The sequence below is a fragment of the Mesoplodon densirostris genome, chromosome 15, assembly GCF_025265405.1.
Source record: "Mesoplodon densirostris isolate mMesDen1 chromosome 15, mMesDen1 primary haplotype, whole genome shotgun sequence".
NCBI classification, from domain to species: Eukaryota; Metazoa; Chordata; class Mammalia; order Artiodactyla; family Ziphiidae; genus Mesoplodon; species Mesoplodon densirostris.
Window position 1 is genome coordinate 89,610,429 of NC_082675.1, and position 104,112 is coordinate 89,714,540.

Consider the following 104,112-nt stretch of genomic DNA (forward strand, 5'->3'; position numbering starts at 1 on the left):
AACTTTGTCTTTGTTTCTCCTTCACCCCTGAAGAGTAATTCGGGGTTGGCAGTGCTAGTCTTTCAGCCCTTGAAAATGTGCCACTTCCTTCTGGCCTCTGTGGTCTCAGACGAACCGGCTGCTGCTGGAACCGGTGTTCTTTTTCCGTCAGTAATGTGTTTCCTTCTGGATATTGCAAAGATTTTGGTTTGTCTTTAGCTTCTAGAAGTGTAATCGTGATGTGTCTTGGCATGGGTTTGGAGGTGTTTTCCCATTGAGAATTTGTTCAGATTCTTGAATCTGTAGGTTTACGTCTTTTACCAAATTTGGGGAGCTCTCAGCTGTTGTTTATCCTAATTCTCTTTCAGCGTCACTCCCCTCCCATCTCCTCTGGGACTCTGGTGCCACAAAGCCACATCTTCTTAATTGTCCCACAGGCCCCTGAAGCTCCGTTCATGTCTTTTGCACTGTTCCTCTCTGCTGTTCAGACTGAGTGAATTCCCACGTGTGCACAAATTCACCGATTCTATGCACTGCCTCCCCGACACCACCAAGGAGCTGGGGTTCATTCTGTTCGTGAGTATTTTGTCCTGGCATTTCCATTCGATTCATTATAATCACTCCTGGATTTTTGCTAAGATCTTCTATTTGGTTCAAGAGAATTTGTAATTGCTTGTTGAATCATTCTTAGGGCAGCTGCTTTAAAACCTTTGTCCAATGGTCCCAGCACCTGATTCATCCAGTGTTGGGGACACCTGATGGTCTCACCTAAGTGGTGATTTTCCTAACTCTAAGTCTTATCCTTGGGACTTCCCTGCTGGTCCAGCTGCTAGGGCTCTGTGCTCCCAGTGCAGGGGGCCCGCGTTTGATCCTTGATCAGGGAACTAGACCCCCCTTGCAGCAACTAAAGTATCCCACATGCCACAACTAGAGATCCTGTGTGCCACAATGAAGATCCTGCCTGCTGCAACTGAGGCCCGGTGCAGCCAAGTAAATAAATTTTTTTTTAATGCTTTTTAAGTCTTATCCTGGCATTTGCCCATTGTGACAGGAAACCATGGGTCCTGCTTGAACCTTCCATTTTTGCCTGCAGCCACCTGTCTAGGCTTGGTCCTGGCTGTCCTGTGAGCTGCAGTTGGTCCCATGGGCATGCACGTCTCAGAGCCTGTGCAGCCCTGCTGAGTCAGCTTGGTTTGTCTGGTTCCCGGGAGCTTGCACTGGCCCTGCTCGTGCTTCTTAGTGGGGGGGGGGTGCGGGTGAGGGCACAAGGAGCTTCCCCAGGGCCCCCTGGGTGCAGGGGGGCTCTCTGGCCTGTAGGGAGGAAGCGGTTTCCAGGGCAGACACGTGCCCCTTCTGTAGGTCCCTCCCCTGGCCCAGCTCCTGGTCCCTTGGTGGGAGAGTCAGTCAGAGGGAGGAAGAAGCCGCTGCTGGGCCTGGTCCCCCTCATCACTGTCTTGGGGGAGACAAGGCTGGGCTGGGCCTGGTCCCCCTCCTCTGCTATCTCAGGAGGACGCGTGCTCCACGCTATCTGCGCCTTGCGCCTGGGCCGCCTCCCTATGTGGTGAGATGACCGCTGGCATTTTGTTCCCCAATTCTGGCCCAAACCTCTGCTTTCCTCTAGGCACCCCCTGCCCGGGGCTCCTCTGGCTGCAGCCTGCCGCTTCCAGGGTTTGTAGCCTGGCTTAAGGAGGAGGAGGAAGGGGGCTCAGCCACCTGCTCAGTCCAGAAGTGAGAATCATTTCCAAGCTGACATGGAACAAGGCAGACCCTAAGCGAGCGCAGCAGTGCAGGGACAGAGAAGGACCACGGGGATGCCCCAGATGCCCCGCTGCACCCTAACTCCACCCCCACTGCACCCCCCTTTGGGAGCTCACGGCCAGGACCCCAGGGGGCTCTGGAACCCTCCTGACTTTGAGGGGCAGAGTCCGGCCCCACCCGAATCCTCCCTAGAGGTGCCTCAGGAACGGCCGCGTCCCCGCCCGGCTCGCCGTGTGATGCCCGAGGCTGGTGCCGGTGAATCTGCAGCTCCATCTTGTATCCACACGTGCTTCTCGAAGGCCCTGGATTAACGAGGCTTTGAGATCTGTGTCTGCTGAGGGTCACGACAAAGAGAGATGGTCCGACTATAAACCTCACAGCCTCAAGTGGGGCGGGCTGCCCAGGGAGGCGTTCCTGCCTCTGAGACTCTGTCCCGAGCGGGCGCCCAGGGTCTGGCGCCTCCTGCGACACCTCCTCTGGCCGGTTCCCCCACCCCGTCCCCGTCCCCGTCCCCAGGCTGAGCTGGGCATCTGGTGAACCACGCAGGTTTTCATATCAAATCACTCCATGAGAAAGCGGCCTGTGCTGGGGGGACGCACAGCCAGAACAGCCAGGGCAAGCCCCGCCCCACAGGGCCCTCTGGAATCCCCGTGTCCCCTCGGGCACGAGGTCGGCTTCGGGCGGGCCACCAGCCGCCCCCCGAGGTCCGGCCCTGCAGACACACAAAGGCGGCTCTGGGGGCCCTGCTGGCAGCAGAGGCTGCCCTCTCCCCTGCAGGTGCCCTCCGAGGGGCCTGGGATGAAGAGCCTTCGGGCGGTGAGGCTGGCCTCTCGTCCCGGAGGCCCTGCCCGCCCAGCACCGCTGCAGGGCCGGCTGGGCAGCCTGGAGGTCCTGTGCACCTTCTTCCAGGAGCCTGAGACCCTGTATGCTTCCCCACACCAGCCCTGGCCCCTCACCCCGCTCCTCTGCTGGGAGAAGCGACGAGCCCCCACCCTGTCGCTTCTGAGAGAGCAGGGCCGAGGCCGGGGGCTCCTCCGAGACCAGAGCTGGGTGGGTGGAGACCAGCCCTGGACACAGCTCTCGTGTGTGTAACACGTCAACGCGCCAGGGAGCCCACACCTGGGGCGGGGGGTCACCTGAGCGATGTTGGCAGGGCCTCGGGTGAGCCCGGCCAATGACTGCTCCATGCGGGGGCAGGTGTAATGGAACATCGCAGACACTCTCAGCACTAATTAGCCGTGACCTCGGGCAACTTCCCTGGGCCTCGGCCTCCTCCCATAAGAAGGAGGTGGGGAAGCGGTGGCCTGCTTGGAGCAGCCAGGCGTGGGGGGCTGGGAACTAGCCCCCTGGGACCTATAGGTCCACAGCCACCCAGAGAAGCAGAGCCTAGGAGGACAGAGACGCACCTGCCAGCACAGCCGCCAGACACAGCTCACAGAGCCTCGTGTGCACACGGCGGCCCTAACCCGGCCATCTGGGGGCGGGTGAGGCAGGCAGTCCCCAGGCCAGACCCCAGACCTGCTGCTCCAGCAACTGCACTCAGACAGGACCCAGGTGCTCCTGGCTCTAGACGCTCACCCCACCCCGATCCTGCCAGGCCGTCACCCGCAGACCCTGATACGCCTTCGTAGGGGGCGTCGATAGCCCACCTTTGCCTCAAGGTTCAGCCTCGAAGAAGCCGTCCTTCCGCCCCCAGCCTCACGCTGCACCAGAATCGGTGCCTCAGACCCTCCTCCAAGAGCAGGCTCGAGGCGGGAGAGACGGGGTGGTCCCAGGGCCCCAGCATGACGACGCACGTGGAGTCCACCCTGCTCCCAAGGCATCCTTAGGAATCCGCGTTTGGGGCTTAGCGTGGCCCGTGGCTGCGGCCTCCTGGGGAATCGCGCTCAGGGCGGGTGGGCAGGGCCGGGGGCCTCGTGTGTCCCCCACAGGCTGCGGGGCTACCATCTTCCATCCAGAGCCTCGGTGCAGGGCCCCTTGGGGACGCACACCCGCCCAGGTCCTCTCACAGAGCAGAGCTTAATCGCAGGGTCTCCTTGTTGACAGGTGGGAACTTTTCAAGAGCAGATTGACCAGACTGATGGTCCCAGGTTCTTCCAGGAAGAGTCCGCACCCGTCTCCTGTTCCATCACCAGTCTGTGAATTGTGCATCCACCCACCCTCCCTCCCTTGGCTAATGTACGACTCTCAGGCCAGCACTGGGGGTCCAGCAAGGACCAGCGAGGCCTGACTTCCTAAGATGGAAAAACTTGTATGGACAGTGTGTCCACAACATGATGGACGAAATACTAGCAACTGTGCTTCCCACCGGTGGACTTGACACCCTTTGTACAGAACATCAAATAGCTCATGGGGTGGGCACTTACAGCCACCCCTCCACCCCTAGAACCTGCCTCGGACTCCACCACTAGCTCACGCAGAGCCCGGGCCGCCCAGACGGGCCCTGTCTGTGGGCTCCCAGGTGCCCAGGGAGTGGACGGAGGGGCAGCTGGTCGCAAACTGAGCTAAGCAGGGGTAGCCAAGGGACACGCAGCCCGCACCCGCCACCAGGAACGGGGCAGGGCTCCCCAGAGGAAGTCGGGCAAGGGGCGGTCCACTCATTTGCCAAATCGTTTGAATCAGATTTTTAAAACTGTGACAACCCCCACCCCCAGCAAAGGTACTCAACTGATCAGGCCAGGAGGGTTGGATGGGGACTGAGGCTGTCAGGTGCTCACACCGTAGACCATGTGTTGAGGCCCTTTTTACAGATGGGAAGACTGAGTCCCAGAGGAGCCAAGTGCCTTGCTTGAGCCTGAAAAGAAAAGAAGGCTTTATCCGGTGTGAAAGCTTTACATTTTAACACTATCCAGCTGTGCTGTCTGTTTCTCATTCCTTTGCTTTAAAAGCCCCGCTGGTGAGAGGGGGCAGCTGCTCTCTGGCCCACACAGCGCCAGCTCCCACGTCTGGAGACAGTGAGGACGGCTTCCGGCTTCTTTAGGCCAGGGGTCAGGGCGCGGCCAGCCCTGGGAATTTGTGGTCCAGGGGGACCTTCCTTCTCCGCCCCGACACCCACCCTTACCACCAAGGAGAGTGTCCCCGCCTACCAGGGATGCCAGAGAACCGACAGGATTTGCATTGTTTTGTGGGGGTTTTTTGGGTTTTGCTGTTGTTGTTGTTGTTTACCATTGGGCAGATTCTATGGTCAAACTGGAAAGTTCAAACCACCCGAGTGAGCCCAGTGCAATTCCTGGAATGTTCCCTCCTGTGAATTTACCAGAATGAACCATCAAATTTAAACCTAGAGCTTTTGTAGTTATTTCTGTAATTGGCCAGGAAAATCAACCTTTATAAAGCCAATGTGTTGTTTGAACTATGCCTTATTCCGTAAGAATTTCGTTAAAGTAATTATATCTTAATCGATGTGGCCAAGGTTATGGATGGCACTTCATCTCATAACAGACCCTGTATGCTGTAGCAATTAGCGGCCAGCAAATGAGCAGGACACAGCCACTCGTGGGGCCTGTGTAATGTTTTCATTACAGGAGCTACTAATAATCTATTAATCTCCCTCTAAACACCCAGCAACACGAACACATTCCTCACCTCAAAGCTGGTTCTATGAAATGGCTTGAAGCCCACAAACTGGCACGCAGGAGGTAGCATGTCAGCGGATGATTTATGGCATGAATCGAACACCTTCATGTGAATAAAGACATAATTAACCCCCAGGAGTAAATTGTCATAATGGCAAACACGTTCACTCAAGGCTGGCCCTGCAGGGCTCGCCCACGGCCCATGCTGCCGGCCCAGAACAGTCTGTGTGCCCAGGAAGGTCCGTGTGCCTAGATCCACCCGTGCACCCAGGGACATCCGTCTGTCCAGACCTGCCTGCTTTGAGAAGTCTTAGCCCTGAGTTGGCCCTGACCCTGCTGGAAAGCCCCTGCAGCCGTCCCCAGGCCCCAGTCAGCCTCTGCCACCTCAGAGAACCGGCAGGGTCCCCCCGACGAGGAATGGGCTAGGGAAACCGTGCCTTCTGCACTCGAGACGAAAACATTAAATCAGTTCCTCTTTTCCAAACGCAGGTAAAACGGAATAATGCACATCTAATGGGGCTCCTGGAATCTAACCTAATCTGTCCTTTATCTTCTCCAACAGAAATCAAACACTGTACGATCTCACTTATATGTGGAATCTTAAAGAAAATACCCCCAAACTGAACTCACAGATACAGAGAACGTATTAGTGGTTGACAGAGGCAGGCACTGGGGGTGGGAGAAAGGGAAGAAGATGGTCCAAAGGCACAAGCGTCCAGGACAACGTCACACTCTGGAGCAGCCCCTCCCTCGTGGCTGTGTCTCTGCTGCTCTAATCCTTGAGTAGACCGGCGGAGGTGAGCGGGACTCTGTTACATGCCCAGCACTTTGCACTGCTAAGAACACTTGGGCCCTGACACAATTATTTTGAAATACGTACATTTATGGTAGTTTTTTTCAGTACAAAAGGTTACAAAATCGGCTTAAGGTTAAAGATACAGCTGAGGGGTACAGGGAGGGCTGGGCAGTGGGCGTGGGTCCCGCCCGGCCAGACCCCAGCGGGGCTTACGGGGAGCCGGCGGGTACCCCGCGGGGCGGCCTCTGTCCTGGAGGAGCCTCCGTCTCCGCGGGGGAGACTCTGCTCTCGGGACATGGGCGGTGCGGAAACTGGGCAGGCGACGGGGACCCCGGCCGGCAGTTGCTGGAGCCCCCACTGGACGAGTGGGCCGGGGAGGGCCACCCTCTGAAGGGACGGGGCACCGCAGGGCGGCAAAGGGGGGCTTCTCCCTCTGAGGTCAGGCGGAGCCTCCTGCAGATGCACCGAAGCCCTGAAAGCAGCCTTCCGCAACGCTGGGCCTCCCCTCACGGCTGAGGGTCACTCTTGCCTTGTGTCCAGGAAGCTCAGATTTCAGACCCAATCACCCCCTCTCTCTGAATTATCAGACTCTGGCTCTTTGCGATTTTCGCTTTTTCACCCTCCCACTGACCTGTGTTCTCTTTATGGTAAAAGCCTCAAATCCCTTTTGGAAGCAGATGGGCGATACCTGAAGTCTGCTGGGAGGACACACCCCAGGCAGCCCATGAGACGCCCTCTTCTGCACACGACTCCCCTCCACGAACAGGCCTGCTTCGCCTCTGGGCCCCGGGGCCTCGGGGATGTGGAGAGCCCACGGCCCTTCTCAGGGAAATGATTTTAATGCATAAAGTAAAAACGCAGGATTATGACAACTGCACCCAGCCGTGGAAATATTTCTTTAAAAACACAATCATGAGATACTGATATTAACTCATTAAATAGCAATATCCTGTTCTAATGAATTCTGTAATCTTGACATAGTGACTCCCGTAAATGATATTCTGAGATTTCTACAACAAGAGCAGTGTGATGTGAGCCATGGTTTCTGGTGACATGAACTTAATTCACAGTGTTAAGAGCCGTCAGGTTCCTTGCGTGTCTCCACAGCCCACCGGCCCTGAGCCCCATCCTGTAGGTAGGGAGGAGTCCAGCCTCAGCCTCAGCTTCAGCCTCCAGTGGCGCCCCTGCTCCAGGCAGGGCCAGGTGCTGGGGGCCTGATGCTCTGCCCACGGTCACCATGCCCCCCGTCCAGCCTGGAACAGCCCCGACATGGGTCCCGTCTGGCCAGGGCAGCCAGAGGGCACCGTGCGGCCCCTCCCCAGACCCCGGGGAGCTCTGTGTCTCCCACACCCCTCAACCAGTCCAGCTCCACCCCCGTCCGGAGCCAAGACAACAGAGAAGAGCCCTAGCAGGTGCTTTCGGTGCTGAGACACAAGCCCCCAGGCAGGGCTCCGGGGTCCGTCCGCCCCCTGTAGCCGGAGAATAAGCACCATGTCCGACGCGTCGCCCGCACCAGCCACCCCGGCTGAGCCCCCGGCCCCACTCCCAGCAGTCCACCGGGTGGGCAGCCTCCCTCCAGGCTCACAGGGTGGGGGGCCTCCACCCCAACTCCAGCTCCCCCCTTGTTTAGGCGGAGGTTTCACCCACTGGCCCAAGATGTCCTTTGGCCGAAGGTCAGCTGGTCCCCATCCCCACAGGCGATCCGACCACCCGCCCGGTTTCCGGGGACCTGGCCGGTCTTCCCCCCGACAGTGCCCCGTCCCGGGAAATCCCGTCCTGAGCCCAGGGCAGCCAGAGAGTTAGTCGCCCGAAGGCCCAGCACCCTCCGCAGACCCCCAGGTCCCGGGTCCGAGCACTGGTTGTGCCGCCTCCCCTCCCTGGAGCCTGCTGGGCCGAGGGCATGAGAGGAGCAGCCCTTGGAGGACACCGTGCAGGAGCTGCGGGCCTGGAGCCTGCGAGTTCCGCCACCTCCTCCCTGCGGCCCGCTTCCAGGTGGGTGAGGGTCCCGGGGCCGCCCTGGCTGAGCTCCCAGCCTGGAGGCCGGAGGCCTGGATCACGGTGTCCAGGGCCGAGCTCCCCAGAGAACCGATCAGAAGGCGCTGCTTCTCTTCCAGCCTCTGGTGATGCCGACAGCACCTGGCCTGTGGCCACAGCAGCCCTGTCTCGGCCCCTTCACCTCCTCACCCCGCCTTCCCTCTGGGCCTGTGTGTCCTCCTCTCCCGAGGACAGTCACAGGGTTGGAGCCCCCACCCCGGGATGACCTCCTCCCGCTAATTACATCTGCGAAGACCCTCCATAAAAGACCCCATCCCGAGGTGCCAGATGGACATGAGTTGCAGGGCTACTGCTCAGCCCAGTGCAGCCGGCGTCCGTAGCAGGGGAACCACAGGCTCCCTCACCCCGTCCCCATGGGCCCCTTTGCTGTCTCACTCTTGGGTCCCGGGACCCCAGGGAGCCTTGGCATCTGATCCAGCTGTGGGAGCTTTTATGGATGTGTCCAAAAGGGCCACCCTGAACCCCAAACCATGAGTAGCCAAATGTCTTGAGACCTGCCCCCCACTGGCAGCTGACCAGCACCCTCTTCAGCCTGAATTCTCGGAGCCCCAGACTGAGCACAGGCTGCAGAGCACGCCTGGCGCCAGACACGGGTGGCCCGCTCGGGGCGGTGTGAGGGCCACTCACGCAGCGCTCACTCCCAGCTGGACGCCCCACAAAGGTCAGGAAAGCACACGTGAGGGGTGCCTCGTCCAGCACCCTCGGGGGCTTGGGAAGCCCTGTGGTCAAACCTGTCAAAGTCTCTGCAAGGAAACAATTTTATTCCACACAGGAGTGAATAAAGACTCCATAGGCCACACTCATATCAGGACACCTGTCCCACCAGGACTGGCCACAGTCACTGATTCCCGTGCAAGGCCCCCTGTGCCTCCATGGCAGGTGGGCTTTCAGACCAAGAGCCGCCCTATCAAATCAGTTCCTCTACGTCCCATCACAGCCCCAACCTGCCTGACGGTGGCAAGTTAAACCTCATCCTTAGGGCTCTGACAAGGCCTGGGGTCCAGCAGACTCTGGGAAAGGGCCCTTTGGTCCTAGGTCTGTAGCAGCCTATATTGTCCACACCCAGGCTTGGCCCTGGGTCTGCATGGAAGCCAGGACCCCAGTGGGCGTGGGCAGTGCAGTCCTGCCAGGTCCCGATGACTCCAGGTGTTTTAGGGAAACCAAGGCGGTCCCTGCACTGGGAGAACGCCCAGCCCCTTCCCCTAACTCAGACCACTGAGCACCACCTCCTGGGCGTGTACTGCAGCGCGGGCTGGCTCTGCCTACCTCTGACCCTCAGGAGCAGGCTGGAGCTGACCTGAGGCGGGGTCAGGAGGCCAGAAGTCCTCAGGGTTCCCTCACGGCACCCTCCTGGGGGAATGGCTAAAAGCACTCTCCTAACCTCGGCGCTGTCGGGCCGCAGAGACCGGAGGTGAGACCGCGGTGCAGCGCTGGTCACAGCTAATGCTCAGCCTGGGCCCAGCTGCCCCATGTGGGGTCAGCAGGGGCCCTGCCCGCAGTCGCGCCCCGCCCCTCTCAGCCACGCGAGACTTGCTCCCCCGGGTTTGGGGACTGCAGTAGGAAAGCCGGTCCACTCAAGCACCCCTCCTTGAAACCTGCAAACTTCAACCTCGTTACCCAGCACCCTATCTCATCAGAACCATTAGGGTCAGCACTCAGGAACCGCCCCTGGGACCCCAAGCCTGTGCAGAAAAACTCCGCAAAGTCACAAGAGGCAAGAGGGGAATAGTTTTCTTTTTAAATCTGACCGAAAGAAGAGGTTTTATCCTCTCTGTTATACCACTGTAATTTAAATTTACTTCTAAAATTGTTTAATAAATTTTTTATTTTAGATTAGTTTTAAATTTACATAAAAGCTACAAAAATAGCAGAGAGTTCTCATATACCCCACAGCCAGTTAGCCGGTTGCTAAGGTCTTGCATTACTGTGGTAAAATGTCATAAGTATGCACTAGATGAACGCTACATGATGAACCAATATTGACACGTTAACTAAATTCCATAATTTGTTCAGGTTTCCTCAGCGTCCCCTCATGTCCTCTCGCTGTCCCAGGATTCCACCCAGGTCGCCGCAGGACACTCGGTCACCACGTGGCCTCAGGCTCCTCTGGGCCGAGGCAGTTTTTGAGATGTCCCCTGTTTCTGATGCCCCCATGGCCTCGAGGAGAGCGGGCCAGCCGTCTGGTACAACGTCCCTCTGTGGGGACTTGGCCGCTGGTTTTCTCATGAGGACACTGGGCTGATGGGTTTGGGGGACAAGCTCTCATCACATCGTATCAAAGGTGAGGCCCCCTGGGTCACCTGGCTGCGGTGTCTGTCTCCTGCGGGGGAGAATCCATGGAAATTGTTTGGAATTCTTCTGCACAGGATATCTACCTGTTCCCTCCCTAAGTGTACTTTTTAGCATAATTCCTAAGCTTTTTAGAAAGTCATTGTGTAGACTTTGTTAGAAACATAAGGGTAATTTATCATTTTTTTCTAACAGAAAAATGCAGATAAACAGGTTCCTCTTACTGTCCTACTCGCTTTTGAAGGGGGGTCGCTGCGCTGGGCTCCCAGGCTTCAGAGCTCAGGGAGTGGGGAGCCCCATCCCCCAGTCGATGAGGGCGGCCCCGGGACATCCCTCCTCCACTCCCCGCGGGAGGGGCGCAGGGAGGAGAGCCCCAGCCTGTGATGGGGCCACCCACCGAGGGCCCCCTCGAGAGATGGGGACCCCATTGCACCCTCCACCCCACCCCCGACCCCTGCTTCCCCAGCAACCCATCAGGGACCAGAGGCCAGAGGCCGGTGCCTCCCTGCCCCGACAGGCGTCTGCCCACACACTCAGGCCTTTCCTTCCCCAGAACCCCCAGCAGGAGCGTCCCCTCCCAGGCCCCGTGGCGGCACAGAGGGGAGCCTTCCCCCCCCCAGGAGCCTCATGACCCAAGACCCCTCCTGGGTCACCACGTGGCGTGGACGTCCCCGCGGGGCTCGCATGGAGTGAGGGGGCCCGCCCAGTGGTGCCTGGTGGACGCTGGCTTCGGGACCTGGGGCCCAAGGGAGCCCCGAGAGGGTCACTCGGGGTCAATGCTCGGGCCCTGTGGGGTCTGGGAGCAGCTGTGGGCGGGAGGGAGTGAGGGCCGTAATCTAATCTCCTCCTTCTGGCTGCAGGGATCGCACGCTAAGAGCTACTCTCTCTTAATTAAGCTCCGCTCCCAAATCCTTTTAACCACGCAGCTTTAAAAGGAGCATGTGTCTTTCCAAATTAGCTTTGTATCTAGGAATAATAAGACAGCAAGAGTGTGTTAATGAACTTATAGGAGCTCCAAGGGCCCATCAGCGGGGGGTTTATTTGCTTCAAAGGGAACCAGCATCCATTACGCTGAGAGGATGCTCCAGGCCCCGCCGGGCACACCTCCTGCGTCCTCACGACTCCGCCCCTGCCGCAGACAGGGGGCTCAGAGAGCTGCCCGCGGGCGACAGCGGCCTGGGATCCAGGACCCCCGAGTCTGCCCCCGATAGCCCACGCTATATTACAAATGATATGAAGGTTTTACTCCAAATGTTTGTTAAAGTAACATGCAGACTCTGCCTGGAATAGGTTCTTCTTTTTGAAAACGTCAGAGAAAATCTTTTTCAAAGAGTGGAATTGTCAAGGCATAGGAGCTGGCCTCTGGGTCTGCTGTCCCGGACCTGCGGCCTGGGGGCCCGTGCCCTGCCGGCACAGGGCGCAGGCCGAGGACCAGCGGGTCTTCTGAAGCAGGTGGTGGGTCATGTTCCAGCCCAGCGGGGGAGGGGGTCATTCTGGAGAGTCAAGGGCCTCGCTGCTCCATCTGCTGCTCCCCACTCGCCCCCGTCCCCCCCGCCGAGCACGGACCTCCGGCAGCGGCACACGCCCCCCCCCGCCCACGCCACCTGCAGAGCTCAGAAGGTTGCTCGCTCTGTGTGTTTGGGCCCCATGAACAGACTGAAGAATCAGAGCAGGGAAACCTGTGAGAGGACGAGGCCGCGAGCTGGACGCGGTCAGAAGCACCGCCCGCCTCACCCGTGACGCTGAATAACCCCCGGCAATTCTCTCTGTCTGGGAGACAACTCTGAACTCTCTTTACAACCCACCATCGGAGGAAACATGCCCATCTGCTTCCGGAGGCCAGTGTCGTCCCAAGTCCTAGGCCGCGCCCGGAGCGGAGGGACGGCCGGGTGACCCTCTGGGAGGAGCGCCTGCCACCGGGCCGGGCTCAGGCAGGGCCACGAGGATGGCGGAACAGAAGGACCGAGGAAGTGGGAGGACCAGCAGTGACGCTGCACCTGGACGCCGCGGACTCGAACGTTTGCCCTGCGGCCGCAGGTCCACCGCTTGGCTCCTGAGCAGGCGGCCGGCTCCAGGAGGGGCAGTGGTTCCTGCTGCCTTGAGGCCCAGCCGAGGGGTCCGTCCTCAGGCACAGGAGGCCGCGGGAATGAAAAGTGAGAGGATGCTGAGGGGAGGAAGATGCATGGAGATCAGCTGGGAGACGGGCCTGGCGGGAGGAGCTGGACCAGGAAGAGACCGATGACTCTGATTAAAGCCAGGAGACAGATGACACGTGAGCAGAGCCTGAGCAGAGGACAGAACTAATGTAGGTGAGCACAGAGGCCACCATGGTGACTGGACAGAGCCGTCTGCTGAAAACGTAAACTCCTTGAGAGCAAAGGTCGTTCACAGTGCTTTACGCCCAGCTCTGGAAATGCCCCTGGTGCTCACCGCCTGGTGTCCCAGAAAAGCGGGGGGCTGTGCAAATGACAGCAGGGGGTGCCTACCCTGGGATAGCCAGGGGCCTCCTATGTCACCTGGGTGCCGTGCGTTTCATAAACAGAGAAAGAGGGTCCAGGGATGCCAAGCCACTCGCCCAAACGGCTGTCGGGGTCGCTGACAGACCAGGACCTATGACCCCTGACCCCAGCGCACTGGCTGGGGCCCGTTTCACTCTACCGATTTACCCAACCGCCGCCAGCCGGATAGCAGCCGTCGGCTGGCTGTCGAGATGTCCGACTCCAGCCGCGATTCTGTCCACAGAGCAGCGCTGGCTGGTACCAGTGCAAGATGTCACTGTCCTTCTCAGCCGTGTGGACACCTGCCTGGAGGCAGGACCTGTGGCTGGCAGGGCTGCTGGCCCCGAACTCGAGCCCACGTGGCCCCGGGCTGTGCCACACACGCGCGGGGAACCCAGGTGATCTGGTGTCACTGAACTGTCCCAGACAAAGCAGACAATCCTGATTCGGTCACATTTCGACACTTGGACACAGATCTTTTTACTATTCTGTGTGAGAAGACGGGAAACACACATCGAAGTGCGATGGGGCCTCAAGAAAAGCGTGTGGACGAGTTGTGGGCTGACTCTACCCACTTGCACTTGACAGAACAGCTGACAAACTGTGGTCACTGGGATGTGGGCGTCAGGCAGACGTTTCTAGAAAACGAACAAGATAAGCCTGTGCTTTAAGTAAACAACTGACAGAATTTGTTGCCGATGACAAAATTTGAGCTTTCAAGCAAAAATTAGAGTTTTGGAACACTTGCAGCTGTCACTGTGCTCTTCCCAACGGTTCGACTTTTTCAAGGCACTTGGTGGTGATTTTCTGATATTGTACAAAGAAATGTGTCAACATGTGGAAGGTCTGTACGATCCGGTGAACTAACTTTCTCCAAACGGCAAGCATCCAAACCATGCTTGGGTAGCAGATCCACTCAGGACGCAGTGTAGACCAGGGGTCTTCCACGTGACACGCTCTGAGAAGCTTGCCTGTGTGGTTTCAGATTCCACAGGGCAGCTAACCTTTAAGAAACTACCATTTATCAACTTCTGTGTAACATCAAAGAAGACTGTGCACAATTATCTGCAAGGATTAATAGAAGTAATCCAATAATCCAACTAAACTTTAGTGTGTGGCCCGATTTTCTTCTGTATTTCAGCCAGCGCAGTTTGAACACAGAAGCAGACGTGAGAATCCAAGTGTCTGTTAGTTAAGCCAGACACGAAAGAGATTTGCAAAAAATGTAAAACGATGCCATTTTTTCTCACTAAAACTTGTTATGTTTCATAAAAATGTCATTTATGGTAACACTTGATGGGTTTATTATTGTTACTTTTAAATGAATCAATCAATAAATGTTTTTAAATTTCTCAGTTTTAATTACTACTATCGTGCATATCAATAGGTACAACCCACATACACAAAAGCTCTTGGGGGCTTTGATAATTTTTAAAGGTGTTCTGAGATCCCCCCAAATTAGTAACTGCTAGATATTGTAGCCTAGCACAAGTCAGGAGTTTTCTAAAGGCCTCTTTGTGAATTAATGTTTAGCTTATTCCCCGTGTATTCCTCCCAGAAAGTGCAGCAGGGGATCTGTCCGCGGCTGACGGACTGTGCTCCCTGGGGCCCAGCCCAAGTAGCTGCCACCCTGAAGCCCTCCGTGCCTTCCTGTTTCATGCCGATGCGCCTACAGGCCCTTTCAGCATCTTTCTATCAGTAGATTCTACACTGTCCTGATTCCACCCATTCGGTCAGCGACCTCACCTCTCCAGGCCCTGAAAAGGCCTAGGTTTTTGTTGAACAAAACGTAATTCCATCAGGCCCCTGGGTGTCTGCACTGCTGAGCTGCCCCAGATGATGCAAACGTGATAAGTCGCTTCCTCGACTCAAGAGCCCACAGCGACCGGTGTGGATCTGAGCCGCCAGGAAGGCCCCCCGAAAGGCTTGTGACCTTCGCACGGGGGTGGTGAGCGTTCACCAGGCCCCCCGGGCCAAGCTCCGGGGCAGGAGGAACCGCAACATAGCAGGACTTTGGAGTGGTGCCCCCCAGACACCACAGGGACCCCTGGCAACCTGCCCAGGAATTCACTACCCTGCTGTGAGCACAGCCAGAGAAAATTCAGAAGAACAACAAATACTACTGTCGTTTAAGTCTGTCCCAAGTTTTCACTGTTCATCTTCAGGGAAGGAGGCATGGAGGGAAGAAGGGAGGGTGCACGTCCACCCCCACGTGGCCCTGATGACTTGAGCCGTGCGCCCAGCCTCCGGGAATGGGTCCCAATGGGCCCTGGAGGGACCCCCGGAGGCAGAGCGGGGCATAGGCGAGGGGGCGAGCGGGGGCCAGGGGCCCCAGGGGCACAGCTGGTCCTCCAGTCCCCGGGCCACCGCAGAGGGTGTGGGAGGGCTGGTCACACTGTGTCAGGGCGTCTCAGCAGTGAGGGGGGAGAGCCTGGAGGTGAAGGGCCTGGAGAGCAGACAGGAGAATCGCAAACACGGCCCCTGCCTGCCTGCAGCTCCGTGGTTACCAAAGCGGGTCCCGGGCACCCACCCCTGAGTGACCGGGTCCCTGAGGAAGCCCTGCAGCACCTGAGGACACCGGGGCAAAGCGGCCTCTTCCCTGCTGTGTAACTCCCATCGCACGGTCGGTGGGCACCTTGGGCGCGGCTTCACAGGCAGAAACCTTGTCTCTGGGCTGTCTTGGCGGCAGGGGGCTGCGGAGGCCAGAGCAGCCCTCCCTGCCCTCCCCCACCTCCCTCTGTCCCCGCTTCCGGCCCCCACAAGGTCCCTCTGGGTCTGATCCCCGAGGAGACCGGTTCCCTCGGCTCCATTCCAAACCATCAGCCTGCGTGTCCTCAAAAGCCGCTCAGGAGACCACTGAGACTGCACCCCCCAGGTGGGGAGGGACCCCTGGGCTGGCAGGTCTGTGAGGCCAGGAGAGCAGCCCCCCAGCCCGGGGCAGGAGGTCCGGAAGACCCGGGGCAGTTGGAGGACCCGTGACTGTGGAGCCCCTCCTGAGGGGCCTCACAGGTGCACCGGGGAGATTGGGAAGACTTAGCAACAGGTGCTCAGAAAATTCCAGACAACTGGAGAATCCTAAAAGCTGTACAAGGGAGGATGTAGTTCCAGTACGGCTGGCAGGGGAGGCACCAAGTCTGCAAGCACAGATGAGCCGGGGGGTGAACGCAGGGTTTGTCGGTGTTGTTCGAAGTCCACGTTCAAGCCTCTGGTTCCAGACTTCGCAGCCGTCCTGTGGGCCACGCACCCAGCAGGGAGCCAACATCCTCGCGCAGAACACCGCCCACCACACCGCGTGGCAGCTGGACAACAGCAAGAAGCGTGGTGGGCTGTGCAGGGGTCAGAGAGCCGAGCTCCCCCCAGCCCGACAGGAGCCCCTCAGGAAGGCCGAGCCCATGGCCCGCCGTCTAGAAACGCGGGCGAAACGCTAGGTGGACGTTGCTCCTCAGGATGCGGACGGTGGGCCGGGGGGCTCCACGGCCTAGTGCACTTTTTCTTATGACTTTGATTAAAATGGTAGTAATATAGTAATTTGACAGTAATTTGTAAGTTACTTTGATAGTAATGTAAGAAATGAAACCCACACGTCTGACCGTGTCACTCGCCGTCTGTCACCTAAGGACCCGGTGGAACCCACAGCCTCTCGGCTCGGCCGCGCCCTGCGCTGGGCGGGCACGTTTTCTCGGCACCACAACTGCAGAGCAGCGGGGCCGAGGTCAAGATCAGGGTCTCAGACACAGACAGGAAAGGCAGGCTGGCGCGTTTGCATTGGGTTTTGATGGAAGAGCGGCCGAGGAGTGTGGTCGGTCTTGTTGAGAGAGGAGTTATTTCCCAAGCGGGTCAAAATAAATAATTTATTGTGGGCTCCCTCTGTCAACAAAAGCGAGCCTCCTTTTGAGGTCAAAGTGTCAGCGGGGACATTAAGATGATGGCACCCCGGGGGACCAGGATGCGGGGGAAACCAGGGCGCCGATGCCGTGGGTGCAGACCCATCTGGAGGCCGGGGGTCAGCCTCGCACTGACCTGGAGCCCCCGGGTGTGCTCAGTACCCAGGCCTCCCAGCCACGCTGCCGCCACCCAGGGGTCCCCAAGTGGGGGACAGATGGCAAGCCCATGAGAGCCCCGTGCCCCCATGACCATCGCAATGAGATGTCACGGTGGTGTCGCGGGTGCTCGGTTTGGATCCGCGTAATGTGGAAAATCTTCTTTGGACCAATACTGTGAGTGGGGCAGAGACCAGCGCCCTCCGCTCCGGCTGCCAGCAATTTTCTGATGACACTGCAGCTGACAGGACTCGTCTGGAATATGAATCCTCTGGCGATACATCAGAGTAGTCTCCATAACCTGGAAAATAATTTTAAGTTGACGAGTAGATGATGCAAGGCCATCTAACAGTGGAACGCAATGTAAACAAGAAGTCCCAAATCAGCAGCAATTTTTACTAGAATATCAGCAGGTTTAGTAAAAGCCCCACTGTTGGCCTTAAACATTCTCGTAACAGTAAGTACTGATTTTATGACCAGAAGACAAATGCCTACCTCGTGACGCTGTTAGTTAAATTTGGTTTTCGTTGCCTGATGAAACAATTTAAGGAAGTCTCATATTCCAAAATCTAAGTGAACGGAACAAAGAGGTTAGAGAATTTCATTGCTTTTCTAACACACTCACCCCTCTTCCCAGAGTTGCCCGTGTAGTTAGATTATAGCTAAACAAGACACTCTAGCAAAATTCTATTTCTTTTTTTTTAACATCTTTATTGGAGTATGATTGCTTTACAATGATGTGTTAGTTTCTGCTTTATAAAAAAATTCTATTTCTAATCTGCTTTTCAAGGACATGGCTACCATATAAATTCAGGAACGTTTTTATTTATTTTAAGCGAAAGTTGATAACCTCAATTTTCATTAAAATAACATATATGTTTAATTTTATGACTTTCTCTTTTGTCATTTGTAGGTCAAGAAACTCTACATAGTGCAATCTTGAAACAGTAAATATAACAAATAAATCCAACTTGCTTTCCGATTTATTTTATTTGTTTTGCAGATACTTTCCCTGAAAAGCCTGCATCTGCACACCCGCTGGCCCAGACCACTGTCTTCTCGAAGCCGTGCCCTCAGAGGTGGGCGGCAGAAAGCCACCTGGGCCTCGGGCCCGCTGCTGTTCAAGCTTTGGTGTTGGTTTAAAGAACTACTTCTTCTTCATGCATACTTCAATTTAAAAAAATAATAAAAACAGAAATAAAGAACCACGCTTGCACCAGAATGTACTAAAAGTCGCTCTCTTCCAGGGATCTGTCTATGTGCCTTAAATTCGGCAGAGGTGAGAGACAGAAGAGCGGCCTCTGATGAAGACCTGAGGTTGCAACGAGGGGCAGGGGGTTGAAGCAGCGGAGGCAGGAGCCCCTGCCTCCCCTCAGCCCGGCCCACGCGTGGGGCACACAGCCTGGGCCCAGGGCGGCCACTCTGCGGCCAGCCCACAGGTGCATTTCCCAAGAGACGCCCTCAGGAGGCATACTGCCTGCGCCTGCCTTGTGGTCTCATCAGGCAGAGCTGGTGAGTCCTGTGCAGCCTTATCTCCAACAAAGGGAGCAGGGTCCTGCGCGATGCCTCTGGGGGTCTGAATGGCCGGTGGACTTGGAGCCCCTCCCCCAAGTATTTTGTTGGGGAAGGGAGAGGCGGGGAAAGGCTTTTTCAGTCTTGGAAAGTGATGTGCCCGCATTCCCAGCGCCAGCGATCTTTTTGACAGACACGCACACACATGCGGTTACGGGCCTGTGTCCTGGGCTGGGCCTGTGTGGCCAGGCGCACGGGCCCGGGTGGAGAGTCAGCACCAGGAGAGGAAGCACTGGGCCTCCCGGAAAAGCCTGACCTGTCAGCAGGGGCTTGGGTGTCCAAGGAGGAGACCATCGTGGGGTGGGGGGAGGTGGAGGGACTGACCCTCGGCTGGGGTTGAACGACAAGCTTCTAACAAGCAGACCGTGTGTCCGAGGGGGCCACGCTCCAGGCTGAGGACCGGTGGGACCCCCAGAGCCGGGCAAGCCGGGGAATGGCAGAGGAAACCCTGGGACTCAGCATCCACGTCTGTGAAGTAGGGGACAGTCAAATCCATCCCCCCCCCATCCAAGTACTAATAAGACAAGCCCTGGGGATGGGAAGACTCCAGCTTCTAGAATTCTCCAGAATCACCTGAATACAGAGGAGGAAGACATTTCCTGTGCCCCTGCCTGCGTCTCTGTCAGCCTACTGGCTCCGAGGACAAGACCCCTGCTGGAGGCTGAGAGAATGAGAACCGGGTGTAAAGGCCCCTCAGGGACTGGTGAATCCAGCACCGTTACTTTGCAAGAAACGAGGGACTCGGTCCAGATCCTGTGCACACGGGATAGGCTGCTCTGTGCATTTGGGGGGCCTGGCCCAGCGCAGCCCAGCCCAGCCCTGGGGGTGTCACCCAGCGCAGACCTCCCCGGCCGTCAGTGAGGCTCCATGAGGCCATGAGGCCCACAGCTCTTCCAGGAGGTGCCCGTCGGATCTCCCCAATACTGGGACCGAGAGACCCTCACTCTGACGGCCCAGGTGCTGTCAGAAACCCCCTCGTGATGGCAAGTAGAACCAGCCTCAGGATGACATAGAACCGAAAGACTTTAAAAAAAGCAATTGTTGGGTGTCATCCCTGACCTGATGCCCTGGACCCGTCAGCCGCAGGGGCCCGTAAGTCTCCTTTACTATATTATTGTCTAGATGAGCTTGAATTAACAGCCACCTAACCCATATAGCTGGGTATACGTTAAAAGTTAGAGTTTAGTTTCATAGAGCCTTGAAGACCCACCTAGGCCAAGCAAAGCACTAGGTGGTATCACGTCAGGGAAGCCCTCGCACAGAGGCTTGTTAAAGATTTGCTAATCTGCAGTCGTAAGAGGATGGCTTTAATTGGGCAGCTGCTGCAGCTCCTCTTTATTCTTCTCTGGGGAGAGATAACGAACTTCAGGACAGTAGATCCACCACGGGAAACCCAGTTTTGTGAGACTTCTATCGAAAGCCTAACTCTTGGTATTAAAGAGAATATTTAAAATATTAAAAATAGCAACATCATGCTTTTGAGAGCAAACAGCTGAAAGAGACCAACAACCTGCTTTGTAAATTTTGAGTCCACTTACTTGTAAAGGAGCTTTTAATGAAAATGTGGAACTCGGGGGGAGGCCTGGGCTCCCGAGGGACTTTCCTGGGTGACTGTCCACTCTGTGCTCACATGTGTCACCAGTGGAGAACTGTTTCTGGGGAAAAAAGAAACAATAAGCTAACCCAAAATACTCATGATTGATCCAAGCTTCCCCTTTCAGAGAAAAGCTGGAAGTTTCCCCTTCCGCATTCCTGTGGAAGCCCTGGCAGGTGGGGGGACACGAGGCTGGGCGTCTGGGGAGCAGGTGCCCCGACGGAGGCCCTGCTGCCCTTGACTCACAGGCCGGGCACCGCTAATGAGGAACTCCAGCGAGTCCCCGTCTTGGGTCCGTCATCGGCAGCAGGGGAGACAGTGATTAAAGCCTGAGTCAGTTCATTCCTTTGTGCTGGGACTTGAAAAAGCTCATTTTTCTTCTTGGAAAAGTACAAGAAAGGCAAAGCGAAACAGAACAAAACCAAAAATCCTGTGCTTATAGGAGGATTGTGTTGCCAACACTGAGAGATTTAAGAAGATGCGGCCCTGGAGAGAGTGAGGGTCCAGCTCAGGCCTGGACAGACGGAGCGAGCGGGACAGATGGCACAGCCTCAGACCCAGGATGCGTGGAAGCCACTGGGCAGAGAGCAGCTCCTTCAATACATAGTACAGAGACCACTTAGTGGACAGTATCGTCCAAAACAAGTCCCAGACGAACTCGAGTTGGGAGCCTGGGGTCCTCCTTGCATGGACTCCCTCCCAGACACTCAGCCATCGTGGGGCAAAGGGTCTGGTTCCCGATTCACCTCCAGGCTCCGTGAGAACTTGGAGGCTTGTTCCCATCAGGTGCCGAGCCCGAGCCTGAGCTGCTCCTGAGGGAAAATCGTGGCCGCACGTCACCAAATGCAGAGAAAACGCACGTGGGGCTGAGGCTCCACAGCCCCTCCCTGGCAGGGCCGCCTTCCCCGTCGGGCCCGGGGACCCCTTGCCTGGCAGGAGCACCGTCGGGGTGGGCATTCTGCTCGCGCTCCCCAACGGCCCCGCGTTTGCTGGCGATTGTGACCCCAAGGCCAGCTCTGTGTGTGGTTCCCTCGGAGGGACGCCCGGGCCCAGCGGGAAGCCGACCCCAGTCTCCCTCGAGGGGCCGCGCACGTGGCAGCCCTCCCCGGGGCAGCCTCCAGACCGGCGCCCTCCGCCCAGCATGCACGTCCCCCAAGGGCTTCAGGCCCACTGCCCGTTTCTCGGGTCTCGATTTTTTGTATTCATTTCATGCATTTGATTTCATCTGATCTACCTTCGACCTTTCTGGAATTAGGCCAGATTTAGATCAGTCAGCAGGATGGCCTCTTTCAAGTCTGGTCACTTCCACCTTCCGAAAGGCCTCTTCAGGTGGACAGAGCTCCTTGCCCGCAGAGGCCTGGGGACAGGCTCTGGAGAGTTCGTGATGGTCCTTCATCTCTGTTGTGTTGCTCTTGGGACTTGACCGTGGCCTCTGAGATGCGTCAACTGCACAGAGGCTCAGATGCGACAGCTGGTCCCCATCAGTGTCCACGTGGCCCCTCGGAGGGGGAGCTGTCAGCCCCGGGCTAAGAATAACAGCACCGCGGCCATCAGGAAGTCACCACAGGTTCCCACCCACTTTTGGAATCTGCATTTGGGAGAAGCCTGTGTTTAAAGGCCCCTAACAGACAGCAGGCAGCGTGGACGCACCCACCCCCCGGCCCAGGGCCGGCCTGACGTGAAGCCAGCTTGACAGGCTCGCTGGGTCCAGCACTGGCCATCTGGCCATGCAGAGCGGCTCTGCCCCTCCAGTGCAGTGACCAGTCAGTGAAGGCACTCGTTTCTAACACCCAGATAAGCAGGGGTCAGGCTTCCGCTGGAATTTGCAACCGGAGTTTCAACCTCCTCTCTTCCGCTGGAAATGCAGCCTCAGGGGATGCAGAGCCAGGTTGGGGTTCAGGTGAGGTCAGACGCCCCGGAACTCAGAGGACGACAGCCTCGCGGCAAGAGGAGAGACCCGAGCAGGAAACCATCCAGGGAAAGAGGTGGAGTCAGGCCTGGCCGGAAGAGCCCAGATGGGAGAAAGCCGGCCGGCTGGCCGGGGTTGCGGGCGAGACCCCGGGCTGCGGTGGAAAGCCTCTACAAGGCCTCTGAGCTGGGACTCGGTGTTCACACCAGAGGCTCGAGGACGGTGGTGACAGGCCCTGGGCCTTGAGGACGGCCCCTGGGACGGACAGACAGGCTGCCCCGAGCCAGCTGCGCCCACACCTCACCTCCTGGGACCCGTGGAGGAGAGTCAGGGTGGCTGGGGCCTCGGGAAACGAACCCCTCGCCAGCCTGGGTCTCGTGTCCAACTTATGAAGCCTAGATTTCAAGACCAAGTGCTCCGGAGGAGAGGGGCGGGAGGAGGTGGGGGAGGTGGGATTCAGGCAGACCTGAACGGCCTCCCTCCTGCTGCACCCCCTGACCCCAGACCCGAGCTTGTTGTGGGCAAACGACCGGCAGGGGGGCACTGTCCAGTGGGAAGTGACGGCGGGCAGTTACCAGGGTCCTCGCCACGCTCGCGGCGCCCCGACGGGAACAGAACGCACAGCCTTGCCTCACGTTCCCTTAAAGCCCTGCCAGAGAGTGTAGACGAGGGCGCGGCTGCGTGCCTGGCTCCCCCGGAGCCCCTCCTCCAGCCGAGGGTTGCCCGGGCGCCGGGAGCTGTGTCTCAGGCCGCAGGAAAGGAATCCTCAGGCCCACAAGGCCCCAGGAGGGCAAGGAGGAAGTTTTGGGGCAGAATGGAATGATATGGGAAATTTACTGAAACATAACATAGGTTGGGGTGAACGTTGTTCTGTTGTCATTGAATCTCTGGTTCGAGGTAAAGAATTGAAAACGGTGCCTTTAGAAGGAACACGGCCTGGAGAAGATGTGGAGTGAAAACCACGTCTACTTTTGTTCTCTCCTGAGATTCAGTTTCTCTGCTGAAATGCAGTACAGAGATACTGTAAACCAAAAGGGCACAGACAGGGCACAGAGGAAACAGACTGGGAAGTGGGTGGATTGGTGGCAGTGGTCTTCAAGACAGCAGGAGGGACAGCCACGCTGCCTGGTGCCGAGCACGCAGGTCCCCGAGGCTGGATGCCAAGTCTCCAGACAGGTCCCGGCCGGGACCAGAGCACCTTCTCCGGGAGTCCCACCAGCCTGAGGGAGCCCTAAAATTACTGACTTGGGGTGCCCCAACCAGATGTCCCAAAAGGAAGCCCACAGCAGGCAGACCCCACTATCACGCCTCCTGGTTCCTCCCTCTCAAATAGAATCAGACAAACATCAGAGCAAACGCGCTAACGTGAAAAACTAAACCTCCTGCAAAAGCTTATGCAAGTAAGTAGACACCGTGCGGGGAGAAAACCTTGACATCGTTTCCCTCAGAAAGGTGTCCCAGGCAGGAGGTGTAACCAAAGCACAGTGTTTACAACAGCAAACGCTGTAGCCTAGAAATCAGAAATATGGGGACGAATGTTAAGAAAATCTACCAGGAAGTACAGCTAAAAGACGACGAGATCAAAAATAGGAAAGAAAGGCTCAGAAAGCCCCCAGACCAGGCCACAAGACCAAGAGCCCCAGAAAGGGGAGCAGTTAGGGTGGACAGGAAGAAGTCGACCAACAATCGAGAACAATTTCCCAGAACTGAAGGTGTGAGTTTCCAGGCAGAGACCTCGAGGGTCCCGCACAACCCTCCCGGCCAACCAGCGCTCGGGCCGAAGGAATGGAGCCCAGGGGACCAGGAGGACGCACAGGGTGGGGTCTCGGGCTCCAGAGCAACCCTGGGGGCTGGAAGTCAACGCAGCGCCTTGGGGTCGCGCCTCGGAAGAGTCCAGCGATCTGCGTCGATTCTCGGGGGTGGGGGGGGGGAACTGGGGGAAAGCCATCAGCTGGCTCCAGGCTGAAGCGTCCAGTGGGGACCGTGCCTGTGGTGGGGACAGGGCTGAACAGACGTGCCGACGATGAGCACCTGGAAGGCAGCGAGGGCAGCTGGTGCCTCAGAGGCGGGGTAGAGGGCTGCAGGGAGCTCGGGGAGCGGGTGCCCCCGGTAAGGTGAGGGGCGCGCAGGGGTGCAGGCATGCTGCCTGAGAACACACGTAATAAAATTAAAATAAACCCCGACCTGAAGGGTGCCAGCCTCTGACAGAGAAAGAGCTTCCCCTTGAGCATCGCGGCGCACGGAAGGCCGTGTAACTCAATAACCGTGCCCTATCTTTATTATCATTAGTTACCATTAGAGAGCTTTCGCTTGAAATTAGTATATTCATAATTAATACTGAATTGTCTTTTTGCGTGTCTCCCAGGGACGAGAAGATGCTGGTGCGGATGTGGAAAGTTCATCAGTTACTTCCAGTCTAATCAGCCTTCCAGATCTCGGTCCAGGAAAACACCATCGATCTGCAGGAGTTTCTCGTGTCTCGGGAGCCCCCGGGACCGTCGGGTGTACTGGGAGGTCGAAGGGCACGCAGACTGCCCACTGCTGGTGTGGGTCTGTGGGCAGAGCGACTCTGGGTCCCACGTCAGACGCACAACAGAGAGGCGTTAACACCTGTGTGCAGCCCAGCACGCCCCGGGGGTGCGCCCCATGACCCGTCCAGGGTGGCCCCGGGGTCCCGCTGCAGCCCCCCCAGTGAGCCATAGGGCACTCCCTGATCCCATGCCTCGGTTTCCCTTTGTCCTTGTGAGGGCAAGCATTTAAGCGGACGGGAAATAAAGTGCCCCCGGAACCGGAGGGGTGTGGTCTGTAAGCCCACCACCACGAGTCAAAAGCCTGTGACCCCACGGGCTCCTGACGTGCCGGCTGGGAATCGCACAGCTACTACACCTGTGTGCGTGTGCATGCAGGGTGTTCCTGAGCATGTGTGCATGCGTGTACATGTGTGTGCCCATGTGAGTGGGTGTACGTGCACGCACGTGTGCGCGTGTGTGTCAAGTCACGGTGACACACAGACAGCGAGAGTGAAAGCTGACCCGTCTGGGCCACCGGTCCGAGGCGCTTGTGTGGTCCCATCTGTGCAGCTGTCCCTTTGGGGCTGGGACCGAGACGGAGCTGCCGGGCTGGGCAGGACCCGGAAGGTAGGACGCAGGGCTTTGAGCAGAAGGTCAGCTCCTCCGGCTGGCCCTCCTCAGGGAAGGAGTTACTGAAGGTGCATTTTTCCTGGAAATGCCTGACTTACTGGAGGGAAAAAGGATGGAGGAGGAGAATCCAGAATCTCCCAGCCATGACTGCGGCCCCAGCGGGGAGGGCAGAGGAGGCCTCGGCTTCACGCCCAGCTCACACCCTCCTCGGTCAGCTTCCTCCACCCAGCAAGCGCCACGTGAATCTTCGTGGATTCCACAGGAGTCTCTGTTGAAGCATCTATGGCCTCTAATTACTGCTTTGGGGGATTGCGAGCCCAGCTTTGAAGCAGTGCCTCAGAGAAGAAGCTTGAGAGCACACGGAGCCCTACCGACTCGGTGGCGATGACGGTGCCTGCCTGGAAGGCCACGAGCTCGAGCTGGGAGGGGGCTCGGCTGGGAGGGGCCAGAGGCCGCGGCCTGGCCCGCGAGGTGGGGGGCCCTCGGGCCGTGTCCCAGTGCCATCCTCGCTGTGAGAGGCTGGAACCGCACACAGATCTACCCACTCACCAGCACATCTGGGGCCTCCAGGAGTCACATCTCCTCTCAGGCCAATGCAGGGCCGCAGAGTGAGTGCCTGGGAGCCCAGGCCCGGCCAGGCCAACCTGGCACCCCTCCTGCCAGCCACCCCCGCGGTCGGGGCCCGGCCGTCCCGCGGCTCCTTCTCTCCAAGGACGCCTAGGGGAACACCCCGCTTGTGACTTTTCATGCGAGAGAACATTGAGTTAAGGTCATTTAGGGAGAAAGAGAAAGAAGAAAAAGCTGTTTTGAATATCCATGTCCTTAAACACTGAACACAAAATTAAGAAATAAAAGCTGAGAACTACAGACTGTCCCAAGCTTGAGAATGAGGTCACATCAGCGACAAACCACAGGCCTCCCCAGGACTTCCCGTCTGGTGGCCCAGTGGTTCCCAGGGTCTGAGGGGTCCCGGGTGCTGGCGGGGGACTTGGGTGTGACCAAGGGGCGGTGGCGGGCTGGAGGTGGGCCCAAGCGGCCAGGCGAGGTGAGGCCAGGCCGCTGAGCCTCTCAGGAAACCTTCGTGGTGGCCGGCCGAACATTCCAGCCCGAGCGGTGACCCCAACAACTCGGCTGAACAAGAAGCCGCTTCCGAGGAGTCTCCAGGGCCAAGTGCACAGATGGGGGGATCGGGAGACATCCTCACGTCCAACCAAAGTGCTCACTTAAGTCTTTGTTAAAATACCTATTTTCTTCTCAGAAAAAGAAGGCATACTCAGGGCTTCCCTGGTGGCAGTGGTTGAGAGTCTGCCTGCCGATGCAGGGGACACAGGTGCGTGCCCCGGTCCGGGAAGATCCCACATGCCGCGGAGCGGCTGGGCCCGTGAGCCATGGCCGCTGAGCCTGCGCGTCCGGATCCTGTGCTCCACAACGGGAGAGGCCACAGCAGTGAGAGGCCTGCGTACCACACACACACAAAAAGGCCTACTCATTATGGAGTTTCGGAAAGTATAGAAAAACAAAAGCAAGTGGAGGCCACACAGAGCGTCACTTCCCAGATGCAGCAAGGTTAATACTCCTGTGTGTTCTCCCAGCCGTGCGTGTGCCTGTGATCATGTGCGTGTGTATGCATGCGTGTGAGTGGCGTGTCTGTGCCTGTAGAGGCCAGAACTACCACTCAGTGCAGCCCAGGCCAAAATCCAGCCCCAAACAGCAAGGGGGCATCTGTCCCGGGTCCGGAGTCCTGGTCCCCAGATGCCCCGTGAGAGGAGCCACACCCTCGAGGCCGGGCCCTTGATCTCCGAGCACCTGCACTCCACGGCAGGACCACCCTTTGAAACTGTGGTTTCTATGCGATTATAGATGATGCTGCAGAGAACACCTCACATGAGTCAGTGTGAGGGCCCTCTAACCTCCCCTGGGAATTACTCATGGACGTAGAATTACTGACCAGAGCAAACATTTCAGGGATGGTGGCACATGGGGCCCAGCGGAGGGACTGGCGGGGCTGCAACTTCTCATGGCCAGGGGTCAGAGTTCACCATGGCTTTAATTTGCTGCCCTGTGAACACCTCGGGCTCCGTGGCTGCCCAGCCCCTCAACAACCGGCCCCCAGAACCACTGGGTTGGCTTGCCGTGCGGCCCAATGTTCCAGGACATGGGAAGCGACACTAGGACGGCCAGCATGTCGACCTTTGACCCGGGGCCATCCCAGGGCCCTGGGACTGCAGCAGGGGGCGGGGTGAGAAGGAGGATTGGCCCCCGGGCATTTTTCCAGGCGGCATCATCTCCCACGGCCCTCAGCCCCTCCCACCCGTTGTCCTCACCGGGGCCGCGCCCCGTCCCGCCACGTGGGCCCCTCCTGCACGGCCCTCCACCGTGGCTCCAAAGGCACCAGATGTGCTGGGAAGTCCCTCTCGCCCAGGACGCCCATGTGCCTGCCCCACCTCCTGCTGACCTTTGCCCTGTCTGTCCTACTTAAATCTGCCCCCTGCCCACAGCGCTCCCTCCCCTGGTTCCTTTTCTCGGTGGCTTGTTTCCCACCTGACAAGCACCTGCTTTGCTCCCTGCCTGTCTCCTGAACTGAGGTCCCCATGGCGTCCCCTGGTATGAACACAGCCCCAGACATTGCCTGGCACACAGTGGGCCTGGATAGCTCACCCAGGCTGCCGGGCTGTGCCCTGCCGGGGGCCGACGGGCCAGCCCCGCTCGTCGCTTACAGGCCCTCCAAGGGCCCGGGATGGGGGATGCGCCCTCTCGGTTGTCCCGCAGCCGGGCCTGTCCTGCCGAGAAAGGCAGGCCGTCCTCCCTTCCTGGGCACCACCACACTCCCACCCCTGGACTACACATCCCCAGATACACCCGGCCGGTGGGGGACAGCAGGCAGCCGGCAGAGGCCTCGGCGGCCGGGACAGAGACTCTGCTGTCCTTCCAGGTCCCCAGAGTCAGCACCGACGTCCTGCTGGTGTTCCGTCCCGTGTGAGCCACGCAGCAAATGCAGCTCCTCCTCGACCCCAAGGCCAGCAGAGCAGTAACGTGGGGCCTGGAGGGGACGAGAAGGCACACAGGGAAAACGGGAAGTGGGGTGGTCGGCAAAATCCCTCTGTCAGCAGATCGCGTCACAGGCCCTCAGGGTAAGCGCTCAGGTCTGAGACCCGGGGCCCCTCGAGACCCTGAGCCTCGAGGGGACAGCTGTGCTTCGGGCCCCCCGCCGCCCTAGCTCAAGGCTGACTAGTGTCTGAGTGCAGGGATGCAGAATTGCCGCCTTGAATCAGTTTTTGTTAATGTTGAATTTTAACTGTACTTGTCATTTTATGTGTGTATCTTGGTGTTATGAGCTTTTAATACTTTTGGGGTGAAAAACCTTAAAGCCAAAACAGAAAGGTGGACGGTGAGAGGATCTGGTGCTGTGGCCGACCTCTCGAGGGGCCCCCGTGTCCAGGGGGGACTTGTTCCTGCCTGGCGACGGGGTGTGAGTCACCTCCCAGGACCCCAGGTCTGCGGGCATGAGCACTTCCCTCGTCCTGCGGCACAGTCAGTGCTCAGACGGTGGTTTGTGCTGTGCGTTGTCCACCAGGCTTCACAATATTTTCCTACTTCTGACGCATAAGAGCAGGCTTCCACGGGATGGGGGACTAAAGAAACTAAGGCAAATTACATTCAATGTTAGTTTATACTTGTATTTTTAAATAATTTTTTTATTAGCATGATGGGGTCCAAAGAGCTTGTAGGAATGCTCTAGGAATTTGAAACGTCTAGGAAACATCAGAAAAATAAACGATCCAAAACAAAAAAGCGAAAGTGTAAGTAAAATAAATTAAATACGAATTCTGACTCTAAAAAAAATCCCAAAATCTAAATGAAGACATGAATATGGGACAAATATGAAAGTGGGGTATCTTATAAAGGACTGGACCACATCCTGCTTCTGCGGCAGGTTTGCTGCCGGCTAGGGGGTGGGGGGTGGCCTCCTCAGGGACACCTCGATGTCAATAGATGTGGAACGACTTCTACTTAGGGCAGAACTCTCAGGTACAAGGCTCAGGCCATCGCGCAGCAGAGTTCTACGTTCAGGGAAAGTAATTTATGTGCTACATTTATTGAAATGTGTTGAATTTATGGAATGTGTTCAATGTTCAATTGAATGTATTGAATGTGTTCAATTGAATGTGTTCAGTTTATTGAAATGTGTCTATAACACGTGACACAATCTTCATGAAGGAAAGTGTTACACTCTTTAGGCTGCATTTCTAAACACCTTCCCTCTGTCTGTCTTTCCGGGTGGCTCTTCTGCCTGAGGGACATTCCTCATCCTTCAGTCGCTTGCTCTATCATGTAGCCGCTCATCAACCAGCGTCCCCGAGCCCCTGCTGTGCAGGGACCATCCATGTGGCCTTGACGTAAAAACTAAGCAGAAGGTCACCCATCCTCCAACCGCATGGCGGTTCAGAAGGCGCCCTGACCACAGACACGGGCGTCGACACGAAGTGATCCTAGGAGGGGTGACCCCAGGAGGGTGACCCCAGGAGAGTGACCCCAGGAGGCGTGACTCCAGGAGAGTGACCCCAGGAGGGTGATCCAGGAGGGTGACCGCAGAAGGGTGAACCTGGAGGTTGATCCCAGGAGGGTGACCCAGGAAGAGTGGCCCCAGGAGAGTGACCCCAGGAGAGTGACCCCAGGCGGAGTGACCCCAGGAGGGTGACTGCAGGAGGGTGACCCAGGAGAAGTGACCCCAGGAGAAATGACCCCAGGAGAGTGACCCCAGGAGTGGTGACCTCAGGAGAGTGACCCCAGGAGGGTGACCCAGGAGAAGTGACTCCAGGAGAATGACCCTAGGAGAGTGACCCCAGGAGTGGTGACCTCAGGAGAGTGACCCCAGGAGAAGTGATCCCGGGAGGAGTGACCCCAGAAGTGACCCCAGGAGAGTGACCCCAGGAGGGTGATCCCAGGAGTGGTGACCTCAGGAGGGTGACCCCAGGAGGGTGACCCCGGAGAGTGACCCCAGGAGAAGTGATCCCAGGAGGAGTGACCCCAGAAGTGACCCCAGGAGAGTGACCCCAGGAGAAGTGACCCCAGGAGGAGTGACCCCAGGAGGGTGACCCCGGAGGACTCACAGCGAGGGCCTGGGACCATCGAGCTCCATGTGGGAGGCGAGTGTCCCTCAGGGCCCAGAGCCTGAGGTGAGAGGAGACAGAGAGCCAGTCAGATCGCGCGGCTCCGCGGAGGGCGCCGAGGAGAGCGACCGCAGGGCACTGGGGGCTGGCGGGGCGTCCCAGCCACAGCCACACAGGGCCGCCGCCTCCTCCGGCCACAGCTGCAGGGCAGGCAGACAGGCAGACGCGGGCCGGAACACACGGTGCGGGGGCCATCGAGGTCCAGCGCGCTGACCCCGCAGGCCCTGGCACTGAGCACCGGCTGGCATGGACCGCGGAGAGGCCTGAGCAGGCACACAGGGTAGGGGCCTCTGGAGCCAGAAGGCGTCACCCACGCCTTTCAGAAGGGGACTCTGCTCCCAGTTTAACTGAGCACGTGGCGTCAGGCTCACACTGCTCCAGGCCCCAAACCCACCCCAGACGTGCCCACGGCGGTGACCTCGCCCCTGAGCCTGGGCCCCGCTGGCCACGGCAGCTCTGACTTGCCCCCGTTGCCTCAGTGAGGCTGAGGGGTGGAGATCGGCTCTTGGAAGACTTGGGGAGGGCTGGGTGCCTGGCCCCTGACAGGCACCGGCGGAGGAACAGCGGCCCAGCCCCGTGCGGGTGGGCCTCGGGCTGCCTGTGGCCTCTAGCAGGAACGTCCCCTCTAGTTGCTGTGACAGGGACAGAGGCCAGGGAGGGGCTCAGAGAGAGCCCCCCCGGGAAAACAGCAGGGCCCCCAGGCTCCTGTCCACATCAACGCCACAGCCCAGGGTCTGGAGAGGTGCTCGATGGGAAGCCCAGCTTCCGAGCTGGCCAACGGGTTTCTGAGCTGCCAGCGCCTCTGAAGTCTCTGAAATTGGGCGGATTCCAGGTTTTTCTTGCGAGGTTCCACAGTTGCCTCTCCAAGGCCTCCTGCTGGTAGCCTGGCAGCCCTGCTTCTCTCCGGGCCAGAATCAGAAAAGAAGGTGCCTGGAAGGGGCGCGTCCACCTGGCGTTGTCACCAACCTTGTGAAAAATGTTATCGGTTTGAAATGTCTCTGTTTTAAAGTGAGAAATTTCTGTTCAGCTCTGATCTCCCCTGCCAGGCATCTGGGCCGAGGCACACTTTGCCAATGTTTGGAAACTGTAAATAAGAAACTCCGATCTAAAAAGTTTTTATGGACAGAAATGTTTCAGCGAAAACATTTCTTGAGAAGTAACATTTCTTGAGAAGTTTCTATAAGTGAAGAGCATTTATTTTGCTTCCGTGTAAGCTGGCGGGTTGCCCTGCTCTTCGAATTGTTCTAGCTGTGCTTTCAATCCTCAAACCAGCGACTTGGGCTAAGAGACGCTTCCGATGGCGTGGGAACGCTCTGAGGACACCTCCCTCAACTGAGGCACGTGTCGGTGAGGCGCAGCGGTCCTTTGCTTGGGGGAGGCCCCAAGCCTGAGTCGGCAGGAGGACAGGGACCCACAAGGAGGCTCCTGGCAGCTGGACACTTTTCCACTGGGAGTCTGAGTGGGAGGAAAAGGCTTTGGACCGTTAGGGCAGGTTTTATGGGACTTGAGAAAAAGAATGACATCCACTTAAAATATGTCACAAATTCCTTTCACGGGATGGATGGAATGTGGCCGCCATATGACACGGAGTGAAAAGGGCTGGGAGAGGGCACGGAGGACGTGGCCCTCACGCACATCCAGGGAGCGGTGTGTGTGGAGGACGCGGCTTCTCCCAGGGGACACTGCGGTCGACACCCTGACGGGGTTCCGTCCCCTCTGTGCCTGAAACACCAACTCCGAGCGCTGGTCCTAGCGTCTCGCTGTGACGCTGGAATTCCTCCTTCCCGTCTGAAGGAAAGAATCAAAACAAAGCCCACACGTTTCGTGTCTTTGCCTCCGGAGGAACGGGGCCTTCAGAGGAGCCCTGCGCCCCACAAGCCCTGCAGACGAGGCCCTCCCCGCACAGCAACCTCGGAGGAGCGCCCAACGACGCGTCGCTGTGTGTGCGTCCTTCTTGTAATGGCGAGCTCCTTCCCCGTGTTTAAAACGGTGGCAAACTACACGTACAATTTTCCATCTTGAGCATTTTAAGTGCACAGCTCAGGGGCATTTTAAGCACATTCACGCTGTTGTGCGGCCACCACCATCCATCCCCATAACTCTTCATCTCGCAAAACTAAAGCTCGGTCCCTGTGCAACACCAACTCCCCTCCCCCTCCCCCCCTCTACTTTCTATGAATTTGACGACCCTGAGTCCCTCTTACGAGTGGATGGGACAGTATGCGTCGTGTTGTGACGGGCTCATCTCACTGAGAAGTCCTCCAGGCTCACCCGAGCTGCAGCCTGAGTCAGAGGCTCCTTCCTTTTCAGGGATGAATCATATTCCCCTGTGTCTGTCACCACATTCCCTCATCCGTCTGTCAGTCAGCAGACAGACACCTTTGCGGGTTGAGAATAGTGACACTGTGGACACAAAGCTCTCAATTCTTTTGCGGACACACCTAGCCGTCGTATTTTAATGTGTGACTTCATCTTTCTCTAAGCTACTTTTACACAGGTTTGTAAAACTGAATTCATCCAATTGAGATGTACCTGTAATTACTGATTTTGACATTGATAACCAATGTCACCTCCAGATAAGTTTGCTGCTAATAAAAATCTGTAATGAGAAGGAGAGGCGGCGGGGAGAGAGACAGGGACAGGGACAGGGACAGGAAGAGGGAGAAGACGGCTCGGAAGCCTCGCCAGGGCCCAGCCCAGCCCCGGGCCTTAGCGCCTCCCAGCCCGGCCCCGCCCGCCAGTCACGCAGGGCCTGCCCTTGAGCCTCGGGGGCCGCCCGACCGGGGCTCCAGGATTTTCACCAGCGATGACGGCCGGCGACTATTAGACCCCCATCTAGGCTTCATCGGGCGTCACCCAGGGAGCCTCTACAGGCTGCGCGGCGTGACCCGGCGCCGTCTTACACCCGCGCCTCCCGGCCCTGCGGTCTCCTCGGCCCTGCCCCCCTCGGGTTTCCATGCTTTACCCACTTCTCGTCGATGTGACAGGCATCAGCGAGGCCTCCGAGACTCTCGCCCGCAGACCCCCTGCCCTCCCCGCCTCGCACTCTATTACAAGACGGGCGGCGCGTGCGTTCTCTGTGACCAGGGCACCCACGGGGTCGGCGAGGGGACACTGGCACCGGTCACACCGGGCAGGGGCACAGCCGTCGAGGTCCGTGCACGCGGCACGGGCTCCCGCCTCCCGGCTCCACTCAGGACGCGTGACCTTCGCGCCCTCGGCCCCCCCGCGCCTCCGGCTCCTCTCGGAGCCCGCACCTCGCCCCCCGGCACGAGAACAGGCTTCTCTCCGAAGCCCGGCCCTCTCTTCCCTTGTTGCCTACACTGGGCTTTGCCATTTTCACGTGGAGGTTACTGACTACAGAGATACAGATTCCTCTTGCACACGCCCTTCTTGAGGTAGATTGTACCCCAGTGTGGTGACAGGAAAGAATGCAAACCAGAGAGCCTCAGTCCAACGAGCGTGTGACAACTGGCTCAGGGTCCCTACGGGCGGCTCCAGGGAGGGGACCCACCGGGGACAGGGCGGCCACACCAGCTTCTCTGCAGAACTCTGGGTTCTGCTGTGTTGGTAGATTTTGGTAGCTTGTTAATCCCTTCAGACCAGGTACCGTGTTTATTATCTAATTTATCCATCCATTCATGTCCTCAGCAGACACTGCTTCATGCGTGCGTGTCCCCCAGCATTTTAAGCAGATGCTTTGCTAGTAGGAGTGTCACCCCTTATGTAATATGATCACCCAGTTCCACAATTTGTTCTCACAAAGGCAAAGAGTTAGTACGTGAATCACTCCCTCAAACTTTCAACACTTTATGACGAGGAGGAACGCTGCACTGTCTCAGGTCCTTCATTCCAATTTTCCCCACAAAAAAGCTGGCAGTTGCCACGAGAGATGACTAATTTGTGTATTTGTGCGAGTGCGTTGTCGTGCTGGGGTGAGAACAATCCTGAGAAAGTATAATCCAGTGAGGGAAAACCTGGAGTTAGAAGACCAAACTTCAAATGCCATTTCTCCAGTAACCAGTTAAGTTGCTTAGCTGATCTGGGTGTCGGTTTCCTTATCTAGAAAACAGGGATGGATAATGAGGCCTCTTGCCTCACAAGGCTGTCACTCAAGTGAAACCAGAAGGCGGTGAGCACACCTTGAGGACGGTCCTAGGTGGGGTGGGGTGGGTGGGGAGCCGAGGGGCTCACTGAGGGGAGGGGGGGGCCACAGTGGAAAGAGGCTGGGGAGCACCAAGCCGCTCGCCCACTAACGTTATTTGCAGACCCTGATTTCCAGCTTCAAAGGCATTCACTGCACCCCGCTACTTGCTGTTAGCCCCCAGAGACCCTCCCTGTGCATCCTCCCGGATCCCACCGTGTGCCCAGTCCCAGACAGGGCTCCAGGCATGCAGAGGTGGGCCTCTAGTTCCACAAAGGGCCCGCTTCCCAACTGAGCTATCAGCGCGAGGAGGCTCCAGATGGCTGAGGGCAGCTCTCCGCCTGCACGGCTATCTGAAGGCATAAACTAAATCCAGGGGCTCCCGCTTCAGAGGCCTGGGAGAGCCTGAGCGTAAGAGCTGGGATGATTCCCCGCATATTGGCAGGTGGAGGACTCTCAGTCCATATGTGAGAGGATCGTTCGTTTCTGGAGATGAAACTTCCCCTTCTTGCTGCGGTTAAGGGCTTTTTACTGAACCCTCCCAGCACTGTCCCCAAAGCCCAGTGTCCTGAGCACCCACACAGCTTTTGCCATATTCACATGTCACTTGTGATAGTTACTGAATAATTTTCTTTAATTTTAAATGTAATCCTTTTTAAAACAAAAAAACGTGTCCTTATCCTAAGTAAAACAAATAACATCATGGCCTTAATGTATTTGTTGTATTTTTTCTATTACACATTCAAACAAATACAGAATAAATATATAATGAATACATTAAAACACGTTTGTCCCTATGCTGCCTAAAAAGCCTCAGCGTCGCAATCTGGGGAAATTGCTTGACAAAACAACGTTTGCCTTTAGAGAAGCGCGAGGACCCTGAAATCCAGCACCAAAGCCCTGCCGTCCCCACCGGAGCACAACTCAGGACGAGGCTTCGCAGAGAAATTCGCTGAAGAAATGTCTCCATCTAGTGGCAGTGACCTCTCATTACACCGAGAAGCGAGCTCCTGCTAAACATTTTAGGCCCCGGGTTTCCTTTTCGGGGAAGTGACAAAAGTTCTTGAATTAGAGAGTGCTGATGGTTGCTTACCTTTTTGAATATACTAAAACCCACTGAACTGTACACTTTAAAGGGATGAATTACATGGTAGAAATTATATGTCGATTTTCAAAAAAGAACAATTGTGAAAGGATTGAATATGAACAGAAAGAGAAAAGACTGTCTCTGCCTTCTTATGGTGAAGTTAAATTACCTAGAGCATGGTGGCGAGGCTGTCTTTTTCTCTGCTTTGTCTTGGGGACATGAAGTTTACATCCAGGGGCCAGAAGTCTTAAATAGAAATCAGTTTCTTCATTTGTTTGTTTGTAAACCACAGCTACAGTTCCTGCTAAACACAATTTTCCCAGGATTCCTTTGGCTGATATTCTAAAAAGTTGTTTCTTTTTAAGGCCATTTCACCCTAAAAAAAGGGGGGGGGCTTTCAAGCTGCAATTACACAGATCTAAAATGTGCAGCCTGTGCTTTGCTTTTGCTTCACTGTAAAGTTGGTGGGTGTGGTTAAATTATGATGTTTTATTCTAAGGGGAGGCTGAGAAACATCTGCTCCTTGATGGAAACCATGTGTTATTACAAGACGCTACGTCAGGCAGTTTAACACGATATATTCCTTACAATTACACTTACTAAACAGAACCCCATTACAGAATTCCCACTAATGTTCTCATCACACACCAACTCAAGAATCTTCCCCTGTAACTCATAGGGGATTGATCAGTGCAATTATTTTGTAAAGGTCTTTGTCAGTGGATTCAAAATAACCAGAAACAGTCATTATTATTATTTAGGATTCAAGTGTTAATTTTCCAGCTGACATGCAGCCTCAGCCTCATGCAGCTACAGGTGTGGATACAGTGGAAAACAAACGCTTCTGTGCACAGCACATTTTCTGGGACGGAGGGCACTGGGAGTGGCCTCCCACTCTACCGGGAGCGTGCTCCCACTGCAGTGCCTGGAAACGTGGCCCCAAGGGCTCCAGAGAAGCCAACGTGACCTTAGTTCTGCTACGGGCACAGCTCAGGTCTTCGTGCCCTAAGCTTGTCTCCCTCATCTGGACGCTTAGGAGAAGGTGCCCTCGTCCGTGGGGTCAGAGAAGCTCCAGCCCCGATCCACCCCCCAGGAGGGCTTTGCTGCCCCCCTGCTGCAGAAGCGGGGCAGCCCCTCCAACCTCGGTGCCTCAGCCAGAGCCATGGGGGCCTGAGCAGGGCCGGAGGAGAAGCCCGAGCAGCGTCTGGGGACAGCTCTGACGGCCACACAGCTTCACCTCTCCCCTGCCCAGACCTGCTCCCGCTACGTTCCCCTCACATCACACACCTCGAAGCCCATCTGCACGTCAGCCAGAGTCTCTATTGCGCAGGACAGCCCTTCCCAACAGAGACTTCTTCAGCCCAAAATGTCAGTAATTCTCAAGTTGAGAGACCCTGAGCTAGACTGGCCCAGGAAAAAGAGAGGAGACACATGAGCAAAACTGGCAGTGAAAGAGGGGCTGTCATGACCAACCATACTGACAAGGGTTATAAGGAAATATTCAGAACTTTATACCAATGAAGATGAAATGGACAAATTCCTAGAAAGACACAAATGATCAAAACTGACTCGAGAAGAAATAGAAAATTGGAATGGACCTATAACAAGAAAAGAAATTCAATTGGTGATTTTAAATCTTCCCAGAGAAAAGCTCAGTCCCAGATGGTTTCAACAGTGAATTCCATAAAAAATTTAGAGAAAAGCTCTTTCAGAAAAAAAGAGGTAACCCTTCCCAACTCATTCTACGAGGCCACTACCACCCTGACGCCAAAGCCAGACAAAACGTTACAAGAAAACTTCACACCAATCTCTCTCACGAACTTTAATATAAAAACCCTTAGCAAAATCTTAGCAGCATATAAAAAGGATTATAAACCACAACCAATTGGAATTCATCCCAGGAATGCAGGTTGAACGAACATCTGAAAACCGATCAATCAATAGGTGTGGAAAAATCTCATTGACAAAATCCAACACCTATCCATAACGAAACAAACAGACAAAAATCTCTCAATAAACAAGGAAGGAATGTCCTCAACCTGATAATGGGCATGTAAACAAACCTACACATCATAGTCAGTGACGTGCGTTCCCTTCCTAAGACTTCGAACAAGGCAAGGATATCTGTTCTGGCCACTCCCACTCAACGTCGTGCTGGAGGTCGTAGAGAGCAATACTTGCTCCACCAAAAAGGAAGGAAGAGAATGAGAGAATGGAAAATAAACTGAAGCATGAAGATTGAAAAGAAGTAATAAAACTGTCTATTTACAGATGACCTGATCCTGTATAAAGAAAATTCGAATATAACAAAATAAACTCACTAGAACTAATAAATGAGCTTATCAGGATTGCAGGATACAAGCCCATTGTGCAAAAATCAATTCTATTTTCATATACAGTTGACCCTTGAACAACACAGGTTTGAACTGTGAAGGTCCACTTACATGCTGATTTTTTAAAATAAATTCACATATTACTATAAATGTATTTTCCTTATGATTTTTAAATAAAGTTTTATTTTCGCTAGCTTACATTTTATAAGAATACCACGCGGGCTTCCCTGGTGGCGCAGCGGTTGGGAGTCCGCCTGCCGATGCAGGGGACACGGGTTCGTGCCCCAGTCCGAGAAGATCCCACATGCCGCGGAGCAGCTGGGCCCGTGAGCCATGGCCGTTGAGCCTGCGCGTCCGGAGCCTGTGCTCTGCAACGGGAGAGGCCACAACAGTGAGAGGCCTGCGTACCGCAAAAAAAAAAGAAAAAAACCCTATAAATATACATAACATTACAAAACATGTGTTAATCGACCGTTCATGCTGCCGGTAAGGCTTCCAGTCAACATTAGGGTATCAGTAGTTAAATTCTGAGGAAGTGAAAAGTTATACACAGTGTGACTGCACGGGGGGTTGGTGCCCCTAACCCTCGTGTTGTTCAAGGGTCAACTGTACTATCATCAAACAACCTGAAATGAAATTAAGAAAATAATTCCATTTACGATAGCATCAAAAAGAATAAAATACCTAGTATTAAATGTAAAAAAAGAAGTGCAAGATTAATTCACTGAAAACTATAAAACATCACTGAGAAAAATTATAGAAAATTTACATGGAGGGACATCCAATGCTCATAGATTGAAAGATTCAATATTATTTATAAGTCAATTCCGTACAAATTGTAGAGATTCAATGCAATCATTATCAAAATCCCAGCATATTTTTGTAGAAATTGACAAACTGATCCTATTAATTATACAGACATGAAAAGGACCTAGAATAGCCAAAACAATTTTGACAAAGAACAAAGTTGGAGAATTTACACTATTGGATTTCAAACTTACTATAAAGCTACAGAAATCAAGATCATCTGGTGTTAGCATAAGGACAGACATAAAGATCAATGAACAGAACTTGAAATTCTAGGATGTTCACGGTCTAGATCATAAAATTTAACACAAAATAACATTTTAAAGAGTCACTGGAGAGAGATTTCTTCCTGTTAAGGACTCTCTCAACCCCATAGTATATTTTCATGTCTGTCTTGTGCTGGATTCAGAGGATGGATTGACAGGCGAGGACTCCAACCCACTCTCTGATGTGAATTACACTAAGACCGTCATCTTGGGACCTGCTTTTTATAAACTCTCTCTCCAGCGGCTGTGATGGAAACTTGGCAGTCATAAGAGGAGAAGCATATCAGGAGGTAATGTGTACGCAAATTACACGCGGAATTTATGCAGGAAGATTATTTCCCCTAACAGAACATTTTACTTTTTATTATGAAAGTTTTCAAACATGCAAAAATACTGACGTTTCTCTTACCCTTCTCCAGCAATTATCAGTACAGAACCTGTCTTGTTCAATCATATGTACCATTCACTAAACCTGATTATTTAGAAATAAATCCAGGTATCCTATTATTTCATCTGTAAAATATTTCAGCACACATCTTTAAATGATAGATTCTTCTTAAACCCATAAGTCAAATAAAGCATCAATAATCTCCTATAGGAATTTAAAAAATAAACAGAAGAAATCCTCCGTAAGCTGCACGGACTCTCTGCATTCAGCCTATAAAGGCTTGCGTTCTCTTTTAACAGCCTTTTTACACCCAACTGATGATGTAAAATCAAATGAGTCTCATGTTCACTTTCCCCAAAAATATACTTTTTGCAGCAGCAAAGCAAACATTATAATATGCAGTGGTCAGGAGCCTGCTGTCCTGCTGTTCCAGAGGGAATATGTGAGATAAGATGAACAAGGCAGAGCCCGTTAACTCATTCCCTCTCATGTAATGCACTGGGCCCATCTCAGACCTAGAAAAGCTGACTCTCCGTCCAGGAGAAGGGCTGACTATCTCGTTCTGAACCTGATAAATTTTCAAATGAAAACTTGTGGCTTGGAGTTGTGAATCAGATTCACTGTAAACTATGTTTTCTTCACACCCAGCTTGAAATAATAATTTAAAAAATTAAACCCGGGGCTTCCCTGGTGGCGCAGTGGTTGAGAGTCCGCCTGCCGATGCAGGGGACACGGGTTCGTGCCCCGGTCCGGGAAGATCCCACGTGCCGCGGAGCGGCTGGGCCCGTGAGCCATGGCCGCTGAGCCTGCGCGTCCGGAGCCTGTGCTCCGCCACGGGAGAGGCCACAACAGTGAGAGGCCCGCCTACCGCAAAAAAAAAAAAAAAAAAAAATTAAACCCGAGCCGTATGGGAAGGCTCCAGCCGTAAAATGCTTCCGCTCCGTCTCTACCCCACCGTAACGGGCAGTTTACCCGGCGAGGGTGCTGAGAAAACCAAATTCTTCTAACTCCGGGGACAGTCACTAGAGTCGTGATCTCGTGGCTATTCCAGTAGAACCAAGCAGACTTCATAGCATTTCCCTTTACTGGGAAGTAAAACAATACAGAGAGCAGGGAGAACCTGTCTATTTCTTCTCTCATGATTACCTAGCTGCTCCGAAGGGCTGGGAAATGCTCCTGAAAAAGTCACGGTTCGTTTGAGAAGCATCCTGGAAGGTCTCGCCAGGCATGTGTGCAGGTTCTGATGTACACCCTCTATTCTGGTATTTTTCTGGGATTGTTTAAAGGGACTCACGGTGAGAAACCAGCCCGCACAGCACACCGGCTGCTCTCGTGGTAACAGGGCCACAAACGTCCTCATCCCTAGAGACTGCCTTCTCCTGAGCACGAGAACCATTTCAGTGTCCCCGGCTGTCTTTTCCTTCCCAACATGCACACCACGTGAACTACTGCCCTCTTTGTAAAAGAAATGGTAGAATGTTCCTTGCAGCCAAAATAACTTGGTTTTCATTATTCGTCTGTTCTCAAGGAGCCATTTTACTGAAAGTAAAACGCTATGTAGCCAAGCCTATGGGAGTGGTACAAAGAGTCAGTAAATCGTTGCTAAGCTAGAACAGTCCCAGGACTTACACGCGTTACAGATTTAATTGGTCTGTGTATTGTGTTGTACAGTACAATTATTCTCATCTATCCTGCAATAACATCCTATATGCAGATGTACTGGTGGTCTGTAAATACCTTATCTTATGGAGGTTTCTCCTCCAAATGACTTAGAATTCTTAGGTCACAATCATCTTTTTCCCAGACATGTCAACAGTGCTCTTCCACTAACAGGAACTTTCTCTATTTCCACCTTCTTCCTCTGCCCCACTCACCAAAACAAAAGGGACAGTGAGCACATGACTCCTCTAAGACCAGGACCTTGAAATAGAGACCAAAAAAGGGAGAAAACCAGGTGGGGAAAAAGAGGGGGAAAAAACAGGAGGGGAGGGGGGTGGGGAGAAAGGGAATGTCTTCTCCTTTGGTCATTTGATCCAGTTTAAAACAGACAGGGAAGAAAAATCAAAGAGAAGGATTTCCACTTTGGGTGGTATGGCAGTGTAGAAACTCTGAAGGGCCCCTCACACTACAAAACAATTAGATTTTTGTCTAGGACTTAATTTTCCATGTCAGTGTTGGGCTTGAAGGAAGTAAGGGACATCCTGAAGTCTCTCTCAAGTCAAGGAAATCCTAATGAGGGATCCAGGGAGGGAACTCCAGTAAGAAAATACAAGACGCAGGGTTGCCCTCAGAGAACTTGCCAGTATCAGAACTACCTAAGGTTGCAGAGGTGGGGAGGGTAAGCCTTGGGCTCCTGGCACAGCAGGAGAGGTGAACTCTAGGCTCCTACCCTGGAAGGATCCAAAGTGTCCCCATCTTCGGCCCTCTGGCTCTCGCCATAGCAAATGTCACAAGGATCTCCACAGATTATCAACCCAATATGAGCTCACAAACAGCACCAACCATAAAAGGAAACACACTTCTATAAATAAGAATGGGTAGGAACAACTACAAATACAAAACAGACTCAGACCCACAAAGACATCAATTATTCAAATGATCAGAATCAGAATCTGACAAATTAGGTGAGAACCTATAAAAGAAAAAAGAAAATTACAAAAATTATAAGCAAGCATTGTAAAAATAGGCTATAAATGAACAGACCTATTTGAAAAATATCCAAACAGAACTTCCATAAATGCAAAAAATAATTTTTGAGGTAAAGCTTCAAAAGATGAGTTAGACAGCAGATTACACACAGATGAACTGAGATTAATAAACTGCAGCCAATGTTTGATGAAATTGCCCAGAATGCTGGATAGAGAAATAAGAGGAAAAACTTTTAAAAGATTGAGAGATGATTATAGAATAAGAAATTTCAACAAATATCTACTCAGAGTTCCAGAGAGACTAAAGAGAAATATTTAAAGAGATAATGCTCGAGAATTGTCAAGAATTAATTAAATCCATGAATTTACAATATATTTCAAACAGTATAAACAAAAAGAAACCTACCATTAGACACACTGAAACAAAATTACAGAACCCCAAAGACAAAGAGAAGACCTATCACCTACGAAGCCACAACCAGATTAACAGACTTTCAACAATAAAAAATGGAAACCAGGATCTAATGAAATGTCTTCTACATGAAAAGAGCCACTGTCACTCTATAGCTGTATGTCTACCAAAATTACCTTTCCACAATGAGAGCAAGATACAACATTCTCAGATAAACAGAAACTGAGAGTTTAACTCCAACAGAACTTTACTAAAGGAATTCTAAAGAATATACTCCAAGGTGAGCCCTAATCCCAGAGATAAGATGTGATTTATTTACAACATAGTATATACAAATGTGTATGACATGTACATGTCATATGTAGATTATTATACAAATATTTTAGGTATCCATCATTTTAGTAGAACCTGTTTATTTTCATTGGAATGTATCTCTTTTGTAATAAATTGTTACCAAAAAAAAGGAGGATATGAAATGTTAAGGAAAAAATGATGAGAAATAAATTGGTAAATATATGTTAAAGCAAAACTAACATTATCTAGAAAATAATGTCAGATTTGGGAATTGTAAAAAGGCAGAACTGAAATATTAGACAATTATAGTGTGTAAGTCTGGAGAAGAACAGAGGTATAGTGTTTTAAGATCTATATATTGTTTGGAAGGAAACTGGAATATTCACTTTAAATTTATTAAGTTAGGAATACAAGGTTCTTTTGGCTTCCTGGACCCAATTCCAATACGCGCGCGCGCATGCGTGCATGTGTGTGTAGGCTTCCCCACACCAACAAGAAATTCTCAGATGCCAGCAGGATGTCCAAGAATTCAAAATCAATCCTGATACTGTCTCCCTGGAGATAGAATCAGATTCTACAGGTTAAGGTTCAGTCCCACAAGACAGCCCTCCACTTCAGACTCCAGTCAAAAGCCCGGGTTTCATGCTCCTGACCCACCGGTTACAAATTCGAGATCCCAATGACCCCCTCCAACTAAGGATGCCAATCACAAGTCCAGTTGTTACTTGTACTTCTGATCAACTGGCTATGAATCAGAGGTTCCCACAACCCTCCCCGCTTCAGGTTGGATTAATTTGCTAGAACAGCTCACAGCACTCAGGAAAACTCATTTTCTTACTGGATTACCAGTTTCTTACAGAAGGATATGGAGAAAGGATACAGATGAACATCCAGATCGGAGACATACACAGGGCAAGGTGTATGGGAGGGGCGTGAAGCTTCCATGCTCCCTCCAGGTGCATGACTCTGCCAGGTCTCCACATGTTCACCAACTTGGAATCTCTCCAAATTCTGTCCTTTTGGGTTTTTATGGAAGCTTTGTTACTTAGGCACAATTGATTAACTCATTGGCCATGGGCAACTGATTCAACCTCCAGCCCATCTCTCCTCCCTGGAGTTCAGGGTGGAGGTGGGGATGGGGTGAAAATTCTAACCCTCTAATAATTTGGTTGGTTCTCCTGGCAACCAGCCCCTACCCTTAGGTGGGGCCCTACTGAAAGTGTTTTCAGGAACTAAGGGCAAGAGACCAAATATTACCCCGTTGTTCTTATCACTCAGGAAATTCCAAGGGTTCTGGGAGATGTGATCCAGGCGCTGTGGATGAAGACCAAATAACATTTCTCCTATAAATCACAATATGCAAGGGGAAAACTTCAATGGTGATCGCCAAAATAAAAAAAATGGAGTAAGAAAATGTATAAGAAAATAAACAGAAAACCAGATCTCAATATATCCCCAAAGGGAAAAAAGATGATAAGGGAGAAAAGATATCCAAAGAAAAATTGGAAGATTACATGTAAATGTACTGGACTTTCCAACTAAAAGATGGAGATTGTCAGAATGAATTATAAAAGTCTAGCTAGATGCCATTTATAAGAGAATACCTAAACTTAAGGTGTAAAAAGTCTAAAAGTAAAAATGAAGTATATACCAGGCAAGCATTTATTTTTAAAAAAAAGTTAAGACAGTCATATTACTTCAAGCAAAAAACATTTTAATAGATAAACATAATTCAGGATACAGAGGGCTCTACATAACAAAAAGTTTCAATTCCTCAAGGATATAAAAATTTAACATGTATGCCTTAATAACAACCTCTGCCCCCAACCCGTTTGTGTATGTATGCATACAATTGTGTGTGTGTGTGTACACACACAAAATTAATAAAACTACAGAGAGAATTTGGTAAATCCACTATCATAGTGAGAGATTTCAACATATATCTCTCAATCATTGCTTGGTCAATCAGGAAAAAAACATGGGAAATTTTAATAACACGTTCAACAAGCTTAACTTATTGAGTAGATATAGACTCCTGATTCAATAAGGAAAGATGACACATTCTTTTGAAGTACATATTAACCATATACCAGAATTATGTTAACTGCATTAAATTTCAAAGAAGTAGTATCATTCAGATTATGTTATCTAACCATAATGCAATTAACTTAGAACTCAACAATAAAAAGATGGAGAAAAATTCCCATGCTTTGGACATTTTCAAATATACTTCTAAATAACCCATTTGTCAAATAAAAAGATCATAACGGATATAAATGAATAATTGAATGACGGGTAATGAAAAAACTATATATCCAGACTAGTGAGATGAAGCAAGAGTGATACATGCAATAGCATACAAATGGCATTGAAGTTTTACTTAAAAAGAAGACAGGCTAAAATTAATGCTTTAAACATCCAATTTAAGATGCTAGAAATAAGAATGAATCCAAATAAATTGACAAAATTCCTAGAAAATGCAATTTCCGAAATGACTCAAGATGAAATAGAAGGTGTGAATAGACCTATAACTAGGATAGAAATGGAATCATCAGGGTAAAATCTTCCCACAAGGAAATAGCAAGACCAAAAGGTTATAAAGGCTAGTTACACCAAACTTTCAAGAAACAGATCATTCCACACTTACAAAAAAACTTTCAGAAATATAACTAGAAACAGAAAAGAAAAGCTCCCCAACTCATCTCATGACACCTACTGGCCTTGAAATCAAGTTAAATAAGGATAATATAGAAGAGGAAACATATGGACTATTCTCACTCATAAACATGGAATGCATAATTTTAGTTACATAAACAGAATTCATATATCTATTATGTGTGCATATGTGTATATGTTCACATATGCATATATATGCATATATATTATATGCATATATATGCATATGTATTATAATTTTAACAAAAGAGAAAGCTATATGATCACCTCAAAAGATGCAGAAAGCATTTGATAATATTCTAAAATAGTCATAAGAATCTTTTAAGAGACTACGAATAGATTGAAGTTTCTTTTACCTGATCATGAATATACAAAAAACGCTCATCACACATCTTTCCTAATGGGGAAATGTTGGAAACACTTCCCTTAAAATGTGGAATAAAGCAAGGATACCACAATAACTGATCCTGTTATATAACTGATCATTGCAGTATAGGGATAAACTAGCACATTAAGACAAGAAAGGAAATAAAGCTATAAAACTTGGAAAGGAAGTAATAAAACAATTATTTGTAAATGACATGTACTCCTACATTGAAAACTCTGAAGAATCTACTGATATACTATTTAAAATAAAAGAACTTATTAAGGTAAATGGGTATAAGATCAGTTCACGAAAATCTACTGCATTTTTATATACCACCAACAGTCAATTAGAAAATATCAATTTTTTAGAAGTATCATGTATCAACAAAAGTATCAACAACAAAAAAATAAAGTAGGAATAAATCTAACCAAAAATGTGCAAGTCCTATATGCAGAAAATTATAAAACCTTATTGGAAGATTTTAAAGGGGGCCTAAATAACTGGAGTGATATACTGTTTGTGGATGGGAAGATTCAAATCACAAAGATGTCACTTCTCCCCAAACTGAATTATAGATTCCATATAGTTCTGATCAAAACTCTAACAGGTTTTATCAATAAACTTGACACATTAATTCAAAACTTTATGAAACAAAGGCCAAGAATAGCCACAAAACTTCTAAAGAAACTTCTAAATAAGTAAACTACTGTGGGGCAATTGCCCTCCCAAATGTCATGCCTTATTATGAAGCTACAGCAATTAAGATGATACAAGAACAACCCAGAATAGAAAGTCCAAAATAAGCTCATACCTTTATAGAGACTTACTCTGTATCAGAGATGGCACCACAGCTCAGTGAGAACAAGGTAAGCTTTTCAATATATAGTGCTGGGATAATTGGTTACCCATATGGGAAAGAAATCAGATCCCTGCCTTACAACATATACAAAACATCCATTTCTTATTATTTAAAGACTTGGCTGTGAAAGGCAAACTTTTACAAATTTTAGGAGTAAAAAAGGAAGCTATCTTTATAACCTCAGGTTAGGGAATGCATTCTTAAAATTAAGGACTTCTGTTCTCAAAAGATCATGAAAAAGACAAGCCAAAAATTGGTAAATGATATGAGTAACATATAAACAGTAAAGGATCTGTATTCAGAAACCATAAGGAACTACCACCACTCAACAAGAAAAAGACAAACAACCCAATAGAAAGGTGAGCAACAAACTTGAATAGACATTTTGCAGAAAACAAAAAAGGTAAATTAAAAAAAACAGGCAAACATACTAAGCCAAAAGGCTATCAGAAGAGTGCAAATTAAAACCACAACTTAATTTCAACACAGACTTTCATTTAGCTTGGCAAAGATAAAGAAGTCTGATAATACCAAGTTGTTGAGAATGTGGTACGAATATAAACTGAGACAACCATTTTTGCATTATCTCATAAATCTGAACATTTGCATATCCTGATTCAGCAATTCCACATTTATGCACGTATCCTCAGATTTTAACTCATTACACCAAGAAACACGCAGAAGTATGTTCACTGTAGCAATTTTCAGAATATCAAAAAGTGAAAACAATCCAAATGTCCATTCACAAGATAACAGGTAAATACATCCTGGTATATTCACACAATGAGCTATTATTTAGAAGTCTCAATATATAAACTACACCCAGATAAAATAATATGAATAAAATTCGGATTCATAGTGATGAATGAAAGAGCCATTCAGATTTTAAAACATGATGCATTTTTATAAACCTCAAAAAAAAGTTTGACTAAACAGTATCTTTGTGCATACATATATACAAATGCAGCAAAACACCATACAAAATGAGAAAGACAAACATGAAGCTGAGGATGGCAGATACGTCTGGTGGGGAATCAAGGAGATAAGATGGGATGGTAAGGAGTGCATAGGTAGTTGTAACAATATTGGTCATGTTCTAGATTTTAGATCGGCGGATATGTTCATTTTAGGGTTACACAGTCTTTGGTATGTACATAATTTACATAATTTTTAAATGGGGGGAGAGAAGAACAAAGGGAGAGAGAGATCCAACTAAAGACCATGACAGGTCTACCTCAGATATTACGGGTTTAGTTCCAGACCATTGCAGTAAAGTGAATATTGCAAGCCTCACAAATTTTTGGTTTCCCAATGCAAATAAAAGTTATGTTTACATTATACTGTAGTCCATTAAGTGTGCAATAGCATGTCTAAAAATAAGCATACATACCTTAACTTAAAAATACTTTATTGTTAAAAAAAATGCTAAACATCCTCTGAGTCTTCAGTGAGTCGTAATCTTTTTGCTGGTGCAGGGTCTTGCCTGGATGTTGATGGCTGCTGACTGATCAGGTCGGTGGCTGCTGAAGGCTGGGGTTGGTGTGGCAATTTCTTAAAATAGGACAGCAGTGAAGTCCGCCACATCAATTGACTCTTCCTTTCGTGAACAATTTCTCTGTAGCACGCAATGCTGTTTGAAAGCATTTTACCCACAGTAGAACTTCGTTCAAAATTGGAGTCAATCCTCTCAAATCCTGCCGCTGCTTTATCAACTAAGTTTATATAATATTCTAGGTCCTTTGTTGTCATTTCAACAATCTTCATAGCATCTTCACCAGTAGGTTCTGTCTCAAGAAACCACTTTCTTTGCTCATCCATAAGAAGCAACTCCTCATCTGTTAAAGTTTTATCATGAGATTGCAGCAATTCAGTCACATCTTCAGGCTCCACTTCTAATTCTAGTTCTCTTGCTATTTCCACCACATCTGCAGTTACTTCCTCCACTGAAGTCTTGAGTCCCTCAAAGTCATCTATGAGGGTTGGTATCAACTTCTTCCAAACTCCTGTTAATGTTGATGTTTGGACCTCTTCCCATGAATCACGAATGTTCTTAATGGCATCTAGAATAGTGAATCCTTTCCAGAAGGTTTTCAATTTACTTTGCCCAGATCCATCAGAAGAATCACTATCTATGGCAGTTATAGCCTTACGAAATGTGTTTCTTAAATAATACGACTTGAAAGTTGAAATTACTCCTTGATCCATGGGCTGCAGAATGGACGTTGTGTTAGAAGGCACGAAAACAACATTAATCTCACTGTACATCTCCATGAGAGCTCTTGGGTGACCAGGTGCATTGTCAATAAGCAGTAATATTTTGAAAGGAATCTTTTTTTCTGAACAGTAGGTCTCAACAGTGGGCTTAAAATATTCTGTAAACCATGTTGTAAACAGATGTGCTGTCATCCAGGCTTTGTGGTTCCATTTATAGAGCACAGGTAGAGTAGATTTAGCGTAATTTTTAAGGGCTCTAGGATTTTCGGAGTGGTAAATGAGCATTGGCTTCAACTTCAAGTCACCAGCTGCATTAGCCCCTAACAAGAGAGTCAGCCTGTCCTTTGAAGCTTTGAAGCCAAGCATTGACTTCTCCTCTCTAGCTATGAAAGTCCTAGATGGCATCTTCTTCCAATATAAGGCTGTTTCATCAACATTGAAAATCTGTTGTGTAGTGTAGCCGCCTTCCTTAATTATCTTAGCTAGATCTGGATAACTTGCTGCAGTTTCTACATCAGCACTTGCTGCTTCACCTTGCACTTTTACATTATGGAGATGGCTTCTTTCTTTAAACCTCATGAACCAACCCCTGCTAGCTTCAAACTTCTCTTCTGCAGCTTCCGCACCTCTCTCAGCCTTCATAGAGTTGAAGAGCATTAGGGCTTTGCTGCGGATTAGGCTCTGGCTTAAGGGGATGCTATGGCTGGTCTGATCTTCTATCCAGACCACTAAGACTTTCTCCATATCAGCAATTAGGCTGTTTCGCTTCCTGATCATTCGTGTGTTCACTGGAGTAGCGCTACTAACTTCCCTCAGGAACTTGTCCTTTGCGTTCACGACTTGGCTAACTGTTTGGCGTAAGAGGCCTAGCTTTCGGCCTATCTCAGCTTTCGACAGGCCCTCCTCACTAAGCTTAATCATTTCTAACTTTTGATTTAAAGTGAGAGACGTGCGACTCTTCCTTTCACTTGAACATGTAGAGGCCATCGTACGGTTAATAATTTGCCTATTTTCAATATTGTTGCGTCTTAGGGAATAGGGAGGCCCGAGGAGAGATACTGAGACACGGAACGCACGTCAGTGGAGCAGTCAGAACGCACACATTTATCAGTTAAGTTCCCTGCCTTACCTGGGCGCGGCTGTCAGCGCCCCAAAACTACAACAGCAACACCAAAGGCCATCAATCACAGATCAGCGTAACCAGTAACGACGGAAAAGTTTGCTTGAATTACCACAATGTGACACTCAGACAGAAAGTGAGCAAAGGCTGCTGCAAAAATTGGTGCTGACAGACTTGCTCCATGCAGGGTTACAACAAACCTTCAATTTGTAAAAAAAAAAAAACCGCAGTATCTGTGAAGCGGAAGAAAGCAAAGTGCTGCAAAATTATGCACGTACTACTGTTGAGCTGTCTGCCTTCCTTAAATTACGTCAGCTTTTGCTTCATGCACCTGGGGGCTCTGCCGTTGGGACAGGTGCTTATGTTCAAATCCCACCAGAGAAAGTGCAGCTCTTCAGAAATCCTATCAAGAAAGACCTTGAAGGCCCCCGCCGACGACCACTCCCACTCCTCCCTGATGGCTCGGCTTGTCTCCACAGTGGCTCCCGGTCCCTGCGCACAGTGCACCTGGCCTCCCCAGGCGGGAACGGCGGCGAGGCGACTCCGACAGTGCGGGAAGGGCCAGACCCCGAGAAGACCCCAAAACACGCACCCCAAGGCGACGCGGGGATGCCGGCGCCCACCAAACTCCAACCCCCAGACCGCGCACAGCATGCTGGGACCACAGTCCACGACTCCCGCGAGGCACGTCGGGATTCCAAACGCCTGACTGGGATTCATGGGACAGCGGCGCGCTGCACGCTGGGCCTCGTAGTTCTACGACGGACGACCGGCCTCAGCACGTGATGGGAGGAGTTGTGTGACGTCAGCCCCTGTTGCATGCCGGGACCAAAAGCGCCTGATGGGGTTTGGGACTCCGGCCTCGCAGTCCTAAGACACCAGCCAGCCCTCAGCGAATAAAGGGTTGTGGGAACAGCAGAGCGTTGTATGCCGGGACTTGTAGTTCTCATGACGCCGGCCCTCAGCCGGTGACGGGGACTGCGAGACAGAGACCCTCGTTGCCCGCCGGGATTCACGGCGCCTTACGGGGATTCGTGGTACAGAAGGGCGCGTTGCACGCCGGGACTTAGAGTCCCACGATGTCCAGCCTCAGCGCCTGACTGGGCTTCTGGGCCGGCAGCCCCGCCTTGCATGCCGACCCGCAGCCCCAGATGCCGGCGCTTATGTGGTGGATGGGGCGAAGGAACACTGTTCCCACTGGGCCCAGTCGCAGAAGCGTGGTCCTAGGACGCGCCCAGTTCCCATGGCCGGCGGAGGATATCTCGGGCCCCGCGTGGGCGTGTTTACACCCAGGCCCTCGGCGCCTGCGCGTACGCACGCGGTGGCACGTGATGTCGCACGCTGTCCCGGAAGTCGGCGCGGAACGGGCGACTGTTGGAAGCCGGTGCCGAAAGGAGAATCGTAGCGCCGCTGCCGCTTCCGTCTGGGCCGGGGTTGCCCGGTAGCCCGCGATGGGCGCCGGGCCCTGAGCGCCCACCGCCGCTTTTCCACAGCGCCTCCGCTCGGCTGCGATGGAGGCACCGCCCAGCGGCCGCGTTCCCGCCGAGGGCGCCCAGCCGCCGGCCGTGGCCGAGGTGCGCTGCCCCGGCCCCGGACCGCTGCGCCTGCTCGAGTGGAGGGTGGCGGCTGGCGCGGCCGTACGCATCGGCTCTGTGCTGGCCGTGTGCGAGGCCGCCGCCTCCGCGCAGCCCACCGGGCCCGCCCCTACCCGCGCCGGCTCCGGGGGCTGCGTGCGCACGGAGCGCAGGCTGAGGTCGGAGCGCGCGGGCGTGGTGCGGGAGCTGTGCGCGCAGCCCGGCCAGGTGGTGGCCCCCGGGTGAGTGGGAAGGAGGGAGGGGGCTGAGTTCTAGAGGGAGTTCTGGGCTTGGGCCGGGAAGGGGTCCTGGCCCGGCACTGGGTGGGAGAGAGTCTCCGGGGCGGCAGCTGAAGGCTGCGCTGTGAGAGAATTTGTAAGTTAGAGCCCACAGCTGCGTGGCTGCCTGTACTTCTAAGGCTGGACGGCGGTCACTACTAGTGACTTTACTAATCAGAGGCAGCAAGCCTTTTTTTAAAAAAAACTCTCCGTCACCGGAACTGCACTCTTTGTAAAACAGTTGTGCTCTCTTTTCTCTCTTTCTGTAGTAGGTGCTTCCCCCCAAGACTTCACGTTTGTAAATTAGGAAAAGTAGGGGGTCATAGTGCGTACAGGACGAATCAGGCGTACTCCATGCTTGTCGTAGTGCCCGCTGTTGGGAGGCGTGCACTTCTTTAGGTTCTAGTAAACCTTGCGAAACGTGGTTGTAAAACCTGGTGCGGTTCTGCATCTCACCTCAGGAAGGGGGAGCGGCCTGGGCACAGGTAGGTCAGGATGAGGAGGAGGAGTGCACCCTCCTGCCACGGGCTCTTGCTGTCGTACTTCTGTTTTAATCTAGTCAAGGGTTGTTTTTTTTTTTCTTTTTTAAAGTGTATGACCCTGTCAGTTTATACCTTCTCCCTAAGTTGACCAGTGTTGTGCCCAAAGGCGTGTGCACATGACTGGTGGGGTTGTTTTCTTCGTCAGGAACAGAAACCTGGGGCAGGTGCGCATCCCTGCCTCCTGCGTAGTGGCTGGTGTGCAGTTTTCCTCTGTGGGGACCTCAGTACCCTGGGTGCTCCGTTCCCTTTCTGCCCACCCTGGCCCTCCCCGGGGGTTGGGGGAGCATCAGTCCCTGCTCCTCTCCCTGTAGCTCTCATTGCCCCTCTGGCTTCTGAGCATCTTCTACCTAGTCCACCAGCAGTGGGTGACCGGGATAGAGCTGGCCTCCCCCGCAGTCCTGGGGGTCTCATCCCGCATCCTTTCCTCTCCTCTCGTCTTTGGTGGGGAGCCAGGTCCTCAGCCTTCTGCTCAGGCGCCTGCCCCTGCCCACTGAGTGCATCCGCCACCAGAGCTGTCTGCCTGGCCTCCTTTAGGAGAGAGGGGCTCGCTGTGCTGTGTGTGGGGCACACTGTCAGCGTTACTTTGAAGTCAGGTCTTAACCTGACCATTGCTTGGTCCATAATGAGCCTGTAAACCTGCCAGCTAAACGATGGAGGTGCACCCTGATGCTGCTGTTACTGTGTAGAAAACCCCTGAGGGAAAGACCTTTTCTCCACGTGGTTCTGTTCCGCTGCATGGAAAAGGCCACCAAGGCCCAGACGGGCCAGTTACTGGTCACAGCAGTTAGTGAGACTCACGTGCATGCATGGATCAGGACAGCCAGTTCTGCAGATCAGAGTAACCCAGTGAGGTCATGGAACCAATCAGATAGAGTGACAGGCTCCCCGCTGTGAGTAATTTTCTTTTTGGTGTGTTTTTGGTGTTTCAGGTCTTGGGGTATCTTACTGCAGGGGTTCATCGTGGGGCTTTTTGAGGACCTGAAGAGTGGTAGCGTTTCTCCTGGAAGGCAGGTGTGTGGGGGAGGAAAGCTCCAGCGCAGCGCCGGGCTCACCTGGCTGGAGTTGCCCCTGTCTCCATCTGCACTGTCCTCTGCAGGACTCCTCCTGGCCACGTCAGAGGTTGTTCTCAGGCAGTGAACAGTTGCAGGAGCGTAGAAGCCCTGCCTCTGGGTGTGGTGGAAATAATCCGTAGATACTGTTGTGATCTGTAACGGGGTTGCGCGTTTTTGTAGCGCTTCATGCTGTCGGGGAGAATGGGGACTGTTGTGACTGAGACAGAGGAAGGGGCTGCGGTCCCAGGAGGGTTTGATGCACCGGCACCGCCCCTGCGGAGGCTTCGCCAGGGCTTCCTCTGCGCTGCTCTCTCCTTAGGCTGCGTTTCATCCAGAGCGTCCCCCTGGGGGGATGTAGATAGAATGAGAGTCTGTTTCTGTCTTCCTAATATATATGTGGATTGAAATTACCTGGATTTGAAAATTTTCTGACAAGGCACTGTCTGCCAGAGAGTAAGTCTGTTCATTGTGTACCTGATGATGCCTTTCCCCCTCACCTGTCTGCTTTTTTTCAATTCACTCGGGTACATTGATGTCTCCAAAGGAAAGGAAAATATATACATAAAGTAATCAGGAAAGAAGTTTGGTGATGGATAAGGACCGACACGGGAGGAGGCTCTGTAGGTGTGCCTTTGCATCTTCCATGGATATCCAGCCAGCTTTATCTGTGCCTGTCTGAACCTGATGTTTTTATCAGGGTTGTACAGTGCTGATGTTCTTAATTTCATCGTTTCTGCTTTATTCCTTGATTCGTTTTCCTCTGTAAGAACAACTAATTTGTCAGTGTGGATTCAGGGGTTCTTATTTTATTCAGTGGATTATGGTCCATTCCGATTACTTGCCTTAATGCTCAAACTGTCCTAGACTTGGAAGCGGGCGCCCTTCCAGGTCCCGTTAGCGTAGAGCCTGGTCCTGTTTTCTGACACAGATGGCCTCTGCTTTCCCATCCCCAGCCCTGGGGTCAGCCATTTCTCCAAGAAATCCTGCTTGGCTTTTAATGGAGAATGGCATTTAGAAACCACAATCTGGGTGCACAAAATAGTCTCTTTTCCTCCAATATCCTTCAGTACTCAGAGGCTTAGCACTTGGAAGAAACCCTGTAGCCCTCCTAACCTGTAAGACCCGCCCAGACCCAACACCTGACAGCGACTGCTCCAGGGAGCAGCGTGCTGGGGCCCAGCTCCCCGACATGGCTCTTTCTGATAGACCCTGTGCTCTCTGACCTTCCTATTGGAGCAGACACAAAAGCTGATGAGTACAAAAAAATCAGGAGAGTTTGATACTTATGTATTTGGGGGAAAATAACTTGTTTAGGAGTTGCATTTGATGGTTATCCTATGGATTTTCTTCAGGGACGAACCAGGAAAGTTGACCTTTATGGGCGACTGGCCTAGCATTCTGCGGCTTGTCTCCTTGGCTGAAGCGCTGTTTTTAGAGTTCACAGTGCATCGGCCCCTTGGCTGTGTGGAGGATTAGGGTAGAACGCGGCGCACTCGGCGCCTTTCACCTGGCCCGGAGCAGCGTCTGCAAAGCTGGAGGAGGAAACAACTTGTGCCGAAAAGGACGTTGCTGCTGTGCTCCTGTCGAATTCCCTTTCCCCCTCTCTTGGCATTTTATCTCTTTTGGGGGGAATTTTTTCAGCCCATGCAAAGATGCAGAAGTCAGCTGGGATAGACAGCTCTGACCCTGGAGAGCGGTTCTGAGTGATCTGGTAATTGACAGAATTACCTCCATGCCACAGGTTCCGCATCTGTGTATGCAGCCAAGCTTGGATCGAAACTTTTGGGGGGTGGGGGGGGAATTCAGAAAGTTCCAGAAAGCAAAACTTAAATTTGCCACAGACCGGCAATTATTTACATAGCGTTGACATTGTGTTGGGTATCGTAGGTAACTGAGAGGTGCTTTAATGTACGCAGGAGGATGCATGTAGGTTATATGCAAATACTAGGCCATTTTATATAACGGACTTGAACATCCTCGGATTCTGCTACCTGCGGGGTCCTGGAACCAATCCCCTGCGGTTACGGACGGGTGACTGTCAAGTCTGTTTTCCCGCCTCTTAACTTGGGCTGAGTGTTTCTGAGCTGCTGTACCCCGTCAGTTTCACTCCACCAGCTGTGCCTACCAGGAGGAGCGCTGTGTGGAGGCTGGGCCCCCAGCTCATCGCTCTTGGCCCGGGAGCCCCTGGGTCACTGGTGTTCGTGTGGCCTGCACTTTCTCACAAGGCAGCAGGTCAGCGGAACCTGTAACTAAGGTGTAAGCAACATCAGCATCTTTAAACCTCCTGGGTTGGTGGATGAGCCAGTTACTGTTTCTCAAACACCTGCCGCCAGCGTCCCCGGAGGTGAGCGGCAGACTTTTCACCAGGTGCCAAAGGGCCCACACGCACCCCTGACCCGTGAGCAGATGTCTGAGATGCACCTTTGACCTTGAGCAGAGCGCCTCCGGTCCACTTGCTGGCTCCACCACACCGTCGCAGATGCTTCCTGGGCCCCGTTCTTCCCCTCAGGCGCAGGAGAGCAGGGCTGGCTGGGAAGGGTCCCGGCGGGGAGGGGTCTGGGAAGGTGGGCGCCCCGTGTCAGCAGTGAACGCCCCCCAGAACTGACCGGGTGGGGAGGACCAGGTGCGGCCCGGCAGTGATCTCACCCTGGAACCCAGGGCATGGCCTGCGTGCGGCCCAGGTGCCGTGAGAGCTGGGAAAGCAGAGACCCCGACCAGGCCACGGGCGGAAGAGCCCTGGAGGCGCTGCTGGGCGAAGGGGCCGTGGGCGCCTTGTGGAGGGATTTGGGTGGACGTGGGGGGCTGAGGGGCCACACGTGGAGAAGGCCAGCAGGGCAGGTCTCCCCTGGGTGCCGGATCACCAGTGGCCGAGGCGGGCAGGACCTGGAGCAGGCGCCACCAGAAGGGCAAGGTCGAGGGAGGAGCCGCGTGTGCTCAGGGCAGCCGCTCGTCCGCCGCTCCGGTTTGTCTAGGATCGGGGCGAGGGGGGCAGTTTCGGGGAGAGGTTGAGACAGCGTTGAGGGTGGGAGAGGGGCCGGGCCGACGGGGCCAGGGCGGGGCCTGGTGTGCCCTCCCCGCCCAGCACGGGGGTCGGTGGGGCGTCCTGGCCCAGGGCACCGAGTGGCTGGTCGTGATGAGCAACGGGCCGGAAGGACGGGGAGGGAGGAGGCCCTGCTCGGAGGAGGGGTGTCGCCTCCCTGGTTCCCCCCCCCCCACATTTGGCAGCTCTGTCTGCCCGTGAAAATCATTTGCAGTCCAGAGCCTTTAGGACAGAAACAGGTGAGGAGGGAGGGGTGCAGAGCCGTCCGCCCTCACGTGTGGGGCACCGACCAGAACGCCGCTGGGCCTCACAGTCTTTGCTTTGTGGGTAAACGCCCAGCAGGGCCTCCCTCGCGACACTGGCACGGGGCCCAGGTGTTTCATTGTAGATGAAAAAGCCCTTCATTTTATAGCCAGAGAAGTGGCACCCCTGGAGGGTGATGTGAAGCTAAAGTGACGCAAGCGTCACCGGGAGAACTGGTACCGGAATCCAGGTGCCTTTGTGCCCACTCAGATGCTCTCTAGAGGAGTTGGATAAAGCAGGAGATTTTCGTTCTTGCTAACTTGTGACCGTTTTCACCCCCAATTCTAGGGCGGTTCTGGTGCAACTAGAAGGATGTAGCCACCCCGTCGTCATGAAGGGCCTGTGTGCTGAGTGTGGCCAAGACCTGACCCAGTAAGTTCTGGCAGCTCGAGAGTGGGACACCGTGACCCCTGCAGCGCGAGGGTGGTGGGTGTGAGCGTGGAGGGACCAGACGCCCGAGCGGCTCGGGCTGGAGGATCTGTCTCCACTGCCCCTCATCTGCCCGCGTGTAGCGTGAGTCAGGCCGCCTCCTCTCTGGCTTGATTTCTTTGAGCTCTGAAAGCACTAAAGCATGTCTGCCGCCCACCCCAGGTGTGGTAGGAAACAGCTGGCGGGTTGGGATTTGCCTTCTTATCCCCGCCGCGTGAACCGTGCTCCCCACTGGGACCAGCCGTCCCTGGACGCAGCCGGCACTTCACAGCCCCCAGGCCCCCATCTCGCAGCCTGCGCTAGTTTGCCACCACTGTTGAGCGGTTTCCCCCGTTTGTACGTGTAGAGCAGTGTGGACTGTCCTGTACTTTCGCGCTCTGGGCCTCTGTGTTTCAGTGGGGCCATCTTCATTTCCAAAGGGAACTCAGTGAGTGTGACTCGTACTTAATTTTTTCCTGGGTTTTCCTGTCTGTTTTCAGACCGTGGGGGAAATTTCAGCACTAAGCCCACCGGCCTCATCAGCTAAAGTCTGAACTAAAATTTCTGTGTAAGTTAATGAGCTGCAGGTGTCGTTTCAGCAGCCCCTTCTCGCTTCGCAGGCTGCAGAGTCAGAATGGGAGGCCACAGGTACCGCTGTCCACGGCCACCGTGTCGATGGTGCACAGCGTCCCCGAGCTAATGGTGAGCTCCGAGGTAAGTGCACCGCTGGCAGGGGCAGCGTTTGGGAAGACGGTTCCTGAGAGCTGTGGGCGCACCTGTGGGCCGCTCTTAGCGTCAGGGGCCACAGAAGACACCAGCTCTGTCGTCGTCGTCACTGTGTTCCCAGCGTGGCCGCGGTGGACGGGTGGTTTACGTGGCGTATGCGGCCTGCCCGCGGGTGAGGGCTGCGCCCCTTCCTCCTCCTGCCGCAATGATCCCACCTGCAGGCGGCACTGCTCCGCGGGGCTGCGTTGAGTCGGGAGCTCTCCAGGGTACTGCAGCCGGACCCTGGGCTTGGAGAGCTGCGGGGTGGGAAGAGAGCCGAGGGGGAAGCGCAGAGCCCGGGCGGATCGTGAGCAGGGGTGAGGGGAGGGCATCTCGAGGGCTCCTGCCCGGGGAGCAGGGGGCCGAGCAGCAGGGGCGAGGTGTCAGGTCTGATCAGTGCTGGCTGTGTGGACGTGGGGTGGAGGGAGAGGGCCCGGTGCTGTGCTTTCACGTGCAAAGACGTACAAGTGCTGGAGAGATGTCTGGAAAGAAAAAGGTTCCTTTTGTACATTGCCGTGTTGGTCAGAGGCCTCCTGACACCTGGGTGGCGTGAGTGAGCATTGCCAGGACAGGGCACTAGGCACGGTGCCCACCTCACGGGGCTCTGTAACAACTGGCTTCTTGTCTTATCGCAAGGCAGTCTCAGAGCTCTACGTTTTTGCAAGTAGTAGGTAAAAGCTCTCTTCAGAGTTGTAATTTTATTAGGTGTGTGCTTTTAAATGATAGGTACCTACTTTGTTTTTCATGGGAAAGACAAAGTGCCAGGTACGTGATTCTGGTTTTTCTGAATTGCTGAAATTTAAACAAATACAAATACATAAGTGTATGTTTAAGACAAAACAAGGAAGTTTGAGGATAGAAAGAGAAGAAGGCGCCCCCGTCATCCCTGCTGTGAAGGACTAACCCTCGCCTGTCCTGTGTGAGCCGCTTCAGGAGCGGACAGTGGCACCCCTCCGCCCCACGCTCGGCCCACTGCTTGTCTCAGCTCTGCCGGTCGCCTGCCCTGAGCGGCTCCAGAGCCTTCAGCTGAGTCTGTATAGACACAGCCACTTTCTTCTCGGCCCCCGTTCACTGGTCTACCTGTTTAATGAAAAGCAGTCACAAGGCAGAGTGGCTTGAAGAGGGTTGGACCACACAGGACTGGCTCCGGGCACTGGGGCCTAGTCCCCAGGCCGCTAGGCTTGTGAGCGAGGCGGGCAAGGCGTGCGGGGCAGTGAAGACCACCCTCAGCTTCCTTTTCTGTTTTCTGATAAGACTGAGTTTTGCTTTGGATCCACATGTACTTCCTTTGTCATCTCTCTTTTTCCTTTTTAACTAGCAAGCTGAAAAGCTAGGAAGGGAAGACCAGCAGCGACTGCATCGCAACAGAAAACTAGTGCTCATGGTGGACTTGGACCAGACCTTGATCCACACAACGGAGCAGCACTGCCAGCAGATGTCCAACAAAGTGAGCTCCTCCGGGGGGCGGGGTGGTGGGTGCAGCTCACTCAGCAATGGCCCAGGCCCGTGCAGCGTTGTTACGAGCTTCGTCTGAAGGAGCTTGGGTTCACGGCTCAGTAAGTGAGCAGGCGCAGGTCGCTGTGCTCCAGATGCTCTCGGCCACGGTGCGGGGGACGGTGAGTAGCTGGTGAGTGCTGGTGTTGAGTCCCTCACCCACAGAACAGCGTGTGGTTTTCAGTTACGTAAGTCTTTGACGTCATGGGCTCTTCTGTAAGATGCTCTTTGTGTGACGTCCGCGATTGGCAGGCGTCTCGGGGGTTTCCTGCATCACGACCGCTGCACTCAGGCTGGGTGGGGCAGAGCTTGAGGGCATGGCTGCGGCGAGCACCGCAGCCACTCGGCGCTCGATCTGCCTGCGAAGCCGGGCCTTTTCATTCCTTTCGTAAGAGTTTGCACGGTTACGCCACTCCCGTTCTCAGCTTGTGTGGCAGGAGGGTGTCCTCGGGGCCGTGTGGACGGCGCTCAACTGCTGCTGGGGGCTTCCCTGTGCCTCTGCCCACACCTGCCCACTGGCCAGGCCCCTCTGGACCCCCAGGCGGCATCCGGGACGCATGGCAACCCCCCGCCTCGCCCCCAACTCCAGACCCACAGGACACCTGCTGGTGACAGCCAGAGAGGCATGTTGAATGCTTAACGTCGGAGATCCTAACTTGGGATTTTAAGGATGTTTCTGTTGCAGCTTCTGGACGTTTTAGCTGTTGAGTATGGTGGAAGGTGTTTTATACCATTTCACACTCCCAGATGCTTTACCAGAACGGCCCCATCATGAGGGGGGTGACGAATTTAGAGCCAGCAAAAAATTAACTAGGCCTCAGGTTGTTTCCTTTCTTTTTAGTTTATTACTACTGAGAAAATGATAAAGAGGATTAAAAGGATCAAAGGTTAACTCCCTAAGGAGAGTAGACATGCGTGCACGTTAATCACGTGTAAGCAGGTTGGGGTTACTAATTTCATCTGTCTCCTAAAGGTGTCTGCGAATACTGTTTCAGCTTCCGTGTTTCATTTGTAAGGTAGTGAAGTTGCATCTTAAACCATCCATGAGTCAGACTGAGTGATGTGGGACCCTTGGTTTGTGTTCACCACTAGCTCTGGGAGACGCTGTCAGTAGCCCCTGGAGGTGGGGTCTAAGTGGTCCGCAGCGGCTCTGCTGCTTGCGCTGTGTGCGGTGACTCTCTCAGGGGTGCTCACTTTGTCCGTGATCAGAGGAACAGTGTTGGCAGGACGGTCAGGGTGTGTAAGCGTCCACCGGTGTCCTGATAGCCTCTTAGTGAAGCCCTCGGACAGCCGAGGTACCATAGTCATCACAGGAAGTTATCCCAGGTGGGTAGTTACCTGGTCGTTCTGGGTAGCTCCATGCTTGTCCTGGGTGCTTACCGTAGGTGGTTACCGCAGCAGGGGAGGTGGAGCCCCCCTCCCCCATAGAGCGTGAGAAAGGAGAGCATTGCTGTGGAGTGGGCGGGGTTCACTGCACGTAGACTCCGCCGGTGTCCCATGCAGCTGTCACGTGTCACGTGTCAGCCGCAGGGCCAGGCCTTCGCGGTGGCTCCCACCCCCTGACCGGCCGCTCCCGCCCTGTGACTGGGCCTGTTCTCTGCAGGGCATATTCCACTTCCAGCTGGGCCGGGGCGAGCCGATGCTGCACACCCGTCTGCGTCCGCACTGCAAGGGGTTCCTGGAGAAGATCGCCAAGTTGTACGAGCTTCACGTCTTCACGTTCGGCAGCCGGCTGTACGCACACACGATCGCAGGTGAGCGGGCCGCGGGCTTCAGTCCCCCCACTGGACACTTAACGTTTGGCTTCTCTCTTTTTCTCGACGTTTTTTGAAGATGAAGGGGAAAGATCAGGAAGGTCTCTCAAACTCAGTTTCAGTCTCCCAGCGGGTAGGTGGGGGCCCAGTTAAGTCGGTCCACAGGCTGCAGGCAGACGAGAACCTCCCTGCTCTGCCGGGCCCACGGGCCGTGACCAGACGCGCTCCAGTCCGGAGGGCAGGCTGCCGTCACTGCGGTCAGCTGCACGCCACGGGCCACTTTGGAAGTTGGTCAGGACCACACATACGTGGAAAAGTAGAAACTCTCTCTATGAGGGTTCTTTTAAAAAATGTTAATCCGTTAGGAAATAGCTCTGGAGCCGTGTTGCTTGTGTTTGTCTGCAGTTAGCACTTTCAGCGCAGACAGAAGAGTCTCTCTTACTTGGAAGGGAGCAGCGTGATGATGCATTAACCTGCTGTCCTAGCTCGGGCTTGCGGTTCTGTGCTGGCTGCTCTCGTGCGTGGACACAAGGGCCCCCTGGCCCCCAGCTCTGGCTGGGGACGGGGCGAAGGGCACCAGCTTCCCCTGCGTAGGCACACTTGGGCTCCGGCCCGCTGGGGCCCATCAGTGGACATTGGCACCTGCAGTGTGTCCCAGCTCCTTAGGATTAGTTACAGGGACGTTAAACTAAGTACTTTTAAATGCAAACGCCTTTGCAGATGGGTCTTGGTCTTGTCAGTGGGGAAGCACATATTAAATCCCCTTTAACACTTGGTGCCTTTGTAGGAAACGTTAGTCACCAGCACAGAGGCAGCGTATCAGTTAATCCATCCTGTAACTAACGTTCAGCGTGCTCACCTTCAGCACGTGGCTGCTCGGCGGCTCCCAGGAGCATGGTGTGGACACTGACGCACCTCCTTTGCAGAGTTCTCACACTGCTGAGCAGGCCACACCCCACGTGGGAATAGCAAGTGACGTCTTCAGGCGCGGCCTCGGGCTTCTCCTTGTGGCCGTCCCCTCTGGAACCTGGCCTCGCTAGGGGTCAGTTGGTGAGGCACCAGCGAAGGTCCGGGGGGGCATCCCTGCTCGGCCTGCTGCCCTGCCCCCACCAGGGCCTGTGGCCATCGCCGCTTCCTGAGGTTCCTGAGAGCAGGGCTCGCCCCATCTCAGGCTGCGCCGTGTGCCGTAGAATCCCAAGCTGCAGCAAGTCCAGACAAGGCCGTCACGAGGAAACTGCAGGCAGTGTCCCAGCGACAGCGGGTGCAGAGACCCTCCAAGCAGCACCTCAACCGCGGACCCGAGGTGGTTCGGCCACCCCGGTGAGGGCGTTGAGAGCGACCACGGTTCACCTGCAGAGAGGGCCCGGGAGGAGGCGCTGGTGCCCCACGTAGCTCTGGGAGCTGCGAGGCCTTCGGGGGCACGTGGATTTGAGCTTAGTGGCCACAGCGCTTTTGGCTGGGAGGGGTCGGCTGATCAGCCGTGTCAGTCTGATCATTCGCAGATGACAAGCAGAGGCCAGATGGGGGGAGGCCTGACAGTGGTTTTGACAGTGATGGTTTTCGTAACTTCCTCTTCCTGTCGACTTCACTGTTTTCAGAAAACGTGTAACGAGGATAGGAGCGCTTCCATTGGGGCAGAAACGTTAAGCGCTTTGCACGCTTTGCATTTATTGTAGAGGCTCTGATGCTTAGTGCTTTAGATTTAGCCGCTGAGAGGCTTCAGCGTTCATACCAGTTCTTCACATAGTAAACCGGTAGTGTGTGTTTCTCCTGCGAGATGGGCGTTGTCTGTCGATGAAGCACTGACGACTCAGTGACCTCGAGGCCCTGAGCACCGGGCGGCTGCCGCCTCGCCGCGCGGGGGCCTCAGGAGGGGCACACGGCTCCGCTCAGAGGAGGACCTCGGGCTGCAGGCCTAGCGACCAGTGACGCATCCGTCTCCGTCAGTAGTAGGAAACAGTAAGGCGTGGGTGTCAGACCTGCAGTGTCAAGGGTCCTGTCACAGAGGGAGGCAGCCCTGGGCGGGCCGCGTGGGGGAGGACGCACGTGACGTTATGGAGGCGCCTCCTCGTCCGTGTAAAGAAAGGCTTGAGGAAGCACGGGTTGTCCGGTCACGGTGTGGGTTGAAGAGCGTTGCCCCAACACGCTGCCCTCCCCTTTGCTTCGTGAACACGAAGGTCAGGGAGATGACAAGGCAAACCAGCATTTGAACCCCTGTTCGGCGCCACTTCTCTGGCGATGGGCTCCTCCCTGATGCCGCCCCGAGTCCCCTGCAAGGTGGGCGGACGTGGTGAGTTCACGTGCTAATTACCCGCGGCTCTGAGCTTCCAGGGTAACGCTGATCTTTGTTCATCCCATCTGCTGTCCCAGCGAGATTCCAAGTGATGTGAGATTCAGTCAACATTTCCTGGACCAAAGCCCTTACCTGCGTTAAAATTAGAGGGAAGGAACTGTAAGAGGGTGACGGTCTCACCTGAAAGAGGAAAGTGCTTGATGCCTGCGCTCTGTGTCTGCACATCACCGCATGCAGGAAGGGACGTCAGTGCATCGCAGACACGTGACCTTGTCCTGTTTTCTTTTCAAAGGCTTCTTAGATCCTGAGAAGAAGCTTTTTTCACATCGAATATTATCGAGGGATGAATGTATTGACCCGTTTTCCAAAACGGGGAACCTTAGGTAAGTACCTGGCTGTGCGCATCGCTGAGGTCACCGTTCAGTTCCCGTTGTAAAGTCTGCATTTTGAGCATCAGGCCAATCGTTGTGTATTTATTCTCCCGGTGACCAGCGTCCACTTTCTGGCACGTAGCAAGCCCGCTGTCTTCTAACCAGACCCCTCCCTTCCCTGCTCTGCTTGAATGTCCAGGCCGTGGTGGCTCCTGGGGCACGCGGGCCAGAGCCCGGGGCGACATGGGTGTCAGGGGAGGAGCGAGACCAGGGCCTGGGGGGTGCGTGGAGAGACAGTTTGGGCGGCCAAGCCCCCAGAGCCTCCCCAGAGGGCGAGGGCGCTGTTTGGCCTAGTCGGGAGTTTTAGGGGGTGTTGGCACCTCGGGTTTCTGTTTCCTTAAGACCTTGCGTGCTGTGCAGCGCACAGTCAGTCATCAGATCCTGAGTCGTGCTACCCTGCACTGGCGCTTGGCCCGTTTCCCCGTCCTTCCGTCCCCGTGTGCCCCTCCCCATCCGGGTCTGTGTGCTCTTACACCAGGGCTCCCTCCCACCCCACACCCCGAGGGCTGATTTATATTCTTGGGAATTTCCTGCTCACTCTGTACAAGGAATTTCCCCGTTTCTACCCAGAAAGGTAGCCTCCCCCCACTATGATCCTATATCAGATATAACTTTCTTCATGGCTGTTGATTCCTAAGACTTGGACAGTAACAGCTGTGGCCTCAGCGGCCTTTAGGCTGGCGTTGGCCACCCTTAGCTAACATTCCATGTTTCAGGTTTAGGGTATCCACACGGACTGAGACCTGTTCACGTCCATGGGATACAAGGAGAGACTCAGAGTACTTGTTTCAGAAACAGTTCTCACGTTGACTGGTTAGGCGACCGAATGAGCAGATACGAGGACGAAGGAAACTGAGGGAGGGTGTGATGACCTGTCCTGTTCGGGGGACACCTGCCCGAGGCTGAGCGTGTTGGAGGACGGGCTCCACGGCAGCTCCGGGGCGGCGCTGGGCTCCGCTCCCCGGTCTCGAGTTGGTGTGGTGTTCACCTCCCTCATCTGGACTTAAATGTGCTAAAGGCATTAACTGTGTAAGTCAGTTTAGCCACCGCTTATGTTTTGCCTATGGAAAACAGATTCACCAAAGACAGTTCTGGACACGTGAACGTTTTTTTCTGACTACCTGTAGCCTTTAGTATCAGCTAGAAAACCTGAACAATGACATGCATTTCTCCTGGGTTTGTTTCTCGATCCTAGAAAACAGGCAGGAAGCACTCATCCTTCTGAATTTTGCATCCTTGCGCCTGTCTGTCTGAATCTAAGTGTTGTGGGCAGAAATCAAGTGAAAAGACCACAGAGCAGGCCTGTGTCCATAAGGTGGCTTTTTGGACCCTGTTAACATTCTTCCTCCACCCGTACATCCTCATAGCTTTGGGGGATACAACAGTCACTTTTTGGACTTGGCATCGTGTAGGTGCCCCAGCCGAGATTTGAGTGAGGCCTTGCCCTCCTGCCTGTAACTGATAGCTCTCACCTGGCACAGGCTGATTACATTTGTTTGTACATAACGCCGTGTTGGGATGTGGCCAGGCCCACTGGTCCGTGCCGGCTTCCCCAGGTGAGGGCTTTCCGTGGCCCCAAACAGTGAACCCTTCACTCTCCAGCCCTTTGAAGAATCGGTCATGACCCCTGCCTTGAGGGGTGTCAGGCACTGGAGAAAAGTGTGACTATCTCAGTATAACTTCCTCTGGAAACTTTTTTAAATGTGAGCTAAACAAAAGCCCTTCAGTGCGGCTTGCATGTGGTTCTGATTAATATGCTCTCTGCTGGTTTCATATAAAAGATGATCTTGACATTCAATTGGTGATGGCCTTTTGTAAATTGTGCTAGTAGTTGCGATGCGTTTTTACTTGTAGAAATCTTTTTCCTTGTGGAGACTCCATGGTTTGCATTATCGATGACCGAGAAGACGTGTGGAAGTTTGCCCCCAACCTGATAACTGTGAAGAAATACGTGTACTTCCAGGGCATAGGTGACATCAATGCCCCATCCGGGTCCCGGGAGCCCCAGGCGAGGAGGAGAGGTGGGTGGCCCCTCCTGTCAGATAGCGTCAGCTCTGTCCTGTCTCTGCTGTGGCTGCTGTTAATTCAGGATTCAGTTTGGTTTGGGTCATTTATTTATATTTCAGTAGTCATAGAGATTGTGTTGGGTTTATTTATATTATGCTGAAAAACGTGGTATTATTTGGAGTTTGGGTTTTTTTTTTTTTTCTTTTACTAGTACCAGCCTAAACATTTTTCCCGTTGAGTAAAGATTAAAGAATACTCTTTGGGCTTCCCTGGTGGCGCAGTGGTTGAGAGTCCACCTGCTGATGCAGGGGACACGGGTTCGTGCCCCCGTCTGGGAGGATCCCACATGCCGCGGAGCGGCTGGGCCCGTGAGCCATGGCCGCTGAGCCTGCGCGTTCGGAGCCTGTGCTCCGCAGGCGGAGAGGCCACAGCAGTGAGAGGCCCGCCTACCGCAAAAAAGAAAAGCATACTCTTTAATGCATCTGAATACTGCCTTTCCTCCCGGCTTTCCTTAAAAGACAAGCATAACACTGGGAGTTTGGTGTGCGAGGCTCCAGCCTGTGGGTGGTTGGTGCCGGGCCCCAGCCCAGAGCCTGCGGGGAACCTCCCAGGCGAGCTGGAACCCAGAGTCTGAAAAACATTTTAAGTTTTGGTTTAAAGTGTTTCTGATGATCTTTAGCTTTTACATAATCCATTTTGAGGCACACAGTTATCGCTGTTGTCACTAAAGTAGAACTCTGAGGTGTAGGCAGGGGAGTGAGACCCCAGGGCACCCTCGGGGCCGAGGCTGCACAGCACAGCTCGAGCTGGGCCCGACCTGACCACAGCCTGGGAGCCAGGCATGTTCTGGGCGTCTCGTGCCACTGCGGAACCCGAACGAGGTGACCGGGTGAGGCCCGCAAACCTCAGATACTCACCCTCCAGCCCTTCCTAGCTGAGGGTGCCGCTCCCTGGCCAGAGGTGGCTCCAGCCAGCAGCTGGGGGCAGGTGGATGGAGTTTGCTTCCACAGGGGGTTTCCTCTTAAATGTTAGGTAACGGTGACCTTGTCTCTCATGCACACGTGCAGTCAGTCCTTCTCCTAAAGGTGCCGACGCCACGGAGCAGCCTCTGTCCGTCAAGGATCCCGAGGAAGGAAGGCAGGTGTCTGGGGTCGAGCAGAGCAACGGCCTCGGGAAGCCCACGCGGGAGCTCAACGGGGGCGCGGGCCCTCGGGGGGTCTGGCCCTGTCCCGTGCAGGAGGAGGAGAGGGGCGCCCGGCCCACCGCCCGCGCCCCCTCGGCTGACGGCCGGGGGCCCCTGGCAGGCACTCAGCAGCACGGGCGGACGCCTCCAGAGAAGAGGCCTGTGCGGGGTCCGGTGGGCCCTGACCCAGACCCAGATATCCCCAGTGACAGCGGGAGCAGCAGCGACTCCGAGGGCCGGCCATCCCCCGTCCCCTCTGACGGGGAGAGTGGGGAGAAGAGGACCCGGAGAAAGCCTCCGGCCACCCGCCGTGCTGGGGACATTGCGGCACAGGGCGTCCCCCCGGGCGCCAGTCCGTGCGTGGAGCCCGGGCCCGGTGTCCAGGCGGCCGTGCAGGGGGAGGGCGAGCGGGACGGCCTCTGCGGGCTGGGCGGCAGCTGTGCCGACAGGAGGGAGGCTGAGACGGAGTCCCAGAACAGCGAGCAGTCGGGCATCACGGTGGGCGAGTCCCTGGACCAGAGCGCGGAGGAGGAGGAGGAGGAGGAGGACGCCGACGCCGACGACCACCTGGTCCACCTGGAGGAGATCCTCGCCCGCGTGCACGCCACGTACTATGCCAGGTACGACCGCTTTCTCCGCGGAGAGACCCAGGAGGCCCCCGACATCCGGAAGATTGTCCCCGAGCTACGCAGCAGGGTGCTGGCCGACGTCGCAATCATCTTCAGCGGGCTGCACCCCACGAACTTCCCCATCGAGAAGACGCGGGAGCACTACCACGCCACGGCCCTGGGGGCCAGGATCCTCACCCAGCTGGTGCTGGACCCCGACAACCCCGACCGGGCCACCCACCTGATCGCCGCGCGGGCCGGTGAGTCACACCCTCCCCCCCAGGCCCCGGCCGCCTCTGGGTGGGGCTCCTGTCCCCGGCTCCCCCTCAGAACCGGCTGCCACCACGGTCCGCGCTGCGGGGGCACCCAGGTGTCACAGCTCCCTGAGGCCCCGGGCTCAAGACTCTGGGGTGGGTGCCGATGTAGAGAAACGGGGCCCTTCAGGAGCCGTGACACGGCGGGTCCCGCTCTGAGGGCTGTTCCCTCCAGGGCCCCTGCTGTCCCCGCCGCCCCAAGCCCTGACGGCAGACAAGTGGCCCGCGGCGGCTCCGAGCAGAGTGCATGTGCCCGCAGGCACGGAGAAGGTGCGCCAGGCCCAGGATTCCGGGCAGCTGCACGTGGTCAACCCCGACTGGCTGTGGAGCTGCCTGGAGCGCTGGGACAAGGTGGAGGAGCGGCTGTTCCCACTGCGCGGTGACCAGGCCAAATCCCAGAGGTGGGCACCCGCTGGGGGGTGGTTGGTGGCCCAGAGGGAGGGTCCGCGCTGGAGCCCATGCGGCTGCTGCTCCCCCTCGGGAGACGCCGCCTGTCCCCGCCGCCGCCGCCGAGCAGACTGTTGCAAAGAGCACCTCTGACCCATGTCACCTGGAGGAGAAGCGGAGGTGCTTCTTGTGAGACACAAGTCAGCCTTAAGCGGCGAATCCTAGTTTGCGGCTGTTTCTTTCACAGCTGGGACGTGGTCCCATCGAGTCACAGGGTCTTTACAGAGTCCAGTGTGGAGGGAGGGGGTGGCCAGGACGAGGGATGGGTGTGGAGGGCCCGTGAGTGGAGCCAGGCGGCGTGGACGGCGCACCGGCTCTGTCAGAGCGGGTGCTGTGTTTAGAGGTGAAGCCGAAAACAGTGTCAGAGAGCGGTGCAGCCCGCGCTCTCCAAGGGGCCTTGTGTCCGCAGCCGAGGTCGAGCCCTAGGCTTAACGGAGAACCACGACTTCACGTGCGGATTCACAGTCCCGGCGGGAGGGAGGCGCGGGGGGTCCTTATCTGTTTCAGCCCCTCCTCACCGCCCTCGTTCTCGTCCCCCCAGGGAGGACGGCCCGGCCGCCTTTCCCGACAGGCAGGGCCTGCTTCCGACCACCCTGTTTCATCCAACACCCGTGCATCCCAAGGCCCCGCCTGGCCCTGAAGTTCGGATCTACGACGCCAGCACGGGCAAGCTCATCCGTAAGGGTGCTGCGGGCCCCGGGCCCCCCGGCTCCCTGCCGGTGCACGCGGAGCTCTCCTCCTTCAGGTACGCGCGCCCCGCACGCAAAGGTGTCCTCGCAGGGCTTAGCCGGCAGGCAGCGGAGTGGGGTGCCTGTGGAGTCGGGCCGGGGGCACAGGCCTCACCCATGCCCGCGTCGGGCCTTTGCATTTTCTTCCGTCCTGTCTCGGGTCCCGGGACTGGGGCAGACGAGTCCGTGGCTTAGCCTGGATCTGCACACGCTCCACCTTTGCTCGGTGCCAAGGGGTGGCCTCAGGCGGCTGGACCTGACCCTCCTGCCTTGCCCTTCGGGCCCGTCCCCGCTGCCACCCCCAGAAGGGCCAGTTGGGAGCGGCTCTGCTCTGTAGCCCCGGCCCTCAGGTCACAGGTCACACTGAGGGCCCTGGTGGCCGTGGCAGTTGGTAAATAGCAAGATAGAGAGAGACCCAGGTCGGGGAGGAAGGCACTGCCCTGAGGGAACGTGGCCAGTGGTTTCCACACGTGTCTCCACGAGTGTCTGTTTCCTTTCTGCATGTTGACTGGAAATCAGCTGAGTTGGGGACCTTACGGAGCATCCTGTAAACACCTTAGCACTCTGAGACGTAAATGAGGGACCTGAAGCTTTGTTTTTGAAGAGTGGCCACTGCTTTGAAATGCTTGTGCTTCTGCTGAACGCACGTGGCCTTGCTTCCGGGTCCCCTCCTTTCTGGAGCCCCGAGCCCATCCTGAGAGCCACCCTTGCTGTTAGCGGCCCATGTGTGGCGGTGGATTTCTCCTGCTCTGGCGGCCTGGCAGGCCTGCACTGACCGCATGGCTCCACCAGAGTGCCCTTTACAGTGGGCAGTGACTCACCCGATTCCCTACCCTCTGGCCTTTCTCTGGCCTCGGCAACAGACCGCAGGGGCCGACACGAGCCCGGTTGACGCCAGCAGAGTGGATGTGGACGAGGGGCCCCAGGAGGCCAGCGGGGTGTCCGTTGACCCTGCGGCCGGGCTCCGGATGTGGACAGATGCCCGGGGTTTAGACCAGTTTCAGTTGGGCTATTGGTTGGTGGATTATTTTGTTCTAAAAGCATCGTCGCTGATTAAGCTCTGATTTTCTTCCGACAACACGATATTTAATTACTTAAGAAGATGCATTATGATCGCTTTGTGCTGCTTATACTCCCATGGAGTTCCTTTCCAGAAGCAGGATTACTAGGTTAAAGATCGTGGATGTCCTTGACTTTAATAAATGGGGGCAGTTATTTGTTACTTTGCCAAAGATCTGTGGGGATTCGTGTCTGCCCGGCAGGACCGGCCCCTCCCTCTCCTCCCTCCTCGATCTGTCTCAAGGCACACGGCCGCCTTCTCTCTCCGATGAGTCTCCGGCTGCCGAGCGGCGTGAGGCTCGCCTCTGCACATGTTGATTAGTCCCCTGGATCTCATTTCAGTGGACTGGCTTTTTATACCCTTAATTGACCCCTTTTTCCTTACTGGGTTTTGGAAGCTTTGTCACTGTCCCTTCTGGGAAACGTTTGCTGGAAGGTAGGCGACGCCACCACTTGGATGCAGGAGGAGACGCCTGGCTGGCTCCGGGTCCCATGGTTGTTACCGAGCTATGCTGGTTCTTCATCCTCATTTGAATACGTGGGTTGCTGGGATTTTTTCTTTATAGTGAATGTTTATGGCCCAGATGTTTATAATTGCCGCTTCACTGTCAGATCCTTCTGGACGTAGAGCCGATGCTTGGGCATCCTCTGTCGCCAGAGCAGCAGCTAAGCGGGTTGCTGGTTGAGTAGAGGTCATGCTGAAGCACGTGATGGACTTGGCCCGTGCTTGCAGAGGATGTGCCGTCAGCGCAGAAGTGCTTCAGTATTTAGAGCAACTCAGGCGTGTCATCCTACAAACAGTTTGAGTTTTGTTTGGTAGCTCTGTATTTTACTGTCCAGAAGAATCTCACAGGTGGCTTGTTTCTCTAAACCTAGCCTGTCACGCATGCCTTGAACTCCTCACGTGTGTAGGCCTGGGGTTGTTAAGGATGTCCCGCTTGTCACCACCTGGTGTGTTTGTCGTGCGTTCGTCCTGACTCTGAGCTGTTCGTGTTGAGATCACCCCGATTTCTGAGGTCCCTCTACGTGAAAGTAAGCCCGATGGGTGTGCGGGACACACCTTGAGGGGGACCCAGCCCAGGCAGGACGTGGGCCCAGGGTCTGCAGCAAGCACAGGGCTCCCGAGGCAGACACGGCCAGGCCTCGAGGACAGGGTAAGGGTTAGCGGAGATTTTAAGAGAGCTTCCAGCGAGGTTACATCAGAGGCCGCCAGACACCCTGAGTTAGAGCGTGAGGCATGTGCTCAGAGGGAGGCCGACATCGCGGCGTGAGGGACACGCAGCCCTGGAGCCGCTGGGGGACGGGCGGGGACCTGCGTGAGCTCAGGACGCCGGGCCCTGCGGAGCCAGGACAGGCAGTGGGGCGGGGGTAGCTGCATTCCACGTGCTCCCGGGAGGGGACGCGGGGCCAGCAGGTGGTGGCCAGGCTGGGCGGCAGTGCCGGCTGCTGCTTCTCACATCTTCAACCAGCAGAAGGTTTAGACGTGGTGGTCCAGTGCTGCACTGAGCCTGCCCGCCCACTCGTGCTTGAGGGCTGTGGACAGCACGGCGCAGCAGCTCCCGGCAGCGTCCACTGAGGACCGGCTCTGGCTCGGGAGTCCACCCCAGAGTGAGCGCGGGCTTGAGATCAGCACCCTCCAGGGGAGGGTTTCTGGTCCTGGCGACGTGGCGCTGCTCGGATTGGATTAACCCTCCTGCGGAAGGGAACCAGAAGGCTGCGTAGAACGTGTTGCACGGCCACTTGAAGGTATCAGCCAGCATCCGGCACAGTTGGTCCCCGAGGGCCCCGTCCTGTGTGACTGGTGGGCAAAGCCGAGCCTGAGGCAGTGCCTCCCCGGCTCTGAGACGAGGTGGGGGTTTGAGGCCATCGGAACAGATCTCGGAGGGGAGAGTAGACGGGGAGCCCAGGGGCCCTGGAGTCCCAGACCGTACAGGCTCCTGGGATCTTAGGAGCCTTCAGAGAACGGTGACTACCCTGTCAATAAGGCGAAAGAAAGGACAGGCGTTAAAACAGGCGAAAAGGTGGAGAATCTCAACAGAGGATTGCAGCCTTTGAAAATGCTTTGAAAATAATCTAATGGCTGTTCTAGAACTGAAAAACACAAAGCCTAAAATTAAACGGAAGACGGCCCATGGAAAATATGCAGACTGGGTGCCCAAAGGCAGGAATGGGACAGGGTAGACATGGGGACCCACGAGACCCCAGAGGAGAGGAGGGGTGGGTGGGCAGGTCAGCGTGGAAGTTCCCCAGCCCACAGGGAACAAGCACTCACATCCCGGAGCTCGGCGTCCACAGGCCAGTTGATGGAGGAAAGCAGAACACATAACCTTCTTAAAACCAGACAGAGAAAGCCTGTTTGAGGTATCTGTTACACGATGCTATATATGTTATATAATGTCAATTAGTGCTAATATTAGTGGTATATCGATATCATATCATACTATTAAGTGATTTTATAATTGTACCCTGCTATGTTACGTGTAACTACATGGCTGCTTTTTACCTCTTAAACTTTAACGTTTCTATATAGCAAAAGAATTAAAGCAAGCTGTTGTTGGACTGTCACGAGTATGTTAGGGCTAATAAATTAATGGAAAATAAGGTCACCTAAGTAAGAGAAGGTAGGCCTTGAGCACGGCTCCGGCCGTGCACGTGTGGGTGGAACTGGGAGGGACCGGGACCCCCGTGTGCGGGCCTCCAGGGAGCAGGGCGGGCACCAGGACGAGGCGGGGCTGGACGCCCGCGGCCCTCCTGCAGCGGCCGCGCCTTCCCCGGGTTGGGAGGCTCTGTCCGTCGGGCTTCGGAGGCCTGGTTATATTTTAAGCAACGGAAAACACGGCTGTTGGTGGCATCCTGGGAGGAAGCAGTGACAGCAGGTTCAGGGAAGCCACCGCTGTGACGCGGGGCCCGGGCTGGCAGCCGCCGTCACGGACCGAGGAGCGCGCAGGGAAGACGCGCGCCGAGACAAAGCCCGTGTGTGGTCGGGGTCCCCGCTGCCTGTGCGGCGAGGGCGGGGCGATGCCCGGGGTGGCCGCTTCACCTGCCCTGCCTGGGCTCGGGAAGGTGTCCCAAGAAAGCTGGCTGCGCCGGACGCGAGGGCACCCGCGGTGAGCTGGCCGCCCACCCGGAGCGCCTCCCGACTGGACTCGGGACCTGCAGGCAGCGGAAACGCCGAGGGCTCGGACGCGGTGCTGGGTGAGGTGCAGTTGATGGGAAGGTGTCTTGAGGCCCCTCCGAGCGTCCAGCCCTGCGCTTTGCGGGGGGCTGGGGCCCCGCCCCTCTGGCTCGTGGAGGAGGGTGTATAAACAGTGGGGGGAGGTGGGCGGTGACGGGCATCTCCGCGAGCAGCTCCTTCAGGAAGTGCGCCCTGATGCTTCCTTGTTTCCCAGGTCACATCCGTGTGGCCACTGTCGTGATCGGACACAGAGGCCTGAGAGCAGCAGGTGGGTGCAAGGTGCCCATGCCCCAGTGCGGGTGCCCCTGCCCAGTAGGGGTGGACCTGGGAGGGGACGGGCCTGTGATGAGTCTGGGGTTTCCAACGCGGATGAGAGGAGTGATGACACAGCCACAGAGATGAGAGCATTTCCGGTTTGCAGGAGGAGGTTCTGTGGTGGTCTTCGTTTGGCTCAGTCAACTTCCGGCCTTTAGCAGAGTTGACAAGCCTCCCTAGGCTGCCTGGCGATGGTCGCTGCCTAGATTCGCTTAGATGGGCATCACCTGGAGTAAAACGACGCTATGGTCCCTGACACTTGAGATGAGGGAACAGAACACAACGGATGGGCCGTACCAGCAGCAACCTGGGCCCCTCTTCAGAGAGTCACGTTTCACTGCGGTCTCGCTGGTTGTGTGGTCGCGTTTCTGTTCCAGGGGATGGTCTGTAGATTTGTAATTTGAGTCAGAAGCACACCGACAGGAAAGATCTGTGCGTTAAAATGGCACAGAAGTGCAATTTTACAGTAACGGTTACGTAATTTCAAGCATCACGAAGTCAGTAGTGTCCTGAGCTTTACCGGAGCTGCTCCTGGTTTTAGAATCTGCTTTCTTACCATTGAAAATAAAAGCACACATTGATTTATTTCTCTGATATGTGAAGAACAAAAGCACATTGTCTTAAACTGTTTGGAATGTTTAAAAACTAGGTACAAAACTGGTTTTCCGATGATTAAGCCTCGGTGGAAGACAGGGGCAGCAGGCTTGGGATTTCTCCGAGGAGAAGAAGTGCTTGAGTGCCGTCTGAGCACAGACCCGAGGGTGCGGGGAGAGTGCGCCTTTCACCGTACGACACTAATAACAGGCGACAGGTCACCACATACTTGTTCTCAGATGTGCAGATGTACGTGAACAGCGGTAATTCAGTTTCAAGTGACATCACAGTGTTCCAGCTCTGCCCAGCTTTTCTATGGAAAATACACGCGTCGGGCTGTAGTTTATTCTAGTGACCTGACTTTGGAGGAAATTTGTGCTTTTTTGGACTTGGAGGTGTGAATTTCACCAAAATATTAAATTTTTTTGGTAATTATCAGACTGCCTAGGTACACAAAAGAGCGTTACTGTGACTCACTAAGCCTGCTGGCCGTGCTGTAGGTTTTGTAAGGGGCAGTCACCCAGACCAGTGCCTGGTCCTGATGACGACGGACCACGGCGGGAGGCCGGGATGCGCTTTCTGGATGATCTTTGTCGCGCTCAGTATACTCTTTCTCGCCTTGCTTGTATGTATGGGAAACTGCATGTTCTCCTGACGTTGATGAATGTTGGTACAGCTTGTTGACAGTTCTGCGTTCAGAACTGATGAAAGGACCAGTTTGTATAAGAAAAAAGCACAACTCTGAGGGGACGGGCACCGAGCAGGCCCTTCCTTCCCGCTTCGCTGGCGGCAGGGCGCACCCAGCCCCGTCTGTGCCTTATCCATCCATCCACACGGCCGCGCCCTTGAGCCCTGGGCCCCCGGCCCTGCACCGGCCACCCCGCTGGGCCGGTCGGCCCTTTGCTGGTCCTGCTTCCTGGAGTGGCCCCTCACCCACCGTGTGCAGAGGGCAGGAGCAGGGGCCCCCTCCCCCAAGGGTGGCGTCTCAGCGGTGTTCTGAGCCCGGAACCCCACAGACCCTATCGTGACAGGGCACCTGGAGCTGTCAGTCGTTACATTGTTGCCAGTGCTCATCTGGGAGTTGTAAGGCTCTCTAGTTCCTGCTTTGCTATTCTGGTTCTGGGCTAGGGTGCTGGCCCTCCGTGGGGCTTGGAGTCAGAGGTCCCTGGGGAACGTGGGGCGGAGCTCCCCCTCACGGGATTTCTGCACGAGGAATGCTGTCAGGGTGTGGACTGTGGAGCTGAGAGCAGTCGCTGGGCTCTGTCGGTCCCAGGCGGCTTCAGTTCAGAGCCCCCCTGAGCTAGGGCCCTGCAACAGGCGTGGCTCCAAGGGGGTCACTGAGCCCAAACTGGGCTTCCCGCAGGCGACGACCTCAGAGGGGTGTCTGAGGGTGAGAGGTGCAGGGCGGGGGCAGCACCCTTCGCGGACACAGCGGGCCGCGAGGGGCCCCGGGCTTCCCGGCATCGTGCACCGAAATGCATCTCCCTGCACGGACAGCCACTGAAATTCCGAATTCCTTTTCATTTACCCATTGTTTGTTGTGTGCTATAAGTTGTGGACGTTTTGTTTTCTTAAGTAAAGGTTTTATTTTGAGACAATCCTAGACTCACAGACAGTTGTCAGGAATAACACCGATCCCAGGGACCGTTAACCCGCTTCCCCCATTGACGTCATCTCACAGAACCGGCTGTCGGGTGCAGCCAGTCTCGAGCTGGGACGCCGACCCTGGCCTGGTCCAGACATACCATCCATCCCCCCCAGGGCCCCCCGGCCCACCTCCAGCCCTCCCAGCCCCACCCCCAAGCCTAACCCGGCCACCACTGGCCCGTCTCTGTCCCTGTACTCCCGTCAGCCCAAGAACAGGGAGTAAGTGGAGTCACGCGGCGTGCAGCTCCACTCAGCACAGTTCCCTGGAGATTCTGCCCCGATGTGGCCGTGTCCGCTGCTGAGGAGTGTTTCGTGGTCAGAGGTACCATGGCTTCTGTGGCCTTCACCCGCCGAAGGTCATCTGGGGTGTGTCCAGCTCTGGATTGTTACTGATACGGCCGCCGCTGTTGTAAACGTCTGTGTATGTCTCTGTTTCTCCTGAATCGGTGCCCAGGAGTGGGACTGCTGAGTTGTACAGTGAGTGTGTTTAGTCTTACAAGAAGCCATCCGTTTTTTTCTGCAGTGGTGGTACCTTTTACGTCCCCACCAGCGGGTGGGGGACATTGTTTCTCTGCATCTGGTGCCCCCGCTTCCCCTTGAGCCGCCCTGAGGCTGTGGGACGTGTGGTTTCATGCTCACCCTTTCTCACGGCCCTTTGCCTCTGTGGAGGCTCCTCAGCGAGCTGTCCCGTCGCCTGCCCGTGCGTTCGAGGCCCTTAGGGTGTCTCAGGTCCTTGTCCTTCGTCAGTTGCGAGCCTTGTGGAAGCTTCTCGTGCTCTGGGGATGCCTTCCACCCTCGTAACAGAGTCGTTGGCAGAACAGACGTTTCTCATTTGGGGGAGGTTCTCTGACTGGTTGTCTTTGCGTGAGTCATGCTTCGGTGTCAACTCTGTGGACCCTGCCTGGCCTGGATCCTGGTAGTTTCACGTATTGTATTTAAGTCCGTGGTCCGTTTCGAGTGAGTTTTGGCCTAACGTGAGAGGTTTGAGGGTGGGGCCGTTTGTGGGCAAGGCCCTCTTTCCTCCGTGGGCTTGTTCTGCACCTTTGTTGGACTCGGGACCGTATTACTGTGGGTCCGTTCCTGGGTCCTGTGTCTCTTCCAGTGGTTGGTGGGCATTTTTGCCTTTTTCTTAGTCTGAGGGTGAAAATGTTGAGCCTCTCACCGTCACATGTGGTGTCGGCCGCGAGTTTCTGTAGCTGCTCCTCCTTGGATTCCTGTCTTCCCTGTGTTTCACCGTGAATGGGTGTTGAATTTCTTCATCGCTTTATCTGTGTTGACCTCAAGCTCACGCAGTTTTTCTTCTTTGGCCTGTTACTTGAGTCGCATTTCGCTTGTAACTGGAGTAGCATTTCTCTCGCTGCTTTCAAGATTTTTTTTCCTTGTCTTGAATTGCAAATTTGATGGTTATGTGTCTTAATATGGATGTGGGTATTTATCCTGTTGTGGATTCACTTAAGAGTCTCGAATCTGAAAGTTTCACGTCTTTTTTGCCAAATTTGGGGCATTTCTTTCCGGCCATTATTCTTCAAGTACTTTTTCAGCTCTGCGTGTTTCTCCTCTCCTTCTCGGGCACCAGTGACATGAACGTGGACTCTCACTCTCGTCCCGTGGGCCTGAGGCTGTGTGCGTTTTTCCTCTTCAGTCTGTTTCCTGTCGTTTACATGGAGAACTTTCTAGGGTGTCTTCAGATTCAGATTTCCTTCCCTTTGTCCGCTCCGTCGCGATACTGAGCCCACCCAGTGCATGTTTTTGTTTGTTTTCACTTCTAACATTTCCATTGGGTTCTTTTAGTTTCTGTCTCATCCTTGAGGCTCTTTGTTTCTTTCATTTGTTTCAAGTGTGCTCGTAGTTGCTTATTGAAGCATCTCTTTTTCTTGCGGATACTTTGGAACCTTCGTCAGACCATTCTGTCATTCCGGCCACCTCAGTTGACACCCCCTGATTGTCTTTTTTCAGTCAGTTGGAGATCTTCCTGGCTCTTGGTGTGACAGGTGGTTTTCAGTTGAAACCTGGAGACAGGTCTCTTTCTGAGAGTCTGGACCTTGCTGAAGCCTTCTGTTGAGCTGGCGTTCGCAGGCTGTGCTCGCGCAGCTGAGGTTATAAGACACCTCCTAACCCCTGCCGGGCAGGGGCACAAGAAGTCCAGGGTCCCACTCGGCCTCCGCTGACGCCGGCCTGGGGGTCGGTGTTGCTGCCAGGCAGCCTTGGCACGGGGTCCACGACAGCCTGACGCCTCCCGGCTTTGGCAGGTGGGCGCGCTCCACTGACACTGCAGCGCGTCACGGACCTGCTTAGGAAACGTAGGACCAGGCAGGGTCCACACACTGGACCGTGGAAGCATGACCCATAGAAAGAAAACTGCTCAGGAGCTTCCTCCAGGCGAGAAGCCTCTGCTCTGCCAGCGACTCTGCCGCCGGCTCCGTGGCCGCTGGCTGGGAGGAGGGCCCGGCCCCGGCGCGGTGGGGCGAGGCAAGGCAGCAGGCAGGGTTGCTGCCCGGTCCTGTGCCGGCGGCGGCGGCGGCGGCCGCTCACGAGCCGGGCCTGCCCGTGGGTGTGTCCAGTTGCCGGTTCCCAGGATGAGCAGCGGGAAGCACCAGAGAAGCCACCGTGGGGCCTGGGGCTCGGGCTGTGCGTGCGGAGCCGATTCAGAAGCCACAGGGAATCTGCTTGATCGCGTCTCGCAGCGACGTTCCCGTTGGGGGGAGACGCGCAGGCAGGCGGCGGGGGGCTGTGAGCTGGGCCTCCAGCTGTCGGTCCTGGGGGCTTCATAGCCTGGTGTTCACCAGGTTAGAAAGCAAAACAGAGGTGCCTGTAACGTACTTGCTTTTCATTCATCTCAGAAGAGCAATAAACCACTGCCCGTTAACACTGTTTTAACGAAGAATAGCTCTTCTCCAAATCGAAAAGAAATGGAATGAGAAGGGCGGCTCGTCTGCATTTCTGCGAATCTCTCTGGCTTCGCGGAAGACGGGATTCCCACCTGCCTCCTGGTCCGCCTGGTGTGACCTGCCGTCCGGTGGGGACGCCCGGTGTGTCTCTAGAAGAGGGAGGGTCTTGCAAATGCCCTGAGGGGGTTCTCAGGAGCCCCCGAGCGTGGTGGCCGATTTTCAGCATCTTCCACGTGGAAGAACATCCTGCCTTTTCAGGTGCTTGTGCACAGCTCAGGCCGAGCCCACAGCCCGCTGCCTTGAGGACCAGTGGGCCCCCGGGCCCATGAGCCCTCCATAGGGGGTGCACGTGTTCTCACCTTCCCCGTTCTGGGTCTGAAGGGCGGCTGTGCTAGCTAGTACAAAGGTACTTCTGCCGTTTTCCGTGTTCGTAAGAGGAGCCCCGGGCGGTGGGGTGACGGTGAGGGGGGGTGGGCTGAAGTGTAGCCTGATGCCCAGGTCAGAAGACAGGACAGGAAGCCCTTAAGCCGCACGAGTACGTGGAGGCGGGCAAGGCGGGCGGGCCGTCGAGAGGCTGGGGACAGAGTCTGACTTCGGAAGTCTACTTCTAGGTGGTCCTTCATGTTTCTGGGTCAGAGATCTTAACCACGTCAGATAGTGTGTGGTTAGCCCAGTACAGTTGCTTCCTTTCAGTTTTGTGACTCAGACTTATTATTACCACCATTTTTCTTCAGAGTAACAAGGTTTTGCTACGTCGTCTTCAGTTTCCTGGTGGCCGTGAGGTGCCCTGGCCAGCTCCAAAGGAAGGCACGGCCACCTGCTTCACGAAGCCCCTTAAGTTCTGAGGCCGTCATGGGCACTGACACAGGCTGGGAGCGTGTGCGGGGGACAGGGGTGCTCCGGGGTCTGTTCCAGGTGGAACGGAGAGGGTAGCTCAGAGGACAGTCACTGTCACGCCAGCCTGGGGCTCGGCTCCAGGACAGAAGCATTCTGGGAACAGAAGGCTGGTTCCTCATGCAGTGTTGATATTTAATAGTTTAATAAAACCACACGCATGACCCTGAACGTTCCTGCCCTCTGTGGGCGGATGGACTTTCACTACAACGCAGGGCACTCTGTGTCTTAAATTCACCATCACGTTATTTCTACTTTTATAGCCTGGATGATATAGAAATGGTTTGTTTCTTGAAATCTTACGGCTGCTTGATCTTACTCTGAGGATAAACAGCCCTCCGGCTCGTTTCTGGGCAAGAGTTCACCGTCTCTCTTCACCTTTGCCCTTTGTTCTCAAATGCATCGCGCCAGGCGGATGCTCTGGACAGTGCGGTTTGTTGATGGGGTGAGCTAAGTGTTCACTTTTAGCCCAAAGAAGGGCAAGCCTGACTGGCCCACAGCCTGGCTGGACCAGCAGGGATTTGGTTTCGTAAACAAACCCATATCAAGCCTGAGTAGGTACCGTCCACGAGACAGCGTGTGTTTCCACAGCTGAGATATCGTGTGTGTGTGTGTGTGTGTGTGTGTGTGTGTGTGTGTGTGCGCGCGCGCGCGCGCGCGCGCCTATCCCGAGAATCGGGAATCTGATTCAGGGCTGGAAAGGTGACCTCAGACCAACTTTCCTCATATGGGGCCTGTGAAATTCCTTTCAGAGCGATTCAGCCACATCACCAGCAGATGTTTGGTGAAGACTTGCCAGCTAATCAAGACGGAGAGCAGCCTGGTCCTTCTAGAAGGAAGCGCCAGCCCAGCATGTCGGAGACCATGCCGCTGTACACGCTGTGTAAGGAGGACTTGGAGAGTATGGACAAGGAGGTGAGCCCCGGCCCGGCCTTCTGGTCTCCACGGGACGTGTGGGAGAGGCGGTGACAACAGCAGGAAGCGACCAGTTGTTGTACTGGCAACATGGACGGCAGTTTTCTGCGCCGACGGGCCTGACCTCCCCCTTCCACCCCGAGGCCCACGGCGGTGTCTGGCGGTGTCGCTAATAAGGGGGCCCCTGGCGTCGAGTGGGTGGGTGCCAGGGGAGCCGCCAAGCAGCCTACAGTGCCCGGGCGGCCCCCGCGTCCGCAGGGCCCAGGTCAAGACACCCTCTGCCCTCTCAGGTTGCACGTAGGTTTTGAAACACACCCAGATCATGACTGGGAATTGGCTGTTACACCACTAACAGGTTTCAGGCAACGTGGGTAGAAGTGGTGTTTTTTTCCAAATGCTTAATCGTGGGAATAATGATAATAGGACCCAGAATCCCTTTTGAAGTGAAGATTAAATACAGAGGGGATTCTCCTTAGGACCAGAACAAAACTAAACTATAGATAATTTTGCAAGTCAGCTGTTTGTCTCTGGCCCACGAGGGAAGCAGTGGGAGCGCCCACCAGCCTGCCCTGTGTCCCGTGCCTGCCCCAGGGCCTGTGTGCCCCTCGTCCATCCTAGGTCAGGCCCCTCAGAGAAGGCCCCAGCCTGTGGAAGGTGGCTTGGGCAGCATGGCTCTGGGGCTGCCGTTCTACGCAGGCACCACTGTGGACACCACACCTCACGTCCCACTAAACGGAGCTGGGCCCGGATCAGGACCGACACCCATCCGGCCCTCGGATCTGCGTCTTAGAGACAGACAGCTCCCGCGGCCACTCGGCCACTCATACTGCGCAGACAGAAGTCGTCCTCGGACCACCGTGGACGCCAGGGACAGCCCTGAGGACAGAGATGCGTTTCAGCGTACTTCCAGCGGTAGCAGAAGAATGTTATATTCAGTATAGAATCCTACCAGCAACTCAGACCATCATCTTCAGACGATAATTTATCCCGTGACGCTTAAACCTGCTTTCAGATGTGCCGAATTTCTCTGTTTGCCATTTTCTGCCTTTTTGAGCATTTAGCCAGTACACTGCTGGGGTTTGTTCATAAAAATGTTTTCTCCTAGAAAAATTTTTTTAGCCATAAGCCTGTCTTCTTGATCAAGGATGTTCCTTGTTCTACATGAGGGATGCTCCCTGCTGGCGGTTGGCGGGGGACAGCTGGACACTCACTGCTCTCCTCCTGCCCACCCCCTTGCCCCAGTCCTCCCAGGTGGACAGGGTGGGTTCCCTGCTGGACACCTGCAGAGACCCGGTTCAGTTTGTCAGGCAGTGGCGACGATTTTGCTACTTGTTTGTTGCACATCAAAGGGTGTCAAAATCTTAACATGAAATAACAGTGTTAAATACACTTCCCGTCACTCTGAAACCTGGCTTTTCTTTCAGAAATGAAAATTAGCCTTAAAACCTTAGTTTTGGCTCTTCAGGAAGAAAGGTTTTGAAGGAGAGAGAAATCCTGGACTTGGGATTCCAGCAAACATGGCTGTCGTTTTATAAATGAGGGAACCAGGGGTTGGTGTCCAGCTGTGCTCAGGGGGTCCTGCTCGATTCCCGGTGACATCTGGGCCCCAGAGAGACCGCTCAGTCAGTGCCGGGCGCCAGATTACCAGGGGAGCGGGCACCCGGCTCTCCATCTTCCCTGCATGGCAGGGCGGGGGCCGTGTGGGGCTTTAGGATTCGAGGCTGGACAGAGCTGGCCAGAGACCATGGCCACCACCTGCAGCTCTGCCCAGAGGAGGCCAGGCTGTGGTCCCCAGGGCCGCACGAAGGGCGGGAGGCCCCCGTGGAGCCGCAGCAGGCGGTTGAGGCCAGAGAGGTGTTCCCTGTCCTTAAAGTTCAGGGAAACAGGACTACTGAAGAGGGTGCTGCCTGGGTGCTCATTTGGGCGGTGGCTCTGAGCCTGTTGTAGTTGTAGTTTACTCCACCAGAGGGGGCTCTGCAGATGGGCCCGGACTGGCAGCGACAGGTGCTTGTCTGCTCTACACTTTGAGGACCATGTCTGGGGGCTCCCCAGCCAGGGCGTCCCAAGCACAGACGCCTCTCCCAGCCCCCAGCCGCCCGGAACCCTTCATTTCCAGGGTCAGCTCCTCTCACCAAAGGCACATCTCACCAGCAGCAAGGTGTTCTGTACTCGCAGCTTGCACCTAAACCTGATGAGGGAAGCCTCTGTCCTTGTAACACACCACGCGCAGGCGGGCGTTTCAGATGAGCATCTTTGCAGACCCAGAATCTGAGCAGAACCTCCTCGTTGCCTTTTTCAAAGAAGCAGAAGTATACCCACGTTTGGTGTGATCACCGCTGTCTTTGTCGTGTTGATGCCAGATGGTTGTATTTGTGTATTTTGGTTCATGTGAAAAAGCTGTTTGCTGAGTAGAGGCTCAGCAACTCCCCGTCTGCCACGGTTCAGGCGGAAGCGGTGAGGGTGTGGCCTCCACGCGTGCAGCCCGCGTGCGGACGTCGGGCAGCAGTTCCCTTTCAGCACCGCGGCAGCCTCTGTCGAGGAGGAGGTTGACGTTATGTGACAGTTTGGGGGCGTGCTTTGTTTCTGTTGATATGTGGGTCTGTGTGGACCAGCGAGCACCATCCGTCAGCACAGCGAGGAAGTCCTGTCTCGTTTCCCATCCATGGACATTAACACGTCTCACTGGAGAAACTGAGACCTCAGGCACAGGTTTGCTATCTGGCGGGTTAAAGCCTCTGATACGCAGTAACCAACGTGTCCGAAGGTGGTGACTTGACCCCGAGAGGCCACCGCTGCACACGTGGGTGGCAGTTTCAGCCTGCTGCCCTCACTACCGTGGTCCCTTTTGCTGCACGCATCACGGGGCTGTTGCCCCAGGGAGATCTGCAGAGTTGCTTATCCCACCCCTGCCAGCGGGTGCGCTCTGTGCTGGCAGCAAACACTGTCTTGTGAGGATTATGTTATGAATAAGAGGCGCATTTTCCACGAGCTTCAAAACATTGAGAAGAAGCCAGGTGATCCCAGAAGCTACTCGAAGACCCAGCTTTAGGGAGCTGGGAGGCTGGAGCAGGCGTGTCCAGCAGTGTTTGAGTTTGTGTTCAAAAGTCAGGGCCGTTAGCGCATTCGTGATTCTTTCCGCAAATTACGATGATTCGTAGGATTGATGTGATTTCCATTCTGCATGGTTGCCATAAAGCTGTCGCTTCCCAGAGGCGGTGGCGTCTTCTCACAGCATGTTTTTGCTGGTGATCAGTTCCGTCAGCATGTGTTTTTGTTACTAGCAGATGCATAAGAAAAGCGTGGAAAGTTCTCACAGCGCCTGCCGTGCGGCGTCTGCTCAGCTGGAGGTGCACAGTTAGCACGATGCACAAGCGGTGCACGTGTTGGGGGAGCAGATGTGGGTGCGTGTGGACGGCGCCCGTGTGGCCCTGGCCAGTACAGGGTTGCACTCTTCCTCTGGCGCACTTGACACGGCTGCATCTCACGCCTGCAGGCGCGCTGAGCGCACGGCATACCTTCCTCCTCTGCCACCTTCCTGCGCTACTCTCGCTCTGCGGTGGCCCGCGTGTGCTGGCGTGTGTGTGCGCGTGTCCCGTGTGCTGCCTTGGCTTCCGGCTCCGTTTCTGCTCCTCCCACTTCTTTTGTCTTCGACTATTTGTTAGAAGTCGATCCCAGTCGTGCTGGGTGTGGGGCGGACAGCACTGCAAAGGCGTGAAACTCACGTCACGGTCCACGGCCGGCAGGACAGAACTTTCCATCTTAGCCTGACTGGGCTGGTTACCTGCTAAAACACAAAACCCCGTTCTCCAGAGCTCCTACCAAGACATGATATTCAGGATGTCCAGCACACGATTTAACAGTTACTCAACATGCGAACACAGGAACGGGCGGTTCCCAGGAGAGTGACAGCAGGCGCCTACCCGGGTAGCCCAGGCGTTGGGGTCGTCAGACCAGTACTGCAGCAGCGGCCGTGGCCGTGGCCATGGCCATTGGGAGAGGCACAGCCTTGAAGAGAGTGCAGACCACGAAGAAGAACCACGTGGAAACATCAGGACTGGACACACGCTCAGGCAGATGCCCTGAAATTCACCAGGAGGACCCCTGGTGACGGGAGTGTCGAGGAAGGATTAAGTGAACTTGAAGACAGGGTTCTAGGAATCACCCTGAGGAACAACAGGAAAACAGACCGGGCAGGGGGGTCAGAGTCTCAGGGACACCGGGGTCAAATCAGAAGTTGAATGTTTGTGTCGTCTGAGCTGATAAGAGGGAGAGATCGGTGCAGAAAAAATACTTGGGGAGATAATGGCTGAAAACCTCACATTTGGTGGAAGACTTAAATTTACTGCCCTTGATGGCATAAACTAGTTTGGCCAGTTGTGGAATTTCTTCAAAGGTGGTCACGACGTCCAGGCTCCTTCTCCCCTGGGATGGAAGCGGGCTGTGGGAAAGGCCAGCTCAGCGGGACACAGATGGTCACGGGTAGGGGGTCGGGGTTGACGCCCGCTTGCCCTCCTGCCGCCGTGTGTGGGCTAACCTGAGCTGATGTGAGGCCAGAGCACGCGTTTCTCGGGTACTGGGGGTTCTTACTGCGTGTTTTAGGAGCAGCACGTATCTGCAGAGGTTTAATGCTTTGTTTTCACGACCACCTGAATCTTCTCCTCCTTTTGTCTTCGGCCCTTTTGCTTGGCCTGGCTCGCCCTGTGGTCCCGTTTCTGTGCAGCCCGGTCAGCCTCGACACCCGTGTGAGGTCGGTTCTCTTCTCGGGACTGTATCCGAGCCTGAGGCGGGGCGGGTGCTCCCGGGCGGGCCGTCAGGGTCAGTGTGGGGAACAGGCTCCCAACGTCAGCATGTCTCACCGCCGTGCCGTGCCATCTGGGTGTCAGGAGGTGGGCAGCCCCGCAGTCGCTGTCATGGACGCCAGGTGTTTTGAGGTACCACACGTTGGGCTTTAGGATAAATACTTGAGGTTGAAGATAACGCACGCACGGAAACAGCACGTTAGTAAGCCGATAGTGAGGTAGAGGCGCGTCCTAGCCTGGCTCTCACGTCCCAGAGGGCCTGTTCCGCAGACTCTGCTGGGCCGGCCCGTGGGGGGCAGGTGGGTGCCAAGCATGCGGGGACCGTCGGGGGCAGATGGCTGCCCGAGGCCTGGCCACCGGGGCGCTTCCTGTGGAACACAGGGCTCTGTGGGCCCCAGGAGAGCGTCCCCTCCGTGGCCGCCGAGGGGACAGCAGACTCTGGCGGTGTCCGCCTGAAGCGTGAAGTCTAGACGAGGGTCAACCACGCGGGTGTGTGCACGGCTGCCTTCTGGTCCCCTTCTCCACGTTACGGGAACGTCATTGGAGAAAGGTAAGTTTAATAGGCCCAGCAGTGCTTCCGGTTTTATTTCGTGAGAATGCAGCCTACCAAGGAGAGTGACCAGGACGTTGGTTCTTCTGGCCAAGAGAGGAGTACGTTGGCCTTGGTGTAAAGGCCCCTCAGGTGCGCCATTTCTACCTCACCCGGAGAGCGCTGCCGGAGACCAGAGCGTAGAGTTCACGCACGTGGTCCTTGGAGGCGCGTCCTCTGCACAGGCGGCGCTGTCAGTGGTTAGAGCCGCTCACTCGTGCTCTGCGCACGGCCCTCGCTGCATCAGCTTCCCTCCCTCTGCAGGCAGAGTAACAGAATGGTGAGAAGAAAGTGCTGGGCCCAGGGCTGGGACGAGGCCGTGTCCCCTGTGGCCGTTCTCGGCCTGGACTTGCTCTGTTTCTGTTTCTTCTGTTCCTTCCCCGTCTGCCTCGCTTCCACGGGTCAGAAGCTGAGATGAGTTTTACTAAGTCTTCGTGATTCTGCATCTTCCAAGTCGATGGATGGAAACATTCCCAAGAGCATTTGATGTCATTCGTGCTCTTGCCCTTTGGGAGCTTTCAGTACTTGAGGAAAAAGTGAACTTTGTATTTCTCTTCACGTACTTGCTTTTAGATTTTCCCTTAATTAAGATTTTTAAATATTTACACAAGCATTTTTAAAACAACATTTACGAAGTGAATGGTTCATTACAGATCCCTGTTTTTCAGGAAGTGCAGAGTTGTCCTCATACAGAACTTTATGTGAGGGAAGCTGGGGGGAGCACACCAAGCAGGGTCTAGATGAAACCAGACCTCCTGCGGGATGAGCCCGCGCTGTCCGCCAGGCCTGGTGCTAACGCCACCGAGGCGCGAGCCCTTCGTGGGGGGCCCAGCACGCGGCCCAGGCTGGGGTCGCCCCGCAGTCTCTGAGCTGCTGAGATTGTGTGGTTCGGGCAGATTTTAAACGATTGACTTCTTTTAGTTCTTTCTTTTCCCCTGCAAAGATGGGATGCAGAGTTAAAGACCTGAAGTCTTTTCAGAGCAGAATTTGACAAGAGGAGGTTTGCTTATCAAAATGAAGTTAAGTACAGCCAACTAAATAGACCAGTGAAGTGTAAGTGCCAGTAACCTGGTAGAATTAATACAATTAGATGCTTTTTGTTAAGTGCCTTTAGTTTAACCCGAGAGGGTATATTACGTGTGAAGATCTTGTGACCCCTGACGATAAAGCCAGCACTTTAACTGTCAATTAAAATGTTTCCGCATTTTAACTTTGGAGGTCCCTGTGCATCGTTCCTCCCTAAACGGCGTGTTGATAGATTTCAGATTGGATACAGTGGTTCAAAGACGTCAACCTTGGCCTGAGCGCTCAGGGTGTGGCTGGTGGTCGCTGGTCAGAGCTGCTCTGTAGAGGGGGTGTCCCCCCCTCCCCTGGAATTTAATCAGAGGGTTGACACCCGTTCTGTCCCGTTTCCGGTGCCTTCCCCGAGGTGTCCCTGCCGTGCACTGCGAGTCCACGACTCTCACAGGGAAGCGGGCCCAGTAGAGCCATGGGGAGCAGCAGGTGTGCAGGGCACACACCCAGGAGGGTGCTGCGGGCGTGGGAGGGGCGCCGAGGGGGCATCCCCTGGTCGTCCTGGGTTCTGGGCCCCACGGGAGCCTCCCTGACTCGGGGCTCAGAAGTGGGTGGTTTGCTGGAAGAAGTCGGAGCTCCCGTGAGTGAAGTCCACCTAACAGCCTTCCTTCCTTGGCGTGTTTTCTGAGCTTGATAAAGTAGCCATCCCGCCCCGTAGTTTAAAGTTCAAAATGCCCAAGAGCCCGCGTGGGCGCAGCCCTCGTCACCCCCGCCGGCCGCCCTCTGTCTCTCATATGCCGCGCGGCCCTCGAGTGCTGGCTGTTAGCTGGGTTCCAGCCTTGCTGTGCTGGAGCCGCAGGGGGTCGTTCCCTGAGCGTTTGGTGGACGGTCGCTCTTGCTCGGTTGACAAGGGGTGTGGCAGTGCCCACCTGGCTTTGCCCTGAGACCTTCACCCGCAGCCGCAGCCAGCAGTCGAGAAACACAGGATGCGCACGGCCCACGGGACTCCCCGGCGCCAGACGCGGTCGTAAATGGGCGGTCCCGGGTTGTCACGTGTCCTTCTGACCAGCCGGCCGCCTGTCGGTTCCCACAGCCCTGCCGGGACGGCTGAGAACTTGGGAAACGCGGAATCGGGCACGCGGTCGAGGCCTGACTGGCAGCGGGTGAAGGGCACACGGGTGAGGTCGGGAGGGTCCCGGCCAGAAGCTCCCGAGCCCTGTGCCTTGGGGGTTCTAGGGGGGCGTCCTGGGGGTGGGGTGGGGCAGAAAGGTCCAGGCCGCTCATCCGCTGGTGCTTCTGGGTGTGACCAGCCCCACCCCAGAGTCCCCCACGGTCGCCTCATTAGAGCAAAGGTGTTCCCTCGTCCAGGAGACTAAGGGGGGTTGGGGGCTCTGGCTGGGAGCCGGGGGCAGAGCCCGATGAGCAGACCTCTTGTCGCTTCGCACACGTGAAGCTGCGTCACAGATCAGACTTGTTAAGTGCTGACCCCGCTCTGAGGCCATAAGAACGTAGTTACTCTAGCTGACGGGACACGGGGTCTCTGCTCCTCCCTGGAAAATGTGCTGGCGGGTCCATGTTCAGGAAACGTGGGCCCGTCCTCCGTCGTGGGCGTCAGCTGTCGTCGGGGCCCTGCCCCCTGCCCCCTGCCCCCCAACCACCCTCCCTTGCCGTGTCTGTGAACAGTTAAGCCTGAGGTCTGTCAGAGAAGACAGACAGGCAGGCACCCGCCACGCGGCCGCGTGGGTCCCAGGATCCGGCGAGGTGGGCGCGGAGGAGGGACGGCCCGGGCCGCCTCTGCCTCCCGTCATCCACCCCGTGGGCCTTGTCCACGCTCCTCGGTGCTGGTTGTAAGCATCCGTCTCGCGGCGGGCCCCGTGTTGGAGCTTTACGAGGTGTCCTGCGTGCTTGGTCGCCGGAAGCGGGGCCCGTGCAGAAATCTGCTGTGGTGTCACTCCCGGGGGAGGGGCCGTTGCGTGGATTCTTCAGAAAGGTGATCTCGTGCTGACTCTTGGCCCTTTGTCAGGTGGATGACATCCTAGGAGAGGGCAGCGATGACAGTGACAGCGAGAAGAAGAAGCCGGGAGACCCGGAGGCCCGGGAGCGGGGACCGAGGCCCGGGCCGCCCACGCTCAGGTCCGCGCCACCCACCGAGAGGAGTGCAGCAGACGGCCGGGGGCCCAGGTGAGGGGGCCCAGGAGAGGAGGGGGGTGCAGGTGCAGGGGAGGGGCTGGGAGGCGCAGGGGGCCCAGGTGAGGGGGGGCCTGTGCGCTGACCCGCGAGCGCCAGACGCCTTCCGTGTTGACCGGTGCGCTCTTGTTATCCTGTTGTATCTTCCCAGTGTTGTTACGGACCATGGTGTGCGGGTATCATTTCCAAGGCAATAGTGAAGGGGGTAAGAGACCTAAAGATGTCGGTCTGGGTGGTCCTGAGAGGACAAAGGTCACTGTCCTGTTTCTGAACATACAAAGCATGTTACAGGTTGTTTAGAATATTACATTTGTGGTGCCCTCGATTTTTATCAAGTTGTTCATGATTCCGTCACCACTTGGGCAGATGTAACACTTCCACTTCACGGAGCGCACAGTGTCTGTTGTAGGTGGTGGTGCGTGCCCAGGTGTGGTCCCAGCGGCCCAGGAGCCTGCGGTGGGGCTCCTCTCCCTGAGTCCCCGCTCATGTCTGGAGGGCTGCTGTGTGTGGACCCAGGACGGGACACGGCCAGGAGCAGCGTGCTGTCCACCCATGGCGGCCCCGTGCTCTGTGTCCAGCTGCGCAGTGTTCGCAGCCCCTGGGGGGGGGGGCGTTGGTCTTCCCAGGGTTTCGAGTGTTCGTAGGCAGGTTGTGGTGAGAACTGGACCCCGCGTGACCTCACGCGTGTGCAGGGCGTGGGCCGAGGGCAGCTGCCAACACCAGTGTCTGCTCTCGGGGTTACTCAGCTTGTCAGGACTGTAAGTGCTGACGCTAAATCAGGTAGGACGGTACGATGGTGCTTTCCTTTTTATTTTATTGTATTTTACTTTATTTACTTATTGGTATGTACGTATATATGTGTGTTTTGTTTTGTTTTGTTTTGTTTGAGCCGTACCTCGCAGCATGTGGGATCTTAGTTCCCCAGCCAGGGATCAAACCTGTGGTAGGGGAGGGGTGGTTTCTTCCGGGATGATTCAGGCATCACGTTTATTGTGTACTCTGTTTCTATTATTATTACATTGTTACGTATGATGAAGTAATTACACAGCTCACCATAGTGCAGACTCAGTGGGAGCCCCGAGCTTGTTTTCACCTGCCACTCACTGATAGGGTTTTGATATGAGTCTGCGAGCCACTGATTTATTATGGTCTCTGTGCAGCCAGACCTCCCTGCCAATGAGAATCTGTATTTGCAGCCGCTCCCCAGTGGGTCCCAGCATCACCACCTCAGCTCCACCCCAGATCACCAGGCATTAGATTCTCATAAGGAGCGTGCAGCCAAGATCCCCCGCGTGCGCAGTTCTCCGCAGCGTTCACCCCCCTCGAGAATCTAATGTCACCGCTGATCCGGCAGTGATACGAGCGACGGGGAGCGGCTGTAAATACAGATGGAGCTTCGCTCGCCCGCCACTCGCCTCCTCCCATGAGGCCCAGTTCCTAACAGGCCACGGAACAGTCCGAGGCCCAGGGGTCAGAGACCCCTGCCTTACACAGTTGTTTGACTCAGCTGCGTCTTCAGCTCAGCGTGAGGGTCCCGTGGGGCTCTCGAGGGACGTGGGGACCTGGGGCCTCTCTGAGGAGGCCACCCCAGAACCCCGGCTCCAGTGCTGCCGGGCTGCTCTGCATGCCTGATTCTGTTTTCTCCGCCAAGTGAAGAGAAAGACACAGAGCCTTTTCTCTAAGACTGGGCAGGACGGGCCAGAGTCCTGGGGCCAGCGTCCTGCTTTGTCTCCACGGAATCATCTGCCCACACGTGAAGTAGCTCCGGGCCACGCGGGGAAAGCCTTGCCTGCGGTGGTTTGGTCCTGCCATCGGGGCCAGAGGCGTGTGGCCTGCGTCCACTGCGGCTCCTCTCAGCCCTGCACGGTGCCAGGGAGTCCAGCGCCAGGGCCGGTGGCCTGGCCCGGGGCTGTGGTCCGCGCTGGGCCGGCGTGGGGCGGGCGGGGGTTGCTCAGGAGCCCCCCCACCCGGCCCCGGTCTCCTCACCATCCTCACTGCAGCTGCTGTTTCACACCGTGCTGTGCGGCCTGACCTCCGCGGTGTGGGAATCTGAGATGAGGACAAAGCCCAGGGTGCACCCAGATGCCGCCTCCCCCTGGGTGGCCAGAGACCCTTGCTCCTGCCCCCGCCTGCCCCTCCGCCGCTCGGCGTCTCCCTGTACGCGACGTCGAGTCTGCCCTGCGTCGGGGCTGAGGCGCCGTGATCGGGCTCGGGAGCTCATCCCTTTCTCTGCCCAGAAGTTGGCGAATGTGGTTTTCGCACATGTTTCATTCTTGTCAGTGGGCTCTAGCTATAGAAGTGTGGACACTTTGGATTTTCCCATAGTAGCGTTTTTACTTGAAATTAATTCAGACATGTTTGGGGGTTTGTTTCTTGCCTGCGGAACATTTCGGTCCGTGGCCTTTGCCGCGAGCGGTGGCGCCTTGCGCCCTGGGTCGCAGCCTGGTTTCTCCCGAGCTCTGGCAGCATGTCCTGCCAGCCTGAGTGGCCGGGCTCTTCTATGGGATCTTGATGTCACTGGAACTTGAAGGTGACTTCTGATGGAAGGACGGGGTGGGGTTTCGGCTTGTCCACTGAGAACCGATCCATTCCTCTTTCAAATGAACAGACGTCAGGCGCCTGTTTTACACACGGCAGCTCGAGGGGCGCTTCCGCTCCTTGAGGTAAATCCCCGAGTAAGAAGTCAGGGCCATTTGGCAGGCACTTGCCAGACGAGACGTCCGCAGGCATTGGAGACGCCGCCCTGTCCCCACCACTCGCAGGAGACGCGCGATGTGGAGACTCGGCCTGGGGTCTCGTGTCGTGGGCGTAGGCTTGGCCAGCGGAAGCCAGCTCTCCCTCCCCGAAGACCGTTGTCTAAGTGCCCGAGAGTTTAGTCTCAGCACCTTCCCCAGCCCACCCGGTCCCGTGGTGAACTAGTCAGGAGCATCACTCCGCTTCTAAAGGCTGAACTGCTGACCCGGGTCCCGGGCTCCCACCGCCCGGTCCTTCTGCTGCCGCTTCCCCTTCTCCACAGGGCCGCGGTGGCCGGGGTCCCAGCCGAGCATGCAGACAGACGGTGCGAAGGTGTGCAGAGGCCGTCACGCGTGAGAGCTGTTCTCAGTGCTGGGCGGTCGCCTAGGCAAGGCTGTCTTTACTGCGCTGGGGAGGTTGGTCATCTCTAAAGATGGAGGAGACGTGGGCCTGGTGTTTGTGACCAGAGCAGACCCAGCTCTGCTGCCGGGGTGGAGCCCGAAGGCCGCTTCTCAGCCAGCCCTCCACCTCTCCACCCTGTCGCTGCTTTGCCGTCAGACACCTTCTGTCTGCGCTGCCAGCTGGTGACCCTGGGACCAAGGTGCTTGGTTCAGGTTGTAAATTCCCCAGGCTGTGGCTGAGGAGCTGCCCTTTTGTTGTGTGGACACGTGGCTTCCCGTCGATTCGTGTGTTGATTTGTGATGTTTAACCTGCATAGCCAGCAGCACCGTGGTGACACCTGGTGCCCCAGCCCCTTGCGTGTGCGAGGTCATCACACACGGTCGATTTCTGAAGGCGGAATCACCGAGGTCGGAAGCCCTTCGCACTTGACCTGGTAGCTGCTGCTTCGAGTTGCCCTCCGACCGTGGAGGGTCGTGCCGATGGTGAGAGGGCTGGCTGTCCCCCACCCTCCCTGATACGGTGCTTCGTGACGGCTTCTGGCCGCTGCAGCGTGATGGATAAAAAGCAGCGCTGTTTTAGTTGTGTGTACCTTTCTCCCTGCGCTGAGCCCGCACCCAAGGCTGGACCCCAGAGACGTTGCGCTGTTGGGTGGGGGGGCGGTGCCGGTGCGGCAGCTTCACCAGAACAGCCCAGCCCTGGGGGGAGGGGAGACCAGGGCCCGGAGTGGCTGCAATGCAGTAACTAAAAGGTCCAGTTTCCAGCAAAAAGAATCACGAGACATCAGAGAGACAGAAGAATGATCCACAGACAAGACAGAAGAGGCCAGAGGAGCTGCCCGAGAGGGCGACCGCGTATCAGAGGAACAGACGGGATACGTTCCCAGAGCCGCGGAGACTGAGAACCGCTGAAGGGTCCTGGGGACAGCGTCTCAGACGGCACCGCCAGGCCCTCCGGGCACACGTGGCAGGACTGCCGGGGACGTGATGACTGGCACCTTCCCGAATGACGGGGAACGTCATCTGACACATCCCGGGAGCTCAGGACCCTCCCCGGGTCAGCTCAGAGGTCCCCATCTGCACGCTTCACGGCGAAGATGCAGGAAGCCAAGACCAGGACAGGGGTCAGAAGACCCCTTTGTCTCAAAATAGGTGATGTCACCTGAGTTCTCAGGCTTTTCAGAAACAGTTGAACAGATGTGGCCCGTACGATTTTTCCTTGGAACATGCCCTCTCGCCCTGTGGCTCTGACCTGATCACACGCCCTGGAGCCCGGTGTTGTGTTACAGTGACCTACACGTGCACCTCTTTGAAGAAGCAGCAGAGCCTCCGCTGTCGTGACCGGTCAGGGCAGGCAGGAACCCACGCGCGTCCTGTCTGCCTCGGGGTCCGGATGGCCTTCCACACCCCAGGGCAGGTACTCCCCTGCACGCACATGGACACATGCACACACGTACCTGAAACAGCTTTTGTTAGGGAAAATAGTGACCTTACCACCTGCCGTGCTGCTCTGTTCTTTATCTTTCTGCCAAAATTACCAAGCTGGTTGTAACCAGCAGTTGGAAAAATAAATGCGTTATGGATTGTTTGATCTTGTTGGTTAGACACCGGTATAAAATAATAATGTGTGTTTATTTGCCGTAGTTGCTAAAATAATTGTGCACCTTATTAAACAGCAGACTTCAGGTGCGGATCCACGTGCCTCTTTACAGCAAAGAGCTCAGAGGCTGGGACGTGAGGGAGGAAACGTACATACGTGATTTATGTTCCTGTTCACGTTCTTGCTTTTTTCCACGTTGAATCTGAGCTGATTCTTGAGCCTTAAATTTTCCCCAAATTAAATCTGTTAGCATTTTTCTAGGGGGCTGTGTTGTTGGTTGTGAAAACAAAATACAGTTATTGCACGTTCTGCTGAGACGAAAGGAAGCTGGTATCAATTTTAGGCGTTTATTAACCACGACTTGGAGCTATGTCCAGTCTTTGAGGTGATTTTTAATTACTAAAACTCAGTCGTGTTGGATATAGGAACACTCCAAACATCATTTAACCGAGACTGAAGGTTTTGCTCTTCCCAGCACAAGGCACTATCACTGTGGCCCCCGACCCTGGTCCCCAGGCCCCTGGACACGGCTGCACGAGTGGACACCGAGCCCCCAGAGTCTCTCCCGCAGGGCCAGCCGGGTTTCAGCACAGTCGATATTTGTCTCTCTGCACAGAGGCTGCGACAGCCGTGGGGTCCTGCCTAGCTGTCAGCTGGCATCTCCCTGGGGGGCGGGGGGGACACCCTGTGCAGCCCATGCTGTCCCGAAAGGCTGCCCTGCAGCGGGGTCTCCAGATGCAGTGCAGGAGGTTTTATCAACAGGACGCCCCAGGATCAGCCTTCTAGGGGCCTGCACTTCTCCTGCCCCAGGGTCCCTCCCGGGCCCCCCTGCGCCACCCGTGGAGCCGTCCCCGCAGGAGACCACCAATCCCGGACGACGCAGCCGGGTGCCGTCCACGGACTCAGCTTCAGCTTCCTTGTTGAAGCAGCTCGGGGTGCATGAGGGTCTCTGTACACAGGCAGAGGGCCCGGCTCTTCCTGGACCCGGGGGCTTCCTCACCAGTCACGGGCACACCTCCTCTTTGCCCTTGTATTTGGTGCTTCCTGGAAGCTCGTCCCCTCGGTGACCAGAAGACGGGGATCTGCTTTACAGCACGCACGGCACCCACCCCGGGGACACCCAGGAGGCGGGACACGCCGGAGGTAGAGGGCAGTCGGGGAGGAGCCTCGAGGACCGACCACGTCCCCACGCGCTCTCAGCGCCGCCGGCGGTGCAGCCACAAGCGGTGGCCTGGAAGGCGGGGTTCAGCCCCCTCTGCCCGCCCCCCACAGCTGAGCACAACTCAGGCCTGGGGCTGACTCTGCTCTCGTGTGTGTTACTGCTGCACACGCACGTGCACACGCGACCCCCCAGTTCTGTCCCTGGGAGGCGGTGCTGGGCAGTGCCCCGTGGAGCGTGGCTGTCATTGCGGTTATTTGCAGTAGTTTGAACGGTAGCGGAGAAAGCAGTCTCTCTAAACCGTTCCATCTACACGTCGTTTCTAAGTTTATCTGTCATGTTCGCTCAGCGAAGGGGAATCGTGTGAGCGCCTCCGATTAATTACACTCAACACCATCTTTTGTTCCACCATCTCCCGCAAATCCAGAGCTAACCCTACAGTGTGTCTGAGGGGCTGCACCCTTGGGCCGCACGTCTGCTCAGATTTGGCTTGAGTTGGCGAGGCCCGGATGCCGCGTCCCAGCCGTGGCTGTGCTCGAGCATCCACCTTGGTCGGTGTTTCTCCTGAAAGCGCATCACAAGGTCCCCACGGCTTCGTCCTCTTGTCCAGACCCTGGCGCCCTCCCAGCCGCGTGTCGCTTCCCAGCTGCCCCCCCTTCCTGCACCGACCTCCTCCCCGTGCCGACGGGACCCGAGACGAGGGGTTTCTTTCGGGTTTACTTTCCCTTCCCTGTCCTCACGCCCACTGGGGGCCCAGCTCCAGCCGCGGGGGCTGATGAGCCAGGCCAGAGCGGCTGAGCAGGGGGCGGCGCTGGGTCGCAGTAACCGTGTGCTTCCCCTTCGGGTCACGTGCTCCCTCCGGGGCCGGGGTCCCTCTCCTCTGACTTCTGCCAGCCTGAGCGCTGGATGTGCTTCCTGACTGGCCCCTTGATTCGCTTTTCAAATTACGTAGTAGTATCTTTTTCAGTGTTCGTTGGCCCTTTTTTCTGCCAACTGCCCTTTTCTGTTTGAGGAGTGTTTCTCACAATTAGGTTATTCCTTGTTTGTTGTAGAAATTTCTGTGTGTATTATAGGTCTTACGTTATAGACGTCATAGTCTTGCACGTCATTTTCCCAGTCTCGTGTGTGTCTGTGACTGCTTGAGATGCCTCTTGTGTCTCTAAAAGGTAAATCTTTTGGGGGGTTTCTTCCCTTCAGAAGGTTTCCCCAAACCATAGTAGTGGGGGGGGCGCGTATATATATTCCTACGTAACTTTTCTTTTCGATAAATGGTGCGACAACAACTATAAACTGTTGATGTCCAAAATGATGTCCAAATGCAGAATAATTAATCGTAGCCCACAGTCAGGAATGTACTCAGTGGTTAACTCAAAATAGATTTCATAGACGTGAGTGTAAAACATACACCTGTCTGCTGGCGGCTGTCCCCACCTCCCTTCCCAGCGGCTTGTCCAGTGCCAGCCGTAGCCCCGAGCTCGCTCCGGGCCCCTCCCTCTCCCGCCCTCACACATCCTGGGTATTTCGTTCCCTGCTGGAGACGGAGGCTGCCCTGGTGCCCAGCCTGTGCTGTCAGGGCTGTTCCGGAAGCATGGGGGCCAGCGGCCGAGGGGCCGGGGAGCGTGTGCGCCACAAGCATCTCACGGCGCGTGTGCTTCCCTCGCAGGGGCCACAAGAGGAAGCTGAACGAGGAGGACGCAGCCAGCGAGTCCAGCGGAGCGTCCAGCTGCGAGGACGAGGAGGGGGGCAGCTCGGAGGCGGACGAGATGGCGGCCGCGCTGGAGGCCGAGCTCGGCGACCTCATGTGACCGCAGGGCGGGCACTCGACTCACCTCCGTCCCGGGGGCTGCCCCTCCTCCAGTCGGACATGTCTGTGTGCAGAGCTCCACCTGCAGAAACACACTGTTTTGCATAAAGAGGTGTTTTTAGAAGTTTCACTGCAAGAAAGCCTACTTGTTAAGGACAGCGGGGCAGGGAACGTGGCCATGCCAAAGATCCTGGGTGGGTGAGCCCAGAAGAGCCGCACAGCGGGACTGGCGTTTGCGGCTTTTTATCAGGAAGAGGGGGGGTGTGGGGAGGTGTTTTTCCTTTAAATACCGCAGCATATTACTTAGGGTGAAGGCTGGGCGTCCGACCAGGCAGAGGGCTGATGCAGCAGCAACCCAGCGTCCTCCTGCTCTTTCACGATGGAAGCTACCAGAACATGCACAGGTCTCAAGCGAGGCCGCGCATCGGCGTGTGACGAGGACAGGCCTGGGGCCCCCAGGGCCCTGCAGCTCTCGCGGGCGCCGGGACAAAGGGCCCTTCCCTCGCGGGCAGCCTTTGGCTCCTTTGCGAGATCGGATGTAAAGTTTTGTATATCTATTTCATACGTGACCCACCGAACAGATTTTTCTTTCCGTTAATAAAAGTCCCTTTTGTAAGCCGTCTTCTCTGCCCCGTTCCCTCTTCATGGGATCCAGCTCTCGCACCACGTGCGTGGGTGAGCTGCCCTGTCCTGCTCCCCTCCAGGGAGCTCATGGGGCAGATTCCTGGGTGAATGACCAGGGCCTTGGACGTTGAAACAGAAAAGCAGACGATCATCTCAAGCCGGTCCGTGGCTGTTAGTCTCTCCCTTACTGCACCAAAGCTTTAGGAATGCCAAGGACCAGTGTTACGTCTAATCACTAGATTTATGAAAATTTGACCTAAGACACCCAAGGAAACCAGAGGCAATTCTGACCTGGGAACTCAGTGCTGACAGGGTGTGAAACTCATCGTATTCGGTGTGTCAGCCAGACAGCATGGCCACGCGTGGTCCCGCCCCTGGGGTCCCAGGTCTCACCCACAGGCCCCGTGTGCTCGGGCGGCCCCAGGAAGACCCCACCCGGTACCGCTGACCCGAGACCCCTGGGCGGTAATGCTGGTGAACTTGTCTGAGACAGCCCCTTGGTCCTTCCTTCGTGATGTCTCCAGGTCAGGCTGCAGGTGGAGGAAGCAGAGCCCGGGGTGTGCCCGTGATGCTGCGTTCCTGTCGTGTGGAGGGGCAGCCCCTGGGCTGCTGGGTCACCAGGACACAGGAGGTGTGCCTGCTTCCAGCTCTAGGTCAGCACAGCAGACCTTCTTCTTGCCATTTTCTGGGCTAATTACTGGATTAAAAGTGAGTGTTGGGCTCAGGCTGTGTCCTCTTCACACTCTTCAGTTGCAAGTAACAGCCACAGCTCCAGTGGGCTTGTCTTCCTGTATCGACTGGCTTGTCTGAGAAGTGAGGTGGAGCTTCAGGTACGGCTGGATCCAGGTGTTCACCAAATGCTCAGGTGTCATTGGGAACTTGAATCCTCCTCCCGTGGTTTGTCCTCTCTTTGACGGTCAGATGCCACCCACCCTCCTGATGATCGGGGTGTAGGGGGGGAGTGGGAATCATGCTGCACACGGGACAGGTGTGGGCCGGCAGACGTCAAGGATGCAGGCACAGTCCCCGCCTAGTTTCCTCACCAAGGTGAGCGTACCTTCGTGTACCCGCCAGTCTCCACAACAGCAGTGTGAGGCTCCAGGATTCCCGGTCAGAACCGTTCCTGGGGAGCAGCGAGGGGGAGGCCCCTCTGATGGGTCTGTACTAGGGCAGAAACGGAGAAGACAGAACTGGGAACGTGACTAATCTCAAGGTTTCCCGCTGAAACCCGACACAGCGCCTCGGGTGGATATCCCTAAGAGGGCTGGGGGTAGTTAAACGTCTCCTTGCAGCCTTGTTCTCAGTGGCACGTGCTGGGATGCTGAGCCGTCCCGGGGGCCGGGGTGGCACCGAAGGTCCCCGGGACCCCTCAAGCCTCCTGAGGAAGTGGCGCCACCCTTGGGGGAGGGTTGCCTGGGGGACCTGCGTGCCGTCTCACAGAGAGACGTGCACTCGAGTCAGGGAAATGCTGGGTAATTTGTGCAACTCCTCCAAGTGACATCTTTTCTAGAAATTTTAATAGGAAGCTTGAACTTGCCATCCTGAACGTAACTTAAACGTCAGGCTTTATGCTTAAGACAGCTGTCTGGAAACTCATGACCAGGAATTGGGAGAGAGAATCCCTTGGGTCCGTGAGAAATCTTTGCACAAGCAGATCATAAATTCAAGCCACTTTTTACAAACACTCAAAAGTCTGTAACACTGGAAATGTAGGGAAATTTTACCCTCTTCCTTGAGAAACGCAATGTTGAAATTTTGTGTAAACGTGGGTGGATCTCGTCCCATCTGAGTTTTTCATGTTTTTTCATGTTTTTAAAACAACCGTGAAGCTGTGACGTGGGGACACCTGTCGTGTGAGTCTGACCCGTCTGTGTGCCCACCCCATGCGGAAACCCAAGTCAGGGCCGGGGGCTGCCCAGGTGTCAGGGCGGGGACACTGGTGTTCCCTGCAAGGACCCCGGCTGCCCCACATGAGCAGAAGAGCCTGGAGGATGACCGGAGCCACCCACTCACGCACCACAAGGGCCAGCTTCACGGTACACGCCTTGTATTTTCAAAGATTCAATCCAGTGTGGACTGCTGAGCGTGTGCATGTACACGTGTGCACATGTGTGTACACGCACACACGTTCAGAGCTGCAGTCTGATCTTTACATAAAGCTTTTCCATTTTGAAAGTGCTGCCCAGGTGGAAACATTTTCAAGTACAACAAAGGAAACAGGCCGTTCATCACACCACCCAGAGGTGACAGTCACATTTAGCATTTACAGTCCTTTCCTGTGATCACGTGCCTGGCTTTTAAAAATTGATCTAATTGTGAAATGTTAACATAGACTCCATTGAAGATGAGGAAGAAACATTGCTATAATCCTGCCACCGGATCTAACCTCATTAGCATTTCGATGTATTGTTTTAGTTTCTTATGCATATTGTTTTAATAGAATTTAGTTTTTAGAGCAGCTTAAGGCTAGAGCACAGTTGAGGGGGAGGTGTGGATCTTTCCTGTACACCCCCTCCTGGCCTGGGAGGTCTTCCCCACTATCAACATCCCCAGCAGACGGTACGTTTGTTACAACTGATGGACCTATGTCCATACCTCATCACCCAAAGTCCACAGTTTATGTTAAAATTCACTCTGGGGGGCCTCCCTGGTGGCGCAGTGGTTGAGAGTCCGCCTGCCGATGCAGGGGATACGGGTTCGTGCCCCGATCTGGGAGGATCCCATATGCCGCGGAGCGGCTGGGCCCGTGGGCCATGGCCGCTGGGCCTGCGCATCCGGAGCCTGTGCTCCGCAACGGGAGAGGCCACAGCAGTGAGAGGCCCGCATACAGCAAAAAAAAATAAAATAAAATAAAATTCACTCTGGGTGTTGTACATTCTATGGGTTCAGACAGGTGTGTAATGACACATATCCGCCATCATGGGGTCATACAGAGTGTTTTCACTGCCCTAAACATCCTCTGTGCTCCCCCTGTATCTCCCTCCCTCCCCCAGCCCCTGGCACCACTGATCTGCTCACCGGGTCCACAGTTTTGTCTTTTCCAGAACGTCCTGTAGTTGGACACACAGTGCGCAGCCATTTCAGGTGGGCTTCTTTCACTTGGCAACATGCGTTTACGTCTCCTCCATGTCTTTTCATTGTCAATATCCAACGTGCAAAAGGCAGGCTGCTGAAGACTCCGTGAGACAACCTGGCTTCTTCAAAAGATAATTTGCAAGAAAAGCCAAAGAGCTGGAGGGGAACCTATTGATTAAAGACTGAAGCATGGCAGCCAGTCCCAGTGCGTGGGCTTGTTTGGATCCCAATTCACACAAGCTGAAAGTAACACAGACACAGCGTGACAACAGGACTTTTAAACATGAACAGATGTGTGATATTAATGAATATTGTTCAGTTATTTTAGGTGAAGTGTAGCTCTTTTAGGAGCCCCCTTTTTAAGAGAATGTACTGAAAGATTTATGATGGAATGGCATGGTGTCTGGGGTTTGCACTGGAACCGTACGAGGTGCAGCGGGCGGGCTGGGGCTTGGAGGGGAGCGAGGTCAATGCGATTTTCACTGGAAAAGCTTGAGTCCTGCCTACTTGGTATGTGTTTGGAATTTTCTGTAATAAAAAGTGACAACAACATGAATGAAGTCGCTCGGTCTGAGTTTTAAAGATGCACAGAACGAGGCCAGCTGCTTTGTAGTGAAAGGACGGTCGGTTGGTCCGGCACACCAGGCTGCAGGCACGGGCCCCAATCGTCCCAGACCCCAGGTGGGCAGCTGGGCTGGCCCCCGTTGTCGGCTTTCCTCCCAAGGGGCCCCTGGGGCCTGAGGTCAGCAATGTCTGTGGCCCACGCTGGACCCGCTGTAGTGCTCGCTTAGCCCTGCTGAGCGTATGACCCCCCCCCAGGCACACACACCTGTGGGAGCACACGTGTGCACACACAGCGTGCGTGCACGCACACGCCAACGCCCAGGGTTGACTGGTGCCGCATCCACGGGAGATGGTCTCCTGCGGGCTCTGACCTCTCTAACAGCTGAGCGCCCGCCGCGTCCTGGCACCAACCAGGGACCATCTGTGCGGAGACGAAGGCCCCTAAGGACCTGGCCTTAGAGTCTGAGCTCCGAGCAGCAACACGAGTTGACAAGGTCACCATGTGTCGTGTCACCTGAGAGGCTGGACCGAGTTCCAGAGCGCACTCTGTGCAGCTGCTTCCAGGCTCTCTGTCTCCCCCGAGACGACAGTGCTCCAGAAAAGTCAGCCTGGATTTGAGGTTGGGGACGTCCTGGCTTCCTGAGTGTGCAGCAGGGATCACGGTCAGGACCCCCGGCTCACACCACGTGATAGGGGCCGTGATAGGTTGGGTCATCCCTGCAGAGAGAGCCCCCCGTGAAGTCTGGGGGCCCCACCTGCTCCCCCTGTAAGGGGCCACCTCAGAGCCCGTCACGGTCGCGGCCTCTCCCCTGCCCTCTGCAGAGGCCCCGGTCGCTGGGGAGAGGCTCAGAGGCAGGTCCCGTCCAGCTGCATCTCTGGGGGGTGGAGCTGCTGCCCAGCACTCGGCAGCCATCGTCACCTCTGCTGAGAAGGAAACAGGTCAAGGCCGATGGGCACCATCCTGTTTGCCCTCGGGGAGGCGGGAGCCACTGGGGGGCGGGGGGCAGGGCGCGGGGGCATGAGGGGCAGGAGAGAAGGGCACTGCCCACCCCCTCTGGACCAGGGTCTCCAGGGGCCACCCCGGATTCTGCGGGGCAGCTCAGCCTCTGACCCCTGGAGGGTCCCGGGGTAAAGACTCCTTGCCCACGGCGATGCCCCCCAAACCCCCCAGGGTTTCCTCGTGGACTTTGTGAGGAGAAGCAGCCTCGTGACTCTGGGCTGAGATTAACGTGTGGCCTTGGTTCCTCTCTGTCCCCACAAGAAAGAGCCACCACCTCGACCGGCACGGCGAGCACCAAGTCCTGCTGTTCCGAGATTCACTCTGACAGCAAGTATGTCGTGGATTCTGTTCCCTCGGGACGCGGGGGGCCAGTCCACAGCCGCTTTATTGTTAGAAACAAAATGAAGCCACGGGTCCCTGGGGATGAAAGGAGCCCAGCTCCCTGAAGCGACTCCACCCGTGCCCCCGGATGAAGTGACGCAGGAGCCCCCGTCTGAGCCCTGAGTGGCGCCCGCCGGGGCCCAGGCAGCACCCAGTGACCTGCTGCTGCTCCAAATCCAACGGGTTCCCGGAAGCAAACAGCATCCGTATTCTCCCCCAGCCCCCCATGGCTCCCGGCCCCTGCTTCCCTCCCGGGACTCCGTGCCGCCCCGTGGCGCCTTCGCAAGCACGTGGCGGGTGCAGTGGGTGCTCCCGGTCTGTCGAGTGTCTGAGAATGGCAGCGACAGCAAAAAGGGAGCCTCTGGCTTCGGGCAGGGTGTCGGCTGGACCGATGGGTCCTGGACAGCGCCTTGTTGGGGCCCCAGCGGTGGCCCAGCTCGTGCCCTTCTGGCGGCTCACGTGCAGGTCTGCACACGGGACCCAGTGCGAGGAAAGGGCTTCCTGCTAAATAAACAAGTGATCAGAACAGCAACGGGAATAGCGGTGCTTGAAACATAACTGACTTAATACGCTGGTAGGTACTTCCAGCTCCGAACAAAAAACGAGAGACGTCATCTTTCCCTTTGCTGAAAAGGTCACTTGACGTGACAATGCAAACCCGGGGGAGGCCAGCGCTCGTCCTAACAGGGTTGGTCTTGGCGAGCGTTTCTGGTCACCGCGGTGTCGTAAGTGGCTTGTCCGGCCAGGGTGTCACGACCTGCACTTAGCGACTGGAGAGAAAACGGCGCCCACACCCAGAGCGCCTACAGGAGCACCTCAGGAAGAAAACAAACCCCACCTGGGTCCACACAGAGCCGCCCACGCCGGGCAACGTGAGGGCGTGAACTCTGGGATTGAAAGCCTGGGAGGGCGGGTCAAGTTCGATCACCCCCCCCAGCCGACGTGATCCACTCGGAAGAACCAGGCTGGGTGTGGGCGGTGGGGCTGTGTCCCCAGCTACCACCACCTGCTCGTGCTGTCCCCGCGGGGCCCTGGCGGCCCACGGCTGTGTGTCACTGGGGTCAATGGATGAGGAGCTTGTGCCAGGGGCCCGGCCACCTGACACCCTGGGGACAAGGCTGTCCCCTAGGGTCCCCTGTCTGTCCCCCCATCTGTCCTGGCTCTGGCGTTTCCTCGGTCGTCAGACCCCCTCATCCCCTCCAGGTCCTCAGTCTTTTTCTGTCACGACCCAGACCTTTCGACGAGCACAGCCAGGGGTTCCTGGATGGTCCCTCAAGGTGGGCTTTTCTCAGGTTCCCGGGACCACGCCTAGGGGGGCCGGTCAGCCTGTGTCAGGACTGCAGTCAGAGCAGCGGCCACCAGCTTTCTACTCTGCTTTCAACAGTTCCTGAGACCTGCAGTTACCCTGCCCATCGCGGGGCTTCTGCACTAATTTTAGCCGCCGTGGATGGTCTTAACAACAGTTACTGCTCTGGTTTTTGCCACA

The 104,112-nt window shown here is 55.2% G+C and overlaps 2 protein-coding genes across 7 annotated transcripts; one reads left to right on the forward strand and one right to left on the reverse strand.

Annotated features, from left to right (window-relative positions):
* Window positions 1-38,238: 38,238 nt before the first annotated feature.
* LOC132502806 (tigger transposable element-derived protein 1) lies at window positions 38,239-50,706 on the reverse strand. Of its 2 annotated transcripts, none has more exons than XM_060118990.1 (2): window positions 48,048-50,706; window positions 38,239-38,308 (listed from the first exon to the last, which is right to left on the reverse strand). In XM_060118990.1, the coding sequence occupies exon 1, from the start codon at window positions 49,856-49,858 to the stop codon at window positions 48,083-48,085; it is 1,776 nt and encodes a 591-aa protein (XP_059974973.1). In that variant the 5' UTR covers window positions 49,859-50,706; the 3' UTR covers window positions 38,239-38,308; window positions 48,048-48,082. The 2 variants fall into 2 exon arrangements, with proteins under 2 accessions (XP_059974973.1, XP_059974972.1); XM_060118989.1 differs by having other exon boundaries at window positions 38,297-38,340.
* A 132-nt stretch (window positions 50,707-50,838) lies between these two features.
* Window positions 50,839-97,603, forward strand: CTDP1 (CTD phosphatase subunit 1). Of its 5 annotated transcripts, none has more exons than XM_060118679.1 (13): window positions 50,842-51,807; window positions 57,069-57,152; window positions 57,809-57,902; window positions 59,272-59,400; window positions 61,051-61,201; window positions 63,787-63,877; window positions 65,780-65,946; window positions 67,000-67,983; window positions 68,213-68,438; window positions 69,026-69,229; window positions 80,537-80,699; window positions 89,125-89,282; window positions 96,842-97,603. In XM_060118679.1, the coding sequence occupies exons 1-13, from the start codon at window positions 51,503-51,505 to the stop codon at window positions 96,981-96,983; spliced, it is 2,898 nt and encodes a 965-aa protein (XP_059974662.1). In that variant the 5' UTR covers window positions 50,842-51,502; the 3' UTR covers window positions 96,984-97,603. The 5 variants fall into 5 exon arrangements, with proteins under 5 accessions (XP_059974665.1, XP_059974662.1, XP_059974664.1 ...); XM_060118681.1 differs by having other exon boundaries at window positions 68,297-68,438; XM_060118680.1 differs by having other exon boundaries at window positions 67,018-67,983.
* The last annotated feature ends 6,509 nt before the right edge of the window (window positions 97,604-104,112 follow it).

Coding starts and splice junctions, on each gene's coding strand:
- LOC132502806 (XM_060118990.1), bottom strand. CDS start 49,858: ATGGCCTCTACATGTTCAAGTGAAAGGAAGAGTCGCACGTCTCTCACT.
- CTDP1 (XM_060118679.1), top strand. CDS start 51,503: ATGGAGGCACCGCCCAGCGGCCGCGTTCCCGCCGAGGGCGCCCAGCCG. Junction 51,808..57,068: donor GGCCAGGTGGTGGCCCCCGG/GTGAGTGGGAAG, acceptor CCCCAATTCTAG/GGCGGTTCTGGTGCAACTAG. Junction 68,439..69,025: donor GACCAGGCCAAATCCCAGAG/GTGGGCACCCGC, acceptor TCGTCCCCCCAG/GGAGGACGGCCCGGCCGCCT.